General features: G+C 39.0%; 2 protein-coding genes across 5 annotated transcripts; one reads left to right on the forward strand and one right to left on the reverse strand.

Annotated features, from left to right (window-relative positions):
- Positions 1-28,419: 28,419 nt before the first annotated feature.
- RASA1 (RAS p21 protein activator 1) lies at positions 28,420-98,049 on the forward strand (the record flags this gene model as incomplete). Of its 2 annotated transcripts, XM_082336910.1 has the most annotated exons (25): positions 28,420-28,874; positions 45,263-45,412; positions 48,988-49,123; positions 50,006-50,076; positions 52,736-52,853; positions 53,895-53,926; positions 57,019-57,071; positions 57,784-57,934; positions 66,593-66,671; positions 69,621-69,741; positions 71,900-72,056; positions 74,461-74,548; positions 77,744-77,821; positions 79,111-79,268; positions 79,567-79,643; positions 84,500-84,672; positions 84,875-85,034; positions 85,221-85,363; positions 86,115-86,230; positions 87,593-87,679; positions 91,068-91,135; positions 94,008-94,096; positions 95,703-95,780; positions 97,062-97,196; positions 97,910-98,049. In XM_082336910.1, 25 exons carry the CDS (start codon positions 28,420-28,422, stop codon positions 97,991-97,993), a joined length of 3,057 nt encoding a protein of 1,018 aa, XP_082193036.1. In that variant the 3' UTR covers positions 97,994-98,049. The 2 variants fall into 2 exon arrangements, with proteins under 2 accessions (XP_082193036.1, XP_082193037.1); XM_082336911.1 differs by lacking the exon at positions 28,420-28,874 and having other exon boundaries at positions 45,281-45,363; positions 97,062-98,012.
- CCNH (cyclin H) lies at positions 91,206-110,146 on the reverse strand. 3 transcript variants are annotated; one of them, XR_014230730.1, is made up of 10 exons: positions 110,022-110,146; positions 109,727-109,849; positions 108,325-108,398; positions 107,846-108,056; positions 107,375-107,538; positions 106,142-106,212; positions 104,185-104,296; positions 103,522-103,582; positions 100,341-100,472; positions 91,206-92,974 (listed from the first exon to the last, which is right to left on the reverse strand). XR_014230730.1 is itself a non-coding variant. In XM_082336912.1 (9 exons), exons 1-9 carry the CDS (start codon positions 110,136-110,138, stop codon positions 100,434-100,436), a joined length of 972 nt encoding a protein of 323 aa, XP_082193038.1. In that variant the 5' UTR covers positions 110,139-110,146; the 3' UTR covers positions 99,226-100,433. The 3 variants fall into 3 exon arrangements, 1 of the variants encoding a protein (XP_082193038.1); XR_014230731.1 differs by lacking the exon at positions 91,206-92,974 and adding an exon at positions 98,045-98,116; XM_082336912.1 differs by lacking the exon at positions 91,206-92,974 and having other exon boundaries at positions 99,226-100,472.
- Between the last annotated feature and the right edge of the window lie 34,033 nt (positions 110,147-144,179).

The following is a 144,179-nucleotide window of genomic DNA, read 5'->3' on the forward strand; positions in this document are numbered from 1 at the left end:
CAGTTCTTCAGGCTTTAAGCTCTAACTCATTCGTTGCAACAAAAAAATCTCAGATCAATGGATAATTAAAAAAAATTAAATACAACCAGGTGCATGTTACTGTTACAAATCTTGACCTGACAGTGGCAAGATGGGGAACAACCAAACAAACCTAAAGAAAAAAATCTACACAAGAATTTTTTGTGTGTGTGTGTGGCATATTTGGTCCCATTAATAAAGTACCTTTGTAGGGGAGGCTAAATATGGATGCCTGAACTTCTATTGATACAAAATCTGAGGCTTCACATTGCACCAATCACTAATTTTGTATTTACTAAAATGTAAAAATAATGTTCCTTTGGCTCAAAAAAAAGTACTGTATTAATTTCAGGGAGTTACTGAAGAGATTAATTTTACTCAGTGTAATTAAATTCTATGTAAGCTATTTTTTTCTTCTCTCTGAATGCCATGTATAGAGATTCAAATATGCTTTCATTGTGCATCAGCTGTATCAGCTCTTTGTCTGTGCTGTCATGGCTTCTTTTGGTTTACTGTTTCTACATTTGAGGCTTGTAAGTAAAAGCATAAATGAAGAAGTAAACAGAGTTCAATGTTCATAAATGAGTCTCATCCATGAAGAAAGGAGCTGCTCTGTTTAACTCTTCTGGATTTGTCCTAGAATCTGTTCTGGGGGACCTACACCTCTGAAAATTGCTTCCACGGATTTTCAGCAGAGCGACCATGTCATTGTTAAGTGGTTTAATGATCCCTTCAATGATCCAAGCAGTCTTCAGTTGCAAGAAAATAGCAGTGAGATTAACAGTGAAATAAATAGCAGACTGAAAAGAAAAGCTTGTAGGAAATATCCAGTCCTTCCCTTTCACAATTCTGCAAATTTTGAAGCATGTAAAAACACACAGACTGCAAGCTTAACTCCTTGTGTTCAGGGATATAGTACTACCAGTGGAGAAAGTGAGATGAGAAGCAGTGAATGCACCTTCATTTATTGATGAGAGCCTCTCCTGAATGCAGATCTAATACCTTGTTTGTTTCATAATGAAATGATCATTTTGGTGTTTAATGTGTTGTGCCACAGGGTCTGTTGTCTTCAGGAGTCTTTTAAAAGGCAGTTACTTCAGAAACTGAATGCTGCCTCCACTTTTTTCCTCCCTCCTTTGAATTCCGTTGTCAAGGAGCAGATGCATGGTCAGGTAGAACAGTGATTGCCATCTGCCAGAAAAAGCTTTCTTATATGCTAAAAAAAAAGTTACAAGGTTACAGTACAACTATTCCTAAGTAAGAACTATGGACTTGAAAACCCCAGAAATCTGGATAATTATTTTCACATCTAAAAAACTGTTTAAGTCCACCTTCTAGATCCTGACTCAAGTTTCTAGGCTCAGCTGCAGAATACCTGTCCCAAATCTGTAAGCTGAGTGCATGCCTATGTGATATATACCTTAATGACAACTGAGTCTCTACTCATACTTCTTAGACCTTTAGGCTACAACATTTAAAATAATACTATAACTACCTGCCTTTTTATGCTTTCGAAAATCTCCTCTTGTAATGTTATCTTGCACAGAAACTATGGCAATATATTTGCATGAACTCTCAAATAACAAAGGGAAAGGAAGCAACACCTCGTGACTGGAAGATGGGCAAATGTTTAAGTGAAAGACAAGATAAGGGTCTGATGTTAAGCAGCCGAAGTAGGTAAGAAAGTGTGAAACACTTTCCTAGAAGAGGAAATTATTTATCTAAATGGAAGGTTGGGCGGGAAGTTATACAGAGAGAGGATTCAAAGACTGTACTACTTGTTTGTTTAATTGTATTGGGCCTTTGATACAAAAAGACAGCTAAGACACTGAAAACACTGTAAGAGAAGGGAGAGACAGGACACTGGAGGAAATGAAGAGAAGTTTGGTACTACTATCACTCCTGTCATTTTTAGTTTCTTTTACTATTATTATTATTAATCGTAGCAGTATTAGTAGTAAAGAAGTTTAACTAGTAGTGCTAGTTCAATCTATTTAAAATCTATATTATTTTATTTATTAGCCCCGTATCCTGGGCTGCATCAAAAGAAGCGTGACCAGCAGGTCAAGAGAGGCGATTCTCCCCCTCTACTCTGCTCTCATGAGGCCCCATCTGGAGTACTGCGTTCAGCTCTGGGGCCCCCAACATAAGAAGGACATGGACATGCTGGAGGGAGTTCAGAGGAAGGCCACGAAGATCATCAGTGGGCTGGAGCACCTCTCCTATGAGGACAGGCTGAGAGAGTTGGGGTTGTTCAGCCTGGAGAAGAGAAGGCCCCAGGGAGACCTTATAGCAGCCTTCCAGCACCTGAGGGGGGCCTACAAGAAAGCTGGAGAGGGACTTTTTGCAGGGGCACATAGTGATAGGACAAGGGTGGATGGCTACAAACTGAAAGAGGGTAGATTTAGATTAGATATAAGGAAGAAGTTCTTTACTATGAGGGTGGTGAGGCACTGGAGCAGGTTGCCCGGAGAAGTTGTGGATGCCCTATCCCTGGCAGTGTTCAAGGCCAGGCCGGATGGGGCTTTGAGCAACCTGGTCTAGTGAAAGGTGTCTCTGCCCATGGCAGGGGGGTTGGAACCAGATGATCTTTAATGTCCCTTCCAACTCAAACCATTCATTCTATGTTTCTATGATTCTATTTAACCTGAAATTACCTTACCTGATTTACTCAACAGGTTTCTTGTCTTATTTAAGATTACTTTTACTATTGCTATAGGCAACAGCCTCCCCTGTCAAACCATTGGACAGAAAGCACCAATTCCATCACTGACATAACTCCAGTAAGTCAAACAACACTACTGGGGGAAAAAAAGAACAAAAATCTACAATAGTTCATAAAATATCACATTTTGCTTCAAAATTTTATCTTTTTTTCCCCTAGAGACAGCAAGGGCATGAATCTGAAACAGAAAAAAAAGCTGGTGTAGATAATTCACATGGTAAGCAAACCACAAAAAAAGCAACGTGATGGAAATCACATTCTGAGACAGACCCTTAGTGACTCAGATATTCTGAATTACTTTTCAAAAGGAAGTGGTTATTTCTGTACGGGGGGAAAGGATATCAACTGTCACATGACATTTCACTATATTCGCACTCAGGGCTCTACTGAAGTCACCTATTATTGCCAAAAAAATGCACAAGGTACTTCACACATTTCTCAAAATTGCCATCGCATGAGTAGGAGAACAGACCCTCCACTTGTGTCACACGGGCAGAATCTGATTTTCAGTATTTCGTTTCGGCAATGAGACTACCAGAATATCAATGGACAAAAGACAGAGCTGCCCAAAGATGAGAATGGAAGTGAGATGCACACTGACAATAGACACGAGCCATTGCATTCAACCTAAGTCAAGACACTCTGGTAACCTGTTTGGGTGTCCAGCATTTAGTGTCTATGTTAATCCTCAGCAGTTGCATCAACCGGGAATTTGACACAACTGAGGATGTGTCTTTCTCAACCCTACCCAAATCCTCTTAATCCTAAACTTAACCCTAATCTTAGTTCTCCTGCAATAAAAAGTTTTATGTTCCCTTCTTCATCTGGCATTTGCCCTTAAAGTGAGAAAGATCTGACTTTAAAGGGGAAGTGCCAGGCTCTTATGATGAGAGATGATTCTTCCCTCTAACTATTCAACTATTTAAATGGAAACAGGATCAATGGAAATAGCAATGGGACAGAGTTAACCTTTTTTAGTGGAACCTCCAGCCTTGTGGCTTTCACATGTTAGCGCTCATAGCTTTGATATGGATGGAGGACTTGCTGAATTCTCTCTTGCACATAGATTTGGAGAAGGAAAGTCATGCATTCTTTCTCCATCATTTAGAGATGCACTGGACTCTGAAGGAAGACCATAGTAAGCTAACATTATTATAGAATTTTGTACAATACAAACATCTTGACCTTAAAGTCAAATGTCAAACCAGCCATTTATTACTCATCTTGTGAGACTGCATTTTTATACCTGACTTTTTATAAGAACAGGTAATAACTCATTAATTCAGTGCTTGTCCACTCTCAAGTCACATGAATGGAGTTAACATCATCTGGATGGTGGGGGAGAGTGGTCCCTCAGTTTGCTGCTGATACCAAACTGGGAGTGGCTGATACTGGGAGGAGTGGCTGATATGCCAGAGGGTTGTGCTGCTGTCCAGAGGGAACCTCAGCAGGCTGGAGAAACGGGCTGACAGGAAGATCATGCAGTTCAACAAGTGTAAAGTCCCGCACCTGGGAACAATGACCCCAGGCACCAGAATATGCTGGGGGCCACCCAGCTGGAAAGCAGCTCTGCAGTAAAGGACCTAGGGGTCCTGCTGGACTAGAAGTTGAGCATCATCCAGGAATGTGCCCTTGCAGGAAAGAAGGTGAATGGTATCCTGAGCTGCATCAGAAGGATTGTTGCCAGCAAGTCAAGGGAGGTGATCCTTCCCCTCTACCAGCACTGGTGAGGCCACACATGGAGACCTTTGTCCAGTTCTGGGTTCCTAAATACAGGAGAGACATGGACATACTGGAGACAGCCCAGGAAAGGGCCACTAAGATGATTAAGGGACTGGAGCATCTCTCCTGAGGAAAGGCTGAGAGCTGGGACTGTTTAGCATGGAGAAGAGAAGGCTGTAGGGGGGTGGGGAAAGGATCTTATCAATGTATATAAACACTTGTAGGGAGGGTGCAAAGAGGACAGAGCCAGGCTCTTTTCAGTGGTGCCCAGTAACAGGGCAAGAGGCCATGGGCACAAACTGAAACACAGGAGGCTCTGATATCAGGATGACTGGACATCAGGATGACTGGACATCAGGAAACACTTTTTCACTGTGAGGGTAACTGAGCACTGGCACAGGTTGCCCAGAGTGGTTGTGGAGTCTCCATCCTCAGAGATATTCAAAAGTTGTCTGGACATGGTCCTGGGCAAGTGGGTCTGAGTGGGCCTGCCTCTGCATGGGGGTTGGACAAGATGACCTCCAGAGGTCCCTTTCTACCTTAGCCATTCTGTGATTCCATGAATGCATGTGACAAAGGACTCTAACACCCTGGATATGCTAATGAAGGGTTATGCATGAGATATTTGCACACTGATGTAGATGAAAAAACACCAAAAAATAATGACTACTATTCATCTCTTCATATCACATACGAAACATACAGCAAGAGGACAGTAAGGTGGTTAAAGTAAGCACTCAAGTCATAAAATGGCAGAATTAAGATTAATTGTCCAAACTTTTTTTTTTGTGTGTGTGTGTGCATATATATTATGAGGCTGGTTATTAAATGACATCATTCTGTTTCTTCCCCGCTCCTTCCGGAAGTTTATGCATGAAAATTACATCGGAGTATTTTGCTCCAACTTGTAAAATCTGCTGCTAAAACCTGGAACAAGGAAATGTTTTCAATGAACAGTTATAAATACATAGCGCAGAATATAAGAAACTGTAGAATTGGTCTTCTAAACAGAATAAAATTAACCTCCTTAAATGCTATAGCACTAGTTCGTTTTTTATTACCTTGTCAGCTTTTTCCCTTTCAGCTTCATCTTCCAAAATAGCCAGAGAAGGGGGTTCTATCTGTTTTCCACTAGAAGCATTAGGTTTTCCCTTACGTTTGCCAAAAACTGGGTATAGTTCACTCTCTGAATGGCTAGATTTGCTCTTCTGTGAAGGACCTGATATTTCAGTCTGATATTGTAAAATAAAACTCAAGGTTAAAACACATACTTGAGAAAATAAATGTTATCCACATCATAAAGAACTGAAAGAGGAAAGAGAGGACACTTTTTTTCTTTTCGTTTTTTATTTTCCTTTAAAGAGCAACAAGATAGACCAAACCAAACCCATTAAACACAGAGTGGAAAGCAAAATCACTATCTTGTTTCATTAGCAATCAAACAATTATTTCAAGAAGGATGTGTCTGAACAAATCTCCCCCTTTTCTGTAGTACAAGATCTTATTGGACAAATGCAACAGTAAATAATGACAATAATCCAGTACTGTACTAAATGTGAAGTATAAACAAATGAAAGTGTAAAACCCACAATCTTTCACCTTGAAATGTAAAACCTTCAAAACTGTGTGAATAATACCACATCTGAGCACAAGTTGAAGGGAAAACTTTTAGCATGCCCTGAACACAAAGAACACTAATTATGTCATCAGTGAGACACAGTGGCATTCTTCTGGAAGATAAGCATAACAAAAAAATAAATTACTGGGGTTTTCAATGAAAAATAACGCTTTTGTTCAATGGCATAATAGCTGATAAATGAAGGCTATGTATAACATCATCAAGACCTTGAGTTTTTACTGAGAATTACAAAGCTGATTTAAGAGCATTCCCAAATAAGGGAATGAGCTAATACAGTAGCTTCAGTGAGAGCTCCCTCTAAAACTATAGATGCATAGCGTGGGATAAGGTTCTGCCAGAAAAATGTCAGAAGGTCAGCAGAAAAAAAAAATCTTAAACCAAATATCTTTACATGGATCTCTGCAATTTTTTAGTATCAGCCAACACACATTCTAAAAAAGAAAGTTTCACATGCCTCACCCATTTTATTCCTAATTCAGTTTCTCTCAGTAAGGTTATACATACTGGGACAGAGGTAGGATTGAGCTAAGCAGACACCAGGATTTGAGCTTGCATTCTCGGACAGTACCGAGCTGTACCACACAAGCAGAAGCAGGTTCTTCAGAACTAACTCAGGTTTCTCGATGTGGCACCTCTACTTTGCATGGGAGCCGGATTCCTCAGCAGAGTTTCACTCTAGTAAAAACACAAATACTCTACAGCCAATGGGGCAGCTATATTGAAACCTGTTCACAGTACAGCCAAGATGTAAAGAGAAAAAGATACAGAATCTTCCTCTTTTTTTCGTGTAGTGTGATTTTCCCTGAGTGAGCATGCTTAAAAATACATTTCAGGTGTCTGTTACAACATATATTAAATAATTTCAGCAACATTTATTAATGTAAAAAATTATTCCGACTTTTCACATTGATTAAACATGAAATATTGTTTCTTTTATAAGACCAGAATTAAGTTTTACCTGGCAAAACCAGAAAATTATTTTGACATTAATCAGCCAAGATATATAAAATCAAATTTTTTTGTGCTAATAGTAGCATACAGATATAGAACCATTGAATCATACAATCGTTAAGGTTGGAAAATACTCTTAAGGTCATTGAGTCCAACTGTCAACCTATCACTGCCAAGTCCACCACTAAACCATGTCCCTAAGAACCACGTCTACCCTTCTTTTAAATACCTCCAGGGATGGGGACTCAACCACTTCCCTGGGCAGCCTGTTCCAGTGCCTGACTACCCTTTCAGTGAAGAAGTTTTTCCTAATATCCAAACTAAACTTCCCCTGGCACAGCTTGAGGCTGTTTCCTCTCATCCTATCACTTGTAACCAGGGAGAAGAGACCAACCCCCACCTCGCTACAACCTCCTTTCAGGTAGTTGTAGAGAGCAATAAGGTCTCCCCTCAGCCTCCTCTTCTCCAGGCTAAACAACCCCAGCTCCCTCAGCCGCTCCTCATAAGACTTGTGCTCTAGACCCTTCACCAGCTTCGTTGCCCTCCTCTGGACACGCTCCAGCACCTCAATGTCCTTCTTGTAGTGAGGGGCCCAAAACTGAACACAGTACTCGAGGTGCAGCCTCACCAATGCTGAGTACAAGGGCACTATCACCTCGCTGCTCCTGCTGGCCACATTATTCCTGATACAAGCCAGGATGCCATTGGCCCTCTTGGCCAACTGAGCGCACTGCTGGCTCATGTTAAGGTGGCTGTCAACCAACACCCCCAGGTCCTTTTCAGCCAGGCAGCTCTCCAGCCACTCCTCCCCAAGCCTGTAGCGTTGCATGGGCTTGTTGTGATGCAAGTGCAGGACCCAGCACTGAGCCTTGTTGAATCTCATACAGTTGGCCCCAGCCCAACGATCCAGCCTGTCCAGGTCCCTCTGCAGGGCCTTCCTACCCACCAGCAGATCAACACTTCCACCCAACTTGGTGTCATCTGCAAACTTACGGAGGGTGCACTCGATCCCCTCATCCAGATCATTGATAAAGATGTTGAACAGGGCCAGCCCCAGTACTGAGCCCTGGGGAACACCACTCGTGACCGGCTGCCAACTGGATTTGACTCCATTCACCACCACTCTCTGGGCTCGGCTGTCCAGCCAGTCTTTAACCCAGCGCAGAGTGCACCCATCCAAGCCGTGAGCAGCCAGCTTCTCCAGGAGAATGCTGTGGGAGACAGTCTCAAAGGCCTTACTAAAGTCCAAGTAGACAACATCCACAGCCTTCCCCTCATCCACTAAGCGGGTCACCTTGTCATAGAAGGAGACCAGGTTAGTGAAACAGCATCTCCCTTTCATAAACCCATGCTGGCTGAGCCTGATCCCTCGGTTGTCCTGCACGTGCCACGTAATGGCACTCAAGATGATTTGTTCCATGACCTTCTGCAGCACCGAGGTCAGGCTGACAGGCCTGTACTTCCCCGGATCCTCCTTCCGACCCTTCTTGTAGAGGGGCATGACGTTTGTTAGCTTCCAGTCATCCGGGACCTCCCCGGTTGACCAGGACTGCTGATAAATGATGGAGAGTGCCTTGGCAAGCTCCTCTGCCAGCTCCCTCAGTATCCTCACGTGGATTCTGTCTGGTCCCATGGACTTTTGCGCATCCAGGTGGAGGAGCAGGTCAGTGACTGACACCTCTTCGACAACTGGGACTTCACTCTGCATCCTATCTCCATCTCCCAGCTCAGGGGCCTGAAAACCCCGAGGATGACTAGCTTGACTATTAAAGACTGAGGCAAAGAAGGGATTAAGTACCTCCACCTTCTTCTCATCCTTTGTGGCAATGTTTCCCTCCGCATCCAACAAAGGATTTAAAGCAGTTTATCCAGTCTCCTCTTTCTCCTCCTCAGTTATCTCCTTTTTATGTACTTTTTCATCCCCTGAACTTAAAAAGTACTCATTGCTTATTCTTTCCAAATTTCTCTCAGCTAATCTGGAACCACAAAATATTGAATACTTTATATTTGTACGCTACTATTAGAATTCCTGGCATCATTATAAGAAATACTTGACAAATGGATGCTTAATTCTTTTCTTATGAACTAGATAGTAAGATTCAAAGGATCTGAATATTCTTCAAAGTAGTTTGTCCAAAACCTCAGGACACTTGGGTTTCTTCCCTTTTCTGATACATCGAAAACCATCGTTATTCAAGTCTTCTCACATAATGATTTTAGGGAATCTAACCTGCCCTTAGATGCACGTTTGGATAGACTTTAGTGTCATGTTTCACTGCATAGGATTTGAGTGTTTTCACATGAGTTGTTTTGTTGGTTTTCTGCAGTTTAGATATACCTCTATCCAATAAGTGACTACAGATGTATAGGTGTTTACACTCAAAAAATTCAGTTTTTTGAAGGAGAGACCGTGATACGGTAGTTCAGATGGAGCATTTGTACACTTTTTCTTTCAGACAGTATTTTGGGTTGTTTCAGTCCCTGCTCTCACAACCTTCTCTTCTTTTGTTTCTATGTAAATGTCAGCCAATTTGACATGTGTGAAGAAATATCCATGGCATATTACCAAGTAGTTTGTATTCTTTGCACAAGAGACATTGATCTTCATTTTCAAAAAAACCAACTGCATAATTATAAATTCAGAGGGCATGAACAATTGTGTAACACACATTCTCTGTAACTACAAGCTGAATTATATGTGGTTTTCACTACAGCAGACAGAAAAGTATGTAGTGGATCAGACCCCATTTGAACACACAATTTTGAAACCAGCATATATAAGGCTGGGGCTATAATACGATTTTTATCTATATGGAGTGGAAATCTGCAAAGGTTGGAAATGTTTCCTAAAATACATAGAGGCTTTGACATTTTGCTTCACTCTAAGTCAGAAAGAAAACCTGGCTTTTTCAAATTCTCTAAGAAAATTCAAGGAGAACAAGCTTGGGCCTGATCAAACCCTTTTGTTCTCACAACATGTTGTATTTGCTATGTAATATGAAAATCAAAACAGAACCAAACTATTTCAAATGAATACATACATTTCTTTCCAAAAGCAACAGAACCTTGAGCAGTCAAATCTGGGATAAGTCGGTATTTGTACTCAGTTACCAAGCATAAAGACATGAAAGTGCTCCCAGAAGCTTTTAAAATGGTTCACTATTGACCGTTTTGCTTAACTCTGATGTTCCACTGAAATGACTCTTTTAAACCGAATGGCTCTGTACTGGAACACTGTTAGCAGACTTTGTTCCTTATCTTGTCTAAAGAGGTGTTAAGGAATGACACATCCCACCTGTATCTCTTAGACAGTGACCCTCATCTTCAATTTCTGAGTGTAGTGACACACACAGTTCTAGAAAGAGATTCTAAAATAGATTGCTTAAACTAGTCAAAAAATTTATGTCTTAAAATGCTGAGACAGTCTAGAAACTTGTTTAAATGGAAACATCTATGGTTTAATTCCACATCAAGTATATGATTAGGGTGAGCTTTTTTCTCATAGCTGATTTGGCATTATCCCATATGAGTTTCTTACACACGTTACCATGAATTTTATCTTTCATCTTTGACACTGAATGGCATATATACAAAACGTGGTGACATTTAAAACTGACAGAACTGGGTAAGGCAACACTGTATATACTCTTTACTGGCTTGCATATGTGTAAATAAAGTATTGGTTATATCAGTGAAAAAATAAAGAGTTTTTGAAACATAAGACTTGAAAAGTGCAAGCAGCTTTTAAAAGTGATTGTCATGCTCATATAATTTTGTATTAGTTCATTTAAAATTCACATATATTCCAGTTTGCTGTGTATTAACATGTGAGAAATATTATATACATTATAAGAATTATCTTTTGATCCTTAAGTAATTTATACACTAAATTCTAAATTAGAGGAAACAAATTATTCTAACTGTAAGAATTGCACTATAGTTCTTTGACAGTGATGGCTTCTCCTGTTGTGGCAGGAGTTATGTGGAATTACATGTGACCCAAGAAGATAACTGAAGATTGGTTTTTGTACACATTTTCTGTACTTCTGAGAACTTGGAGAAACAGTTTAGGCTGGTTGTCTGTGCATTATTTGAATCAGTTCCTTTGCACACTGAAAGAGCTTTATTGAATGCATTGTGCATAAACCTGAAGCATTGTACTGATTTTTAAGCAATTGTGTGAATTCTGCCTACATATTCAGCATTACATCAGATAATCCACAGTGAAGAAATCTTAATATTGTATCCAACTGCATTACAGGCTGAGTGAAATTACTCAACTGTCTATTTTTCAATCTGACAATTGGAGAGAGATTACAGATATATATCAGATATGTCATTTGTCCTGGTTTCAGCTGGGACAGAGTTAATTTTCTTCCTAGTAGCTGGTATAGTGCTGTGTTTTGGATTTAGCATGAGAATAATGTTGATAACACACTGGTGTTCTGGTTGTTGGTAAATAGCATTTATAATGGTCAAGGATGTTTCAGCTTCCCAGGTGCACAAGAAGCTGGGAGGGGGCCCAGCCAGGACAGCTGACCCAGACTGGCCAAAGGGCTATGCCATACCGTATGGCATCATGCTCAGTATATAAACTGGGGGGAGTTGGCCGGGGGGCAGCAATTGCTGCTCAGGGATGAGCTGGGCACTGGTTGGAGGGCAGTGAGCAATTGTATAGTGTATCACTTCCTTTGTATATTATTATTGTATTATTATTTAATTATTATTATTATTTAATTATTATTATATATAATAATAATAACTATTACTATTACTACTACTATTACTGATATTGCTATTGCTATTGCCATTGCTACTATTCTATTTTATTTTACTTCCATTATTAAACTGTTCTTATCTCAACTCACGAGTTTTCTCACTTTTACCCTTCCAATTCTCTCCCCCATCCCACTGAGGGTGGGGAGTGAGTGAGTGGCTGTGTGTTGCTCAGTTGCTGGCTGGGGTTAAATCACAAAATTATTATAGTCAATTACACTATTAATTGAAGCAAAACTTTTATAGCATTTCTATGCAGTAAAAACATCAATCTTTTTTTTTTCTTCTTTCTTTTTCTCTCCGTTGTCTCTTCAGCTCACGGTCTTACTATACTTGGAGGAGTATTTAAAAATGTGAGTATTAGTGTCAGAATTTAATCCTAGCTGGCCCGGTCCAAGCAAACAGCTGGTAAGGGTCAATGCTTCCACATGCAGGGTTGTTCCCCTGAAGTACACATAAATGTCATGAGTGGATATCTCATGATAATTGCTTCCACTACATGTGTGGGAATGTCTAGCACAATCTAGCCAACAATCTTTTTATTCTATAACTGCATGTCAAATTCTAAAAACATTATAAAAAGCATCTTCCTGAAGACCTGCATAAATTTTAGCCCGCATAAAACAAGAAGCCAATGTGAGTCATTTATTGATTCAAAACTATTAGCACACAGTTCCTGATCACTGCTGCTACCCAATAGGTACTAACCAATTTGACATGGACAGATCTACTTCTGTGACTGTTGCAGTAGAGTTGTGTGCAGCCACCAAAGGGGCAGTTTTCTGTTGCGAGGCTTTTAACAACCTCTACTTGTTAACAATAACTTGCAAATATACAGTCCTCCAGTCACATTCATGCAATTAACAGAACCCACACTCTATTTATAACCTATCCAAATCCTCATATATACTAAGGTGTATTTATATAGAGTTCATACATACTAGGAGTTCCTTCAGGAGTTTATATAGGAGTTCATCGAGACTAAGGTGCATTTCTTCAATGTGTCTGATCACTTTTATAAAGTCCCATTAGCATTATTGCAGGTTAGCCTAAAAAAACTGTAATCTGAAATTTCCAGGCATTCTCACCTGTTCATTGTAATGGAAAAAGACTGGCTTGTTAGAGAAAGTTATGCTTTGGAAATGAATGCTGTTGGCATCCCTTCACTATTCCAGAAGACTTTGCCTGTCCTCTAGCAGTACGGCTGATGAAACCTTTTATCAGATTAGAAAAGAATTAACTGTCACAAAAGGGGATGCAGGATGATAGAGGGGTATGCTCCTGGGAAACTGATGGGTAAACAGTAGGTGTAATCAGGAGTCTGGAGGCAGCAAGCAATACCTGCCTTGAATTACAAGCACATGCTCAGTCCCGCATGACATCTGAAGAGCAAAGAAGAAAATTTGGCAGAAATGAGAAGATGCTTTATATGGCAGTTCTCTCTTGGCCTGCCAGGGGCATGTCTGTGTACCTCCTTTGAAAAATGAGCATGTTGTTTCATATGTTTTCACAGAGTTACACTCTGATGGGCATTTATGGCATTTATTTTCTATAAAGTTTTTCCGTAGCGTTAGCATGCCTAACAGGCTGCTGTGACTGAAGCAAGATTACAGTGAGGAAAATGGTGGGAAGTGACCATATGGACCATCAGCACCAACAATTGTATTTCCCTGCTGTGACCGGTACCCCCTGCTCCAAACCCTGGTAATGCAGTTAGCACAACTAACACCATTTTATGAGGCAAGCAGCCATTCTCTGTGACTGAGCAGGTCAAGTGTTCGTTCCCTTCCCTCATTATCAGGCCCTGAAGGTCCTGTGCACCAAGCAGAGAAATCAAACAGATTTCTTCTTCCCCTCCCTCAAGGTTCTTCGCTGCCAGGCCAGTCAGTCCCCTCCTCACTGGCCTTGAGGGTCCCAGGCACCTGGCCAGCCTGTTAGTGGTGATGGCCCCGGCACAGGAGAAGGAAGCATAACAGCACAGAGCACTGCCCATAAAATTAAGCTGTTAAAAGTCCCAAGGAGGAACTTGGACCCAAACTGCTGCTGGACAGTGAGACATGGGACCCGTGTGGCCAGACACATCCCCACCATCCTCTGCTGCCTCTGGGGACTGAGGGAGTGACTCATCTGCTGTTAGGTGATTTTCAAACCTAGGTTGTAACTGTTATATGGATACAGCCATACATGTATTAAGATCCAACCCAATATGCAGAGGGTTCAGGTGAAATTCATAAGTTAAATTGTATTATATTCTGCCAAGGATCCCTAAAAGAACCCATCTGTCCCCTCAGTGTCAGGTGACACCTGCTCAGTATCTCCATCGACTGCTTCTGTGTCTGATTTTCTTGGCTATGAGGCTCCATTTTGTCACTGCAAACAACATCCCTGCCAGCACTGTGGCTACTGAGATGCTTTCCTTCACTATCTTTCTGTCCATTACTTTCTCCTTTTGCTCTATTCATTCTCTTACTTCAGAAATATATTGAATTGCTGAGCCAACTTCCCACATTCTTATAAGTTTTCAGTAGTTTTATTAGCCTTTTATCTTATGCTGTTGCCATTTTAAAACAAAGTAAGACAGCGAGCAGCAGTTAAAATCAGTGCTTTTCAGGATCTGGACACTAAGGTGTTAGTCTGCAATATTAAATTTCCATAGCAATAATGACTAGGAGAATGTTTGTACAACTTCTGTCTTCCCAGAACCTCTTCTGAGTTGTTTGGGTTTTTTTGGTTAGTTGGTTGGTTGGGTTTGGGTTGGTTTTTTTTGTTGTTTTTTTTTTTTAACATTGGAGGTACATCCCTTTCTACTTCTCTTTCTGTAAACTTTAAAAACATGCTGTGGAACCACCTGTCTCAGAGACACTGCCATTAGCCGGGTACAGCCTGTCTGCAATATAGGACATATTTGATGACAGATGTGCTGTTCTTCATTTCAAATAAGTAAAACACAAAGATGGCACAGGTCATGGGGGCTAAATTAGAGCATGGCATAGAGTTAAGGGTAGTTTTTCTTTTGAGTCTGGTTTAATTCATCATTCTACAGGATTCTTAATGTTGAAAGGTATTTTGCTAATCCATGCAATAAAACAGCACAGGAAACAAGTATCTCTCCATGAAGGCTAAAAGGGAGACATGACAAAAAATACAAGCAAAGATACAAAAAATTAAGAGGACAATGGTTCCCATCTCCCTTCTTCACTCTCTGTTGCCACTGACCAATATGCTAATGAGTTTCATGACACAGCTGAGCAACCCTCCTCCCAGGCATGGGTTTATCTTGGCTTTTCATACGAATTGCTATCACCCAACAGAATGCTGATATTCTGGGTTGCTGGAAGGCATACTCACATATTTAGGAAAGGGAGATCGAGATAGGCAGTTACTGCAGCTCTAATATGGCATTTTTTGCATCTGAAATATGATTTCTTGTACCTTGTGTCTGGCTTAAGGTTTACGTTACCATGATTGCTGCTTTTCAGTGAGTTTCAGCAATTTAGGAGCTTAAGCAGTTGGTAACTTGTAAAATACTCCTTGCAACACAACACCAATATGAAGTTTTCATAGCACTGTAATAGTTTTTTAGTAAGCTGAAGAAAGATGGGAATTTCTGTTGATTAAAATAGCCTAAATTTGATGTTAATAAAAAGTAACTTAGTAAGATTTTACTGATTGATAAAATTTTTTGATAAGTTACAGCAATTAACTGAAGTAACTCCTTCCATGATTAAAAACACACATATACCGCATAAGCAAATAATAGTATCTATAGCATTCAATAAACATCATTTCTAAGGCAATCTTTTTTACCCTTGCTTTCTAAGAACATGTGATCATGCTGTATGTGTGTGCGAAAATGTCCGACTCCTCCAATAGCTTTTGAACCTAATAGCCCAATGTTGACCCAGTCTTTACCAGGACTCGGAAGTACTTACTTTTCCACAAGTTTTAGGAAAATTAAGGTAAGGTGAAAAGACTCCCAAAGCCCAATCTCCTCCCTCCTCCCCCACCCCCTGAGAGAAAGGGCTCAAATCTGCATGTGGCTTTCAGTCAAATAGTTCACAAGTGGTTCAGAACCAGCTACATCTTATGTTTTCTCCTCCTCAGGCAGTATTTAGAGAAGAAAAGAAGAGATGGTGATGATATGGGAAGATGCGAGAGGCACAGATGTAGGGAAATGTACAGCACAGATTCATAAGAAATTGCTGCTTATGGAATTGCTTGGTTGTTTTTAACTTTCTTGCTGGCATCCTACTTTCACAACAGCACTGCATTGCAATTCATCTGAGACCTTGCTTCTCTACTGTCACAGTACTACTCTCAAACATCCCATATTTTCTGTACCTGATAGGTAGGATTTGCTTTAATTTCTTCCTAGACTCTGATATGATCCATGATCTCAGCTTAGGTAAAGAGGTATGGTAAAGGTCTAACTAAAATAGTGTATTTTCTAGCTATGCTGATAGCAAAACTGTGGGACAGAAAAAGGCAGAATATGGTCAAACCCCAGCATTCAGACAACGAGGTCATATCAGGCATTCATGTTGTCCAGGCACTGTATTCCCTGGGAAACAGAGGTGATACTGATAGGTGGATTGGCTGCTTAGGACAGTAAAATGGTTGGAAGGGTGAGAAAGCAGAGCAGGAAGGCAAATGCAGAATTGCTAGAAAGCTTGGCATGGATGCAACTAAACAAATTTATGTGAATGCAAATTACTTTTCATTCCCACAAGAATAAATTCTCCAGAGGAAATCTGAGTTACAGAAATGTGAATTATACTTAAGTTGTGGACTGGAACAGTATCATGTGCACTGCTGTAAATCTCTCACATACACAAGCCCATGACTTTTTTAATTAGCGTCTGCTTTAACTTGAGGCATGGAGTTGCCAGACATTTAAAGGCAAGACAGCTACCGGTAGGAGGTAATCGTAGGAGGTGATCTGTCAGTCCACAATTCCTCCGCTAATACACAAAAACTCTGAGGCACAAATGTTAAGAAGCACCCTTTGTCAGCGAGAAGGGACACTTTGTTTTCCTGTGCAGACATAACATGAGCTAATCTGTCACTAAAGATAGATTTCTTCCTATAGGGAAAAACAGATTTTAAATGATGGAGCAGTAGGCTCAAAATCCTACACAGATATGCACCAGTGAAGACCCACTCCCATTACCAGCTCTAATTCCATTAGAAAGGTAACTTTAGCCTTGTCTGAAATCTGCCAGTCTGACTTTATTCCTCTTAGAATTGCTGACCATTATCTTGCATGAATTTGGTCAGAAGCCAGAACCCTTTGTTCCCTAGAGAGAAAATAGCTTCTGATTTACTGCAGCTCTGCTGAAAATAGGCTGGAGCTTGTCTCACAGGCCCCAGAGGAAAACCTCCCGTCCCTAACGTTCCATATCAGAACGACGGTGAGTGTCCACTGCACACTTTACAGACCCTCCGCTAACCACCAAATGCAGAAGTACCTTTAGCTCACAGCACTCTGCCAGATGCAAGCTGCTTTTCTCGGAAAGCAAAGCCTCTCAGAAAAACAACCGGATTATATCGAGATCATCTGCTTCCTCCTCTTTTTGAAGTAGTTAAACTGCTTTCTTGATTAGTGTCATTGACAGTGGAACATTCCATCACCTCACCTCTATGCTCTCCCGGTGCAGGGACCCAGCGTGCTCATTCCTTGAGTACGTCAAGGCAGCTTCTTGTTTCACAAACTCCTTCTAATCATGTACACTGCAACTTCTCATTAGTTAGAATAGAAGGTGTGGTGGGTTGACCCTGGCTGGATGTCAGGTGCCCACCAAAGCTGCTCTATCACTCCCCTCCTCCGCTGGACAGGGGAGAGAAAATATAACAAAAGGCTCGTGGGTCGAGATAAGGGCAGGGAGAGATCACTCACCAATTACCATCAAGGGCAAAACAGACTCTACTTGGGGAAATTAGTTTAATTTATTACCAATCAAATTAGAGTAAGGTAATGAGAAAATAAAAGCAAAATCTTCAAACACCTTCCCCCCAGCCCTCCCTTCTTCCTGGCCTCAGCTTCACTCCCGATTTCTGTACCTCCTCCCCCTGAGCAGTGCAGGCGGATGGGGAATGGGGGTTGTGGTCAGTTCATCACACGTTGTCTCTGCCACTCCTTCTTCCTCAGGGGGAGGACTCCTCACACTCTTCCCCAGCTCCAGAGTGGGGTCCCTCCCACGGCAGACAGTCCTCCATGAACTTCTCCATCGTGAGTCCTTCCACAGGCTGCAGTTCTTCACAAACAGCTCCAGCATGGGTCCCTTCCACGGGTGCAGTCCTTCAGGAGCAGACTCTTCCAGCGTGGGTCCCCCGCAGGGTCACAAGCCCTGCCAGCAAGCCTGCTCCAGCCTGGGCTCCTCTCTCCATGGGTCCACAGGTCCTGCCAGGAGCCTGCTCCAGCATGGTCTTCCCATGGGGTCACAGCCTTCTTCGGGCATCCCCCTGCTCTGGCGTGGGGTCCTCCATGGGCTGCAGCTGGATATCTGCTCCACTGTGGACCTCCATGGGCTGCAGGGGGACAGCCTGCCTCACCATGATCTTCCCCATAGGCTGCAGGGGAATCTCTGCTCCAGCACCTGGAGCACCTCCTCCCCCTCCTTCTTCATTGGCCTTGGTGTCTGCAGGGTTGTTCCTCTCACATATTCTCACTCCTCTCTTCCAGCTGCTGTTGCACAGCAGTTTTTTTCCCTTCTTAAATATGTTATCCCAGAGGTGCTACCACCATCGCTGGTGGGCTTGGCCTTGGCCAGCGGCAGGTCCGTCCTGGAGCCGGCTGGCATTGGCTCTATCAGACATGGGGGAAGCTTCTGGCAGCTTCCCACAGTAGCCACCCCTGTAGTCCCCCCAGCTACCAAAATCTTTCCACTCAAACCCCACACAGAAGGATACTAGTATTTAGCCTTCTCTAATTTCCTATTTACTCTGCTAGACCCTGTTCCTGTTACAAATTTTATGCATATACTGCTCTTTACATGGTAAAATTTTCAGAATAGAGCCAAAGCTTTGTGTATTCTTATTATATACTCTGTGACTGACATACATCTCTAAACAGTTACACCTTTCACCAGTCTACATATATACGAATAGAAAAATCAATGTGTAATTGCTGATTATGAGGAAATGGATATCCTCGCAAATTGGACTGTGTCAATGAAGGTTGCAAAGATATTCACAAGAGCTGCAAAAGCAGCAAATGAACAAACTATATACCAGCACATCTCGGAAAATCTCACATTAAATATAAACTGTGTGTAGAAGTTATCATTAAAATGCCAAGGGTAACTAATATTATTTATAACTAACTGTTGGACAATAATTGTCCTCACGTAGCAGATGCCATACATGAGATGCAATGTTTGAACCCCCCCTTGTCCTAATCATCAAGAATGTCATGTTGAAGCATGTATATCAGACTTCTACGCCTTTTAAAGTATTTAAAGTACTTAAATCACTTCAGCACTGATTTCACTATTACCATTAGATCCTCAGGTATCTCTGACTTAAAATCAAACAGAATAGTGGATGACAGATAGTAATTTCTTGTTTAATACCTCTTAGCACTTGATCCACAATTAGTCAAAATCCAGTAGAGTAATCACGGTGTGAATACATTTAGCCTACTCTGGAATGTGTTATACCACACAATACATCTATGGACTACTTATGTTCCTATTCTTTATTTTCTTACTGTGGAACTGATTTAAAAGTCAACAACAGGAATACAACTAGTTTAAACAAACTGCTTTCGTACAAGCAAGTACTATCATAAGCAATAAATAGAATAGTAATGGAAAGAGTAGTAAGTAGAGTATTTGCAAACCACACATTTAGATTAACACGTTTTAAAGTCAAGAAGTTTAGGAGTTTGGACAATTACATAGCATAAACCACAGCACTTCACCTGTTAATTTTATTAATACACTGTGCCTTAATTAAAGTCCTTGTATCCTATAACAAAAATAGCTAAGAATTGGTTTTAGCATATTGGATTTTAACATTTTGTTTCTTCTTTCTAATTTAGAAACATTTATTAATCAAAAAATTCATCCTAGGATGGAGGACATATAGGAACTAATCTGTAAGTAGAAGAACAGGACACCTAAACTATCCCAGTGTAATACTTGAAGGAACTTGTTTCATGGGAGTATATACATACCCATAAGGAAGGAGGAATCTTCATACACAGAATGGATACTTCAGATGTGTAAATATGACCTCAAACACAGTTACCAATTTTGCAAATATATTTTACTTGCCTCATATGCAAATACTGGTTTTTGTACGGTCAGTAAGTGTATATACAAATTTTATTGGCACCGTGTGAGCAGCCGCTTTAAAAAATTACTGGCTTTATGCAGATCCGATGTCCATTAAATTAGATCTAGCTACATCTTGGCTAAACTCACATCTGTTACATGACACAGTATTTCCTTTCCTGATTTTTCAGTTTTCAATGACACCATTCACGAAGATGTTAATTTAAAAATATAGGTCAAAAAGAGTTGATTGTTATTTTCTGGTAACTGGAAACCTATGTGAAATTTTAAAATTAAAAAATAAATAATTTCTGTTGTTATTATTTTATAAGCTCCATTACACAAATATTCCTTGAAAAGACCAATATATAGCTATTTGTTACCTATATTACAGCTACATCTAGAAATACTCTATTTAAATGTTACACTTGAATTGTTCTGTTAAGCAAGGGTATCAATTTCTGCTATCAATGCAGAATACGAGCCTGCTGAGTAATATATGCATTACGGTCTTTTGTTGATTTTTATAGGTTATGCATATAATTTCATTTACAGGAACACCTGTTAACTATGTCTGACAGAAATATCTTTTATTTAAATACAAGATACAGGTAGGCAGCTTGTATCAAGTCATTGCAACTAATAACCACAAACTGAGAAATTATTTTATTGAAACTAATGAGAACACTATATTCCTCAATAGTGTGATTAAACTGTTCGTTTTAAAGTGTCAGGGTAAACAGCAGGAAAAATTGCCCAAGCTTGAAATGAAAGACAGTCCTCCATGCAACAGCTGGGATTATCCTGCATTGGTTACATCATGGGTGTCAGAGGAAGTTCTGTAGGTATTATGAGTGTAATCACATTTTCCTGTTTATTCATTCTTATCAGACTTTTTTCCTTTCCCTAGCTACTGTAAAAGCACCTATACAAACATCCAAAGGATACCTAAACAGCTGCAAAAATACAAAGACGTTTACACATTTGCAAACGTGTAAATTTTTGCCCATCAACAATCAGAGATACGCTGCATAAACCTAAGGTCATTCACTACTGAGAACCCTTATAGAAGTTAACTGTAATTAACTAAGCAGGGAAAATTATTACATGCAAAATATTTTCAAATTCAAAATGGACAAAAATGTTGTTTGTCCTTTGTAACTCAGGTTTTTTTTCTCTTCTTATAGAAAAAACTTAATAACTAACAAATCAGCTTCCAAAACTGAGGACACTTCTCACATTGCTTAAAAAATAACATAACTGTTCACTACGTCTATAAATGGAGTCACTTAATACTTACAGGCTCAGGAGAGAATCCATACTTGATGTGAAGTTATCAATTATAAATATGGACAAGTATAAATAGACAAGGATTTTTTGGTATTTAAATATAGGCAATAATATGGAATTGAAATTAAAGGGCCACAGTCTTTAAGTAAGAGTGACGGAGCATTGATGCAGCACTTGTTCCTATGCTACTGAAGTTAAAGGGGTGTTTTGCCATGGCCTTTCAGGGACATAAACTTCAGCTCTCAGAGAAGAGGAAAAATGCTGGTGCTGCTTAATTAACTATTATATACTAAAAAGGACAGCTTATCTGTCGGAGAGGATACTGATAAGGACAAAGACATATACAAAAGATCACATATGGGAAATCACAAGCAGTTTTTCAAAGCAAATAAAATACATGTTTTTACATGTGCTTTTTTTTCAGTTTGTTATTATGATTTGACTGTTGCAACATTTCCTTTGGAAAAATACACCACTTGCATGGCTGGTCTATTTTCTCGGCCTCGTGTCTACTTATGCTCTTGCAATTGCTGCTCTGTTTCAGGTAGAACATGCATCATGGCAGCTACAGCTGCCATGCAGTATGATATGAAAAGCACGCTCCTACTTGCCTCCTGTGTGCTAAGATAATATGCCACTACCTCTGTGACTGAAACATAACTCTATCGTCTTTTCATCTGTAACACACTTAAAGTTTATAGATGGCAATTATCTAACAATAGCCTTCCTCTGGAATGCCAGGTATATGACCTGCAGTTTGGGTTCCACTTAATGATCAGTTTCATCCAGTCTCTAGTTCTTGAATTTTCAGGTTTGTCTGTAAATTAACACACAACACTGACAATTCCAAGTTAGTACCGACCCAGGGCTGTGTAAGACCATACTGCACAGAACAGTGCTCTGAGAACAAGTCAGCACAGGTGCACCTGGATTTGAATGCGCTGTGCCCGAAGTAACAAGCCTGACCTCTGAAACATACTGCTTTGTCAATATATTTTGCCACATAGGAGCTGATAGTTATTGAGAAATAACAATTACAACTGGAAAATCTAAATGCAAGAACCAGTAAAATTTTATTATCCATGCCTATTTTTAAAACATCTAATGCAGGAGCTTCATGTGAAGTGCTAGGACATCAGCCTGAACTTAGCAGGTAAAATGATCTGAAAGTCAAACCACAGTGGCTTTTCTAAAAAGCATAACCCTACAACGTCGTAAAAAGCTGTAGCAAGGTGCACCAATGAATATGCATTTTCTCAGACACATACAGAAATGACAGAAAGGTATTTGGCCACAGGAAAATACAGTAAGGAGTGCATTTTCATAGCACTCGGTTTGGATTCATGGAAAAAACCAGCCTGCTTCATTGCTGTAGAAGGTCTGAAAGACGCTCCTTTTCGAAAGTCTTATAGAAAAGAATTGGGGCACTGATTTCCCAGGCAAAGGGCAGCAGAAAACAAAGCTTCTGACTGACTGTTAGTGCAGGCCAAGGTGTGGCCAGAAGACTGTGCAACGCCTCCAAATGAAGTGCTACTGAATGCTGTTCTCTTGCTTAAAATGGTTGTTTCTGAATAATTCACTTGCTGATATACCATATGACCTAAGATGAATATTAATTCAGATGAAGATAGTACGTTTCCATCAGCATGTCACAAAACACCATGTTAAATTTCAGCAAGACAGCACATGGTCTAAAACTAGAAATGTATCAAACTGAAAAATATGGTACAAAATACGCAGTATTTTGAAAAGTCATTGGTAATGTGGTAATAATTAAAATAAAATGTATACAGATATCAGTGTATTACACTCAAAAATGAAATATATTTTTTAAAAGTCAATGGTAAAATAATTATTCTTTGGTTAAACTAGTAAGCTCTGCCCAGCATTTAAATGGTATGGCATAGAAACTGTACACTTTCTAATTTTCAAGAAAACTGCAATGCAACAGGTTCTGAGCAAATCTGTCACAATGTACCAATAATAAAATAATAATAAAATAAAAATATCTCCATCAATGTTCACAACTGGAATGACTGGGTTGAAGTATAGCCAGGCTCAAATCACCAAGGAACAAGATTTGTCAGGAAGAAAAGATTTTGAGCCTCAATGTTCTAACTAACATAAGGCTTCAGACTCAAAAACTTGTGTCAAGGCTGAGTATTGAACTGTAATATCAATTTGTTTCTGAAAGGAAGAAGATTCGTTGCATGCACTGAGGGCTCATGAAAAGGGACTGAAATACCACACATCTATTTACACCAGCAAAACCATGAAACATGCAAAATTAGAGGGACAAAAAAAGACTTCTTTTCCAGATGCCGCCTGAAGTGAAGTGAGACAAGTGAAAACCTCTACGTTTTAAAATTGACAAGAGAAAGTGAACAATTACAGGCAACTATACAAAAGATTTTTAAGCCATTTTGGAAGGCAGACAAAAGAAACCAAAAGAAGAGTATCACATACTAATAAAAATTATTACCTCAAGGTAGTTGTTCATATATAATTTTGTACCTGCTTAAGAGATGAAAATAAAGGTAGTGATTGAGTAGTAATTCCTTTATGAATTTTAAAGGCATATATATACTGACTCTTAGGATACAATTTCTATTGGCATGTGGATTATTGTCTTTCTGTTTGGGCTTAATTCATCTCCAGCTTAAATATTTACTTGAAAGCATATCAAACTACATGAGAACAAAAGGAGCAGGGAAAAAAGGTTATGGAAGACGTTGGAGTTTGAGAGATATCGTTTCTCGTGTGACAAAAATGTTCTTGAAAATCAGTAATAATCAGGAAGTCATTAAACAAAAATAACATCTGAAAACTGTTGTATCTTTTAAAATAAAGGGAGAGATTTTAAAAATAGCTTACAATTAATGATCTATTCAGAGATTCAATACAAACAAAATATTCAATGCAAACAAAAGTTTCTAATTTGGACCATGAATATGGGAGAATTGACAGCACAGACTCAAAATTAAATATGCAGTGATGATGACTGTTCAATGATTACCTTATGATAATCATTCTGGGAACACAGTCAGCTGTATTAGATAAAAATAAAAGAAAATATAAACATGATGGAAGAATTTAAGTTACAGGAAATAAAAATATCAGTATTCAAGTTCTTGCACAGACTCTGTCCACCTTTCCACCTCCCCAGAAATACATGTGGCTTCTCATGGGGTTCTAACAGCTATGCAGGTGGGAAGAATTAGCACTCACTCTGTAACTGTTTATTAAATACCTGTGGGAGTACAAGGGGAAGAACTGGAATAGTTGGAGCATTCCAGGTTCTTCATTACAGGAAGGCTGCTTTCTTATCACTCCATCCTGAGACAGAAAGATTGAAAATTCCCCTGTTGCTATTTATTTCTGAGACGGGATAACACCTTTAGAAAAGTGGAAATAAACTGCATTCAGGTAGAGGATAGAAGCAGGTTTTGTGCTGAGATAAGGAGTGAAAGTGAAGGCTACAAGGTGTTTGTATCCATGATCCAAGCAACAACTTCTCTATAAATAACTGAAATACTGGGTCATTCACTTTACGTGGCCTTTCATCCTAACAAGTATTAATGTTTAACAGTTTCCAAATGCTGTAAAAAAACTAATTAATCCTCTGACACATCTGTGAAATAGCTTCTTACTTTAGTGATAGAGAAAGCGTAACCTTGTTCAAATGACTTGCCCAAGGCCATGCAAATCAGTGACAAACTCAGCCTGAAAACTCTTGAGTTCTTAATGACGTATTCAGCTGCCTGGAACATCTCACCACTGTCACCATTGTTACAGTACATATAATCATATTAGTCCCAACTGTGTATGAGTGGTACAGCACAAGCATCCTATATAAACCAGGGTCTCTGATTTAGCAATGTAGTTCAAAGACTTCAATCCCACTGTAATTCACCTGCCAATGCACTGGAAGACATAGCTTTGGATCCCAAAATCTTTGCGGTATGAATAAGATCTATGAAGGACCGTGAACACCTGTCACTATTGATAAAACAATGGCAATTACGGCTGCTTCTACTCCACACTAGTGAACTGAGCATCCCTGTGGACGTGCATGGGCTTTCAAGCCAGCTGGCACAGCCTGGCATGCAACTCCACGGGAGCTCTCTTGGTCTCCACAGCAGGGTGGCTGCACACAAGAGTACCAGCGGGGAAGATGCCTGCCGTACCTCCACCGCTGAGCGGCACCGAGCTGGCGGTATGCTCGGAGGCATGGCAGGGAAGGCCACTACACCCTGGGCTCTGCAGACAATCATATTCCCAGAGCGCTGAGGAACACTCGGTTTTATTTACAAGCACAGGCACAAGAGTATGTTAGTCCTCCACAGGCAGAATCCTGTGCTAAGAATTTTATCTGCTATAAATCAACAAACGAACAGGTAGTTTTCATGGCAGCATTAACAAACATGCAACAATGTACTTTTATGTGTGAGGCTCATTTTTGGCCTTTCTACAGATTGGTCTTTAAATTAGGGTAGAAAAATGGTAATCCACCTGTGCTCTGACATTTCAACACTAGACCAAGGGTAAGGAATACCACAGCCAATATCCAACAGAGAAGAAAATCATGTGTATTTCCAGATGCACCATCCCGCAAAGTGACTCTAGGAAATACGCAAATAGACTTTTCGGGGAATGTAGCCTGAGACCATCCACACAGCAGGGAGGAAGGACTAACTATCCTAGCATCATTTATACCAGGGATTTCAGAAAAAGACATATTTGCAAATGGACAAGAAGTATCATGAAAAATATCGTTACACTTGTTCCTCTATCCAAATAATTTGTGTAAATAAAGCCCCATGAAGGCTTGTACAATGGGAGTCAACTTGCAAGCCTTATGAAAGAGGAAATGCAGGGCGATGCGCATTGCCTGCAGCGCCAAGCAACCCGGGACAGATGACTTTACCTGCAAAGGCAACAGAAATGGCATGTCAGGGGCAGCGATGCAACAACTCAGCTGATCTTATTAGAAGCTCTGTTTCTGTGGAATCCTTGCCAAATTTAAAGCTGCTCTCCCCAAAATAAATCTCCTAAAGGAGTGCCGCTGCCACATTACCCCTTCCTGCAGGAAATTCTTAGCACAGCTGTCCTTCCAGTCCCCACACACCCATGCACATGCGCCTGCCCTGGAAGACACTTAGAAAAGCCTGCCTCATAAAGGGAATCTTATAAATATTTACACTGCATTTCTATATTTAGGCATATTACTTCTACAACAGCAACAAGGCTGTGTTAAAATCATTTTATTTAGAAATCAGGGAAAGCAAACAGCAATAAATAGAAACCCACAGAGACAGCAGGCTACGATATTATTGGAAATTACATTTATAATACTGTAACATGGTAATGCAAAATGAAAGTTGTACAACTGCCATTGAAACTGCAATTTCTTAAACAGAAAAACAGCAGGGTATGAATGTGTTACAATGCTGTAAACCGAGGGCTAGACCCAGCTTCTCCTTTCACTGACACTGGGCACAAACCCAGCATAATTCCACTGATCTTAAGTGGTGTAACTAGAAGCAAATTTTGCCTTTAGAAGGCAAGATATGAAACTTCGTTTCAGCAGATAAAAAGACTTTAGCTGGAGAGCTGTGAAAGTGGGAGCAGTAGTTTGTTTTAGTGGCCTCAGGAAAAATTCACTTAATACTTTTGGGTAATGCAAAGCTTTGAAAACCTGAATGTTTAGATGCCTTCTGAGAACTCCTGAGAGAAGTACAAGTGTCAACGTGCTGCTATTTGTCAGCTCTTTTAACACCGGGGAGGGGAGAGGAAAAATAAAAATCAAAAGGTATCTACATGCCATATTGCCTGGTAATATTTGTCACACGATGTCTTCTTGATCACAGAGCTACTTACATGTGAGGTGAACCTGATGTGCCAAGAAAACCCACTTAGGTTAGCAGAATTATTAATGACAAAGTTAGGCTTGGGGGTGCAAGAGTTTGCAGGCTTGAGCAACAAGAAATTAAAAAAAAAATACAATTTCTGGAAAGTGCAGAGTAACTACCTTTTCAGTAGCAATGGAGTCACAACTCTTACAAGATAAACAGTATCTTGTAGACCATAGGATGCATTTTTTTATCCTTATTGCTAGAATACCAGGTCTTTGCACTAAAAGGGTAAGGGTCCTTTTTAAGTCGATTTCTCTGAGAAAACCAACCCCCGTGAGCAGCTTGGCCACCCCGTGTGACGGCAGCCAGGCCCGAAGGCGGTGAACCAACGGTGGCTCCCTCCACTACCTGCGGGCTCCTGCCCCCGGGCTGGGGCGGCCGGGCCGCGGGACCAGCGGGGCCCGCAGCTCACCCTGACCAAGCCCCGCCGAGCCTGGGCCCTGAACGCCTCCCTCCGGGAAGGCCCCACCTGCGGCCCGGGGCACAGCCACCGGCCGCTCGACCGCCACTATCTCCCCTCAGCCCCTGCCTCCGAGGGCCGGGACCCGCCACACCGCCCCCGCGCCGCTCCTCCTCACGGCCAGGCACCCGCCCGCGCACCACCTGCCGCCCTCCCGCGCCGTTTTGCCCTTTTTATTCCTTTTCCCCCCCAGGGGAAGGTGAGGGGGGACCCCCCGCTCCGCTCCCCCCGCCCCGGGGTCCCTCACGCCCCCCGGCCGCCCACCCGCGCAGGCGTGTCTGTGTCTGTGTCTGTGCGGAGGGGGCGCGGCGCGCAGGCGCGGTGCGGCACGGCCCGTTTCGCTCCGCGCCTTCCCGGGCCGGCCGGCGGGAGGGAGGCGGGCTGAGAGCGCTCGGCGGCGGGAGCCGCTCCCCTGGCGGCCGCCGGGGCCGAGGCAGCCGCGCCGGGGCCCTGCGGAGCTGCCTTGCGCGTCCAGCCCCCGCCCAGCCGGGTATTGTTCCCAGCCCGTCTCCGCCGGGGAAGTTTTGCCCTCGTCCCGGCTCCGCTCCCCGCCGGGGCGGGGCGGGGGGGCCGGGGCCCCTTTGTCGCCACCTCCCCGGCGTGCGGCGGCCGGCGGAGGGGGGCCGGAGGGGGGGGCGAGGCTCAACATGATGGCGGCCGAGGCCGGCGGTGAGGAGGGCGGCTCGGTTACCTCAGCCGGGACGGTGGGAGCCGCCGCCGCCGCCGGCGCGGAGCCGGGGCACTACCCCGCCGTCTGCCGGGCCAAGGGGCCGGGGCCGCAGGGCTCCTTCCCGGCCGGCTCCGGAGGCGGCGGCAGTCCGGGCGCCGGCCCCTCGGGTGGCCCGGCTTTGTGCTCGGTACTGGGGCTCCTGGAGCTGGGCGCGGGGCCTGCCCCTCCGGCGGCCGGCTCGGGGCAGGCACCGGAGGCGGCCCGGGCGACCGATCCCGGCACCGCCGCCGCCTCCTTTCCCCCGCTGCCGCCGCCGCCGCCGGTCCCCTTAGGCGGGGGTCTGGGGACTGTGGACGAAGGCGACTCGCTGGACGGGCCGGAGTATGAAGAGGAGGAGGTGGCCATCCCGCTCAACGCGCCCCCCACCAACCAGTGAGTAGCCGCCGCCCCGCCGGGGCCCGCCACGCCCGGCCGCTCCCCCCCTTGCCCGGCCCGGCCTGCCGCCGAGGAGCGGGGGCCGCGGCGCCGGGCCCCCACCTCTGCCCGGTGGAAAGTGTGTGTCAAACTCCCGTGGAAGTCCCGGAGAAGTTTTGCGCCCCCGCTCCCCCCCTCCCCGCCCCGGTTCCGCTCCGGCAGGAAGGCTGCTCCGCCGGGAGGGTGCCCGGGGACGGGAGCCCCGCTGCGGGCAGACCCGCCGCCCGGCCCGGCGGAGCGGGCAGCCCGCCTCCGCCCGCCGCTGCGCAGCCCGGGTGAGCGGCGGCAGCGGGGACGTGAAGCTCCCCCTCGCTTGAAGGGGGTGCTCCGATAATAACTGGGGTCAGCTGGTGGAAAAAAAAGGCGCTCTGCTCGAGCCGAGTTAGGTTTTTTTGCAAGTTTTCATAGCGATACTGCAGGCTGCCAGGAAGAGTGAGCTATTCCGGTTGTGGTTTAACTACCTGTTGGGGAGACTTTTCCAATCTCCGGTAGCGCCGTAGTCTTTCTCAGAAGAGCCATAAGCTTTATTTTTCTAAATAAAAGCTAACAAAAATGCTATCCAGGGTGTAAAATAATTCATGTACCATGTCATCATTTTGTATTGCATTGTTTTCTACTAAAAAAAAGAAGTATTTAGCTTTTCCTTTTCTTATACAAACATAGCTAAAGTAATGCGCACGTGTTTGGTCTTTTTTTAAATTCAGGCAGTCTTGAAACGTGGATTTAAAATGAATTATCATTAATTCTGCATTTTAAAGTGTGAGCAGAGAGGCTATTTTTATAAATAAAGTCTAACTGCTTTGCTGCTCAACCAATTTAAAATTAAGTTGTTTTTAATTAGATTATGTTTGGAGAGAGGAGGCAGTTGAAAAAAAGAAACTGTAAACCTGCAGTTAGGTTTTATTATACTTATCCATCCATTAGGTTAATCGGGATTCCTGCAGTGCTGGTAGTAGGAAGAATCTTGCACTAGAGGCAGACCAGTACTGTGTTTATATTGTGTGAAATATAAGATCAGATAATGTTATATAGAGTTCGTGTAATTAGTAAGTACTCTAAACACAACCTTTGGGTTTAACTATAGAAAGTTTGCAGGTTTACATACAGCACTGGCAAAGGTTGTATTAGAACGGAAAATAGCAGGTACCATATTCTCCCCAAAATAAAGTTGCTTCAAAGGTTTAAATTGCTCTCGTCAGTGTCTAGAAATACATTGTTCCTGAATTTACAGTGAGTATAGTCAACAGTCTAGGGTTTTGAGGTACAGGGTGGCAGATGTATTCAAGATATAGGTCAGAAAGTTAATCTGAAAACCCATCTGAATTTGGGTTCTTTTTTTACGTTCTCTCATAACTCCACTGTCAGAGAGTTAACTTCTGCGCTATTTCAGGTACTTTGAAGATTTCAGGAGCCATTGTAGTTACCAGGAGGACATAAAATGTAACATTATAGGATTTCTTTTAAATTAATCTCTTTAACCTTGACAGGCTTCCTAGTAATCCTTTATTCTTTTAGATTCTGGAGTTTTTGTGGAATTTTGTAAACATTAAGGCCTTGTTTTATGAAGACAGTGTTTGAATAGTCTTAAACTTTTAAACTTCCCTAACGAGCTAGAAATAGGATTAGGCAGATTTGACAAAGGGTAAGGAGAGAAATAGGAGCACATAAAAGCAAAGCTACTTCTTCAGTATTGTGTGCCAAGCTGGTGAGATACAGAATTCTGTTCTGGTTTTCTTTCTGAAAGATCAGACTGCTTCTTCTGTTAGACCTGGCTAAGTTCCTCGGAGAACTGAGGAAAAAGCCAAAAAGCAAGCTTTTTTGAAATATTTTTAGAAAGTGGGGTAGTTGTTTATGAATAATCACCTGTTTGATACTAAATAATTGTTACCACATCTACAATTCTGAGTGGAGTTTGCAGTCAGAATATTGTCTTGTGAGTCACATGCAAGCATGATGGTTAACTTCCATGTAAGAGGGTGTTAGATTTCTGACAAGGCGTAAATGCTAGAGGAAGGCTGCAAAGGCCCTGATTTTGTTTTGGTTGACAAGGCTACTTACCTTATTCAGACAAGGGGGACATTGAAGTTTTTGCAGGACCAGGGCATAGCTCTGCATAGTTACATGCTCTTCTCTTGAAGATTCTTTAATACAGAAACATCCAAGAAATAAAATGCATTTTAAAAAATGATTCAGAAGTTCATACCTCCATATACTTAACCTTTTTTCTTTGTAATTTTCTCCTTGGTGTGTGACTTTTCCATTAAAAAAAACTTAAGTTGGCTAATTAAAATAATTAGAAGCCTTTTTCCCTTTCATTCATCTCTTACTTGTTTTGTACAGCGTCAGTTTTTACCACTCTCAGTTAAGTCATTTAAATATGCCATATGTCGATAGTAAATTGTATCCTTTCAGTCCTGCTGTTTTATTTTGGATGTGCCCTTTCTTTGTAGTCATACCATCTGCTTCTACGGAGCTGAACTCTTTGATTTATTATCAAAAACAAAGATCAATATTGTCTATCATCTTATATAAGGAAAGGTCCAATAGACGTCTTTAAGAGGAGTAATTGATCTTGTAATTTAAATTTGGATTAAATTTCTCCAGTTGAATGTGATTACAAAACTGCTGTTCCATTTGTTTAAATATGACTGCCAGCTCCACCCTTTCCCGCTTCCTCCTAATTCATTCAGTTTTTATAGGAGGCGTGCAGGGTTGGCTTGATGGATAATTCCACAATTCTATCAAATGGTTTTGTTTCTTTGTCTTAATTGCTTACAATATATTATGTGTACATCAGGAAATTCAGAGTGCTCTTCACTCCTGGCCTCACTTTATGTGATATAAAATTACTATTCTCCTATAGGAGCATGAAAAGGCATTAATTTCTTTCATAACCGTAACAACTCACTAGGCTTCTTCGCCTTCCCATGGACATGCATCGCATTTTGGGACTTGCTGCATGGTTGGTTACTGATTCCAAACAAAAATACTGGTAAAAGTTGCTGCTGGTGTTTCCAAGTTCATACTCCAATCTTACATTAGACTTCTAAGTATAAAATGAAATTAAGCTTTCTGTATAAACTTAGATGCAACTTTATCACTTTTTCATCTCCTAACTTGTTTTGCAAATCAAAAAAACAAGACAAAACAAAACACATGCAACAACCAAAATCTGAGTGAGTTCCCAGTTTGCAAGTGTTAGGCCATAAGGGTGTTACAGACCAAATGTTTTTTTTAAATAAGAGTAAGTTTTTAAATACTGTATAGCTGACAGTCCGGCTTTCACAGTAACTAACCTGAAGGGATGGGAAGTGAAGCAGATGCAAGTTCTGCACTTCCCATCAGGATGCTGTAAATATAGTTTGTTCAGAGTAGTCAGGATGTGTTCGTCTTCGCTAGCAGGCACCTAATACACTTAATTTCCTCTTCTCTTTTCCACATACCTAAGGAAAAGGGGAATGTGTCTTCTCTTAGTGTGTTTTCTTTAATTTTCTAGCAGTGGGTAGAGATTGTCAGCATGTAACAGGTTCTCTTTATTCACAAACTCAAAATCCCTAAATAGGGTTGATTTTTTTTATCTTCTTTGATCCTAAGTGAAGCTGACTTGAGGATTGTCTGTTCACTGTGTGTGTGGTTTTTCATTTTTCTGGAGCACAGTAGTAGTATGTTTATATTGTAGCTTAATACTAGGGGGGAGGCACAGGATGCTAGGGAATAAAATGGGCAATTCTGTTTTGGTCATTTTTTTTCTGCGCTTTTTACCCCCTTTGAAAAGCTCTCTGACAGAGGCTGAAATAGTGTAAGGAAACGCTTTCAGATTTAATGAATGAATGCTATTTTATTTGTTGTAAACCAATGGTGTGTGGAATAGTTCAGTTATTTGTGTATTTGATTAAAAATCTTAGTTGACAAAATTATTTTAGATCCTAGTGTTCCACTGAGGCGGCAGAAGCAGTTCCAGTATATTCCAGCCAGACTGACATTTTTATACAGTGTTTTTTGAGCAGTAGTTATCAGTTTGAAATGAAAATCAGTTGAAATTGAAAGCTATCAACCATACAAAATGAAATAGGCTGTCAAAATACCGTCTGGTTAAAACAAATCTTACCCAAAGCAGATGTGTTCTTGCAGTCATTGTTGGTGCCTGTTGAGGCAACATAATAGTGAGAAAAAGAGCTGAAGATAGAAAGACGGATAGAGCAATATTAAATAAGCATGGGTTGCATGAAAGTAGAACATTTTTCTGCCTCAACATAGTGTGAAGTTCTAGTTTCTTCAGATGAGTGTCGAAGGTGGCAAGTCCAGAGTCCTGCAGTGTTTGTTTCAGTAACCTATGAAAAGGCATTTTTTTCTGAATAATTGTTAAAGGCCCTTTTCCATATTGATGAATGAATCTGAAAACTGAGGGGAAATAATATTGGCATGTTCAATAAGTTGAGTATAAACAATAAAAAATGAAATGTGATGTAACTTGATTTTAGTGTATGAGGTTTCTTTCCTGTTTAGCAGTTAATGTGGTTAGCAGGTAAACTTTTCTTTTTTAGATAATGAATTTCTTTATTAATTTCTGTTCTCTACTGAAGGGAAACACCTTACTTTTCCAAAGTTGATGGGTAGTGTGCTAATTTGGCAACTTAAAAAATAGACCTGAATATAAATCTGGTTTTAGTTCTGGCGAAATGTGTGGTGTAAGAAGTGCTGTCTTAAAAGAATGGTTAAAAGCAGCAGAGCAAAATTGTACCTAACCATATATAGGAAGTGAAGCTGTAAGTAAACTGAGTATGTTAGGTACGTATATAAATGGAAGCTTCAGGTGAAGAAAACCAGAAGTAGAACAGTATTTGATGCCAGGAAAAGTCTGAGGAGGATTTTTCAGTAGTTTAGTTAATATTTCTAGCTAACATAAGATGATGTTATTTTGTTTAAACAGTGAATAGAGTCTCTTGACCTGCACTTTAGCTAGTTTTTATTTTGTGTCATATATTGACTCCTAGAACTTCAATGTGGGACTTAGGCACTTCATCTACTGGCCTACCCTATTGAGAAGCTTAATATTGCGTCCTATTTCTTCACCTTTTCTTGTCTTAATGTTTTGTGGCTGGGGAGTGGGAAGGAGCACAAATTTTACCAGTGGAGGCATCTGTCTCTTCAGTGTAGGACCCCATCTGTGGTTTCAGCCATAAATTCTTAGGACTGTCATAGTAGTTTTCCAGTTGCTGACATATCTTCCTTTCTCCTTGAACAAAAACAAAAAAAAAATCTTGGTATTTGTCTCACTGGTAGGCACACTAGGAGGGAGGAGGAGGCATCTTGTTTTAACATTGTCTGTGTGCTGCACAGAAGTATTGCAGTGAAATGATCCTGTGTCCCTCCAGAGTATGGTCAGCACCAATAAAATCTTACCAGTGCTTCACAAGTTTTATATACTTTTCCTGTTTTATATACTTTCATATACTATATAAAGACTGCAGGCAGTCTTTAGTATTTTTTATTTTTATATACAGTATCTACTTTATCACTCTGGAGCAGAAAAAAGTTTCTTTTCTCATGTTCTTACATGAGTCTGTGTACAAATTACATTTTGCGTTGAAGGTGATGGGGAGTAGTTAGCCTGGATTTATGAGGGGGAAATCATGCTTAACCAACCTAACAGCCTTCTACAATGAGGTCATTGGCTCACGGGGAAGTGGGGAGAGTTTACTGCGACTTCAGTAACGCTTTTGACACCATCTCCCATAGCTTCCTCATAGACAAGGTGACAGCGTACAGGTTAGATAAATGGACCACGAGGTGGCTTGAAAACCAGCTGAATGGCCAGGATCAGAGGGTGGTGATCAGCGGCACAAAGTCCAGGTGGAGGAAAGTCACTGGTGGTGTTCCCCAGGGTGTACCCAGGGGCCAATGCTGTTCAACATTTTGATTAATGACCTGGATGCTGGGACAGAGTGCACCCTTAGCAGGTTCACAGACAATGCAAAACTGAGAGGAGTGGCTTAAACACCAGGTGGGTGTGCTGCCATGCAGAGTGATCTGGGCAGGCTGGAGAATTGGGCTGTGAGGGATTTCGTGAAGTTCAACAAAGGAAATGCAGAGTTCTGGCATTGGGGAGGAATAACTCCGAGCACATGCTTGGGGCTTACCAGCTGGAAAGCAGCTCTACAGAGAAGGACATTGGCATCCTGGTGGACAGAGCCAGCAATGTACCCTCACGGCAAAGAAGGCTGAGTATCCTGAGCTGCATTGGGAGGAGCATTGCCAGCAGCTTGAGGGAGGTGATCCTTCCCCTTTGCTCAGCACTGGTGAGACACATCTGGGTGCTGTGTCCAGTGCTGGGCCCTCCAGAAGAAGGGAGACATGACCTTACTGAAGCAGGCCCAGTGCAGGGCCACCGAGGTGATGAAGGGATTGGATCATCTGTCAGGCAAGGAGAGGCTGAGGGAGCGGGGACTGTTCAGCCTGGAGAAGAGGAGGCTCAGGTGGGTCTTATCCATGCATATAAGTACCTGATGGGAGGGAACGAAGATGAGGGAGCCAGACTATCCTCAGTGGTGCCCAGTGATAGGGCAAGAGGCAATGGAAACAAATTTTAAAACATTGAAATTCCATCTGAATACAAAAAAGTGCCTTTTTTTATTGGCTGGGTGTTCAAACAGTGGGAGATGTTGCCCAGAGAAGTTGTGGAGTCTCTGTCATTGGAGATGTTCATTATCTGCTGAACGTGGCCCTGAGCAACCTGCTGTAGCTGACCCTGCTTGAAGGGAGTGGGGATGGGGGGGGAAGGTTGGACTGGATCCCCAGTGGTCACTTCCAAGTTAAGTATACGTATAAATATACGGTTCATAGTTGAGGATCAGTGTTGCAGGACCTATTTGCTGAAAATTGTTACTTGAAGTAGGCAAGAATCATGTTAGTGGCCATAGCTAGTAGGGAAGACTTTAAAGGAAAGTACAAGTAATACGCTAGATGGGTAAATAGAATATTTCATTATTTTCTATGTAGGCAGATCTCCTAATTTCTGCTGTAAAAGCTCAAGAATTTGCTTTTTAAAAAGGTCTTTCTAAGGTAGCTAACAGTGCTGCTTAAATATTTAATAAATTTGCTTGGAATGTCTACCTTTTCCTTCTAAGTTACTTTTTTATTACAATTATTAGTGTGTACAAGTTAATGTGTACAAACCAATGTTGCTAAATTAACTTGAAAGCTCCAGTCATATTTCAGGAAAGGAGTATCAAGGTTGCCAGGACACCCAGTGTATCCAGTCAGTGTTCTAGTAAGTTAGCAGTCTAATTCTTGTGATGATCAGGCCCTAAAAAAGTAATTTTAATCTTCAAATTTTGCTATTTTCGGCTGCCTCTCAGGCCAACTTCATACCAATTCTTTTTTTTTTTTTTTTTTTTTGTTGTTAAACTGAAATAGTAGTAGTTGTTCATCCTCAAGTGCTAATTGGGATTTGTAAGTATACAGTTTCATCAGGGTTGGAACATATAGAATCAGAGAACCATAAAACAGCCCAGGTTGGGAGGGACCTGAAAGATCATCTGGCCCAGCCTTTTATGGGAAAGGGAGCGTAGTTGAGATTATCTAGCACCCTGTGCAATTGCATCTTGAAAACCTCCAGTGATGGGGGCTCTACCACATCCTTGGGTAGTTTGTTCCAGGAAATAATTGTTCTCACTGAAAAAAAAAAAAAAAAAAAAAAAAAAAAAGTACTGGAATACAGTGGATGGTGAGGTCCCCCTGAGCCTTTTCTTTTCCAGGGAGAAGAGACCTAACTCCTTCAGTATTTGCTCATGGGGCAGGTTCTCCATCCCTTTGATCATCTCATGGCCCTCTTTTGGATCCTCTCCAGTCTGTCTGCGTCTTTCTTGAATTGTGGGGACCAGAACTGGATTGTACTCCAGGTGCAGCCTGACAAGCGCTGGGTAGAGTGGGATGATCACGTCTTTCTCTCTGCTAGCAATGCCCCTGTGGATGCAGCCCAGGATCTGATCTGCCTTCCTTGCTGCAGCAACATACTGCTGACTCGGATTCATCTTGTTGTCCCTCTCAGCCAGGCTGCTGCTCGGCCACACAGACCCCAGCCTGGACTGAGGTCTTTGGGTATGTCATCCCAGGTACAGGACCTTGCACTTGTCTTTGTTAAACTTCATACTGTTCTTGCTAGCCTACACTTCCAGCCTGCCCAGCTCTCCCTTCTGGCGCGTCTGCCTCACCACCTAATGTGGTGTCATCAACAAACTTGGTAAGGGTGCTTTCAGTCCCATCATCCAGCTCATTTATGAAGATGTTGAACAGCGTAGGGCCCAGTATCGATCCCTGGGGGAACGCACTTGTGACAGGCTGCCAGCCCGAGTACAAGCCACTGATCACCATGCTGTCAATATGGCCCGCGAGCCAATTTCCTACCCATCTTGCAGACCACACATCCAGTCTGTATCTTGCCAGTTTGTGCAGTTAATGTTAGTGTTGAAACGTTAGCTGTATGTAATTATATTTGAAGAAGTTGAGTATGTAACCACATGGGAATATGTAAAATGTTACAGTTTTCTGTTAAGGATTACTGTCATTGGCTCAGCAGGGGTAGGTATGTGATTTTCTTATTAATAGCTACTTACAGGTAGTTGGACAAGGGTTTCTTTGATGAACTTCCCCTTGCAGGGTACACTGCTTTCTTTTCCAGAGTAGTTTCCAGAAAACATCTAAGTTTAGCCAACCTTTGATAATCAGCTCAGGAATCGTATAGTAATTCTGTGTAAATTTGTGTGAGAAGTTTTTCTAAAATTTTGGTCTCCTTTTTTTGTTGTTGTTATTTTAAGTCCGCCCCTTGCTTTCTGTAAAATTATGCATATGTATGCAAATGTTCACCTGTGTGTTGGACACACACAAAAGGATATTCTGTCTGTGGCTTACTTACTGGGTTTTGTATGGTTATTTTATAGATAAATTGCATCATCTTTTTCTATATATAAAATTTAAGAGTAACCATAAATCAATCAATGCCTTTTTTATATTACCATCTGTTAGTAGAGTAAAACTGGAGATGTTACAAGATTCAAGCTTGGTTACTTGCTTAATCCAGAAGATTAAGGAATTGCTTGCATTATCTTGTTCATACCACACCTTTTCCCCAGATTTTTTCTTGCATAGATCTTTGTGCTTTCTGAGCATCTGTGGAGATTTTTTTGTTGTTGTTTCCACTCCTTGGCAATAAAAGGGATGCTAGAAAAATGTCTTTATTCCTCCAAAAGCAAAATGTTACCGGGCCTCTGTAGTACAATCATCTCATTCTATATTCAAGTCTAGAAACAGTTTTTTTTTCCATTTCTTAGTTGTACACACGGTTCTTTTATGTCACGCTGTTGGAGTTGTTGTAGATGGATTGTACTCTCTAGGTTATATTCCCCACCGTTCCTAGTGCATGTGGATATTGGACATCTTTTAATTCGGGGATTGTACCTATCTTTGATTTCTAGTGTATAACTGCCAGGGTTTTCTCATTATAGAAGCAGTTATCTATCCGTGGGTGCAATGCACCTCTCTAGGGAGGCATTCCAGCTTGCAGGAGGAGGTGAGAGTGGAGCACAAAACAAAAACCTGTGCTTGGTTAAAGAGGGTGAGGTGTAAGGAGGAGGGAGGTGAAGGAGCCTCTGGTACATTTAATGAAGTTAATGGCAGACAAAATGAACATCTTAGAAATTCCTTAATTATTGCCAAAGAGTATCTGCTGATTTGTATAGCAGTATTAACATGGTTTCTGTAGTAGCTACTCTTAGTTCAAACAGAAAAAGGTGTATTTTTGACCTGAGAGCACAAGTAAGAAGCATGTAAAATGGGAAGCTTCTTGCTAAAAACATTAATGGGTTCCAGAATTCACTTCCTAAGCTGATCTTTCAGTAAGAAAATGCAAGCTGTTTCAAGAGCTATTTTTCAGCCAGTTTAGCTATATTTCACCTGGTTATCGGTGGCTCTTGCGAAAATGAGATAGGCAATCAGTCTTCAGTAAATATATATCAGGTAGGATTGGAAGGAATCTTTTGGCTATGTTGGATATTATGCTGTTGTCACGTCTCTGTCTCTTTTAAAGCTGATAGCATTGTTCGTTACAGCAGTTGAAACTTTTAGAACTTTTCTTCCTTAGTGAAGTTATTTAAATGTATTCGTTTTTGACTGTATGCTTATCTTGCTCTTTCATCTCTGCATAGTCTTTTTGTTAAGATGTACTGAGGTTTTTGGTAGTTCGGTTTTGTTCTAGCCCAGAGTTGATCTAAACTCTGCTGAAAGTGCTTTAATGGCTTCTTTCGGAGGTGTGTGCAAGTCCCACGGTTAACATGTTGGCACAGCTGATGTACTGAGGAGTGCCTACGGTAGTGACTTTCTACCTTAGTTGGCTGGTTCCTAGTGTTGAAGTGCAGCATGGTTCAGTTTTCCACATGCTGTTTCTAAGGGGTTTTGGAAGAGTCAAATGAGAAAAGCAGAATTATTCTTCATTAGGCTTACAAGGGTATGCTTACATGCATTGTACCACCTCTTAGAAAAGTGTATAGGGATGCAAAAGGGATAAAGACCCCTCCCTCCCTTGCCTAGAAGAGTATGTAACACTCAGTTTCATGTATACTGGACAAAGAATAGTTACTTGGCTTCAACTGAGTTTTCAGCTCTTGTTTCATTATCTTAAAGGTGCATGCAGTGTAGTAGTTGATACATATTTGCAGAGCTTTTTCTGGCAGGAAGTTCTTTGTGACGTGGAGAACTGCAAAGACTCGGTCAAAAATTGGTAACTACTGAATAGTAACTAATGAGACAGAAGAAGGATGTGAATTAAGTCAAGTCTGAGTGAAACTTAATTTAATCTCTACAAATAATGTGCATGAAGGAAGTAATGCAGCCTTACAAATCTGACAGAGATGAGGGATACAGTGTTAAAAGGCAGAGTCTGGATAAAAATCATAAAACTAAGAATGCATTTTAGGCTGAGAGAAACTGTAAGACTGAAATGGAACTTGAACAGTGAATAGGAGCATCAAGTCTTCAGATGGAAGGCTTCAAAGGGGATGGCTGGTGTTAACAGGATAAGAAGAAACAAATCGGAATGCAGGATATTTTGATGTGGTTTTTTTCTCCTCTGTTTTCATGAAACTATACTTGAGATTTCTGTGTGCCTTTTGAAATTGAAGATTTTCCCAGTTCAAGGTAATCATCCTTTGCTTCTAATGGGAACAGAGCTTATGGAGTCTCAGGAGGTGATAACAAGAATCTGTAATGTGTGAAAGGTACTAAGGCAATGACCAAATTGATAGGAGGGGAACTCTGGCCATGACTCCTAGAAGTTCTGCATTCTTAGTATGGGTTTTGTTGAAGCAGCAAGGTATGGCTAAGAAGAGCTTTGAGTGAATTGGATATGGCATTTGATGACTGTTTTTCCTGTGCACCGTAACTTTTTTCTAGACGGAAATAGAGAGGTCTGCAGCTATTATCAGCATCTACATTTGTACTAAGTTGCTGAAAAACACTTTTACTTCCCTTCAGCACTTTCCCTTGCATTCCCTCCTCCCTAACCTACTGCGTTCCTAAATAAAAATTGCAGTGTACTGTAACAGCAGAATCCTTTAGTGGAACAACAGAGTTTCATAATATTTGCTTTTCCCACATGTAAAAAGGAAATATGTAAATGAAAGGATTTGGTTGAACAATGTGACATGCTTCCACACACAACAGCAGCTGCCTCCTTCCAGATGGTGAATTCACCATCTGCTACCTCTTTGTGAGCAGCCTGTGCCTTGCATGGACCTTGTGGTGTGTCCATGTTGGGGGCCAAAAGTCCTGCTACTGCACCATGAGCTTGCTAAAGGAATGCTGTGTAGTTGCATGCCTGCTCACAGTAGAAAGTGCTGGCTGGGCCTAATGAGGCTGGTGTAACTGGGTATCTGGTACCCGGCATCTTCCGTGGAGCGCAGGAAAATTAAGGAGTTCTTGTTTGCAGGCCAGAAGTATCAGCTCTAACTGCAGTGCAGCTCATTTCATGAGGTTCATCACCTGGCTCGTGGCTGTCAGCCGCATGATGTGTCTGTAGTGTTGGGACCATTCTCCTGTGCAGCTGTATGTTCCTTGTGTGTATATATAAGCTGTTTCTGGTGTTGTGTCTGTGTTCTGTCTGTTTGCTGTAACTGAGGTTGTGATACATAGGGTTGGAGTTTTGAATGTGCTGCTTTTGATTTAAACTGGCAGATGGGAGTATTTTCTTGCACAGCTTCTGACTGCTTTGTGAAACATGGAAGTCTATTACTGGTATTCTCTTAGAAGCAAAATAAAGGTCGCAGTTTAGGTAACAAGTTTACAAGCTTTTTACAGCAGTTAAATGGGTGGTCATGGAAACAACCACCTACATTGAGATCTATATTTGGTAAGACATTTTATAGCTGAATCACTCCACAACATTCTGTCGCAAGGCTACTTGTGTTTTCTCTTTTAATGCATCTCATAATAGCTATTGTATTGTCAGGGCGCTAGTTGTGATTCAGAATGTCATTTAATTATGTTTGCTCACAACACTGTGAAAATAGTGGATTGTCAGCATTTAAAAATTGGCAAAGTTAATGTTAGAAATACAAAAGTGTTCCTAGGTAGGACTAGGCAAGCAAGCAGAGGTGACTGACTAGAAATGATAGGGATCTTGTCTTTGGCAATGATGAAGGATATACATCTAAGTGGTAGTGAGTTACGGTTTTGAGTGCATGCATTTGGTAAGTCACAGCCACAGGGGCAACTTTCTATTTACAGCTAGCCAGGTTTTTTTATTTGATACCCTCCTATCCAAACCTTAATTCCTTTCATGAGACTTGTAGTGCCCTATAGGTAGCACTCCCTTTTACGTCTGTTCAGGAGCTGTGTTGGAGGTAAATCAAGAGATCTGGTTAAGCGTTGCTTCTGACTGTGAGCACATTAAACTTGAAGCTGTTAAAAAAACTGAAGCTGTTGATCTGGGCCTATAAAACTCGAAATGGTGCAGAGCCTCCAAAGAGGGCAAGGTAGTTTCTTATGATGTATTTTTTCAGAAACACTGAACTCAGCTTCGTTGAGATACCTGATTGAGGGTTAAAGCTAGAACATCTGGGATTTATTTTATTTCAGAAGGTCCTGTCCTTCCGAGTGTTCTGCACTCTTTGTTCTCTAATGAAATTAAAATGAGTAGGGCAGGTTCTGTAGTTTAGTCATTTCTGTTGTACCTTCTTTCATTAACATTGAGTATGGGATGGATATTCCTTTGTAACTGGTAATACAGCATAAGTGATCTTAACATTTCTCACTAGTATGAATTTATGCGCAGTGCATTAGCCAATATTCACAGAAAAATTGATCTATGGATGTATTTCAAAGCAAAAAAATCCCACAACCTTTTAATGGAATTATTAAAAACAAGATAATGCCACTCCTTAATTGAGCACTTGATAACCTTAAATCAGATCAAGTACTGCAATTTTGTAAAATAGTCTTTACTATTTACTATCAAACTACTTGAAGATAATGACACAAAGTTGCAGAGTGCATCTTCATATAATATTGAAAACAGGTGATAGCGGGATGAAATATAAGATGTGCACTTCTAAAATGAAGTCTTTCAACACCATTATACTGTATATTGCTTGAATAAAATGGTTCTGTCTAGTAATGAAACTCTGCTCTCTGGAAAAATGCAGTTATTTCCCAACAAGCGTTTTGCATACTCTAATGGTATCTTAAAAGCTTGTACTTCAGTGTGTATCCTGTTTTTTAAAGATGTGTGCTATCTGCAGAGGCTTCCTGAGGATATTACTTGAGCTGTTTTCTGCTATAATTGCTCAATATTGACTGCTCTACTGCCATTTGTATCTTGCTATCAGTTGGTAGTTAAATTCAGTGTTAATGCTTATTTCTGTAGCTAGTGGTATAGAGTAAGTTGTGCATTACACTAATGCATAGTGAGCTGTAAAATGCAGTGTATTTTGTGTCAGCTATTAATATTTCAAATGTGTTCAGTGACACTGAGTTTAATTGCCCTTAGAACTTAACTAGAAATTTTTATTTCAGAAAACAAACCTTTTCTGAAATGGGGGAGCAAATAATTTTTAACCCTGCTTCTACTTTACCTGGTAATAAAACTGTTGAATGGGAGAGAATATATATAGCCTGTTCAGCGTTAGAGGAAGTGATCTCCAATATGTGGGATATACCTCTGTGTGTGTGTGTGTGTGTGTGTATATATATTGCTGTCACTGGTAAGGAGTGAGTTCTCTTTGTTCAAAGCTTCCGGTCTTAAAATTTGAGCACTCAAGTTTGTGCTGTCATTGTAAGACATCCCGGTCCCTTACAGAAAAGTTGAATGTTTTGTTTGCAAGTAATCCTGCCTTTTGTTTTCCTAGTATATTTTTTATTACTAATTTGCATTCTTATTAACACTCCCTCCTTCCCCATTTCGAAGGTATGCCTTGTAATGCAATGTGTCTCTCAATAGAGTTAAGATTATTTTTCTTAAGTGGGTGATAAATAGGAACAAATAAAAGCTTAGTGAACCTATTGTTAATTTAAAATAGGCTTCATAGAATGTTGGTTTCAAAGAATTTCTTGATCAGAAAGGTTTCTTGGGTGGGGGGCGGGGCGGGGGGGAGGGCAGTCCTTACTTCGTGAAAGTTGGTCTATCCAGAATAGCAAAGCCCAGTTGTTCTGACAGGTACTGGGAATGAACAGACTCGTGTTTCAGCCATGTTGCGCACACAGAGAAGCAGAGTATTTCGTTGTAGGTACTTCAAAATAGATTGTCTTGGTTTTGTTTGATTTCCTAAAGGACCCTCCTGGCAGAGGTAGTATGATCCACTTTTTTGCAGACCATCTTTGAGCGACAGGTTTCTGTCCATGAGGCTGCGTTGCTCTGGAATGGGATGAAACAGGATCTCGCTAGGCTAGGGTAGCTCTGCCTGCAGCAGCCTCAAGTGCTATATGTTGTACTGACACAACAGTGCTTTTTCTGGTTTAACTTGTTTTGATCAGGATGAGGAAGAGAAGCAAAGGAGAGCTGTAGTAGCAAGCACACAGCTTTGCCAGGATAAACAGTATCTATGCTGGTGCTGCTTCTGCTGGTGTACACGATGTTTATCGGTTTAGTCTATCTGATTTTCATTCTGATAAAAGCTCTCAAAACTTTTGCTTCCATTTCGTAGAAGAAAAATGCTTCTGGTTAGATTTTATCAACAGCCCAGCTATTCTCTTTTTTTTTTTTTTTTTTTTTTGGAACTGTAATCTGTGTAGTTTTTGGTATTCTTGCATATATTAGTTCAAAAGGTCATTTACATCTCTCTTCCAAAATGCATTTTTATGACTCTTGCAAGACATATGTGAACTGTTAGAACTAAAAGGCAAATGGTCTGAAGTGGTAAATGATTTAAATTGTCTGAAACAGTGGCTGTATGGAAGCTGATGTTTTCTTGAGTATGGAAAATAAAAGTTGAATTAAGCATAGTTAGTTGATGGATGCAGTGCTAATAAATTATTACAGTATGTAGCTCTGGAACATGCTGTGGCTTTGTGAGGGTGATGAGAACAATGCTTGGCTTTATATTTGAATGGCGCTCTGCATTGCTGCCTTTTTTTTTTAAAAAAACAAAAACTAATACTTGATTATTTGGAGTAGAACAAGCATTCTGACAAAAGCTGTGTAAATGGAGGTAAGGGGAATGAATGCTTGAATGGTAACAGACTAACCCTTACTTTAGACTGAAGTGTTCCTTTGTCATATTTTGCAGTCTGTGATTTGCCACGCATATGCACTTGCTTTTAATTGATAGGGTATGCGTTGTGATTTGAAAAGACTGTTTTGGGGCTGGATGGTGGTCTGGTGACTGCTGTCACTCCAGTTCGGTGCAAGCTTTGCCACAGCAGTATCTGTGGCAGCTGAGAAACACGTTGTTAAAATTCACTTCTCAATTTATGCTTTTGGAAAATCCAGTCTGAACTGAAGCCTGTCTAGGCTTAAAATACAACAGTCTTCCAAGTCAGGTCAGTCACCTCTGGTTCTGTTTATTTAAAATAAGCAAATTAGGGAGGAGAGAAAAGGTGATGATGTGTACAGAGTGTCCGACCCTCAGGATGATTCGCTTGGAGAAGCAGGTTACCTGAAAAAGTATGCTGTCTTAAAAATACTGTTTATTCGAAATAAGTAAACTGGGAGGTTGAACAGGTAAAGATGTAATAACTTTGAAACGAAGGTTTGGGGCTGTATCAGTTTTGACTGAAAGCTTTTGTTAGTTTCATAGGTCTCTTCTGTGAGAACAAACAAAAACCTTAAGTTCTAAGGACACCCATTGTTCTTTTCTCAGGTGGTATCATGGAAAACTTGACCGAACAATTGCAGAAGAACGTCTTCGACAAGCGGGAAAACCTGGAAGTTACCTTATTCGAGAGAGTGATCGGAGACCAGGTTCATTTGTGCTTTCATTCCTTAGTAAAACAAATGTCAATCATTTTAGGTGAGAATTAAATGTTTTACTTTAAAATACTGTGATCTGTTTATTTTCGGTTTTAGGACACAATAGAGTACAAGCAGAAAACAATCGTATTATAATTGAATATTTTGGACTCTTTATTTTTGCATGGTACAGCTTCTTACTCATGTTTAATTGTTTTAAAATATTCTGCTTAAAAATTACTTCATAGGCTAAAGAACAAAAATTTGAGGAAACCAACAATATCTGGATAGAGAAGCCTGTCTAAAGTGGTTGTGAATAGACTTAAAGCAGCATACAGGTTTCATTAGTGAGTCAAGGAGATGGTTTTGAGTCTGTTTGGTAGCAGCCGTTGTGGCTCACAGGATATACTTAAAGTGCTAGCACATCTGGTTGCTTCCTTAATTTTGAGGGGAACGTCCCCCAGAAACCAAAAAAAACCCAAGAAGAAACAAAGAGATTATGTATTTAATAATCCAAAGGTTTGCTGGAAATGGCTTTCAGTATGTGTTAGAATTAATTGTTCTAAATACAAGTAGCTCTTTATCCAAAGTTGTAACTAGGTTTATTTTACCTTTGCCAAACTGTGTAGGTTAGTAAGTTCATTTGTTCTTTAGTGTAAATGGGATGTATTCTGAGAAGAGCTTGAAGGTTAGTCAGCAAGTGGAGTGCTGCAGTGTAATGTTCATCTTTACAAAATAGGAAAACAAATGTTTATTCAGCAGTAAAAGAAATCTTTGTCAGTTGTCTTGATAGCAACAAACAAATTCAAAGCAAATTCTTCAACTTCTGAAAGTAGTAATTATCCAGAATACCAACATACGAGCCACTATGTGCATGGTTTGCAAATGTAGGGAGTTTTTTGGTTGCATATGCTGTGTGATGAAATGTGGTTCAGGGGTCCTGCTCTACCATTGACATGAAGGCGTAACTCTCTTAAGCACAGACAATGTAGCACACAAATAGTATCTCAAGTTTGCATCTTGCCATCTGAGCTATCAATTTCAGCTTGTCAGCTCTAGTGATACTTGTTTGGGAACTGGTTACTGTGTAGCAGTAACAGAAAAGTAAACCCTGCTAATACTTGCTTTCTAGTGCTGTTTTAAGACTCCTGGATTATTTTTAATAACTTCTCCTTTTGAAGCCGGTATCAGGCAATTGACTAGTGGTTCATGCCCACCATAAAAGTGTTTCTGGCATCTCGGGTAGAAAATAGTCTAATGATCTCTGATTCCCTAAGGAAAGGGTCCTTACAGTACTTTCAAACCTTAAAGAATCTTCCATTCTGAGATCCATAAAACACAGCAAGGGAATCTGTTAGTTAATACTATTCTTCAGAGATTGGGCATGTGTTCAGTTTCATTCTTCGACTGCCAAGTGTATACTTTTAATTGTTATTAGAGAGGCAAGCGTTACACTCAGAAACATTTTCAACCTCGAGAATGGCAGCCTTAAAGTAATTTCAAGCAAATACAGGGATGGATCTCCTATGTCCCATGGAGTAGAAGTGCTATTTCCACCAAAGCTTGATCTTTGCCAATTGCAGCCTACCAGGAATGGGTGAAACTTCCATTGCTAAAAAATGTCCCTCATATTTTGTTTCCTAAAAGTGTTATTTTTTGCGTTAAACTTCTCTTAGATTTCTGTGCAACTGAAATCTCAACATTTTCCATGAAATTTCTTAAACTCATTTAATTCTTTTGGTGCCTCTTGAAAGTTGCATACAGACGTATATGCTCATGCGCCATATGATTGTTTTATAACATATGAAATCTGTCAAAACTAAATTTTTTTCTCACTGGAGTGTTACCTTTTTTTGGTGAGTCAGAGTGATACAAAATATTTTGAAGGAAAATACTTGTCTTCCAATCTTGTCCTCTGGAATTTTCTGTGATTACAGAAGTCTTTCTGTATTTGCTGTCTCAGTGTTCTGAAGAAAGGTTTAATTTAAGCTTGATAAAATAATAATCTGAAACACTAGATTTCATTTAGAACCTAATCTCTATTGAATAATTTACCAAGGAATCTTACAGAAAATATGCCAAAAGATCTAGCCTATGTCCTTAAAGTTATATTGTTTTCTGACTCCCGTTGCAGTTCTATATACTTAAAAACTTCAGATTTCATCTCTGAAGATTCATCTTTGTATACATGTTACATCACTCTTTGGGAGAAACAATTTAGTTCAAAGAATTGACTGAGAAAGAAGCTTTTTGGGGCAGGAATGTATCAGAATACTGACCTGCTAAAGAAAAAGAGTAAAAATGGAAGAAACCAATAAATAGTGTACTCATTTGGGATGAAGGATAAGTTTCTTGGCAATTGAATGTTTGGGGTTTTGGTTTTCTCCCCCTTTTGTTTTTGAGATGTTCACAAGCTTTGTGAAAAGGTCAAACATGAAGTACAACACTAAGAAGATTGAAATATGTTTATTCTTGGTACTGTAATTTATTTTGAAATATCCTTAAGATAATTTGTCTCTCTTCTGGAAACTGGAGAGACAATTAACATGAGCTTTTAGATTTTAATTTTTTTTTAACGGAAAAATTTGCTTAGCTTGGTAATAATTTGTTTCCCAATTTCTTACATTTTTGTAAGAATGCAAGTGAGCTCCTACTCAGGACTCCTGTCTGATTTCTGTGTTGCTGGAAAAATTGAAGTCTGCTTGGTGCCATCGATTTACATAATGTGATCATTTCTTTGGATTGTCTAGTCAAAAATATTAAAGTTGTTTCAGCTTAAGTACTTCTTCACTTTTGCAAATGACTCTTGAGTGTAACAGGAAGGTTATATTATATGTTACAAATACTGTTAGCTCTTTTACCTAAATAAGTAATTTCTGACTGCTTTTAGAATTTGGATGTGAACAGACATAGTACTTCCCATTTTTGATATGACAGTGCATTAATGAATCTCCGTACTTTCAGAAAAACACAATCCTTAAAGGATAATACGAACAGTCTTGTAAAGACTTCTTTATTGTGTTAAACTACTGAAATGGTTTTGTAAGCTTTTTTCCTATTAGTTAGCACATTTTTAAATTGAGTATAAGGAGATACTTTGATTATTCCAAAGTAATTTCTTAACTTTTAATATGGATGCTAAACTAACTGTAAGAAAGTGACTAATTTTTGAAGGTGGTTGTTTTCTGCATTGTATAATCAAGTGCAGTTACTTGTTGCTAAAATATTTTAATACTTTGTTAAATTTATATAAGCCTGTCATAAAAGGTGCATGTCCTGCATGATACAACTAATAATGCTGTTGTGTCTACTAGTGCATTATTTCAGTTTTCCAGGACACTCAAAATTACCTTTTTTTGTTTTATTTCATTTAGTTCTGACAAATGTACTGGCTTTTTTTGTGAATCAGCACTTCCTTTAGAGTCTTAAAATACTGGTGTATCTGCAAATTTTGATGAAATATTCATTAGCTAAGATTTACTTACATGTTTATAGAGAGTTTGTAATACTGCATTTTGCTGAGTGTGGACACTGCTTTAAAAATCAAACATTACGCTAATTTCCTTTTTTTTAAAAAAAAAAAAGTCGGTAGCAAAGAATTTTTTTTATGTCAAGCTTCTTTTTTTTTATTAACAGGATTATTGCCATGTGTGGAGACTATTACATTGGTGGACGTCGGTTTGCTTCACTCTCGGACCTAATCGGTTATTACAGTCATGTGTCCTGTTTGCTGAAAGGGGAAAAGCTCTTGTTTCCTGTAGCACCTCCCGAGGCAAGTAGTAAAATTTTTATAGTAAATTCTAAGTGTCATTTACTTAAATGCTCGTAACTAATCACCATTCATAGTTTTCTCTGGAAAAAGCATTGTAGGAAGTTTCCTGTAGTTCTACATAGGCTCAGCATATATTGAAATATAAGGAATATAAAAATGCATTCTTACTGATACAAAGTAATGATTAAAAAAAAAAATTGCTGTTTAATGAAAATGTGTAGTGAGAAAGCTAGATGCCAGGTGTTGCGGTTATCTCCAAATGTAGTAATATCATTGTATGTAAACAGAGTTAAACAAGAAAATTTGCAGTTCTTTGCTAGTAAAGAGCATCATTGTAATATAACCTCTACTGTTTTGTGATATTTTGTGTATCTAACGACGGGTTCAAAATATGCATCCTGGAAATAACCAAGGTTTCTGAAAATGGGGCTTCTTTCACAAGCCCATCCTTAAAACAATATAATTAATTAAAATGAAACAAAACACTGCGTAATGCCCCTGTGGCCCGAAACAAGACCCAAAACCTAAATAAAGATGTTTCTGAATGTTAAACTTCTGGAAATTTCCACTCTAAGTGGACGGAAGTTTGAAAGTTTACTTTTATGGGAATTATTTTACTGGTAATTTATTTTGAAGATGATAAACATACATTATCTGTCATGCTAGAAGATGAAACAAAATGAGAGCTCTCGTAGCTAACTGTATGAATTATGCTTTTCTAGCTCTCGGTGGTTTTGAGCTTTGAAAATTTAAAACTGGCAAGGAGGATGTAAGTGACTGTTACCAGTCCTTTGCCTTGGAATAGTGTTAACGCTGGGGAGAAGGATTCTACACTAGAAAGAGGGAAAAGTCTTATCTTTGTTCTCTTCTCTGAAATTGTAGCCTGTGGAGGACAGAAGGAGAGTTCGAGCAATTCTACCTTACACCAAAGTGCCAGAAACTGATGAAATAAGGTATGTTTTAATAATAGTAGCAGTTGTGAAATTCTCAAGAGTATTTATAAATACTAATGATTTAAGTATGTGTTCATATGCAGATACTGTCCAGTTGCATCTTAGAATTAACACAGGGTAAAGGATGATGCCTCTCTGCTTTTTGTTTGAAATAGCAATAAGACTTTATTCTTGGTATGTTTGTTTGTATTAATTGTAAGGGAAGTTACATTAGGTTTATAGCAGTAAAATTAGTAATGTTAGTTTTGAAGTATGTTTTATAAAGCCCTGCATCTTTCTCCAAGAGGTTAAATTTCTGTATGAAAGAATTCTGTGCAGAAATGCCTAATGTGAGTGTGTGAAATAAATGAGCTAGGCTTTTTTTTCCTGAACTGCCACAGAACTAACTAATCAGCAGATAAATAGTTCAAGCCAAACCAATTCTGACCATTAGAAAAAGAATGTGAGCATTGACTACTCATATATGGAAGAATAGAGTATTTAATGCCTTCTTTGAAATAAGAAAAAAGGAGCAATGTTAAAAAAGCTTTGCCTTAATGTTCTAGTATTCATTTTCTTACCTGTGCTTAGAAACTTGACGACTATTTTTTCTAAGTTCTCTTTACTTCTTTATCCATAAAATCATAGAATGATTCATCCAAGAATGATTCTCCCTTCCCTTCTCATCCTTTCCTCATTTTGGAAAGAGTCTGTATTGAACAAATGATACTTTCAAATGTGTAATCTCCCATGATTTTAAGACCTTAAAAAAAAAACTGAATTGCAGGCCCCTCTCTCATATTCTCATACTTTTCCATTAACTGTTACACACTTCCTTTCTAACATTGGTACCTCAATGATTTCTTAGGGATTGGCTGTTGTCCCCACTTTTCTTGCATTTTCATGAGATGCTATGTGGAAAGGAAACAAAACCAATGGTCTCATCCAGTAGAAGAGCATGTGCTGGTTACTTGGAATTGGTACTGCTTTCCTGAGATGTCAGAATTATTTTTTTCAGGTGGAAAATTAGGAGGATTTAAGAGAGATTCATAGTGGTTTCTAATCTCTCTAATGAGGCAGTCTTGGTTTCATAAGTTGATTTAACACACCAAGTTGGGAATTAGCTTGTTCTTGGGAGTATTAGACTAAGATATAGAGATAGGTATATAAGAGTTTTATATCCTCATCGGGATAGAAGTTTATCCCAAGGCTCACAGTCCAGTCATATCTGACCTCTTTAAAGAATGCTGTGAGGATATTTGTCTTGGAGATTATGTTTTTCTAAGCAGATGAGAAGACAGGGAATGGACTTCTAACTGCATATTGCAAGTAAGGCTTCCTACTATGTGTAAGAATAAAAAGATAAATTGAGTCCATTAAGTGGCTTATTGCACCTACCAACTTAAGAGGAAAAAGCATTTTATTACTTTGCTATCATAAGAAAAATTATGGAAAGTTATACCTTTTCTCCCTCTTTTAGGATACAGGAAAATGCAAAGTTCTGTGCTTGGGTTTTGAGATCCACATGGCTAAAATAGTTCTGTTCATGGCATAGCTGGGACCAAAATTCTCAGTTTGTTCTAGGTCAAATTAATAGGATCTTCAAGACTTTATGCATTTCAGAGAATCTTGACTTAAAATTTTAGTATCATAGTTAATATTTAGGAAGTTTGAAGTATTACAGGATTAATTTCAGCCTGTGTTCCATGCAGTAATTTAATGTATAGTTCTTTGTAATAGAGTTGATGGAGGGTGCTCTTGCTGTCTGTCACCCATTCTTAGGATTTAGGTTCATTAGCAGCTGAATTTATTCTGTGTTTTCAATAGTAGTTTGTTGGTTTTTGTTCTTTAATTCTTGCTGTTTGCTTTGTGCTCGAGTTAATGCCTTTTCTGTTAGCTTACTTCAAATGAGAGAAGTGCCATAGAAATTTCCTATGTAATTTTGGTCTGAAATAGTAGTTAATGAGCTTCAATACTTTATTGCTATTTCCTGTACCCTGATGTATCAACAAACTTGATTGAGAAGTCTTGCTGTGCTACAGTGAAAGGTTTTCATATGATCTGAGTTGGAGATAACACTGAAGGAGTAACTTGCACTAACCTTCCAGAAATGAAACTCCCTCAGGCATGTTAATGCTTCTTATTCATGTTTGTCTTGTAGCTAATTGCATGGCTTCTCTGGTAACTGTTCTGTACTCTCTTTGTAGTACTTGTCTTCATATGTGAGAACATAAAGAATAGGTTTTCCCTGAGCTTTTATTATACAAGATTAGTTTTTGATGAAAGGAGTATTATTTTCTTGTAGACTATTAAGGGTATCTCTGGTTATTTTACTTGTGTTTTGTATTTGATCCCTCTTGATAAAAGAACAATATTACTATCTTTTAATATTGTTGTGGTGTTATTTTTGTTTTATACATCCTTAGCAGACTTTGAAGTTGACAGAACTGAAGTATGTATTAGATACTAAACATAAATCAAAAGTATAAATACTCATATATAGTAGCCACTTAACTGTGAGGAAAAACACATGATGTGCTCAGCGTATCAATTAATGCGTTTTTCACAAACAGGTTTTCTCAAATATTTTGTGGAAATTATACTCAAGAATTCATTGTGTTCATTAAACTATATACTATGATTGTATCTCTGATTTAAATCTTGCTGTAACCCTCTTCAGTTTCCTTAAAGGAGACATGTTTATTGTCCATAATGAATTGGAAGATGGCTGGATGTGGGTTACAAACCTACGGACAGATGAGCAAGGTCTTATTGTAGAAGACCTGGTAGAAGAAGTGGTAAGTAATTTTTATATTCAAATTTCTTAAATGAATGAGATTTTTTTGCTGAAATAATACTAAAATAAACCAAATCTAGTGACATTTAATTGCCTGTTTTCTAGTTATCTACTTTCTAAACCTAGTAATTGGATCTACTTGTTTTAAAATAGTATAACAAACCTTTAAGCCTAATTCAGTATCAAAAATGTGCATATTTACGTGTTGTCCAAAGAGAAGTACAAATGAATGCTACTGTAAATTTACTAGGCAGTTTCCTAAACTCAACTGTCCCGGTAAAGAATCTGCTACTCATTTTATTGCATTTCTTTTTTATATTTGCCATGAAATGTTCACAAACTGTACAGAATGTAATTTTACATTGTGGTAGGTCTTTCCGTTTTTAAGGATGCAGTGTCAGTTAAAAATGCATTGGTGAGCTAATTATACCTAGAAGGCTAGTGTGGGCTCAGGAAACTAACCAGGTGACCTGCAGATAATTCAGTTACTGTAGAGGAACAGATGGTTTAATATACTTTAGAAAACCAAAAAACAAAAAAAAAATTTTTTAACAAGCTCAGCATTGCTTTGGAGTCAAATATTATCAAATATTTTTGATAATATTTTCCTGCACAGTACATGTGTTTTGCTAATAGTAGTGTTACCTGCAGATGCTTCTCACAGATCTGTGTCAGGATGTGAATGGCTAAATTGAAGCGGCGGTACTAGACTATTTAGCTGCAGACTGATATCAGTGGTTAAGTTAACCTTAGGAAAGCTGAGATTTTAAAGTTACGACCTCTAAAGAAGGACTTGAAACACGACAGAAGCAATCCTCTGAAATAACATATTTTGGCTGAATTTCCACTTAGTGAATGAAGAGGAAAACTTCTTTTCATAGAAGCACAATAAGCCCTGTAGTTCAAAAATGTCTCAGACTTCTTAATGTTTTTTTCTACAGAAGGTCTTAACCAATGAAGGTTTTTTGTTTGTTTTTTTTTTTTTTTTTTTTGACTGAGCTGTACTGTTGTCATGCACTAAATATGTTAATTTTCTCATTAGGGAAGAGAAGAAGATCCACATGAAGGCAAAATGTAAGGATTTCTGTTTTGTTATTAAAAGCAATCATAACTGTTTGTAAACTTCAGCTATGAGATTTCCCAACTTTTGGGAAGGTGAACCAGAGAGATTTATTTTTTCATCTGAAGACTTTTTTTCTATACTAGCTGCTGCAGATGCACGGATAATTAAACTGAGTCCTGTAATAGGTATGCCTATTGCTGATGGGTTTTGCGGTGTTAAAATCTTAGATGAGTCCCTGTATGATCACTTTCAGCCAAAATATGCACAATGGAGTATTTCTTGAACATAGTGTTTGCCTTAAAGGTAACCTTTTTTCAGATCTGTGCAACTCTAAATGCTGGAGAAAGAGCAAAGTACTATTAGAAAAATTATAGTGTGATAGTTACAGCTTGTCTCTGTTAGCTTCACATAATAACATTAAGCTTTAAAGAGAAAGCTGGAGGACTACAAGATTTGTTCTATTTGCTTAAATACTTAAATTTTTTTAAAGATTGAATACAATTTAGAATCAACAATATATTGATATGACAAGCTGTTGATAGATTATTTTCAGTAGTGAAGATGAGTGGCAAAAGAAAGTTCCAAAAAATGTCTAGTGGTCTGTTTATTTCATGTGTCCTCCATTTGCTTGCCATATTTGCACCTGCTGCTTTTTCTCTGTTGCCCAGTTTGTGGTCTCCAAGAGGCTGATGGCTGAAGGAGGCATTTCTTCTTAATAGGAGAAAGAAAATCACTGGTGTATTTGTTGTTCGTTTACTGTTTGCTAGTGTTCTGCTAGTCAATCTGGCAGTAGGAATGCCTTCAAATGTAGGATTTATTTATTTATTTATTTGTGAAGTAGTTCGTAGCAGATGCTTGGAGCTTTGATACTGTCTGTCCACAGCTTTTTCTGCCACTTGGAGGAATCGTAGGGAGACAGTGATTCCTTCAAACATTCCAGTAGCCAGAAATTATCCTCTAAAGGTAGTATAGAAAGAAAGTTAGAACTAGAGCTCTTTTCTGATACGTGAAAAGACCGTATTTTTAGCTTTCCTTTAAAAGACAGAATAAACTATTAAGTTGTGGCATGTCAAGCTGTTCTGTGTGGTCGTAAGTATCAGGCTGAGACTGGACAGAGGCTGCTGAACTTTGGGACACTGCTCTGACACAAGACTCTGGGAGCGTACAAGGTACTATCAGCAGTCCTGGCTAACCAGGGAGATCCCAGTTGACTGGAGGTTAGCAAATGTGACGTCCATCTACAAGAAGGGCTGGAAGGAGGAACCGGGGAACTACAGGCCTGTCAGCCTGACCTCGGTGCCGCAGAAGGTTGTGGAGCAGATCATCCTGAGTGCCATCACATGGCATGTACAGGAAAACCAGGTGATGAGGCCCAGTCAGCATGGGTTTATGAAAGGCAGGTCCTGCTTGACTAACCTGATCTTCTACGACAAGGTGACCTGTTTGGTGGATGAGCAAAAGGCTGTAGATATTGTCTACATGGACTTTAGTAAGGCCTTTGACATGGTTTCCCACAGTATTCTCTTCGAGAAACCAGCTGCTCATGGTTTGGAGGAGTGTACTCTTTGCTGGGTAAAAAACTGGCTGGATGGCCAGGCCCAAAGAGTGGTGGTAAAGAGTTAAATCCACTTGGCAGCTGGTCACAAGTGTTGTTACCCAGGCTCAATACTGGGGCTAGTTCTGTTTAATGTCTTTAATATCAAGAATCTGGATGAGGGGATTGAGTGCACCCTCAGTAAATTTTCAGATGACACTAAGTTGGGTGGAAGTGTCGACCTGCTGGAGGGTAGGAAGGCCCTGCAGAGGGATCTGGACAGGCTGGATCGTTGGGCTGGGGCCAACTGTATGAGATTCAACAAGGCCAAGTGCCGGGTCCTGCACTTGAGTCACAACAACCCCATGCAACGCTACAGGCTTGGGGAGGAGTGGCTGGAGAGCTGCCTGGCTGAAAAGGACCTGGGGGTGTTGGTTGACAGCCGCCTGACCATGAGCCAGCAGTGTGCTCAGGTGGCCAAGAGGGCCAATGGCATCCTGGCCTGTATCAAGAATAGTGTGGCCAGCAGGAGCAGGGAGGTGATAGTGCCCCTGTACTCGGCACTGGTGAGGCCACACCTCGAGTACTGTGTTCAGTGTTAGGCCTCTCACTACAAGAAGGACATTGAGGTGCTGGAGCGTGTCCAGAGGAGGGCAACGAAGTTGGTGAAGGGTCTAGAGCACAAGTCTTATGAGGAGCGGCTGAGGGAGCTGGGGTTGTTTAGTCTGGAGAAGAGGAGGCTGAGGGGAGACCTTATTGCTCTCTACAACTACCTGAAGGGAGGTTGTAGTGAGGTGGGGGTCGGTCTCTTCTCCCAAGTAACAAGGGATAGGACGAGAGGAAACAGCCTCAAGTTGCGCCGGGGCAGGTTTAGGTTGGATATTAGGAAAAACTTCTTCACCAAAAGGGTGGTCAAGCATTGGAAGAGGCTGCCCAGGGAAGTGGTTGAGTCCCCATCCCTGGAGGTATTTAAAAGACGGGTAGATGTGGTGCTTAGGGACATGGTTTAGTGGCGGACTTGGCAGTGCTAGGTTAAGGGTTGGACTCCGATGATCTAGAAGGTCTTTTCTGAGCTAAACGATTCTATAATTCTGTAAGGTGTGAGATCAAAGTAGTTTGCATTCAGTAGTCAAACAAAGCTAGGTTTTATTTCCACACCTAGCAAAATTCAGTTGTTCTATACTGTATTTAATCTCCTTGTTTGAGCTGTGGATTTCATGATTCAAGTAAATCGCTGTATGAGACTGCCTTCAAATAATGCTTATCAAATTATATACCATCTAGACAATTCATTTTCATCTCTAATACAGCTGGATTTGAACATCAGCTCCAAATGTTGGACACTTTTACTGAAATTAATTTATTAATATACCTGTTAATGTTAGGTTTTTTCATGCTGTTGGTAGAACAGAATCATTAAGTAGCGTAATCATTGATTATCTCACATATATGTATTAGGTCTTTTTAAATAAAGATCAATTCTTAGGTGCCAGAGCCTTGGATGTCACCACAGCCAAAAAAGAGAGCTGGTAGTCTTGCTTTCTAATTTTTCTCTTCATCTTTGTTAAGATGGTTCCATGGGAAGATCTCCAAACAAGAGGCTTACAATTTGCTGATGACAGGTACTTGTATTTCTGATTGAAATACACTCATAGTGAAATGGCACAAAAGTGATCCTATTCGTATTAAACTGTAGCAAAACTTCCTTTTATGTGTGAACATATGAGTGTCTCAATCTGACCAGCTGCTGTGGTTGTTACCTCAGTAGAATACTACGCTGGAAGAAAACTGTTGTGGCTATGGGTATTGAGTATGTTCTCAAGTACAGTTAATTTAATAATTTTTGATGGAAATATTTTTTAAATTAATATATGTGTAATAAATTATTTTACTTATTGATGTCTTCATCAAAATTCTGTGGAGAATATGCTTTTATATAAAAAAAAATACTACAAACTTTTTTAGCCTTTTCATAGAGCAAATATTTCTTTAAATGAAAACGTGAAATTTCTGATCCATATTGTTAAATAGCATACTTTAAATATTAGAATAGAAATTGTTAATTTTTGAAAACATGCTGTCAAACTTTTTTTTGTATGCTCTTGTAAAGAGGTGACAAAGATGTGGCTAGATTGCCAGCTACAGCTAAACCATTTTGCATTAATTTTGGCAGTTTAGTACTAGTTCATGTAGTTTGAGATCACTGTTGAAACTTACCTTATAGACTTTGTATTTCTTCAAGTGTGCAATTCTTGCTAATTTAAGTGGAAATAGATTTGATAAGGGCTCATATATAACACTGAGAAAAGTAACACAATTATGATGTCTTTCCAGTTGGTCAGGTGTGCAGTTTTCTTGTGAGGCCTTCAGATAATACACCTGGTGATTATTCACTTTACTTTCGGACCAGTGAAAATATTCAGCGTTTCAAAATATGTCCAACGTCAAACAATCAGTTTATGATGGGAGGCAGATACTATAATAGGTAAGTTTTAATGGTAAAAGGAATTGTGCATATTTTATATTTGTGTAAAGAATTTGTATAACTTGCTCCTGATAATTATTTACTGCTATGATTATAAGACTGTAGTTTCCTTAATGGTATACTAATAATTTTACCTAATTTGCCTAGTAGTTACTTGTAACTGACCAAGTTGTTAAAGCTTGCAGAAGTTTTAACAACTTGCCTAATGCTTGCCTAAGCGTAGCTTGTTTCTTTGGAAGTATTGTCCTTCTTCTGCAGACCAGTTTCTTCACACTATAAATTGTGGATTGTATGGATCATATGTGGATCTGTAATTAAGAGAATGATGTGTTGTCTTGGAAGCTAGTACTTGTATTCTTGTCTATTTGAGAAGAGAAAATAAAAATGTTAATTTTATCTGAGACATTCAATACGGTTTTCAAATAATAGAAATGGGTATTTATAGGAACGGGGAAAAATACGTTCATTGTTGGAAAAAGTAATTAAATTGCATTGTTAATGTGTGAGTGATACTTGGGTCAGAAGTACAGATCACTTCATTTAGAGTGAGCAAACTTGGGATGCATTTGTTTTGCCATTTACCAATGGCAAAAAATAGTAATTTGTACAAAAAGGAAAAGAAATAACAAGAGCTATGTTTCCCCTTTTGTGGGAGAAGCTATCAATACATCTTTGTATCCATTGTTGAAAATCTTGTTTTTAGAGTTGTAGATGCAAGACTTCACAGTAGTGAAAACTCACCTCCCTCTTTCAACAGAGGCCATTGCCTGCCTCACATCAGCACTTTTCCAGACTTGCTTACCTAGAACCAGGGCATTCTTCATCCACATAGAGAATTTCTCTCACTTCCAGCTTGGCTTCTGAGTGGTTAGAATCCAGCAGCTGGTGTGTCTGAGAAAATGTCGAGGTCTCCTAACTAAGAAGTTCAGTGGAGTTTTTCATATGACTTCAAATGGACGATGGTGTAAGGCTAAACAATTGGAACCATGTGAACCTATGCATATCCCACAGCCAGGCTGCTTGAATACCTTCTACATTAATCAGTCTGGCCTCCAGACATCCTAATTGAAAACCAAGCTAGCTGCAGTGTCAGCCTTTCATGAAGGTAAATGCTCTTTTGACCATTCTCTAGTTACATGGCTTATTAGGAGGATGATAGGCTGGGAGACCCCACTCTAGGTAATATCAAGCTAACTAGCAAATTAGTGGGATATTTATTAGTCTCAAATGATTTTGCAGCGTTAAATAGTATACCTTCAGAAAGTCACTACATTAAGTTGTTACTTTACTTTAGAATACAGTGCTGGATTCACTTGAGGCGTGTATATGAATTACATTTATCTGAAGAAGATTCTTTCCATGGTATTGAACAGAAAACAGGATTGTAAAGTTAAGCAGCACTAAGTTACGAGAAAATGCTTTTAAATTTTTTTTTTAATATTTTGGTACCTAGTTTGCAGAGATCTTCCTCAGTGTGCACAAGAATCTGCGTAGCTTTAAAAGGCTTCATTTTTGTTGCATGTTTTGGAGAATTACTACCATACTAGGCTCACATTCAGTCCAACCTAGTACGTGCTGCAAGTTGCTAAACTTCCTGGCAGTTCAAACATCTAATGAAGTACGCAATGCAAGATAATAGGACCGGAAGATGAAGATGGTAACTGCCCAAATTCTGTAATGTAAGATCTACTGCAGAGGGCAATAAATAAGGAGCAGGAAAGAGGGAATAACTTTGTGGGCTTTTTAATTCTTGTGTTAGTTCTTTTAATGGGGACACTGTAAGAAAGAAATCTTTACATTTATGAAGACTAATGTGGTTTTGTTGTATGGAATAATTGGAAGTGAAAAACAACAAACAGGGCATTGAATCCAGAACAGAGATAAACAAAGCATGAATTTATGCAAGATAGTGAAACTATTTGTAAGCATTTCTTGGTGCAGAGAGTTCTGTCTTTGCAGCTTATCTAAAAATGTAGTGCTTGTCTTCAAGGTGAGAATTGCAGATTTTGAGGAGTGCTGCTTCTTGTTTAAATGCATCTGTTCAACAGTCTCCATTAACTATAAGCTTTTTATATATAAGCTATTTCAATAAATGCTCTCAAGGAATCTCATTTGAAATCTGATACTAGTATTAGACTAGATCTTTACAAAATTGTCCTTGGTAGTAGAGTACTCTTAATATTCTCTTACAGTTTTTGTGATTGTAATTGGGGTAAAAGATAAAATGAAAGCAATCTGCTCTTTGTCTGCAGAGTATTGATTACAGTTATAGTCTTAATAAATTATTGACCAAGATTTTCCACACAAAGGTAAGAAGCTAAAAAATAGTAAGGAAACACAAAATGGAAGAAGCTTGATTTATTTCTTGGATATTTTGACTATCCAGGTGTGGGACTGGAACCATGATAACCTATATAAACAACAGTATGTCTGCTTGTATTCCAGAAGAAGTTACTCCAGGTGATCATAGGGAAAGAGGTCCTGGGTACATCTCAGGACTCTCGTAATCTGTGCTGCATAGGAAGACTTACTTTTTCCACCAACCTGTTCCTTTTGCATGTGCTCCCACCACTCTGTATGAAAATTGCTTAAAATTTCTGTCATGAGTATGACCAACGGGCTGCGTTTGCAGACTGTCATACAGAGATCTGCTTTCATGATGTCGTTCTCTTGTATCAGAGGTTGGCAGAACAACCAACCTGTAGTCTCTTAGCTGTCCACTTGAAGGTCCCAATGTATAGCACCTATGTTGCATATATAGTGTGGGAATTATGTTGACTGTGTAAAAAAGGAGTATTTTCCCATGGACTTCAGTAAAGCATTTAAATTTTGTGGATCTTTCTGTTTATTCCATGGATAACAAATTACTCCATTAGTCATCTTTCTACATTTTCATGGAAAAATTGGCAAAGCTGTTTCTTGGTTGTTGTACGGAGTCTGACTGGGGTGGAGTTAATTTTCTTTACAGCAGCCAGTATGGTGCCATGATTCAGATTTGTGGCTAAAACAGTGTTGATAACACACCAGTGTTTAGGCTCTTGTTGAGCAGTGCTTGCACAGTGTTGATGATTTCGCTGCTTTCCAGAGACCCAAATTGACTAAAGAGATATGCTCAGCAATAAAAGCCGGAGGGGATGCTTTGTCTTCCAAGGTCAGTGTTGCTCATGCTGTCTGAACATCAGTCTGCTTGTGAGAGGTGGTGAGTGATTGCTTTTGCATCACTTCCCCCCTTCCCCCTCCCTTCACTTATTAAACTGTCTTTATCTTGACCCATGAGTTTTGTCACATTTGCTTTTCCTGTTTTCTGTCCTGTCCAGAGGGCAGGGAATGAGCAAGAACTGCAGGGTGTCTAGCTGCTGGCTGGGGTCACCCCTCCCTAGGTCTTTTAATGTCCCCCTCTTCCTCCTCCTTTTCTTGAGCTTTTATTGCTAAGCATGACATTATGTGGCAGGGAATATCCCTTTGGCTGGTTTAGGCCAGCTGTCCTGCTGTGTCTGCTCCCAGCTCCTTGCCCACTTGTGCTACTTGCAGGATGGGCGCAGGGGAGCAGAGTGGGGAAAAAGGAAAGCCTCAACCCTACAAGTATGGCTCAGCAATAGTCAACACACTGGTGTGCTATCAACACAGCATTTCAGTCGCACATCTAAAACACAGCACTGCATGGGCTGCTATGAAGAAAATTAACTCCAAGACAGACCTTGTACAGTCGTGATTTTAGTAATTGTGTCATGAGATCTCAGTCTGACGATGTGCAATTACTGGTGTATGGCTTTTACTATGAGGGTGATTGAACACTGGAACAAGTTACCCAGAAAGGTACGGAGTCTCCATCCTTGGAGATGTTCAGGATGTAACTGAACAAGGGCCAGAGCAACTTGCCATCGTTGACCCTGCGTTGAGCAGAGGGCTTGGGCTAGGTGGTCTCCAGAAGCGCTTTCTGTGCTCAGCCGTTCTGTGAATAACTTCCATATGTGGTGGTCGGAGGCTGTCTTGGGCTCAGCAACCATGAAATGATAGAGTTTTCAATTCTAGGAGAGGTAAGGAAGGGAGTCAGCAAGACCGCTACCGTGAACCTTAGAAGGGTGGACTTTGGGCTGTTCAGGAGTCTGGTTAACAAAGTCCATTGGGAGGCAGTCCTGAAAGGCGCAGGAGCAGGCCGTCCCCATGTGCCACAAGTTGAGCAGGCGGGGGAGAAGACCGGCCTGGCTGAACAGAGAGCTTTGGCTGGAACTCAGGAAAAAAAGGAGAGCCCACCACCTTTGGAAGAAGGGGCAAGCAACTCAGGGGGATTACAAGGATGTTGTGAGGTTATGCAGGGAGAAGATCAGAAAGGCGAAGGCCCAGCTGGAACTTAAACTGGCCACCGCTGTTAAAGACAACAAAAAAGCTTTTATAAATACATCAGTGACAAAAGGAGGGCCAGGGAGACTCTCCCTCCTTTGTTGGATGCAGAAGGTAACCTTGCCACGAAGGATGAGGAGAAGGCAGAGGTACTTAATGCCTTCTTTGCCTCAGTCTTTAATAGCCAAGCTAGTCATCCTCGGGGTTTTCAGGCCCCTGAGCTGGGAGATGGAGATAGGATGCAGAGTGAAGTCCCAATTGTCGAAGAGGTGGCAGTCACCGACCTGCTCCTCCACCTGGATGCACACAAGTCCATGGGGCCAGATGGGATCCACCTGAGGATACTGAGGGAGCTGGCAGAGGAGCTTGCCAAGGCACTCTCCATCATTTATCAGCAGTCCTGGTCAACCGGGGAGGTCCCAGGTGAATGGAAGTTAGCAAATGTGACGCCCCTCTACAAGAAGGGTCGGAAGGAGGATCCCGGGAAGTACAGGCCTGTCAGCCTGACCTCGGTGCCGGGGAAGGTCATGGAGCAGGTCATCTTGAGTGCCATTATGCAGCACGTGCAGGACAACCGAGGGATCAGGCTCAGCCAGCATGGGTTTATGAAAGGGAGATGCTGTTTCACTAACCTGGTCTCCTTCTGTGACAAGGTGACCCGCTTAGTGGATGAGGGGAAGGCTGTGGATGTTGTCTACTTGGACTTTAGTAAGGCCTTTGAGACTGTCTCCCACAGCATTCTCCTGGAGAAGCTGGCTGCTCACAGTTTGGATAAGTGCACTCTGCGCTGGGTTAAAGACTGGCTGGACGGCCAAGCCCAGAGAGTGGTGGTGAATGGAGTCAAACGCAGTTGGCGGCCGGTCACGAGTGGTGTTCCCCAGGGCTCAGTGTTGGGGCCAGTCCTGTTCAATATCTTCATTGATGATCTGGATGAGGGGATTGAGTGCCCCCTCCGTAAGTTTGCAGACGACACCAAGTTGGGTGGAAGTATTGATCTGCTGGAGGATAGGAAGGCCCTGCAGAGGGACCTGGACAGGCTGGATCACTGGGCCCAGGCCAACTGTATGAGGTTCAAGAAGGCTAAGTGCCGGGTCCTGCATTTTGGTCACAACAACCCCATGCAATGCTACAGGCTTGGGGAGGAGTGGCTGGAGAGCTGCCTGGCTGAAAAGGACCTGGGGGTGTTGGTTGACAGCCGCCTGACCATGAGCCAGCAGTGTGCCCAGGTGGCCAAGAGGGCCAATGGCATCCTGGCCTGTATCAGGAATAGTGTGGCCAGCAGGACCAGGGAGGTGATAGTGCCCCTGTACTCGGCACTGAGGAGGCCACACCTCGAGTACTGTGTTCAGTTTTGGGCCCCTCACTACAAGAAGGAAATCGAGGTGCTGGAGTGTGTCCAGAGGAGGGCAACGAAGCTGGTGAAGGGTCTAGAGCACAAGTCTTATGAGGAGTGGCTGAGGGAGCTGGGGTTGTTTAGCCTGGAGAAGAGGAGGCTGAGGGGAGACCTTATTGCTCTCTACAACTACCTGAAAGGAGGTTGTAGCGAGGTGGGGGTCGGTCCCTTCTCCCTAGTAACGAGTGATAGGATGAGAGGAAACAGCCTCAAGCTGCGCCAGGGGAAGTTTAGGTTGGATATTAGGAAAAACTTCTTCACCGAAAGGGTGGTCAAGCATTGGAACAGGCTGCCCAGGGAAGTGGTTGAGTCCCCATCCCTGGAGGTATTGAAAGAACGGACAGACGTGGTGCTCGAGGACATGGTGTAGATGGACTTGGCAGTGCTAGGTTAATGGTGGGACTCGATCTTAAGCGTCTTTTCCAACCTTGACGATTCTATGATTCTATGATTCATATGTGTTTCACAGTCTTTTTATGTAAGATAGCATTTATTAATGTTTCAATTCTGATTTTAGAGCATGTGATAGGAAAAGCATATCAGGCCATTTCTCTTGTCCTTTTCTTCTCTCTATCTGCCTTCTTTCCAAAATTCAACATACACAACACATAGTGTTCAAAAAAATTAGGGAGGGTTCTTTGTTTTTAGTGATCCTATGTCAAAGGAGAAGATAAGAAACATTGGCCCAATAGTTTATAGAGTGAACAAGCTTTCAAGTTATCTTGAATTTGAGAGACAGCACAATTTGAAAACTTCGATTATTGGAAGATAATTTTGTTTCAACTGGTAGATTAATCTGTATTGTGATGGGCTGAACTATATGGGTTTAACGTTAGTTCTTTGTCTTTATAATTTAACAGTGTATAAAATGGTGTCGCTTAGTTCTGCTTTCTGGGTTCTTTGGTATTTGAAATGTCAGCTGTTGGAAATAACTCTCAATTCACCCTTTAAGTATTAAAAATTGATACTGCTCATGATGGGGAGATACTTTTAAAATCATCCAAGTAACCAAGACCTGGGAAACCTAACAAGCCCTATGCTGACCATTTTAAAATTACTAAAGTAACTGTAATGTAGTATTAAGATCCATCTTTATTTCTGTATATCAAACCAAGTATAACATTTTTGTTAATCCATGCTTATTTATACCTTCCTTGATGCATTTTGTGTAAGGTTTTTGTTGCTGTCAGATGCTGAAAGCTATGATTTATTTTCCTGTCCCCTAGATAAGTTTTGTGGTCAGTGTGATTTCATGCTTGACGTTTTACATGTTAGATAACTCTGATAACTTGCAGATTCACATTCTGTAGTGTACTTGTCTGGAGATACCGGGTATCTTTGTGTTTGCAGTGTTCAGTTTGTTCAGTCATTTGGGCATTGTAGTGGTAAGGCTATACAGAAGTGACCATCTGAATCGAGTTCATTTGCAGGAGGAGAGGGCTGCAGAGCCAAGCCCTTAGTTGCTCCATCAAGGCATAAAGTCCTAGTTCATATGGTAGTCTAACTACAAAAAGAGTTTTTAAATACAACTGAGTTTATTCTTCAGCCCATTGTATGAAATTGGAAGAAATTAGGCACCTGCTCCTTATATTGAGGAACTCCTGCTGGCATTTTTAATCAAGAAAGAAGAGGAGGCATTGACAGTCAAGGTATACGTGATTTGATGAGTGAGAAAAATTACATAATGCTGTTTCACTTATTACAAGATGTTGGCAGTAGCTTTTCAACATGCAACATATAATGACTGAGTCATTATTTTCTGTAGCGTGGCAAAGTTTAAATTTTTATGCAGAAAATGGCATATGCAGATTGCATCTCAGTAAGAATGGAAATAAATCATTTGATTTCAGTAATACTGAAAGAGAAATTCATGTCATTCTACATACCTGAAAAACAAAAATATTTGTGGGAAGATTATTTTTTCAAGTGTACACTAGTTCATAGCTTTAGAATGAGAGAGAGAAAAGTGAACAAAGATGTCTTGCGGTAGCTTTATTTAAATATTTTTGATATTATTTTTACAGTATCAGATATTGTTCCTCTGTTGGACACAACTCTATCTAATTGTAACAGGTCAAAGATTTCATTGCTGCACGCGTTGTCAATTATCTTTGCACACCCAGCTAAGTATGCATGAAGTGAGAGACAGTATATTTTTGTTATCTATTTAATTATTTCGTTCTTTTTTAGGTTGGTATTTTGCATACAAATGATTAATTTCTATTGATGTTCATGTTGCTGTTTGTTATTACAGTGTATGTTTCAGTAACTGCAAAAATAAGTTAGAGCAACTCAAATACCGTGAATTTCAGCTTGTATCTGTCACTACTTCTCTCCTAAGCCTTCCATACACAGTTGCAGTCTGAATCTGGTGATGACAATGGATGCTTCCCTGTAGAGGAGTGCTACCAACTGAGTATCTAATTTAACAGGATAGCTTTGTGATTTCCAAGTATAATCTGTATAAGCTCTGCTACAAACCTTTTCTGTTTTCTATTCCTGTACTCCTAAAAGGAAATTGCTCTGTGCTTGCAGTATCTCCCATTCCCCTTCCCTAGTTACTCTAGGAGTTTGAAAATTATCGCCAGCGAAATAGCAATTTTCAGCCTGATTGGAGAGCTGGTAACGCACATGTGCTACTTGAATGTGGGAAAAGCAGTGTCCTCATTTGGCATTTTAAGCAGCTAATTAAAATATTTTGCAGAGTTTAGAATTAATACATTCTGAATACAGTTTTGTGAACTTTGTTGACTTCAGTGTATTAGTAAATTCTCATTGCTACAAATAAGATTATGATGTTTAACACTTGATTTTATTAAAACTTTGTGAGAAAGTTTTCTGTGGTTGTATGGAAAAGCAAATTATCAAACAAAGGAAAAACTAACCTGTTTAACATTTGAATCCTCTTTTTCTTATTGGAACAGTATTGCTGACATCATTGAGCACTATAGAAAAGAACAGATTGTTGAAGGATATTACCTTAAAGATCCTGTTCCAATGCAGGTAAGATTTCATCTCTTGAGTGTTTGTTGTTGAAGACACAGACATAATCATCATCAAATCAGTTTATGAACTGAATTACAGCAGAGATACCAAAGGTAGTTAAACAGCATCATCTCCAATTTTAATGTTTTCAGCTTGTGTGTTTCTTTTGTTTTACCCTCAAATGCATTCACTTACCAAAGGTTGGCTTGTAGTCAACAGAAAATATGGTAAGCTCTGTCTGTCTTCTGAGGTGTTCATCCCCTGCTGTGTGCCCCTAGCTCTGGTCCCTGGCTCAACCATGCTGTGCCTTAGTCTTAGTTACAGTGAACCAGGCTGCCCTCCTGTCTTCTGTGTCTGGGCTTTTTCTTCCGCCAGAGGAAACCTGTATGCACAGAAAAGCTTCAGGGATGATTGCAGGGCTGGGATTGCAAGGCTTGTTGGAGCACTCTTGCCCCATAGCAGAAGTTCATCCTAAGACACCACTAGTAATAAGTACACCACATCATCTAGCTTTTCATAAGCTTATAGCTAATTATAAAGTATACACGTATATTTTGTTCCTTCTCTGTTCCCAAACTTTCCTGTTTCAATGGTTAAAAACTTGCCTTTAATTTCCTCCCTAAATAGAGTTACGGTCAATTCATACCCCTTTGTGAGATCTGTTGTATTAATACAAGAACATTTCTTGTATTATCCCTCAGTCAGCTCACTAAGCTAAGCATACCAAAGCTGATCCTGTTGCTTTGTAATGCTCTCATAGCCACCCTGCTGCCACCAATTTTGGTGCAAGCTCACCTTTCTTGAATGTTGTGGACCAGAACAGTTTAGAGTACCATGTCATGGGTAATTCCCTTTCTCTCTGGAAAATACTTAACAGAAATATCCTAGAATAGGTGTCATTTTTTGTGGTGAGTTGACCCTGGCGAGCAGCTAAGGGCCCCCACCTTTGTTTGCCCACTCCCCTCTTCTGCAGGATGGGGGCAAAAGCAAAAAAAAGGGTTGAGATAAATACATTTTAATAAGCAAAGAAAGGGGGTGGTGGGCATGATACAAAGGCGATCCTTCACTACCTCCCACAAGCAGACTGACGCCCAGCCAGTCTCTGAGCAACGGTCACCCAGGAAGACACACCACCCCCACCCGTTTTATTGCTGATCATGTTATATAGCTGGGAATATCCCTTTGGTCACTTGGGGTCAGCTGTCCCACCTGTGCCCACTTCCAGCATCTTGCCCACCCAAGCCACCTCGCTGAGGAGGGGTGCAGAGTGGGAAATGAAGATAGCCTTGAGGCTGTGCAAGCAATGATCAGCAAGAGCCAAAACACTGGTGCGTTTCCAACACATCACTGTTTTAGTCACCTAACCAAAACTCAGTACCATAGGGGCTGCTGTGACAAAAGTTAACTCCATCCCTACCAGACCCAGTACGTTGTCACAGCCATGTTATATCATGGCTCTGTCCTCCTGTGAATGACTCAGCTGTTCAAGTTTCTCATTTTCTGTTTTCTAGTGCTAAGTATTAACAGGTATAACTTTTATGTTTTGCTAGTAGACTTACACCTTGTTGTTCTGGTCTTTCCTATAATGCGAATTGTGTTGTGTCACCAGTGCTTCCCAGGTGTTTGCTGCTGTTAACTCGTGCTCAGTAATGTGGTTGGGACAAAAAGCAAATATGAATCCTGAGACTGCTCCTTGAAAGGCTTCACTAGTGACTTTCCTCATGCTCCATCATTCCTCTTGAATCATGGCAGTAACTGTCTTCATTTTAGCTTTTTGCATATGCACTTACAGTTCCTGTATTACTAATCTTCCCTGCATTGACTACTTTTCCATGTGAGACTACTTCAGATTCTTTTAACTTACTCAGATATATTTGTGACTTTCTTTGTTTAAAAATTTAGTGGTCAGTGGTGCAATTTATGTTCAACTTCGTGTTGTCTCCCTTCCACATACTTACCATGCTCTGTGTTTTTGAGGGAAAAAAAAAATTTCAAAAGTCTTGTGTAGTTTTAGTGTTGGTCTGATTGACTTCCTGTGTCTAATGAAATTTAGTTAAAAATATTTGTCATTAAATCTGTTGCTTTGTACACTGTTCCTTTTGTAGTTATGTTAGGGAGATTATTTTGAGCTCAAACATCTGGATGTTGCTTCCATTGTAGGTCCTGTAATTCCTGTTAGTATTACCAAAGTATTTTTCATCTTGCCTTTGCCATGTTGTTCAAAATCATAATTCTTGTAGCCAGTTCATATGTCACTTTCCATCTCAATGCTGTTCTCACTGCTTGACAGTCTTGCTTTTCATGTTTTCTTACGGCTAAAGAACTTTTGCATCAGCTTACTCGGTAAGGTCAAACTTTGCTTGGCTTTTGGCCGTTCTCATTTGTTACTTGCGTTTCCAGATCCTACAGTCTTCTGTGAGAATTTGTCCTTTTTGTTTCCTGTTTCTGCTTTCTTCTCTTGTCTTAAGTTCTACTCAATTACGACATGTGAGTTCTAATGAGATTAATGAGGGACTCTGCAGTTTTGAGTGGGTCAATTTTAATTGTGATCTGCACCATTCTTATTGCTTCAGAGTTTATCCATGATTACTCAGTCCCAAAAGTTTTGGTAGAAGACAGTTAGAAGCTAGGTAAATCTTTAAAGACTTGCATAAATTTAACAGAAATCATGGTGAAAGATGTGGCTTTTTATTTAATATGAAAAAGACACAATGTTACTTTGTAGAAGTTGGTCTGTGTGGAAAACATTTTTCTTCTGTCATAATTCTGGAAATATGGAAATAGTTATTACATTTCTAGCAAGGGTATTGTATGGAAAATTATATTGCTTTATCAAAATGCATTGGAGAACAACAGCAGTGAGTTGGTAGCATTCAGCAAGATGATCCTGGTTGCAGCTTCATAGTACGCAATTTTTTAATGGCGATTTCTGAGCTTAAAATATGTTTTTTCTTACATGTTTACCAGCACCAAGAACAAGTGCTTAATGATACAGTGGATGGAAAAGAAATCTACAATACAATTCGTCGGAAAACAAAGGATGCTTTCTATAAAAATATTGTCAAAAAAGGTTATCTTCTAAAAAAAAGTGAGTTATGTTTACTTCTATGAATTTTTTTTCTTAAAAAATGCCGATATGGATCATAGAATCATAGAATATCTCAAGTTGGAAGGGACCCCCCATAAGGATCATCAAGTCCAATTCCCTGTTCCTCTCAGAACTATCTAAAACTAAACCATATGACTAAGAGCATCGTCCAGACACTGCTTGAACTCTGACAGGCTTGGTGTCACGACCACTTCCCTGGGGAGACTGTTCCAGTGACCGACCACCCTCTTAGTGAAAAACGTTTTCCTGAAGTCCAACCTGAACTTCCCCGATGTAGCTTTATTCTATTTCCTCATGTCCTGTCGCTGGTCACCAGAGGGAGGAGATCAGCACCTCCCCTTCCGCTGTCCCCCTCAGGAAGGTATAGACTGCGATGAGGTCACCCCTCAGCCTTCTCCAAGCTGAACGTGCATTCCTAGTGAATTTAGTGTAGTAGTCATTCTAGAAAGGACAAAATTGAAGTGGGAAAAAGGTTCTAGAAACTGTGTGAAGAGTGTGAAAGATCTCTTTCCTTAAGTAGTATGTGAATAGAACAACATGATACATAAAATTACATGCAGTGTGAAAATGTTGATTGGAAGTTGTTCTGGAAAAAATCGGAGCACAGCACAAAAACCAGGCATCCTTGTCAAAAGTAGCATTCAAACTCATTAAACAGAGTATATTTTCATAAAAAGTGTTTGTATCTAATATGGAACTCTTTAAATTCTAGCTGATAGAGTAGGTTAGAGAGATCTAGAATAGTGTAAATCTCTACATTCATTAGAGAGAACAGCTGGTTTGTTATTCCAAGTTAGGTCCTATGTTTTAAATTTAAAATGTGTATTCTGCTGTACAAGATATATAGTGACTTTTTTAGGGTTCTAACACTGACAGAGTAAACATAACGTACAATAAATACATTAAAAGCTAACTGCTTGACTTACCTGAATATAACCCTGAAGAATTGCCATTGAGCGAGTCTTTGAAGTTCTGAGGAAGCTAGTCCTTTTCCAAATGTTATATTTCTACTTTTTAAAAAAGCAACATTAATGGAAACTTATCAATAATAAAATTTCTACAAAGGACAGAGACTATAACTAGAAGGATAAGTTACAGATAGTAATCTGGATAGCGACTAAAAGTGAGAAAGAAGATGACATTAAAAAGAAAAAATCACCCCAAACTGTAGACCCTCTGAACAGAACAAGGAGAGCATCTTTTCTATTGAGAAGGCTGATTCTGAGAGAAGGTGTAGAGGGATGTCGTAGAGTGAGGAATCAAATAAAAATGCATTAAAAACGTTTAGCTAAAAGAGATAATGAGATACTTTAAATGTGCAAACCAGAGTACTGAGTAGGTATAGAGGGATGCACATAGCTGCACATGGAACAAATGCAATAAAATCACTCTTCCATCTAGGAGACAGAGTAAAATAAGTGGATGTTCGATTTGTCTTTTCAAAACAGTGCTAGTACTCATTTATTGAGGCTCATGGTGGATTTATGATGATCAAAGTATAAAATCGAGGTTGAAAGTTTTTCCTCAATGGTACTGTGACTTATGCATTAATCAGTTGCAAAAAGTTCCTAATCCATTGTAGTTCAGAAAACGTTTTCTCTGAAACAAGTGGAACCAGCCAAATTCTTAGATATGTATGTGTTTGGGGCATGATTCTGATTTAAATTTGCATATAACATATTCCCATATCTGTTCTTCAGCCATACTGTTTTAAGATACTGTAATGCAATCTGTTAAACATTGGTCAGAGTTTAGGAATAACTTTCTCATGTCAAAAGTCTATTTCTTAATTAAAATTGTAATACATGGGATCCACAGCATCATTGTTTGCAAACTGTGCAGATAGAATCTTAACACTGATAGGAACTCACTGTTCAGGCAGCTCGTGTACTTGCTTAATCCTGTTGAAATTAGTGAAAATGTGTGGGGAACCTGCATCTGTGAAGAGGGTCTAGTTTTAGCCACATGTTGCATAAAATTGAGTATGTATACTGATATTGTAAGTGTGATTACCTGTACATTGTTCTTCTGTTTGCAATTTGACAAAACCTTTACTGCCCTCTTTTACTTTCTTCATTTACAAAATTTACACTCTCTTTTAAACAGTATCATAACTTTTTGCTTGACTCTTCTACAGGTAAAGGAAAGAGATGGAAAAACTTGTACTTTATATTAGAGGGAAATGATGCCCAGCTTATTTATTTTGAAAGTGAAAAACGAGCCACAAAACCCAAAGGACTAATAGACCTTAGCGTGTGTTCCGTCTATGGAGTACATGACAGTTTGTTTGGCAGGTAGGACACTGCATTTCAATTCTCGTATGTGCAACAGGAGAGTTGATTGCTAATTGAGGCATGTACAAGACATCGGCAACATGTTGCTAGTGAACAAGTAGCCCTGTCTTGCATTGTGGCTCTTGGCTCATACCAAGAGCCTGTAGTTGGTGTGGATTGCAAGAGCATATGTGCACAGATGTAGCTGATGAATAGTAACTTGTTTAGCCATGGCGACTTGATCGGTAGCAACTGTACATAAACAATTTATAGTTAGAAATTTTAGAATTTAGTAGTAAAGTTTTATTGTGAAGTGAGATGTGATGATGATTCCAGCTTTTTTGCATTGTCATTTTTTAATATTGAGTGCATTAATTGTTCCGTGTTTCATTTTACAGACATTAGAAATTATGAATTGAGGGTTTTAGTCTGTTTGAACTAAGAATTGACAAGATCAAGAATTTTGTCAATCCCAAAAGATCTACATTCTTTTGATAGGTATCTGAAAGCTAACTTGGTTAGACAGAGTCTGTAAGTGCTTTTCTATTTAAGAACGAGTACTTTGTTAATTAGACCAACTTAGCAGTAAACTAGTTCATGTAAGGCAACATCCTCAGAAATTGTTTTTGCACAATTACTATATTCAGAGATAATTTTCACATCAAATCTTGTTTACTGTAATATTTTGATATTCAAAATATGCCAACTGCAAGGGATGTGATTATCAGCAAAGACACTGAGAACCAAAAGTCTTTAAAATATCATTGGTAATTAACAAGAAAAAGCTTACATATTTGTTCATTGGTAATTACAAAAAAAATGTCCACCATCCTGTATTACAATGTTATATGGAAGAAATAGGTACACTTACTCCTACAAATGTTAGATAGAAATTCTGGTTATCCCATGGATCTTAATATTTATTAAAAGATTATATATAGTCAACTTCTAGTTATTTTTGTGAAAAAAACTTCAAGACAAATGCTTAAAATTAGTGGCATTTCTTAAGCTGCAAAGACTGGTGCTTTTGTTTGGTGTGGGTTTGTTGGGGTTTTTTTAAATATTTTTTAATAATTCTGAAAAATCCATGAAAAAAATGGAATGAGGAGCATAGATACAAATAAAGAGTACCAGAACGTAATAAAAAAATTTACTGCAATGTTCCTTATGTAATTTGGCAATTATGTAGGAAGCTTTGGTGTATGCTGTAAAGAAGGAGCATTTTGGTTAACAGCAACTGTCTCTTAAACAGCTTTTAAGAGACACTGTCCTGTGGGTTAAAGTGTAGTTGGACAGTGAGTGGTACTAAATGCAGGTAGGGGGAGATGCATGGTTGCACCAGCTTAGGAAGCTGTTAGTGAGGAGCTGTAGCTGAGACAAAGCTCCTCTTGCATTTTAAGCAGCTAGTAAAAACTGCCTTTGCCCTTTTCTCAGAAGTATGGTGAAGTCTGTAGCTTTGCATGGTTCTTTGGTGGCAATGATTTAATTAGTCCCAAACCTGGCTGCTTCCTGCCCTCCCCCACCCTTCTCCCCCACCCTTCTGCAGCATGGCCACAGAGTGCTGTGTCAGCACTTCCCAGGCAGTGAAATGGATGGGGGAAGTGAAGACTGAAACTCCTTTGTAAATGAAGTAGGATCCTTCATGTAACGCTGGTTTTGAGAGAGCTAAATGTCCTTGAGCACAGTGAAGCGTGCACTTTAAAGAGCTTGTAATTTAACAAAACAAAATATTTTTGATTGACTCTTTGGCAAATGAGTGGAGGTGCACAAAATGGCAAAGATGCTGTAATTGCATTTAAGGTTGTAGACATTCGTGTCACATATATCCAATGATTAGTATATGATCCAATACACGTTATTGGTCATGAGAGCCATGGGACACATTCACATACGGGATTCCTTATGTTAATGTTGTTTCCTGAACTCCTGAAAGAACGAATCCTTAATGTGTGATTAATTGGTTGGGAGCTAATGCTCTCCTGCTTTTAAGGTGTCTCGGAATAGTCCTTGCTGACAAGTCTTTTCTGTTCCCAGATGGCTATTTTTTGCCTTGACTGTAAGTCAGCATACAAGCCTATTCAGTACAGGCCATCCTAAAAGTTTCTCAATATTCCAAAACAAACTAGCTGTTCTGAAGTGTGGTTTTCTTAAAATGACATGATACATTCAAAACAAAAGGCAGTTTTGTTTTGAGAAACCTGAGAAATTTTCTAGTTAGAGTTCTTCCTCTTTCCATGTGTTATGATGCTACATGTATGCAAACAGAAATTGATAGAGTGTTCAATGCTCCTTACAGACAAACAGCAGAAATTTATTAGTTCAGTGTAAACTTTGTTTTAGCACAGATCAACAAGTGAAGGTGTCTGTTAATATTATGAAGATTAATAAAACTTACTTTTTTTTTTTGTTGTTGTTTATTTTTAAGGCCAAACTGTTTTCAGATAGTAGTTCAGCACTTTAGTGAAGAGCATTACATCTTTTACTTTGCAGGAGAAACTCCAGAACAAGCACAGGTGAGAGCTTTTGTTGGTAAATATAATTTGAGAAGTAATTTTTTGTCTTGTGGTGGTTAATGATATTGCCCTTCTGAAACAGGAATGCAGTGTATCGCAAATAGTTAGTGTCTACGTCTGTATTAGCTAGGTGTTATAATGGAGTAGTAGCAGATCTGTAAGGGGAACGGTTGGTGCTGAGAATGCAGCACCTACGTTACCTGCGCTTGGGGGTTTACTTTGAACAAGTTCCAGTCAGGTCCCGTGGACTGAACTTTCACTATTTTCCACTGTATGTTTCTGGAGAACTACTTTTTTTTTTTTTTTTTAACATAGTTAATTCAGAAGAATAATTTACTCTCCAGGACTTTTCCATATTATAAACCAGAGCATGGTAAGAGGGAGCCTTCCTTCAAAGGCATATTCCTGATATGAACTAAAATGCTAATGCACGTATGTGTGCCCAATGACCAAAGTATATTGAACAGCTGCCTTTTGCAGTTACTTGTCCTGTCTATAAATTGGTGGTTGTTTATAGTCTTGGGCCCTAATCATGCACAAAAAGTAAGGTTTTCTGGGTTTAGTTGGTATCCTTTAGTTACTAACTCTCTAGCAGTTATGTTTGCTGGTTAAGAATTGTAGGATCAGAGCCTAATTCTCTGAAATTCACTCACCAGCAGGAGAGCATATCTAAGATAAGACAATGTCCTTATGTATTAAGTTTACAGCTCTGAAAGACCACAGCTGTGAAATATACCTGTTGTATCAGAAGTTAAGCTTTGCATTTGATTTTATTTGAATGGAATTAAAGCTGTTTAAAGCACTCATAATAGACTGCTGTTCACTAGAGCATGAAGGCTGTATAAACTTACTATTCTTGTTGTGCTGTTTATAAAGGAAAGCACGAATTTTCCTGTTAAATTAATACAAATTTATGAAAGTCGCTGAGATGACATCAGAATGATGTAGTGGCATTTGTCACACAACTCTTAATGTACTGTCTTTGAGAAGCAGCATGCTGTATAGTAATGGAGAACATATACATTAATTTCCACACTCATTACTGTACATTCATTGTTGTCACATCTGCAATGTTTTTTGTGTTCTAGAAATGAAAAGAATTAAGAATGTGTAGAAGACAGAATATCCTGTCTTGTTCCCTGAACATTATAATATAATAAAATATATATATAATATAATATATAATATAATAAATAATATAATATATAATTATATATTTTATATATATAAATATATTTATATTTATTATATTTATTTTTATTTATATTTATTATTTATTATTTATAATTATATTTTATATATAAATATATAAATGATATAATACATAATTATAATATATAATTATATTATATTATATTATATATTATATAATATATAATATGTAATATAATAAATAATATTATATATAATATATTATATTTATAATATTATATATTATGTATAATTATAATATATTATATTATTATATTAATATATAATATATAATATATTAAATAATATTATATTATATTAATATATAATATATAATATATAATATATAATATATAATATATAATATATATAATATAATAAATAATATAATATATAATATATAATATATATTATATATAATTATAATATATTATAATTATATATAATATATAATTTATAAATATAATATATAATATATTATATTATTATACATATAATCTGCTTTTCGGTTTGATCTGCTTAACAGGCTGTTCACTGCATTTGTACAGAATACAGTTTGTTGGGTTTTTTTAATAATATGGCTTTGGCCCAGGAAAGTTTATAGATATCTTTCTTTTGAAAAAGTTGAGCTTTCTTTACTCTGTAACATTTCATAGAAGAGTAGTTTCGTTTGTGTAGTAAGGCTCTCTTACAATGTGGTAAATAAATATCAAAGCAGTGCCATCCTGTGGACTGCATGTTGTCTTTATGGTTTGTACAAAACAAAAGTGAATGTAAAATATAGCCTTACCTGCTCGTGTCACTGTGCGTACTGTGGCACGGTGTTCATTCTCACTGCTGTAAGCTTTGGCATTTAAGGGGAAAAGTTTTCCTGCTGTGAGTGAGTATAGAGGCGTACTGTGCATCCAGGAAACATTTCTGCTGGAGTATTTAGGAGGCATTTGTTTCTTCGATTGCTACTCCCTCTGAGAATAAGGAAACAAGCTACTGAAACTTCATGATGGGTAGCTGAAAGCTTTTCCTTCTGTGGAAGGTTTTGAAAGCTGAAACCTGACTCACAAAGTGGTCTAGCTTAGAATAGCTGCAGTACATGTTCCTGTATTTTTAAAATGTGGAAGATATTGTGAAGAGTAAGATTGAAACAGTGTTGTGGGTTTTCTTTAACGACAATTTTGAATGGTACTTTGAGAATAGATGGCAGATCTTTGAACAAAGGCAGTTGGTCAAAACCTAAATTTTGTGCTTTGCAAGAGCTATACAAAATTCAGTGGCTGGGGGACAAAAACTAGAGAATGAGGCTGTAATGTATCTTCTACCTTCCAAAGGCCCCTTGAAAAGCTCCTCTGTTAGCAACTTTCTCATGCTGCAGTGACTTTTTCAGAGGTGGCCTGGCAAGTTGGCAGTGCCTCTTAGCAGCTTATTTGTTTAAAAAATAATACACACAAAAGTTCTACAGTCAGTTTGGTGTTAGACAACTGTTTATTTCCTTGATCAAAACGGAATCGATTCATCCACTTTGTTGGATGCATTCGTGAGCGAAGTGGGGAATGTCAGATGCATGCTCTGTGTTTCTCTGTTAATGTTGTTTCAGTTTTTGTTTGAAGTATACGCAGTATTATGACTGCCATACAGAAGTACTGGAGACAATAATCAGAACAGTTTGACTTGTTAACTATAGTTTTCTCAGAAGCAAACAAGTTTTGCTGCATTTTATATACCATTTGTAATTTCATGTAGTATTACTATAAGGAAAAATTGGTAAAGGTCACACTGTATATCCATTAGTAGTGCTTGATATTTCTAAAAGGAAAAATGGGGTTTTCTCAGTAAAGATAAGAATTTTGCTTTAACATCCAAATTTTTGTACTTTGGAATTACAGAAAACTTAGGTTTTGCCAAGCTAAAGGGAAAACTTCAGATACTCTTTTTAGATAGGTCTGTTCCACTGCAAGAAGCTGTATCTGACTTTGTTTTATTACACTATTATGTGTCCTTCTCTCTTAGGACTGGATGAAAGCTCTGCAGATGTTTTGCAGTTTAAGAAAAACCAGTCCAGGAACATCAAATAAACGTCTACGTCAGGTGAAGCTGATATTATGGGGTTGGCAGTGCATGTGGAGGAGTATTTTGTCTCCTCGTTGCAAAACAATGCTGATAAATCTCAGAATTTTGTTTCAACAGTAGTAAATCCTGCATGTATTTCCTTTCCTTTTTGGAGTTATGCAGTACCCTTGTGAATCCAACCAGAATGACTTACACTTTGTTACAATATGTACTTACATAAAAGCAAAATGGCTTTAGGCAATCTGCACGTGCTTTGCTAGGTATTATGTTCTGACTACATTTGAGTAAAAGTGTAAAGAAGTCAACACAGGTATCGTCTTAACTTTTAAAATTTACCACAAATGGGAAACTTTAAAAATTTGACAGACTTATGTGACATGTAAAAAAAATGCTCGTTTAATTAATATTATTCATTTTCAGTAACAAATACATGCTGAACCATGCTCATGGATTAATTTCTCCCGGCCTCTTAGAAATGCTGTGTTTACCAGAATTTCCTCAGAGGTAGAGGACAGATAGTTATAAATGGCTAAGTCTTTAATGATTGGAGAAGAACAGGGAAATACTTCAAGAATCCCTGATACTTTTGAATGTTAGGAACATTAAATGTAGTTGTTTTGACAGACAGTGGAGAAAGGAATAAAACAGGATGTTTTTCAGGACACACAACTGTTCTGTAGTTAACACTAAAGATGTTTGGATGCTTCTGAATAAATGAACTAAATTAGGTGAATTTCCAGATAAAGTGGCAGGTGAAACTGGGGGCTTCAAGCTGCTAAAGCAAAGCAAAACCAGTGACAGTCTGAAATAATTCTTCAAAAGGTGAAGAAAATGCTCATCTACATAAAGGAAGAGAATGCAAGGTGTAGTACAAGGGAATTTTACATAATCTGTTAAGAAAGCACCAAATAAGCCATTGTGTTTGGAATTGTCCATGGCTCTTATTCAAGGTGCCAGTCTTTGATTTCAGTAAATTTTCTGTGCATAGAGAAGTTAGTATTTGCAAATCCTAATGCCTCAAAGGTAATTTTAAAAGAAGAAAACAAGATGCCCTAAACCCACGGGGCTGGAGATTTGTTTTCAGTAATTATTTGGGTTACTCTTCTTTTGTCACTTGTGCCTCGTAAAATGTTGTTCCATTACTTCTGTTCTTTGCTCTTTTTATTAGGAAATTTTACTTTGTGTGCAGTACTCATATATTAACATGAAGCTTCTACATGAAGGATAAAAAATAATCCATTCATGTGTTTTGTATTTCTATTTTAGCAACAAAAAGTAAATTTTGTGTAATTTTTTTTTTTTTTTAGGTCAGCAGTCTTATTTTGCATGTAGAAGAAGCTCATACGCTCCCAGTAAAGCATTTTACTAATCCGTATTGTAACATCTACCTGAACAGTGTCCAGGTAGCAAAAACACACATCAGGGAAGGGCAGAACCCTGTATGGTCAGAAGAATTTGTCTTTGAGTAAGTCTTTATCATCTTGAGCTACTGAATTTCACTTGTAAATTGCATTGCATTTATTATTCTTGGCCCTATCTACTGTTTTGCATATGCTTTTTAACAATACTGTATGTGTGGTTGTACAGCAGCAGCCTTTCAGCCAAATTCTGCATGGGCAGAATTTTCTGTAGGCACCTAAATATCTTTGTTAATATAAGTGTCTTTGGCTGATAATGAGAGCTCAGGATTGAAATGAGTTTAGAATAAGCTTAAATGTCAGCCAAGTATAGTATTAATTGAGGCTTTCTGTCTTTTCTCCTAGTGATCTCTCATCTGATATTAATAGATTTGAGATAAGTCTTAGTAACAAAACAAAGAAAAGTAAAGATCCAGATATATGTAAGTATTTTTCTGTAAAAGATGCATATATGTTGCCGCAATGGCTACTTTGTGTGTTTTTCATTAGTTTTGTCAAGCGTTATCACAAGAGAATTCAGTATATATTTATGCTCACCATACTGCTGTGCTTGTATGTTTTGGATGTCTGGTGCTGGCTTTCCATTAATGTTTTTACAATAAGAACCTGCATGTTTTTTTAGTAATAAAATGCACAGTAATCCAGTCCTGTGCATCTGATGGTTTTCCTAGCTCTGCTCTAGAGTAGCCATTGTGTTATACAATGACTGTGCTTACCAAAAAGCAAGAGGAAAGAGGAGCTGTCAGTATTTGTCTGCTACGTAAAATGCTAAGTTCCAGGGATTTTTAAGCCTGATTGCATGGAATTCCTTTTCAGGTTTTTTTGCTTCCAGTGAGAAAGGGAAGAAAGGTGTAGTAATGTCATCATTAAAAAAAAAAAAAAAAAAAAAAAAAAAAAATCTTGGTGGTGTCTGAACAAATTTGCCTTGTTTTGTTTCCGTTTTACCTCATCTGTCTACTTTCCTTGTACCATTCTTGGGCTTAAAGCTGAAGTTGCCTCAGTATCACTTTGAATGGGAAAGGATCCATGTTTTCGTCTGCCTTTTACAGAAGTTCTCCAAGAGTTTATTTTCCTCGTGTTACCCAGACAGCTGCTTCTTCAACTGTGGTTTTGTTTCTGCTCCAGCAAATTAACAGCAAGCTGGTAAGACCTATCAGCTTTCTAGAAAAGAAAGGACTTGGTTTGAAGAACATGGATTTTGAGCTCTTAGATAGGAAATATTGAATTTTTTTTAAGTTTAGTTCTCTTCCCACACAATGTGTTTTAGGTTTTTTTGTTTTGGGATTTTTTTTCTTCCTCTCCTCTTAGTCAAGGTATCTTGTTTCCCACCATACTTGTTCTGGAGCAACTTCAGCCCCCTGCCTCCTTTTTGATGCCTGCAGGGCAGGATGCCCTCCCTGCCTCGTTCAGATTTGTTCCAAGATTTTTTCTTTTCCATTGTGTCCAGATCTGTCTGTTCCAAAGCCTGTCAGAGTATTTATACTATTGCAGTTGTTTTCAGTTTGTGTATATTGTGTTACTGGCCTGTTACATATGCCTCAGTGCTAATTTCCTGATTTTCTTTGTTTTGTTTTTTTTTTTTTTTTTTGGAGATTTGTAGGGAAACCTTGACCAAAGTGGAAGAATTACTGCTTGTTTTGAATGCTTTTGCAGAACCTAGTTTAATTTCAAAACTCTTTTCTCCTTCCTCTGACTAGAAAACTTTCTGCATAGCAGGAGGAAAAAGATATATTCCCTCTGACAGACAAAAGGGCTCTAATTGCGGTTGTGACCATGTTCTTGCACTGTTCTTTTATTCATTTGAGCTGGAAAACTCATTATCTATCTACACCAAAGCTCTGGTTAGTAAAAGAACCTTTAAAAGGGTAACTCTTGAATGGGATACTTCAGTAACTTCTTTAGGAGTGTTTTTGTAGGTTCCTTCTCTCTGTCCAGATTAAGGAGGTTGTGTTGGCTTTGGATGCATCCAGCTGATAAGAGGCGATAGAAGGTTTCCTTATCTAGGTCAGGAGCAGGATTGGCCAAGTTTCTTGATTGCATTTAGGTACACTCTTACAGCATAACCCAACAGTCCTTTCATTTTGGGATAAAGATTAGACTAAGTCAACTTGAATGAACACATATCTCTGCTTACATTCCCAGCCCTATTAAATATGTGAAGTGCAGGGAGGGAAAATGAGTTAAACCAGACCTTATCTTACATATTTATGTGCTGCGTTGCCTGAATAACCCTTGAACTCTTGAAAAGCAAGAGAATTGGTTCCTTTCCTGAACATTCTCCTTTTCAGTCACAGCTGTTAAATGTGGACTGCTGTGAAGTGGGAGTCATAGGAAGCTGGTACTATTCATCTTCCCAGTTAATTGGGTTAAGCTAGCTTTCTGCTTGCTTTTCCTGCCATGTAATGCAGATTGAAGGCCAAAAACTCTGTTATTGGTCTCGCTGCTTTATTTCTTTCATTGTAACACTCTGAAGTTAAATACCAAAACGATACTAGCACGAAGGCTATTTTTTCAGTATTTTAAAATATTTCCTGAGTTTGCAAGTCTTTGACTTTGAAGTTTGCCTGTTATGAGTATTCCATAATTATTTTATTATTTTTGTTTTTAAGAAGTATTTCAAATATTCAGAAATTATACTAAACAGTTTAGTATCAATTCTATTTAAACTTTCTTTGTTTCTCTAACTGTAAATTGCATAAGGATTTATTCAAATGAATATATATAATATGACTTGAAAAAAATAAAGTCCTAGAATGTGTTAGTAGACTTCTGCTGCTGCAAACTGGGATGCTCGGGTATGATTAGACAGTAGGATTAGTAAATCTCTCAGGACAGTACCACACAGCGTTGAACTGGAGTGGAAGTTCTGGTTTGGTTTTGCACCATGATAGTTGGTTAATTTTAAATTAGTTCATGTTGAAAAAGAAACATTTTTATAATGGAAGCAGTCACCTCATGCAGGCAAATCCACAGAGCAGAGTATTAGTCAATGTCTTTCCTTTCAGGCACATTTATTATTTGCAGTGGTGCCAAAGCTTGTTTCTGAAACTGATAGCTGAGATTATAGTAGGATGGGCTGTGCTAACATAGCAGTGACTTGTGGCTGCAAAAGGCAGGGTTTAGTATGTCCATGTATTGAGCAATTTTCTCTTTCTCAAGATCTCAAATGCCTTTTATTCTGAATCAGTAATTAGATTTGGAGGGGTGGGGTGGGGTGATGGCTCTGTTTTATTCTGGCAGGGTTAGACAAAGGTTTTATAGTAAATTCAGGTTCATTACCAGTCTGAGGACTGGAACAAACCTAAGCTTGAAGACTTTTCACTTTGATTCCCAGGTTATAATTACTAACAATAAAAAAACCAATCTTGTTACTAAATATTATGCCCGAAGTTCCATTAGCAAATAAAACGTCAAGAAACCTCAGTCATATTTTTCTGTACTAGTGTTCATCATGTAAAATATTGTGATTCTTTTTGGATCAAAATTGTTGTCAAGAAAATTCTTACCTGTGTCTGGAGGGAAGAGATCAAGTCTTGTTTGTTTTGATGATTTTCTGTATATTTGTTTCTCTTTTAAAATGTGCTAGATTGCAAAATGTAAATATCCTGAATTTTTCAACTAATAGCAGTTGCTTACTGAAGGTAGCCTACTAATTCAGTGTAAGGTGCTAAATGAGAAAAAGTCCTGTTCCTTTAAAGTTATTGAATATAAATTACGATAGCAACTGTTCTGCAGTCCCTGTATAGATATTTCTGTTCTGACTTTTTTTTTTTTTTTAAATCAAAGCAAGATTATAGTATTTATATTATAGCTATGAAGTGCTACTATAATCACAGGGAAAAATTAAGTCTTCTAGATTCTGTATTTCATTCACCATTCCTCTCACTGATATATGTACCTTACATGTGCAAGCAGAATAAGAAGAAAAACACATTGCTCAGCTGTGGGTACAGGAGCTTTGATGCTGGGGAGAAATATTCTAGGAAAATCAATTGATTATCTGGTCTAAAGACATAGTCCCATCCACACTGGTGATAAGTAGCAGGCGATGATGAATTGTTTTTCACACTACTTGACTGATTTGAATGCATTAGCTTATATCAGTTTATCAGTGCCAAAGAACATGAAATAGGCAACAGGAATGTCCTGAAGTGAGCATTAGAAATGTGATGTTTTTCTGTTCCAGTATCAAATGATATCCTGCTGTGTGCAATGGGAAGTCTATTGGAACTGTTGACAATTTCTGCAAGGCAGTGTGGTGTGTGGGCTTTGCAGAAATGTGGGGAAAAAAAAAAAAAACCTCCTGGTTTTGGTGTTTTGGTTTTTTTTGGTTTTTTTTTAATCCGAGGAACTTAAAAGCAGATCTCATTGAGAGGTGTGGAAAGGGAGGGTGTTTGCTTGAAAGATCCAGACTGACGGCGAAATGTGAAACTTGAACTGTGGACCCCTCCTGGAGCGTGGTGGGTGTTTCACAGGCAGAGTGTTGCCTCTGCAAGTGCCTGGGCCCTTTCTGTGTGAAATAACTCCGTTCAGGAGCTGGTCTGCTGGCTCTGGAGGGGCCTGTGCTCCAACTGCTGCAGCTTGCTAGCCAGCTGCTGAGGCCAGACTTCAGCTGCAGTCCCGGTCATTGCTTGGTGATTTCAAGGTACCAACATGACTGAAAGGTGAATTAATGATTTGGCTGTTCTTGAGTTGACTTTCATCATTATCTAGGCAACAAGCTGCTTGGGAACACTTTTTTACATAATTTGCGTAAGCCATTACAGTCTTAACCTGGGAGTTAGTATAAGAGAAATACATATGGCAGTGTTTGGCAAAGCCATAGCAACACTATACTGATAAATAGTAAGAAGTAACAAAGTGGTCAAGGAGCAGATCTGATGGTGGTATCAGCCCAAGGCTGGAAAGAGGACAGTGAATTCTGAACACTTTATCTATTTTTAGTTTCTGACTGCTACCTGGATTTGCAGGGTAGCACTTTTTTACTCATACTTGGGTGTTACAAAGAAAACTGTGCCAATATCCGTGCGGCATTTCTGAATGTATATGTATACGTTCTTTACAGAACGCTTTCTATTTCTTCTTCAGTTTACAGAAGTCTGTTGAAGCCTTGAAGAGAGAATTTGTCAATATATTGATGGCAAAAATCTTAATTACTCTTATTAATGCTCTTGCTGAAACAAGATGACATGCTGAAAATAAACTGTTCTTTTCTTAATTCAATAGTAGCACTGTTTTGCTGGAGATAACTTACTTGAACAATGCTTTTTTTCTTAAGTGTTCATGCGTTGCCAATTAAGCCGATTACAAAAAGGACATGCAACAGATGAGTGGTTTCAACTCAGTTCCCATGTACCATTAAAGGGTATTGAGCCAGGATCTTTGCGTGTTCGAGCACGATATTCTATGGAGAAGATCATGCCAGAAGAGGAGTACAATGAGTTTAAAGAGGTATGAAGTTATTCAACTTTCCTTGGTTTATCTGTCAAAACTCATTTGGTTGGTTGAGACAGATCTCAGTAACACTGGCTGACATAATTAAACAATATTTATAGTGACAGCTATCACTACAGATGTACGATATCAGTTTTTCAAAAGCTGTTTTATGTTAGGAGAAGCTTCTGAAGATTTTAAAATTCTGTTTTTCTTTCAGCTTATACTCCAGAAAGAACTTCATGTAGTCTATGCCTTATCACATGTTTGTGGACAGGATAGAACACTGTTGGCTGGCATTTTATTGAAGATTTTTCTTCATGAAAAGCTTGAGTCCTTGTTGTTACGAACACTAAATGACAGGGAGATAAGCATGGAAGGTACTGAACTGAATTACACTAAAGTTTACTGGAACTCTGGGCAGGTGGGGAGGGAGGGGCTCCAGTGCCGCCTTTTTCCTGCTCCTTTAGTTACAACATATATCGAAGTATAAAGACAACAGATTTTTCCTCTGCTTTTTGTTATCTCCTTTTCCCAACTTTTCTCTTTGCTGTCTTTTTTTTCAGATGAAGCTACTACCTTGTTTCGTGCCACCACTTTAGCAAGTACACTTATGGAGCAGTATATGAAAGCCACAGCAACAAGTTTTGTTCACCATGCACTGAAAGACTCCATATTAAAGATAATGGAGAGCAAGCAGTCCTGTGAGGTGATACCTTGAGCTACGTTTTTAAACGTTTTGTTTAACTGTGTTTGTTAACATAGTTACCTACTGGTTGTTATGTTTTATGTTTGCATTAAATATTAGCTTCAGAGACATTAATCTTTCAGAACTAAAATTCATTTACATAAGAAATACAGGAACCAAGTTCATTGAGAGATTTTTTTTCCTAGATGTTGGCTTAAACAATATTCATAGTAGAACTTTAAGGTTTTTAATCAAAATTTCTTCAAATTATGTTTTTATTCTTTAGCAGTTGTAGGCTGTTCTGTAGTGGTTACTGACTGGCCTAAGTAACTTCTAGTACTCAAGGTATTGTAGAAGTCAATGTCTGAACTTTAGTTTTAATTTAAAACTTCCTGATATTAAATGATTGTTATTGATCCTGAAACTGTTGTTTTTAAAATTACTCCCCTGACTTCTGTGTTTCACTTTAACTTAATTGTGGAAGGGATGGGAGTCCTCAGAAGTTCGGATTGAGAGAGACAAAAAGGTCATGCAGATGGATAGTGGCGAATATCTGAGCTGTTAAAAGCCTAGTGTATTAGAACTTAAAACCAGTGCTTTTTCGTATTTCCTGACTAGCCATTGAAACAGACTTGTGAGTTCTGTAAGAGACTTGTACAGCAGCAGAATATTTAATTTACTTTGAAGTATTATTCAGTGTGTAATGTTATGAAACTATATATGTAGTTCCAGTTAGGAGAATGAACTTAATCTTTTTCTCTTTTTGTTTTAGTTAAATCCCTCAAAGTTAGAAAAAAATGAAGATGTAAACACTAATTTGGCACACCTACTCAGTATACTTTCAGAATTGGTGGAGAAAATATTCATGGCTGCAGAGATACTGCCTCCGTAAGTTTGCACTTTTCTGTTCAGATCTGTATTTAAAAATTCCTGTTTGTGTGAATTATATTGCACCTTAAAATTATGTTCTTACTTGTTCATCTTCTGCTAATCAGTCATAAGACTAATGTCTTCAGAGTTACTGTATGTACACGGAGGAATATAGATGGGGGAAAAATAACACTTTCAGGAATTAATAGTGCTTTTTGCAAAACGTGTAGATGTGGTGGTTAAGGACATGGTTTAGTGGTGGACTTGGCAGTGATAGGTTGATGGTTGGACTTGATGATCTTAAAGGTCTTTTCCAACCTAAATGGTTCTATGATTCTATGAAAAGCCTCTGGCTAGCACACATGCTTTTCTTTGAAGGAGAAGCTACTAGACCCAAGAGGTCAGGGAAAGAAGAATAATAAAAGCAATCAGTCTCATAGTTCCACAAAAAGGTAGAAGACAGTAGTGGACAGCAGACAATTATATGTATTTAAGTTGATTACAAGTTCTTTCCAGTCCTCCTCCGCTGAGAAAGAGACGAAATTATTAACAGCATATTAAAAATACAAGCGGGTAGTAGTAAAATGATACGGTGCTTCTGTCTGCTAGGGAAATGCAGAGGTTATATCTTTTTTCCTTTTTTTTTTTTCTTACTTGTTAAAGTAACTTGTGTTCATAGTTTAAATTTGAGCCATCTAATGAAAAGTGGATAGTACTAACGGTTTTCTTTCATTGTGTTGTTAGTTTTTAAAGTAAACAAAATCCTCAATTTTGAGATGGCAGAGTAGCACAGAAGTGTTTCTTTTGTGTTAGTGCTGGCAAGATCAGCATTAAAAGTCACACTCCTTTTAAGTATATGATGCAGCTCTGAGCATTTTCTGAAATACACCACAATTTCCCCTTTTTTTTTTTTATGGAAGAGGACTATTACTGTGGTTGCTTAACTTTTAAACACCTAACCTTCGTTTATGGAAAGAATAGCTGGTGTTAAGAAAATTTTTTTTAAAAAATCAAACCATCAAAATTGTCTTTTTTAAAAGGAAACACTACTTAAGAAACAGAAAACAGACAGTTCTAAAAACATTTAATGCACATCTGAATAATCACTGAATTTCATATAAAATTATGTATTAATGAGGGTTTTTCCTTGCCATTTATAAATTTACTTTTTAGTATGAAATTATAAATTTAGAAATTGACTTTTTATAAATTTATTGACTTATAAATTAACTCTTAGTTAATTTAAAGCTTATGTCTAAATTATAAACGTAGATTGATAATAGTTCTGCATCAAGTAGGATGTTGGTCTAGATCCTTTCTGACCAGCTTTTTTGATTCTGTAAGTTTAATGGAATGAGTAATTAGCTATTATTTCTGCAGAACGTTGAGGTATATTTATGGGTGCCTACAGAAGTCAGTTCAAAACAAGTGGCCAGCTAATACCACCATGAGAACCAGAGTTGTTAGGTAAGTTACTTGTCACTTTATTCTGAAAATAATCTTTTCAAGTCTTGTTAAAAACATACTTCAGCGTGCTTACCTGTGTTTCTTTCAGTGACAAAACTGTATAGCAATTATATAGGTTACAGCAGTATTTAAGATATTTGTGATGCTGAGGCATGATGTCTCAATTTAGGATTCTGAGGTTGCTAGATTCTTAATCATGGTCTTAGAGCCTTGACAGAATGAGATGATGTAGTACAGAGGTCAGTATAGCTTTACTTAATAGTTTTAACTTTGAATTTATTTGCATTTTGTCAAGTTTTACAAACTAATCTAAAATAGCAATTTCCTTTTTCATGCTGGGAAAGAAAAACTCCTCTCAAAGCAATAGTTAACCTTTGTGATACCTGTAGAGAGCAGTTACTTCTGAAGATCATGTTCCTGTCATATGCCACGTGGGATGACTGTGCCTGGGACTCTTATGTAGTGTGTGTTAATTGCTAGAGAAATCTTACATGGTTTAAGGCCCTTTAAAATGCAGCCCCAACACGGTAAGGAATCTAATACCTTCTCACAAAGACAATTGGACTGTTGTTAGATTTCGCTGTGGTAATGTCTGCATTGGGATATGCAGTTTTCGGCATCAGAGAAGGCTCCCCGCTGCTGGTGTTGGGCTGCTGGTTCTGATCACTCTGTGTTGTGGTTTAACCCCAGCCAGCAACTAAGCGCCATGCAATCTCTAGCTCACCCTCCCCTTCCCGGTGGGATGGGGGACAGAATCGGAAGGGTAAAAGTGAGAAAACTCACAGATTGAGATAAGATCAATTTAATAATTGAAATAAAATAATAATAATAATAATTATAATAGTGAAAAGGAAAACAACAACTAAGAACAAAACCCAGGAAAAACAAGTGATGCAACTGCTCACCAGCCACTGACTGATGCCCAGCCTGTCCCCAGCAGTGATCACCGCCTCCCAGCCAACCCCCACCCCCAGTTTATATACTGAGCATGACGCCATACGGTACGGCATAGCCCTTCGGCCAGTCTGGGTCAGCTGTCCTGGCTGGGCCCCCTCCCAGCTTCTTGTGCACCTGGCAGAGCAGGGGAAGCTGAAAAGTCCTTGACTCTGTGTAAGCACCACTTAGCAACAACTAAACCATCAGTGTGTTATCAACGTTATTCTCATCCTAAATCCAAACCACAGCACCATACCAGCTACTAGGAAGAAAATTACCTCTATCTCAGCTGAAACCAGGATACTCTGAATCAACACTGTGTTGGTTTCTGAAAACACGTAATTCTGTGCTGTCCTAGTTTTGTTTCATTTCTCTGCTCCAGCCCAATCATGTTGAAACGTTCCAAAGCTCCTCTAAAAATGTTGCAGGAGGTTACTGAACCTGGCTCTTCTGAACTTGCACCAGCCACAAAAACTCCAATGTACATTCATAAACCGATGCAGTACACAAGTTCTTCCTCTAACACTCTCCATTGCCAGTACAGGTCAAACAAAAAACTTCGACAAAGATGTGATCTTGACACTGTTTTTCTAAACGCTGCTGGGGGTTTTAAGCATATCAGAGCTACATCTTTCCTTTTTTGTGGTGTCGGGCAGTCGTATGATGTGCCAAGGTTAATCTCCCATGGAGGGAGTCTTTCAGAGGATTTGTCTTTGGCTTGTGTTTATCATTTTGGTACCAGAAGCCTTATGTCATCAGGGGCATTGCCTTCAAATGGAGGCTGCTTGTATTGTGAGAGCCCCTCTTACTTTGAGGGGCTAACCTAATGGAAGGCTGTAGAGCTCAGCAGCGAATACCCTATCTCTTTCTGTTCCTCCCCAGCTCCAGAGAGAACCGTGTGGCTTTCCTTAGTGGATACAGCTCACATTCAGGGTTTTCCAGAGGTCTCCACTGGATGCTATAGATATGGGATCTCTTGCTCTCGTGATGTTAGTCTTCACAAGCGGATACTAGTGATTTCTCTCTAGAGTACAGAGTTTCACAGCCTTCAGTGACGATTATTATCTTCTATTGCAGTATTTTTGTCCAAGAATGATGAACTATTCAGAGGCAGATGAACAGTTTTTAGATGTCTGGGTATCTTCCCTACTATATCAGTCAGAAGGTGCTGCAATTTCTCTCTGGTTGTAAAACCCGCATGTAGATATTGACTCATTCTTAATTTAGGCAGGTTGACCAAGGTAAGAAGCACCCAATCTTCTGTATCAGCAAGGTCCATGCTAGATTCATACCTCACTGGCCTTCAACTTTGGGCACTTTAAAAGAGGAATTGGTGTATATGCCATGACTTCAAAATTAGTTACTTCCTCATAGCTTTAAATTCACACCATAGAAAATATTTTAGCTTCACATATGGCCGAGAACTGTTGTTTTACCAGCCCATAATTCATGGTTCTTGGAGAAGTAAGAAACATACATAACAGTATATATTGGCTGTCTTGGACATATGGAAGGTGTGTTAATCTCACTACAATGCATGTCATTTTCAAGTAATATGGACATTACCATCACTGTGTACTTACCAACAGGCAAGGTACTGTAAGGTCCCCTTCTTTCTTTTATAAGTGGTCAGGCTTTGATATTGCTGTAGTGAAAACCAGTCTGCTGGTAGTGTCCAAGCACTCCGAGCAAAATTAAAGATGATTTAGATTGCTTTAGTTGGTCCGTATGTCACTTCATTGTATAGCAATTAGCTGGAATTGAGGCTAACCTGAAGTCGATGGTTTTTACTTCTGCTATTAACAGAAAGTTAAATTTTTCTCGTGCTACTGAAGGCTATTCTGCGTTTCTGTTGAATATGTTCCTAGTTCTGCAGTCAAAATAGACCGCTTTTTCCCCAGCTTTCTAGATGGCAGCAATTACTTTTGGAAGGAAAGCAGCAGATCCCATATTATTATTCTACTATGGCATACAGTCATCAGGATGTGGATCAGCTTAAGCTGACCTAAGGCTTTGTGCCAAAAGAGACATTCCCTTTACTCGCTCCCTCTAGTGTTCCTCCTTACATTGGCGTGGGGGAGCGGGTGGCTGCAGGATGGATGCCTTGTGGTAGCAGACAACGGAAAACCTTTGGGAGGTCAGAGACCCGGGGCTCCTCCTTTTTGAAGCCAGTGTAGCCTGAGATTGGCTTCAGTATGATTTTACAATTAAGTTCTGCCCACATGGTTTCAACAGTTCACCTTAATTGGGAAATCAATATGCCTATTCTTTCAGCTTTTATCATAGTTGAAGTCATAGCATGATATTCTTAATTTGTTAAAGTATTCACAGAGCACAGGCTGGTTGGTTGGTGTCTGAAAGTTTCCACGCTAACTTGAATCCTTAAAAACTACACAATTTTCATTAATTCTCTAATTTTACTGAACAAAATACAATTTTCTTCCCATTTCAGTGGCTTTGTTTTTCTTCGACTGATTTGTCCTGCTATCCTGAACCCAAGGATGTTTAATATCATCTCAGGTGATTATATGCTTCAGATTGAATTCGTACTTTATACAGTAGTAGGCATGAAATTACTGTAGTGTGTAATGTAGCAAAATGCAAAGTTTTTTTGAATGCTGTGTCCAAAGTCATGTTATCCACATCACTTGACTGACTTCTCCATAAGGCAGCCAAGGTATGCTTTTCACCCTTAAAGGTTAGGTTGTGGTTATCCCCAATGTCATTTTAAAGTCCAGAAAAACATGCATTGTGGTATTTAATAACACAATTTTGAGTTAGTCTAGCCATGTGGAATATATTCTAGCAGTGTGAAAAATATAAGCGTGTGATCTTCAGATGTCACTTTGAATACAATGCAATGCCAAAGTTAATGGCTGAAATTCAGTGGTATCTCTTAAATGAACAAGATTTATTAAGTTGAAAATGTGTCTGCAGAGCTTGGAATATATTTGTGCACCTAGAAAATTATGCTTGAATAATTTCTTTGAACATCCTGCTTAGATAGCTTCCAGCCACTGGAGAAGTCTTTGACTCATTAAGTACAGCCAATCTCAAATACGGAATCTTAATGCCACCCCCTCTCTCATCTTTTAGAAAGGGTGGGTTGTGTAGACTGGAGGTGGTAATCTTGGTTGACTAAAAGGCCATGTTTAGGAGAGTTCCCATGGGCTTGCCTAAGTGAATGTCCCCACTGCGTAAAGTCTTACCCTGTTTTTTGATGCTCTCTTGGTAGAGTACATCTATAGCAGTTAACTAGAACAGCAACAGGGAACGTTCCTGTTTGCAAGACCAGGATTGCAGAACTGCTGTGCTGGCCTGCGGCACAGCACTGGCCAGTATCAGATAGCGTTCTGCATGGCAGCCCACGTCAGGGACCACATCTGACACGCTGCTGGTGTGGGGCCTTCCTGTTGTGAAGCTTTAATGGTGCTGGCATGGATTAGCCCATGGCAGTTGCCGTAAGCACCCAGAAATATTTGTAGGCATTTTTAACTTAACTTCTGTGGGAGGAAAAAAGGAAAAGCATGAATGACTGAAAACTCTTATTACTAAAGTTGAAATATTCAGGCATCTGAGTTGCTTAGTTTTAAAAGTTTGCATATGTTATACTTCATCTTTGTTTTCTGGGGTTTTTTTTGGTTGTTTTGGTTTGGTTTTTTTTTTTTTTCCCCTGGCAAAGATCACCCCAAGCTAGACAGCACTTAGTTTGCACTAGCCGTTGCTCTTCCTCCTTCCCTCCCTAGTAGCTCCTTGATTTTTACCAGTAAAATGCTGATCTGGAAATAGGAGGAAGTCAGAAATCTTATTCAGAATATTCATAGACAGGTTTTTAAGACAATGCAGCATGTTTTCTTTTTTAGTATAGCTTAAAGAGAGACGATAGAAGGGCTGTGTCAAATGGAAAATTCCTTTCTCTCACCCAGTAACCATTTCCATACATGCTTTGGGGAAAGCATTTGAGAAACATGGCCTGATACACAGTGATCCTTTCTTTAGCATTTTATTATCTTCAGGTAATTTGCAAGTTAGGTACCGCCTAACTTGGGTTGCACTGTGTCTGCAAGTGTAAAAAGTTACCTATAAATTTGAGTAATACCTTTTAAGCTTGTCTGTCAGTGTTAAAAGTCCTGCTCGTGTACATCCAGCTAATACTCTTGACTACTGCTAAGGTAAACTTACAGATGCCGTGTAGGGCTTTTAGAGTTGTTCACAAAAAAAAAAAGGGATGAGGCAGTTCTTTTGGAGCGAAGCTTCCAACATGCCTTCTTCCCCTAATAGGGAAAAAAGTATTCTGAAGGCTGGGTGTGTCAGTACGGCTCAGTATCAGCAGCAATCCTATCACCTCGACAACTGTGACTGGAAAAAAAAAAAAAAAAAATAATCTTTGTTTCAAAAGCTAAATCCTTTGTTTCAAGCATCTTTGCGTTTTTTTAAGGTAATTAACTTCATTAGATCAGTTCTCCTAACCTGAAGTTCCAGAGGCTAGGCTAGGAATGTTTTCCAGCATTGCCGCTTCGAAGACTTGTACTGTACCAAGCCCTAGATATGAGTAACTGACATTAGTTGCATAGCTCCAGCTAAGCAAGAAAAATTAGAACTTAAATCAGTGGATTTTGGAGGGGGAGAGGAAGAAAGAACAACAAAACATGCAGGGAGACAATGAGCATATAGCATTCTTATGAAGGACTATAAAATTCAGAGCTTATATAATAACCATGTTAATTTTGGAACGCTTCAAACCTGGCTTTCAACCAGGCCATTTACTGTAACTGGAGGGAAAAATAATTTTCTAAGATACTGCTGGGTAATATCACTTGTTGGAAAAGAAAGTTTTAACTGATAAAGTGGTTAATGTGAAGTGTTAAGTGTAACATTAAGTACAGAAAGTGATTATAATTTCACAGAAATACAAGCCACGATTGTACATAATGTTTACTGTTTTCCTGATGCCAGTAACTTAGAAGTATAATTTGTGTAACTTGTCAGAGCTCACTTATGTGGGTATACACAAATAACAAAAAAGGTAAACTTGCCATTTTTTTTAATTCTAAAGGTAAATTAATTTTTTTTTATTCTAACAACAAATAAGGTAGTTTCATTTTTGTGAAAATGGTTCTTACTTCACCTAACTCTAACATTTATTTTGCATACTTGTTCTGTATGCAACCATTAAGAAAACCAGATGTTCATATTAACATATTTTTGTGGATTTTATTAAGCAACCTAAGTTTTACTTCACTAAGTGACATCTTCCACATGTTGTTCTGTTATAATATTAAAAATATTTTGTTCCATGAAAAAATATGAATTGGAGAAGAGCTTTATGTTCATGTAACTGCTGTTAGTTTTAAATGGAATGGCCAGTAACTCTACTTTCTATTCCTGCCAGATTCTCCTTCCCCCACTGCTGCAAGAACGCTGACGCTGGTCGCCAAGTCTGTGCAGAATTTAGCAAATCTGGTTGAATTTGGAGCTAAGGTGAATATGATTTTACACACACAGAACAGCCTAAAACTATGTTTCCAGTACATGTCAATGTTCAATACATGCAAGAATCAGCAAGGAGGCCTCGTTGCTGCAATTTCTTCTGTCCTGTTAATTTAGAGCTAAACAGGGTATTGATGGGAAGTAGAGCACTAGCATAAAGTCTGGTCAAATTGGGAAGAGGAGCCATAATCATTTGAGAGGAAGTGATCTAGAAACTCATATTAATGACTTGGTACATACCATGAAGATTTTGAATCTGGTAGTAGGAACACTGGCAATGGTCTGTTAAAATAACTAATGAACGAATGACCATACCAGTAGGTATTACAGAGTGTGATGCAACCATATATTGACGTCATAAGAACACAACTAAACTCAGTAGGCATTTGTTCCAAAGACAACAGTGGAAGTATGTGGAGCATTCTTTTTTCTGTTTGCAACAGAAAAGGTAGCAGTCGTACTCAAGTATTTCCCATGTTAGAGGGGAGAAGTGTGAGAGGAATGGCCAGCAGCTGTCCCACCACAACAAAAATGTCCATGATGGTAACACAGGCACATTTTCATTTGGAATATCTGTATCAAAAAGACAACTGAGAATTGCTAGAGCAGGCATCTGTGATGGGAAAGAATCAGAAGGATAAATATTCTTCCTTAAATACATGATGGGAGCTTTTTTGCATTTCCATTAGTTATTTGATGTCAAAGGAGGGGACATCTTTCAGTAATACTGGTGTGCTTCTGTACACAGCCTTGAAATGTGTTCCACACACATATTCTATCTATATATAGTAATCAACTTTCAGATTCAGACTGATCAGGACTAAATCCCCAGCTTGGTATAGATTATCCAATTCTGAAACAAAGGAAGAACTACCAACCTCTCCCTCTTTCCCTGTCTCACTTTCACCCTGCATTTACTTGCTCCTTAGATTGGTGTTCTATGCAGTAGAGCACTTCAAAGCACCCCTTCTATTTGTACTCATTTTCATATTGCTACTCATTTTCATATTGCTAGACATAATTAATGTGAATCAAGTGTACATATTGCACTAAAAAGCCCCAACTTTCAGTAAAGTTCTATTATAACACTAAGAGAATGACAGCAACAACTGTTCTGTCTCAGTTCCCAGGCTGAAATGTGGTTGAAAAATAAATCTGTTGACTTAAGCATAGTGAAAGTGACTTCAGGCTGGCATTATAAAGTTATTTCTCTGATACACATAGCTTGGAACGTAGGCGTTAATGAAAGAACAAGAAAGAGGGCACTTACTCCTGATCACACCTTTGAAAGCAGAGCATTTGTTCACTGCAGCTAGGGTATCGAGAGACATCCATCTTAATGCAAATTCATGTCAATATGCATGTGTAGGTTCTGAATCGGAGATTCTGAATCTTCTGAATGCAAGAAACTAACCTATTCTGGAGTCTTTTGACTGGCTGCACACCAGACATTAGAAATTCACATGAAAAAATAAAATCACTCCAGATGACACCCTTGGTTTGCAATGTCATTTGTCTGACTGCACTGTGTTCACTTCAGGTATGACAATTATCTTGGCATTGAATTGTTCTAATCAGTACTTTTAAAAATTACTAGGAGCCATATATGGAAGGGGTAAATCCATTCATCAAGAGCAACAAACATCGCATGATCATGTTCTTGGATGAACTTGGGGTAAGTGGTTAAAAAAAACCTTTACCGGAAGTTACACAGCAACTTTGTAAGTGAAAAATCTTCAGACTTCTTAGTAACTAGCTCAAAAATGCATTAGCTCCCACACAATTTTGAATGGTCGTAACTGAATAAATTGTTCTTATGTATGTTTAGAAACTGTAGATTGCTGGCCTGTCATATGGAATCAAAACCATCAAATGTCACCTTAGACTTCATTTAGTGCTTCTGTAGATGTGAGAAGCTCAAACAGATTTTATAGCTATGAGGATTAGAAATTTGGCCCAAAAATACAAATCTTTAAAAATATGTTTTAAAACAAAAATTCTTACATATAGTTTGTCATACAGTTTTGACCAGAGATTGAAGTTATATTTTTCTTTAAAAAATAGTAGGTTGAATTTCAGTTATGCATTACCAAACACGTCATTCCATGCATTCTAGATATTGTAGTTTGAAAGTGAACGGCAGTTCCTGTATTCTTTTAAACTGTTACTGTTCTGTGTATGATAGCTGTAACAAGTTGGGACCTCATGTTATATATGTGTATTTTTAAACCAAGAACTCGTTTTAAAAACCAAGATGAAAAAAAAATGTGCCAAGCTTCCTGAATTGATCCCTTAAAAGTGACCTAGAAGACACCTCAGAATATTTTTATAAGATATAAAAATGAGTGTGGCATTTGGGTAGGTTGCCATATGGTCACCTTCTTCTGGTTAAATTGCAACTTCTGCATATTATGATATATCAGTTTTCTTTAAATGACAGATTTTGCATGAGGTCTCTGAAAACTGTTGGTTTGCAATTAACTGTTGGATTAATCTCCTGTTTTAGTTACAACATTATTGTTTTATGACCAGTGTAATAAGTTACTTCATAGTTAAAGATTTTGCTGAATTTTTGTTGCTGCTGTTCTCGTTTAGATGGGAAAAATGCACCTGATGGATGGATTCCCCCCTCATTTAGGGGAAGGTTATGAGTCTTTATATGCAGTAGCTTTCTGGTCAGCTCAATGGTAGTGTAGCAATACCAGTTACTTTAGTAAGAACCCTTCTAGCAGGAGTAGAAATTGCAGTATACTCATAAAACGCATGCTTGCAGAGAGGAGGAAATACATAATTCATAATAGAAAAATGGACTGGAGACTTAGCTGGGAAGACTAACATTGCAGTACTTGCTTGCAGTATAAAACAATTGTGTCAGCAGAGCCGTAGAACTGTAATTTATCTTCCTGTGTGCCCGGGTACTCCGCACCCTAATCTGCTCTCATCTTTTTTGTTGAAGAATGTTCCTGAGCTTCCAGACACTACAGAGCACTCTAGAACTGACCTGTCTCGTGACCTGGCAGCCCTGCACGAGATATGTGTGGCACACTCAGATGAGCTCCGGACGCTCAGTAATGAGCGAGGCGTAATGCAGGTGAGCGACAAAGGTTACAAAACAAATCACAGGTACAGATGGTATGTCTTGAGTTACTCCTTAGTATCAGGATTCGTTTGTAGTATTTCTGGCTAGCAGTATGACTGGTAAACATTTTTAAATATGTGCATTTCACCAGGAGGTTATTATCTAGCTGTAAAGGTAAATACTTAGTCCATAGTTTTGTTTCTTCATGCAGCAAAACCAAAGAGGTTTTTTTAAAGTTGCCAGAGGAAGTTTTAGTTTCTAGAGGAAGCCTAAACCCACAAAATTACTGTCTCCTGGCAGGCTCTCCGGGTCATTAAGTTTTAGGATCTTGGTTTTTTTTCAGTTCAGAACTAAATTTCTTAGCTTTCTATTGATACCTCCCATTTCTGCTTCCTAATTTGCCAGTACATTTATGAACAAACATGGCAAACTCTTCTAGCCAACCCCAAGAGCGTGTTAGCAGTACACTTTCATAGCCTCCATGTTAAACCACAAAGGAGCAAAAAGATCCATGGCTGGACAGGCAAAAGTTCATAACGCTGTTTTAGATTCCCTTTTGAAATAAGAGTCTTACTGACTAGGGAATCAGCTATTTCCTTTTTTTTTTTTAATGTATTTTAACACACCTAGTAGCAGGTTTGATGGGCTAACGTTGCAAGTGCTTCTGAAACAAGACTGTTCTGTTTCCAATTGCTAACGTATGGTTTCACTGACTCTTTCTACAGCATGTTCTTAAGAAGCTTTTGGCTATTACCGAACTGCTTCAACAAAAACAAAACCAGTATTCAGTGTCTAATAACATCAGGTAGCAGCCCTCTACCTGAATTCTGCATGGATCCAGCATGCCCAACATGGCGACTCACACCAGTATCACTTTCTTCTTGCTCTTGCCAAAAACAGCACACCCTGTCACATTCCCAGTGATGTGTGAACTATGCAAAAAGAAAACAAAGATTCTGTTGGTGAATGATTGTACCAGCAGCTTTTTTAAGCTATCTGTGCAGGACATTTGCACTTTTTTCCACTTGGAAACAGTTTTCACAACCTCTGAGCCTTGGTGTACAGTTCACCTTCCGCAAAGAAAATGCTGTGACTGTGTCTTGAACTTCAAAATTCAGCACCTCTGATTGCCAAAGTTTTGCTGTCTTGTTGGAAAAGGATTATCAACTGACATGAAAAGAAATGTGTTGTTTTGACAGCTATATATAACTGGATAACATTTCTTACTGTAATTTCTGACTGGTTACAATAATTATGACTTTTGACTGTTTCAACCACTTTAACTTGTATTTACAGTTTCCAGAATTTGATGTTATGGTAGGAACAATCTTTACTGTACACTTTTTATACCATGCTGTTTCTCTTGCTGGAATCATGTTGAAAGAGAATATGCAGAATGGGTCTCGTCAGCTTTATTTTTTGATGTGCCACTGATTCAGTCTGAGTAGTTCTTCCATCAAGAACTGTATATCCAGATAAATCACAATGCTTTTGTAAAATGTTTACAACAGTAAATAATTTGAATTCAGTAAATTTATTGATCATTGTATCAGACATGCATGCATTCATTAAACCATTTTATAAAATATGTATTGGTTGGTCTTTTGTGTACTGTAAGTCTAGCATAAATATTATTTTTATAAGTGAAAATTAAGTTTTTAAAATAAATTAAGCTGCAGATCAACTCTTTATCGAAACTGGCTAACTGGCTACTGTGGAAATTTTTTACAGTGTCTGCACACATGATGTACTTTGAAATGTTCACACGGTCTCACTTTTTTAGCATGAATCCTCAGAACAGCCTTATCTTGTCCATATGCCTTAATTTGTACATATATCTCATGGGGCGAGAAAGTAGATGTTAAAACTGTTAAAAATTAAAAGTAAAATGTGCAGTCGATTCAGAGGGTATTTTCAGCATCACCATTTGTAACTTTTCTAGGCAGTGATCTAATAAGGAATAAAAAGATGCTGAGATTGACTGACAAGACTAATGACATAATCACATAAATAATTGTGTAATATGAATGTGGTGGTTATACCATTAGAACAACTACACAGTTATCTCCTGTCTATTAGAACTGTTTTTTCCATTCACTTTCCTACTTAGTTCTCTCTCTGCACACTGTTAGGTCACACAAGTCACAGTCCCAGTTTGTAACATTTTTTTGTGTGGTGAACTACTGCCAAATGCTCTGCTTATAGCTTCCAGCCAGTTCAGAACCGAAGTATGTGACTTAACACAGTTTCAGTTACCTCACACTTCCTTCACTTGATTACGAAGGTGGTGTGTAAATGGTGTCAGGCTTTCCAAAGTGAAATTGCCATAGCTGCTTTTCTTCCCTGACTAGTCAGCCAATGACCCTGATGTAGAAGAATTTGTCAAAAACAGAGTGGATAAAGCAGGTTATTTTGTAGATTGGCTAGGTGTAGGTAGTCTAACTAATAAAAATAAAAACACTGGAGAACAAATTTACCTATTACATACAAAATGCAGTGATGAAACTAGGAAACTCTCAAAAGTTGCATTTCAGTGTGTGTACTGTAGAACTGCTTACATTCTAAACCAGTATATGACAAGGAAATGGACTTTGCCCTAGATTTGGAAAACATCGAACTCCTTAGAAGGATTTCTAAAATACCTGGGGACAACCAAGAAGAGTCAGTCAGTCACAACAACCTAATCTGAGATCACAGCTGCAGAGTAAGTCACAAAGGTGTGATTATTACTTTCCATATTGTAAAATATGTTGCTGCAGCCTCCGAGTACATTTGAGAAAAGCTTCCCAAAAGTATCAAGTGTTACAGGCCCAGCTGTATTCTTGTAGCTGCCTCAATGACAAGCTTGGGATGAGGGGAGCACATCCTGCTGTACAGCACATATGGGTCTGTTACCAGATCTGTCTCCTCCTTGCATTTTTCCCGTTCATTAAATGCACAGTTTGACTTAAGTGTAGGATTACAGCATGGCAGTAGCTGAAGTCACATCTCAAACTGTTTCTGAACCAAAACGCCTTCCTGAGTGGCAGATTTCTTAAACATTTCTTACTAATGTTTGACCTTGAATGGATAAGGGTTTAATGGAACTACAATGAATTATTTTAGCAAAGTCAAATGCTTTATTGCAATGATGTTAAAAACTGACAGAATAAATACCTCATGACACAGAGTAAGGAACCTGTGGCAGACAGGTTCACACTTGACCGAACAGTTGTTTCTGCAGTAGTAGGATTCCATCTTCCTTGAAGGTTACACCGAGTCCACAAGATCATCATCAGTCCACTCCTCCTAACGGAAGGGGAAAAAAGCAACGGCCTTGAGCAATGTCTGAATTTGGTGTGTTTTACCAGTAAGGTGGGCCAGGCCATACGTGACTGTAGGTACACAGTACTATCACACAGGCTGTCACAGTGCCAGTTAAAGAGAATTTAAGTAACATAGATAGATAGCAGACACAGCTGAGAGATGTGAAAAGTTATCAGTAATAGACTTAAATAGCAAGTTTAAACCAGTTTAAACATACTGCTTAGTGGTTTGTCACATCCACGTTACCTGACAGGCGTTTCTGCCAGGACACTTGACCATGCTTTTCCTGCACGCTCCATTCCACTTCTGACAACCAGGTAGCAATTGTCAGTCCTGGTTAACTTAAAAGCCTAGCTCAAACTGGAAGTAAGAATTCATGCAAGGCCTACACAGAAGCTACTTGATGAGATGCACATTTGTTAAGTTCCCTTTCAGATTCCCATGACGTGCCTTGCCTTTCCTTAGAATCCCCATGATTTGGAGTTCTGCTCAGACTTGCTCCCACTGCTAAACATGAGCACAAAGGAGTTTCTTTAAGCATGCCCTGGTCTGTTGTGAGACTCCAATTAAGTTTTGATTCCTGGGTTCATTTAAAATGTTTCTTGCCTGCCTCGCGCCCTGCCCAAGCAACATTACCCAGCATGCTCTGTGTCTGGTGCAGGGAAGAAAACAGAAATAACTCAGTCAAGTAAATACAGGATTGAAGCCTCCTGGGATCCAGACCTACTTCCTGCTTCTGCAAGCATGCCATAATGCTTATCAAGAACACCAAAAAAACTCTACATACACAAAACCCACACCAAAAAAAACCCTATGGTCTTTATGACCAGATTAAGTACCTAACAGAAGTATTCCATGAACAGAAGACAAAAAAATATTTTAATTAGTGGTGACTAAGCCCTTTAATCTTAAGGCTAGTTATCCATCTAGTCTTAAAGTCATGGAGGCCCAGTCATTTTAGCAGCTCCTTTTCAGCACCTGTTTGAGGTTTAGCTCATTCTTTGTTATGGACAACTGTGTAGAGATTTCCACAACCTTTTACTAATACCTTGTGCTTTCTATGGCTTCATCACTTTGGCAGCTGAGTCATCTGTGCTCAACTAGTACCCTGCGTGTTTCTTCTGTTGTTTCAAATTGATGAGCTCTCCATACCAGTTACGGCCTTGCTGTTGGTATTAACATCAGCTACAAAATCACGACACTAAATCTTACAAGTAGATTAGAACAGATTGTGCACTTCTACATTACAGTCTAATTACTTACAGCTATAAATATTGTTAATATCAGCTAGCTACAGGATTAGTGAGGTCTCAAGGTCTGAGCAGTATGCACATACTATAAGCTTTCCAAAAAGGAAGTACGCTTTTTCCTTTATGTCCTGGCCAGCTCAGATCTGCTCTTGCATGTGATGATTACTCAGAAATGAAACTATAAAAGTACAAACCCTTAGCAGTTCATGCACATCAGTATTTAAATAAACTAAGTTTCAACAGCTGTTAGAACTGTGCAAAAGCTTATCGTGAAATGCTGTAGACTACCTGAATTTATCCAATTAGTTTATTCCCTTGGGAAAAGAATTGTGAACTTAAGTTAAGAAACCCCAAAATCAAAACTTCCTCAAATCATAGAATCTTAACTAAAATAAGACCCTCTTCAAATTAAACTGGGGCAAGGAGGAAGAAGTGAGACTCCAGAGCTTAGCTGGAGCTGTTCTCTATGTCATTTTGGCACAAAATGCCCTTACTAAAGTGCTAGTTTTACGGAGTTGCTAGTTTCAATATGCTTTTTAAGACTGGCATTTGGACTAAACATTAGTCAAAGTTTTTACAGCATTAAATAGCTATCATAAAACATGCTTGAGGTTCCACATTTTGTTAGAACATACCTTCAATGCTGATTTTTTTATAATCTTGTTCACGTCATTTTTTAGATTCTAGTTTGACATTATAGCATCAACCTACTACAATAATTTACAATAGCAAGACTCCTTGAATTATAAAAAACCACATATCCTGCATTTTATGTTAAGATTTTGACAGATGACCCTCTTCAGCTGTTAGCAAGGCTTTCTAAATGCCGCACTTAAGGTGTCCTGGACTACCAGGATGTACAGTGTCTTCACTATCAAGAGAAGTACAATTAAAAAGCACTCTTCACAAACCTATTCCTTCACCAGAATGCATTCTCCACAACCTCCAGTCAATGTTACAAATGAAAGCTCTGAAAGGTGTTCAGATTAGATTCTGTTTTCGTTTTTTGAGTCCCCCCCCTCAGTCTATCTCCACCTTATTTATACTTGGTCTTATAACCTGAGGTACTAGCAACCCATCTGTAATTTATGCAAGCCTCACTAGCAAATTGGCCAATGTAGAAATTTAGTCCAGCAGCTGACTTCTGATTTGTGCAAGCCAAAGAAAGTGAATTAAAAGTTTCAGAAACACTGGCCAGCAGAAAAACGGCCACATAAAACTTCTGTGAAAAAAGCCTGCTTGAGTATATTTCAGCATATACTCATTTACTTCATCCACATTCAGAGGACTCAGTTTCCACCTGTGGAGCTAGGACTTCTCCTCAAGTGTTCAGTTCCAGGCCTTCCAAAACCTCCTTTCATCACAATATTCCAAATCTCAGTTTCACAGCTATTTCCCCCCACTGGCATCATGCAGTTTCACATGCTGGAATTATACGTACTAAGCTTTATGCTGTTCTATGTTTAGTTCATACGTTAGATGTCTATGTTTTATCTTGTTCTACGGTTTGTCAAAAGACTTTTAAAGCACAGGAAACAGCAGGAAGGATGGCCTGCGTGTTCTTTCCCCTCCCCACAAAAGACCGGGGAGTTTAAGAACACTTCTACATGCAGGCTAATACAAACTCCGGCTCATTTTTAAAAGCAAAGTTGAAAAAGATTCTGTCTGAGCAACACGTATAAGAATATTAACAGGTGCAGAAGTCTGTCTCAGTACCTGTGTCACTTTTGTCTTGGCAGTTAGAGTGAAAAAACAAGTACTTGTACAATACGTTTACTGACCTCATCCATTTTAGATTTCTTTGCAACGTATTCATCATCTTCATAACCTTTCCTCTTCTTCCTAACCCCCATCCAGAAAAAAAGTGAAATGTTTAGGTATTTTTCTAAGAGTCAGTCTCCTTATTTGACCACAAGATTAGATTATGGACATATTTGTCACATTAAAAAAAAAAAATACTGAAGCCTCAACTAACAGCTTACTGGAAGTTCACAGTGGGTACTAAAGTGAAAAGGGCAGAAAAGAAAAATCAGGAAGTCCTTTGCCAGCCACACAAGTCTTAAGAAAACATTAACACTTTATACAATTCTTGTTTCAATCATGTGATTTTGAAGCCCTCGATTCTCATTACACGTGACATCAAGTGGCCAGACCCTTGAAGCCACCCGGGATTCCAGTTCTGTGTTACAAAACAATCAGTACTGCAGCTTGCAGTGCCAATCAGCACAAAAGAATGTATTCGCATATTACTGAAAGCACTACTTTGAGTCTTGGTTCTCAGCTTCCAGTAGACACTCTCATAGTAAGCATGTGAACAGACACCCTCATGTGTACATTTAGATGTTTTCATTCTCAATCACTCACACAGATCACAGAAACTTAATGTTTCTATAGCAATAAAAAAGGCAGAAGTTTAACACATTAAAGAACAAGTATCTACTTACGGGTTTGTATTAAGTGAAAGCTCTGAGCTGTGACACTTCTCCAATTTCTGTTTTAGAGCAGCAACCTCTTCAGGCCTTGGCAGTTCATATTTCTTTATGAGATTTTTCATGCCTACAGTAGCAACAACACAACTCTAAGCAAATTAAATAATTCTGCTCTACTCTGTGAATTACACAAGCTTATCAATTATTATCCCTCATAGTTAAGCTTGAGACAACAGTTTACCCTCCCTTCCCTTGTAATACCAGGAGCACAGTATGCATTTTCAAGCAGCTTCTACTAGGGGGAAAAAAAAAACCTACACCAAAACACTTCAGAATGGTACCCAGAGAAAAAACAGAATCTAAGAAATGTTGAAGTCCACGCATCTGTAAGGTTTTGAAAGCATCATATCTAGTTCTTAAACAGACTCAAAAGACACTACAAGCCAACATGCAATATATTGCAAACAGTTGAGACAGAAAGCTTACCAAGTAAAATCTTTGTATTTGTCAAAGCAAGCATTAGACAAAGTACTAACTCCTCCCAAACTGACTGCTTACAAAACCTCCCATCCCACACAGTACTCAAACTTTAGAGGATCAAAGATTACATATGTAAGACTCAAGTATCATCTTACATCTGAGGATTAATTCTAAATAACATCAGGGCGCAGCAGAAGCTGAGCACAAAGAACTACAATGAAAGAAGCTGTTAGCATCATTGATTCTGGATTTCTTCAAGGTAAATTATAATTAATGTTGAGTGCACATTACTCTGCTAACAAGCTTCAAAATACACAGGGTTTTTTTTGCATTCAGCATTGTACCTCAGTCTTAAAAAAAAAAAAAAAAAGAAAAAAATTGGTTTCAAGCTTGTTAAGAATGCAAATTAAGTTTACAGCTACCCTGCAAGAAAGAAGATTTCTCCCTCTACCACCAGTTCTCTGTAAAACTACTCATTTACAGATGCTTCAAAATTTCCTTTCAGCCATCATATGTTTACTGAAGAGCTGCCTCTGGGCTAAAGCTACCTTCCAGAATAATGCAAGTGAAGAAGTGATCCCAGCATTCCCTTTGCATCTCATCAATGGAAACCTGAGGACTGGATTTGTTAGCAGCAAGACAAAGGGAAGAGCATCTCAAGTTTTATAAATTCAATTTAAATTGATTTTGTAGACCGTGGTGACTTGTACGGTTCATTAACTACTAAACTGCGTTTTTAATGCTACCAACACTCTCCCATTTTAAATGTGCGCATTAGCTTAAAGCATTAAATAACTGATTACTTACTGGCAATTTCATATCCCAGCCTTTTCGTTTAATTTAAAAAAGGTAATAATCAGTGTACTACATTCCCCATTATCTTAACTAAACCATGCTAGCATTCTTGGTGTTTTTTATAAAATGTTTATCTATCTCATCGTTTATCTGTCTCACACTAGCAAACCTCAACATCTTTTGAAGCATCTTTATAGCTGCAAAACAGAAGTGAAGTATAAATCCTGGCATATCACTTAACATTCATCATTTAGCTTAGAACAGGCACCCTCTGGTGGTACAAGTAGTTATGTGCAGGCTTTTGCCTGAAGCTGTAATTTAAGACACAATGACTGAAAAGAGTCATTTCATCCTGACTTACAAAAGCATTATCTAGCTCCCAAAACAGATTTCTCACTTTTGAGTCAGTTGCTAGCACTTAATTGACTATACCACTTATGTTCTGAGAAGCATCAGGCCCTTTGCCCTTTAATTTCATTTGTTCATATCATAGGAAAGCCTCAGTGTTTTCTCCCCTTGCATCCGCACGCCAGGTACTTCATCCTACTGCCCATGTTTTACTTACTTTGTGCATGCCCTGAGGTGAAGAAAACCACTTGGAAGCACACCTTTCTGCTTAAAGCTTTTGTTGTTTGAAAAAAGCTGTTTTTCTTCTTTTAGAGATACTGTTTATCATATTTTTCCAATGTTTACTTACATTTCATGCCATCCAGTAGCTTGGCTAAGGATGTTCTGTTCTCTTTCAGCATGAGACTTTCTGATAAATAACTGCAAAGAAACATGGAAGAATGAGTTCTTAAAATAAAGTGTCATAATTATTTGTAGCAGCTACCATCAGTTAATAAAACGTGTATTATTTATTATTTACATCTGCTAGAGCTTTATGATTAAACTTAGTAAGAACACTTTGATTATGTAAGTGAAATAAAGCGATAAAAAAGCAAATCTGTCACTTGCAACAGTCGTCTTCTCTAAGAACGTGACAGAACTATTCCCTGGCCATGTAAAGAACCGAAGTTCCAACACTGCAGAAAGATTTCTAAGTAAGCATTTGCAAGTAAGCCTCACTGAGTTAAGTCAACTTAAATTTAAGATTCTATGAAGCATCACACTAACATCACACTATTCCACAGTAGACTGCTGGAAAAGCAAATACTACAGAAGAGTAGTCTTCAGACAGACCAACAGCCAGGTACTTAGAGCAACTACCTCAGTTGTTTTTCTGAAGAAAAGAGTATGTTTTGTCCTTAAAAAGGACAAAACTGAACAAACCATGCATTTCAGCAAAGATATATAAGCATTTGATAATACCTTTGCAAACACCAGTGGCTAGACCACAGAAAAGAGGGGACAGATTTAACACAGCACCTTATCATTAGTCCATTTCCACGGAGATTGAACAGTTGTAGCAGCCAAATACAGCACTTAGTTTTGCCTGCCTAGTATCTGTCTGTTCAGTGAAAAATTTCATTTGACTCTGTAACCTTACACATCTTAAAAATCTTACTTTCTTTTTTCTTTAAATGAGTCTTCAGGTGTTTCATACTTTCAGTTTCTACTCTATTTCCACTTCCTTCAAGCTAATCTTCAAGATGAGTCTGAAAATCCTATGCTCTTCTAATTAGGGCAAAGTCATCAGTTTAAATTTTTTTTTTTCCTTCTTCCAAAGGAATGTAAAAACCAGACACCAACTAATCGGTGGTTTATCATTTGTCATTTATAACCTACTTCTTGAAAATGGGAAAAAAAAACCACACACCAAAAAACCAGTACCACTTCAGTATTGAAACATACTTAAAGAACGCATTAGAGTGTTAAGAACCCGTAAATACACACTTCTACTAGTTAGGAATGTCTAGAACAAAACAATTTTATACAAGAAGCAAATAAACTGTTTAAATCATACCTATAAGGAAAAAGAAAAGACTACCTTTCCATATTAATTCCTGCTCTTGAACCACTAGATAATATGGCAGTGAGAGCTATCTGTGAGGGAGTAAACAGCAGATATGCATCTGTCAGAGCCACTCGACTGAGGAACTCATCAGCTGTTTTCCTCAAAACTTCAGGATTCTCCAGAACTGGATAGCGAGTCTAAAAAGCAAGTATTTAGAAAAGTAAGTAGCTGTTCCTCATCTTCTGGTTAATGAGCTTAGAACACACAATTTGACAATATTTTGCAAAGCTGAAGAACAGCAGGCCATCTTCTTATTCCAAAAATAATCTAAAGTGCTTAAAGATCACAACTAAACTGACTTCCTGTCAGATATTTGCCTATCACTTTAGAAACCAGATCTTTTAAGATCACAGGCACAAAAGGAAATAAAGTTTTCCAACACAACCCATGACAGATTTGTATTACGTTAGTATATGGAGTATGTAGCATATAAAACAATACTACCTTCAAATCGATTAGAAATCCCTCAAATGGCCTGTATGGATTGTGGACGATAAGGTGGAAGTTCAGTTGCTGAATAAGCAGTAGTTCATATTCCAGTATTTGTTCAAGAGCCTTTTCCTGTCCAAGAGGGCTTTCTCGAAGATTACCCACAAACTGTGCACTGGACACATTAAATTCATCTACTTTACAGGCCAAAAATGCACATGTTAGCCTTGAGGAGGGAAACAAAGCAAACAATTGATACATGCAGTATCCATCTTTTTATCAAGATTCCTGTAAAGAAAATTTATATCTTCAAAACACTATGTTCTGAACACAGTAAACTTTTCCAAATGGAAACTGAAAGTGACCATACTTTGTTTTTACTCATATTTAAGCTCTTGTATTTCCCTTCTCATTTTTCAGGTTTTGACAGATATGAAGATTATACCTCCAATGTTCCACTTGATAGAACAACGCAAGATGCATTGGTAACTCACATTATTATCCGAGGATGATACTCCATCACCGAGTTATTGAGGTAAAAGCGTTTGAAATACATGCAAGCTGTTCCCTAAATTAAAAAAGGGAGGGAAAAGTAAATATAGAAGCAAAAATGGATTAAGAAAAAAGAACAATAAATAAAAAAAAAAAGTCACAAAACAGAACAGGCAAGTTCGAATATAAACTATAGACATACAGGATACACTAAGGCACTAAGATGCAGACAATGCCATGTCATTAAATATTTCAAAGTCTAGTACATTTATGCCTGCAAGAGCCCTACAAAATGGCAGCTCGGTTATCTTTTCTTCCACTTTTAGACATACTTAGGAAGGCAATGCTCAAAAAGACTACAACATCTTCATGAGAAAAATCTGATATTAAAATGAAATTTAAAAAAACAAAGATTGAAAAAATTATTCTGAAAGTTCTGAGTAATCCTAACACGGCACCTGACTTTTTAGATCAGTAAATTTTATAACATTTAACATTTCTGCTACTCTGTGTGTCTAGAAGTACTTCAGTCTGTCAAATTTCCAACTGATCTGAACGCCATCGGCATGAAAGCAGGTGCTTTCCAAAACCACTACTTGGTGAGTCTGATCCAGCACACACACTCTACAGGGGCCACTTCTGAAATATAAGGTTTGGCTCCACAGAGCATGTAAAGACAGCCTACTCCTACGTTTCAAAGGCATCTTCAGACAAGACACTCTTCATCTTTGTTACTCACCACATCTACCAGAAAGAGGGAGAATGGATAGGGGACAGTATAAGTTATACATCTTAATGGCTAGGTGAAAAAAGAAGCACAATTTCATTCCCTGCTTCAGCTCTAAGTCCCCACTCTCTCTCTCCTGAAACACACTCTTCTGCATTCACGATAAATCCGTCCGAAGATTTTTTTTTTTCCTTTGCAGTTTAGTTTACTGCCAGTACACGTGCTTGAACCAGCTTGCTCTGTGGTCGGACAAGCACCAATGCTTGAGAAACAACTGCACCAGACGGCCCAACTTTGGGACTGCTCCTTTAGCTACAGTGAGATCATTTTACTGTATCATCAATCCATATACCATTAGGTTTGTTTCTACTCTTTGCTTAAGGGAGAGGAAAGAAAACAGTTCAAAGTCATCCATGCAAGTGTACCAGTCACAAGAAATGAAGTTAAGAAATAACTCTGTTTTTGAAAAGGCTACACTGCCCAGAAAACAGAAAGAGGTAAAACGCAGTCTGAAAGAAGGACTGCAGCACTGGAAGGCAAAAAACTTAGAAGTTATCTGTGCTCTCAACAATGAGACAAGCAACTGAAGGAACAGGAGACATGGAAGGGGCAAAGCCTGCAGCTCCATTAGCCATAAGACTGGCTCAAATCCACACCGACCCGGCACTGCTGCTTACCACCACGGATCTGGGCATGGCAGGCTTGAAGACGGCGCAGAAGTCCAGCAACCGCTTTTCGTAGTACTTGCATATCGCCAGCTCCTCGTGGGGCTCCAGAAGGACAGGGTCGGTCTGCTGGACCTTGAGGTGGGAGCAAAGCTGAGCCTGACACGCCGGCTGCGCTCCGGCACGGCCGCCTCCCGCCCTCCCCGCTTCTCCCCGCCCAGGCATGGGGAGCGCCGGCCGAGAGGAGGCCGCAACGGTCACGGTCCCCTTCCCTGCCGCCCCCCTCAGCGGTCCCCCGGCCCCGCACCTTCCCGCTCGCCACCGCTTTGCCGCGGAACTTGCGGTTGGCCTCGGCCCGGCACCGCGCCAGCTCATCCTCACCGCGGAATGTCCAGTGCCGCCATTGCGTGCTGCTGTGGTACATGATGGCGGCAGCGGTGGCGGCAACACCTGCCCTCCGCGCTTTACGGCATCCCGCTTTACGGCGGGCGCGGGGGGTGCCGGGAGTTGTAGTTTGGCGGGAAGGCGTACGCGGAGCCGGCGGAGGGCTTGGGGCAGGGGCGGCGGCTGAGAGGAGGGCGTCCGCGGTACCGGTCGGCAGCCTGGGGCTGCGGGAGCTCGAAGGGCTGGGGACGGCTCTGGTGGGCGGGCTGAAGGTAGCGAGCCCTGCGGGAGGGGACGGGAAAGGCCCTGGCCGCAACTGGGGCCAGGGAACAGCTGGAATAGGCCAGAGTGAGATATTTCTCCTTGGAGCTGGGACGCTGCTTTCAGCTGTGAAACGCCACACAAAAACGGAATTAATCTGTCATTGGATCTTTTGATGGAATAAAAAAAACTAGCTTGTACGAGCAAAGGAACTGGGATCAGGCCCAGAGGGAGCACGTGGCGGAGTACATCATGGTGTACAACGTTATTTACCCTGGAAATGAGGAGTGCCTTTTTCTTTGTGAAAATGGTATAGCAAAAGGACTTGCTGCCCGGCATGAATGCTGTACGTGGTGTGGAGAGCCAGAAGCCATTGCACTGTAGTGCCAGCAAAGGCAACACATCTGCTGCGCTTACACCAAGTGCTCGTAATGATCTGGGGAGTGCTATGGCCTCACGTGTCTGTGGATGGTGCTTTAATTAAGATGAAGTTACCTTATCCCAGCCAGACCCAGTACATACAGGTAGGATGATCTAGAGCTGAGGTTAGAAGTTAAAAATTCAAGTCTATCTGAAAAGTTTCTCAAAGAATAATAAGAACCCTGGCAAAAAGCATGTGATAAACTTTTGCAGAATAGCAGCACTCTCTCATAGAGTTTTATTCATGTAAACCTGCAGGTTCATACTGCTCCCTTTGGTTTCTTCAATAGTCTCTTGCTCCCCCAAAATAGTCATTACATATAGGATCCAATTAAGTTATGGAAGCAGCATTTCATAGCCTCTGTGCTTTAGCAACCAAGTTTTATATCTTACTGCACTTGTATTTGAAGTATGTGAGATAAGTATGTTAAGCACATGTGAATGTTTGCAGGGTTGGTAGTTAAAATGGTTTCTTGTGGTCTGAAATGTCAAAGGTCCTTTTCCTAAACTGTGTAGGAAATAGTTGTATTGTCTACGTAGTCTGAATCTATCATTTCTTTGCCTTAAATTACAGCAATTTAACATGTCTAGTTTGGAATCAGAACAAAACTGATTTTCAAGAACCATAGATACCAAAAATGCCAAAACAGGTACACCTTTTTGTTGTGCATCTAATTTTAACAGTTCCGTAGCAAATTAGAGAATCATAGGAATTGTGTATTTGAATAATTAGTCAATTTACTGAGTGAGCATACGTCATTTCACATCATCACTGTTAGTGTAAAACATATAAGAATAGGAATGATAATTTCTGAAAAGGAAAAGAGCAGCAGAGATGATAAAGCAGATTTTTGTTTTTTAATCTCCACTTATTTTATACCTTTCACTTTACAGCATCTGTGCTTCAAAGGGGTGTGGGTTTAAGTTTTAAGGATACCCACAACTATTGACTTTATTGATTTTAGTCTTACATTGACTTTAGCTTGTATCCTGGATTATTAGTGATTCTAAAATTTAGGCTGAAAGTGGAGAAAGGCGGATTTAGATAACACATTTGAAAACACAATCATAAAATACTCAGCCAAACCTTTGGCAAGTCTGTTACCAAGCCATGTGCAGAACCAAGAAAGTTTCTAGTGCTGTGTTTTGACTATAGCAAGTCAAGCTTTTCACAAGCTTTTTACGTACAACACAATCTTAATATATTATCTTGTAATTGAAGATGTTAATAAAAAGTAGAAGTAATGCAATGTGATTTTTGTGCAAGTAACAGAATCTACAAAGAATGATATAGAATACACTAATAAAGTGCAGAGTAGGGATAAAATAATTTGTTAGTAAAATCAGAAAGATAACTGCAAGAACTGAAAGGTTTTGGGGAAACTGAAGTCTAAAGCTTTAAAACACAGCAACTTAATTATGAAATGCAGAACCGTGTTGGGTAAAGCATCTATAGGCAGCCATGAAATTAGAGATATGGCCTGTATTTTCATGAGTAACTGTGTGTTATTAATCAGTTGCTCTATTCAGTCAAGTGTAAACATTTGCAGTCTTATCTTTTATTCTGTTTTTAAACATCACATGTACAGGGATATTTGTTCCGAGTTATGTAAGTAGTAAGAGAACAGAGCAAACCTTGTGATGTAATAAATGTTACCCAGTTGCCTAGGCATTTGAACATGTGCTTAGCAATTTCTCAGAAAAATTACCTGAAAGTGTAAATAATGTCCACCACCTAAATATTGTAAACAGAGCATAATTTACCTGCTCATATCAACACGTGCCACAGAGGTGTTCCTCCTGGTGTAGTGTCTGAGCAGAGCTGGAGTGCTTGTTAAGGACAAAGTTTCTCCCATATCCATTTGTTGAAAGGTAGGCGTTTCCTTGAGAGCAATTCTGATGAGAAGTGTGTGATGGGAGGTAAAGGGTCTGAAGCTTGCCTGGGGAGTGTGCTGTGGTGTGATGACAGGGTAGGCTCATCAGTGTGGATACAACTTGCTGAGCAAATATGTGTATTTGCTATATATAGTATACAGGGTAGACCTCTTCCGGTGCTTTCCTCTTTGATGGACATATTTCCCCAAGGATTCCAGAACTCCGTTGTACGGCAAGGAGAAGCACTCACTTCTGTGGGAGGAAGTCAACAAATGGTAATCCTCAAGTCAAAATGAGACACACTGGCATCCCTATGGCGGCATCTCTTCATCTCTTTTTCTCTGGCCTCTTCCACGTTTGCAGTTCTCTGCATCCTTGGACTCTTATTTTGCCTCTAGGAGCTTTCCCCCTTCCAAGCGGCTGTGGGTTGAGTTGAGTCACATTTTCACATGTGAGGTCTTCTTGTTACTCCCTACTCCACCCATTCTCCAAGGAGGTTCATGCTCACCAGCCAAGTCTGCCAGGAATTTTTGCCTGTGATGTCCTCTTTGCCTGAAGGGAGATGGGGTGGCATGGGCCTGTGGCATGGGACTCTCATATGAAAATAGCTGATAGCTTTCCAGGATCCCAAAAATGTTCTGCCCTTGCTACATACCAGGAATAAGTGAGTAGCCCACTATTTACATACAGAATAAAACTTCCATTGCCTTCAGTGTGAGCCAGCTGGGTTCTTACTGTCTCTTTATAACATGTTGTCTCACGTGGAGCATAAAGATCTTGCAAATAGCCACTGTGCATTTCTCCAGTCTTCATTGCAATTGGATTCACATGTAGTCATGCTCTTTTTGGTACTGTTGTTACCATAGATATGGCCTGAACAGGAGGCAACACAGATGTATTTCTTCTTGGGACAACAGGGAAGTTTTTCTGTACAAAGGAGGTGTCATCAAGGGGTCCAACCTTGCTCAACTTAGTCCAAGGTGTCCTTCAGACTTGTGCCTCTTCTAGCCTGAGAAAACCTAAGTGCTGCAATGTTTTTATGATGGCCATGGCTGCTGTAAATGTTCTTTTTTTCTGTGTTGGGTGATACAGAGAACCAGAATCTGTTGGAACAGCTAAAGGTGGCTGAGCAGGACCGAGAAGCACTGCACACACCAGCTAAGAAGAGAAAGATACCTAAAGCCCAGTGGCTTGCCCTGTAGAGTTTACTGTTGAAAATAAACATTCATAAAACCCTTCAACTTTGTTGTCAGTAGTGTCCTTTTAAAAAAATACAGGAGGAGGGGGATTGGGAACACAAGCGCACAGCCCTTCAGTTGAGTTGTAAGTTTTATTTATATAATATATGTACAAGAATCATTACCAGAAATACAGGTGTGAGTCTTCTGAAAAAGTTTGACTAGCTGTGGCCATGGGGAAAGCTCCATATTAATTTTTTTACAGAATGCATCACTATGTGGATGAGTTTTCAAAACCACCAAGAGTTTTTAAAACTGTGCCGTCCTCATTAGGCTGAATTTTTAAAAGCTATTCTAAAGGTAGTCCCTTGTTATGGTGATGTAGGAAAGAGACACAGTGTGTATTGGTTTGCGTGGCATGGTTTTGGTAGTGGGGGTGCTACAGGGGTGGCTTCTGTGAGAAGCTGCTAGAAGCTTCCCCCATTTCCAATAGAGCCAATGCCAGCCGTCTCCAAGACAGACCTGTAGCCTGTGGGAAGGACGCATGTTGGAGAAGTTCATATACGACTGTCTCCCATGGGAGGGACCCCACGCTGGAGCAGGGGAAGAGTGTGAGGAGTCCTCCCCCTGAGGAGGAAGGAGCGGCAAAGACAATGTGTGATGAACCGACTGCAACTCCCATTCTGTGTCCCCCTGCGCCACCTGAGGGGAGGACATAGAGAAAATTGGGAGTGAAGTCGAGCCCGGGAAGAAGGGAGGGGTGGGGGGAAGGTGTTTTAAGATTTAGTTTTTATTTCTCATTATCCTACTCTGATTTGATTGGTAATAAATTAAATTAATTTTCCCCAAGTAGAGTCTGTTTTGCCCTTGACAGTAATTGGTGAGTGATCTCTCCCTGCCCTTATCCAACCCACGAGCCTTTTATATTTTCTCTCCCCTGTCCAGCTGAGGAGGGGAGTGATAGAGTGGCTTTGGTGGGCACCTTGCGTCCAGCCAGGGTCAACCCACCACACAGTGATATCCAGAAGCCATGGAGAGGGGATGCTGCCGTCCTCTGTAAAGTAATACCTATCCTGTTCTCCCCACAAGTCCCCCCATGACCAATCCTTCAGTACAGCCATATCTGATATATTGCAGGGACCTAGAGGTAAGGTTCTGTCCGTCCATTGGACAGAATTAATTTAGCCCTGACGAGTGGGTGTGTGGAGGCTTGCCCATTAACGTCCATGACTGATTGACTGCCAAGCTGAGGCTGTCCTTTGTAAGTGTCACCAATTGATAGCTGGGCTCCTGTGATGGTGGGGAAAGTTGTGAAGTAGCAACCCATTAACTGTGACCTTCATCTCGGTGTCTTTGCCTAAAATTTGAGTTTCTCTGTTCAAAGCATACTATATATGCAACACCACTTGAAGAGGTGGAACTTAAACCGGAAAAGTTATCCAGAATTATGTTCCTGTCGGCTTCCATGAAGGAAAAATTAAAGTTTCCTGAAGTATGATCAGATAGACCTGGAATTAGGAATTAGGAATTAGGACCTGTTTTGCTGACCCACTATCTTACATGGGACACACCATTTATCTTCAGTTTTCCCGTATTGCTGTTAATATTGATGCTAATTAACTTCGGTTGTTCTTTTTTTTTTTTAACAACTATACATGAAAAGTCCTGTACAATGGCTTCTGAATGTTAAAGAATTATGCTGGTACTCTAAAGATATGCAAACAGTGCTTACTATACAGTGCTTTCACAGTAATAAATCAAAAATGGGAAAAATGTGGAAAAATCTATGTCACATGTATTCTAAAACTATGGAGGAGCTCCAAGGAGCTGCATTTCACCAAATATTATAGGAAAAAATATTCAGGATTATGTATATGAGTGGTGAAAAAAGAGCAAGCCTGTGATGTAATGATAAAGTTATTTGCCTACCTTTTTAAAAATTATCTAAATTTTAATAAGGTCAAAGAATTGGAATTTTGTGAGGCTACTGACAAGGAAAATTATCTTCAGATATGAATATTTTCAGACTCTTGTCATTGAGTGTGTTTTCCTCATGTCAGGTTCTTTACAGGTGCCCCAGTTTTTTTGAATCCAAGGGGCTAATTCTGTTTTCATTCAAATCAATGGCCCAAGTCCTAGTAATTTTAGACAGGTATAAAGAAAGGTAAAGCTTTCCTGGAGATGGCTGAACACCTGCCTGCTGATGAGAAGGAGTGAATGAATTCCTTCTTTTTCTTTACTTGCATGCACAGCTTGTGCTTTCCCTATTAAGCTGTCTTTATCTCCACCCATGAGTTTTCTCACTTTTACCCTTCCGATTCTCTCCCCCATCCCAGCAGTGGGGAGTGAGCGAGCGGCTGCGTGGTGCTTAGTTGCCGGCTGGGGTTAAACATGAATAAATTTAACATTTGAAATACTATGGTTTAGTCCTCACTTTGTTGAATATATTAATATAATATCATAGGGACTTGTACTTGAGTTTGCAGTGTTTGACTATCACTGAAACTAGTTAAAATCAGATTCTTACCTTTCTTGCTTATGCTAAGTAGTACTTTATTTTTTATTTGGTCTCAATGGTATCAGTGAGATTATTTTGTCAAAGGAGCACTATTCTGTATTAGCAAAATGTATTGGTCATTCAAACCAGTACAAAAATGTAGATGTATATAGCTATAATTCACTTACATTGAATATGCAGTACAGGGACATAAACGTTAGGATGCTCAGCAAAAACACAGACTTTAAATAAGCAAAAACGGACCAGAAACAACAGTTCGGAATTCCTGGGCTTTTCATTTTTTTAAGTATTAAGGAAAACCTTTTGCATTTAACAATGTACAACTTCAAAAGCACATTAAGTGTACGATCTCAAAGAAATCACAAATCATGGGAGCAAAACTTAAATATGCTGAGGCAGAGACATTTGTGTGTTCTTAAATTAAGGGCATCACATTCATTCAGCCGTGAGGGCTGAATTCCTTCTGTGCAATCAGAATTGTATGCTCCTTTTGATACCATGCAGGACATCTGTTGAAATCAGTGGAAGATTTGCCTAAAGACCAAGATCCAAAGCTGTTTTTTATGGAGGAGAGTGGTGGTTTTTGCCATTCTTCACTGACATATCCTGAATCATTCATGGAGAAAGTTCTGTTGCTTCCATCCCTTGTTTCTTGCTTTTCCTTCTCTATGTCTCCCTTTCCCTTCCTGACCTTGCCTTGATGTTCTTGACCTTTCTTTTTAATTTCTTCACAACTCCATTCTTCCCACCCTCTTCACTCCCAATATGTCAACTTATATGAATATAATTAAATTATTGATACTGATGCTGAAAAGTCATCACTGGATTTCTGGACTGATGGTACCCGGAAGTTAAAAAGCAACTGAGGATGTGGACTTCTGAGTCACTTACTGCAACTGTCTTCATATTCAGAAAGCACTGTTGTGGCATGTTTGTGACGCTTTCTTTGGAACCAAGTGTGCTTGAAATGTACTTTAAAAGTGAGAGTAATTAGACACTGCAGAATAAGCAAATAAATATCTTGAAGGCCACATAGATAGGACAAGTAGGCCACTTCCAGTCTAGAATATGTGTGTTGAACACCTCTGGTTTAGGTTTTTCAACATTTCAAACACTTTCTTTAAGGTTTATGATCACAAAAAGCCAAGATAACATGTGGATCAGTAATTTTGTGTTTAGTTAGCACAGGCAGATACCACTTTTGTAAATAAATCTGAGTTACAACACAAGATCTAGGTCTGGACCTGGGTTGTACCAGAACATAGTGCTCAGAGCTGGGGCTTTGGTTCACTTTAGCATAAAGCAAGAAGGTTGTTGCAAAGGTAAGGTTTGATGCGAGCTGCCCTAAATTTCGGAGTTAGTTGCTGTTGGAGTTCTTTCTGAGACCGTACTTCAAATTGCTATGTGATTGCACAGTGATGGGAAAGGATAAAGAAAGGTTGCTTCTAGATCTAAAGATCTGTCGGTTGTATTGACCCTGTAGGTACAGCCTGAAGAGATCCATCAGCTCTCTTTCCTGTCCTAAGGCATAAAAACACTGAAAATTAAAGTTACTTTATGTGATTACTTTACGTGCTTTTGGCCATGGCATTCTAAGAGGCCTTTACATGTGAGCACCTCGTATATGAAAGTGTGGTGTGCCAATCTCATCCTTTTCCCCATGCTTCTGCCATGCTGTGATGTTGTCTCATTGAGCCAGTGGTAGTGGGAAACCAGACAGATGTGCCACACAGAAGGATTTCAGAGGATGTACTTGCCCTGGCAGCAACAGCCACGTGGAAGCAGACAAAACTACTTTGGCACTCATGATGTGAGTTTTTGCCCTCTGGCCTAAATGCCACAGGTAACAGAGTTGGATGCTGTGCAACTGATTCTGAATCTTTAGTACCTGACAGAATTACAGCAAGCCACAGGAGCTAGAAGCATCTGAAAACTAACAAATGGCTCTTATATCCTAATATGTTAATAAGAAAAGTTCTGTTTTTCTTATGAAGTCGCTGCTTTCACTGTGTTGTTGAGACAAAGTGGACTAAGAGACAAGTTTGAGAATTCATTTTCTCTTCCAGAAGTCATGTCAGTGACATGACCAGTACCAATTATTACACAGGAAAGCAGTTCTTTATACCTTTAGATAAATGAAATAAAATTATGTAGAGATGAGAAACTTCTCAATGCTGGCAGTGGGCCCAGGAGAATCGAAACTCCTTTCTTAAATACATACAGTTAATATAGTTTGGCAGTTTGTATTTTATAGTTTGTGATATTTACTCTTTTTACGTCGTTCCTTATTACCTATGTCATCTGTATGTTGTGTGGAAATTGCATAATTTTGATTCATAGCTGTGTTCATGAATGAAAATAAAGTTCTAAATTAAAATATTTTCCCATATTTGTGTTTTTCTATCTCATCTTACCCAGAATCCTTTAGTGAGAGACAAAGCCTGATCTGTCCTGTGTAGTTACTTGGAAGACTGATAGTAAAGAAAGATCCCCATTTTTTCTACAGCTTTAGAAATGTGTTGTGTTACTTGCTTACTCGGCTTGCTCCCTCCTCCCTCCTCCTCTCGCATCATCTTTATTAAAGGGCAGGTGTTTCTTCAAGGAAGAAAAGAAGTGAGATTATTATTTTTACACACCACCCTTTCACAGGAAATAAGACACTTATCAGCCATTTGTCTTTTTTTTTTCCTCTGAAGACAACAAAAGGAGAATAGAAAATAAAAGAAGATTTGTAAAATTCAGGACAAGAAATAAAGACATTTGCTCACACCCAGCAGCTCATGGTCTGTGAAATACCAGGGATCAAATCATTCCTTCTGTTCTTCATCTTTGCCATAAGCATGTTTTAAGTGGGATGTTCTCCCTGTTTGCCTTGCTCACTGTGCCAGAAGAGAGAATACCGTTCTGAGCAATGGATGGTCCCACGTGCTGGTGCACCATGTCATCTGCATTGCCAAGCCAACATCTCCCATACATTGCATGGTCTATAGCATCCTGATAGTTGTTCTTTGCTGGACTTATGGAAGTAGCTCTTCACAGAGTTCAGTGCTGTATATGTGGGTTTAGCTGTTTTTTTCTTCCATTTAACTTTATTGCGTTAAATTTGGGAAGAAAACATATTTTTCTTTCTTCTCTGTAAGATATGCTAAAATGAAGGAACTGGATCCCTGTTAAACTAAAGTGCCTGAAATAAATATAACATAAAGGAATCTGATGAAGGCTGGCAAATGCTTTTATAGCTTCATTGTAAAGATATAAGGAAAATGAATGAGGATTTTGAGAAACAGATGCACCAAAATTGTCAGGCAAATTGGATTATATGAAACCTCGTATATAAAGTACTGTTCTGACCCTTTATTCAAAACACTACTAACTTAAGCCCATCAGGGAGCAAGTTTCTAAGGGCTAAATAACTACTGGCTGCACATATAAGGTTTCCTGACCTCATAACCACTGAACTGTGAACATAGAAGGTTGCAAGAAATAGTATAGGTCTTCCTTCTTGTTACTCAAAAGCATCTCAAAAATCTTCTTGTTGGAAGAGGGCTTGAGTTGCAGAGATGGGGTGCCTGCCTTGTGGAAATGCCTTTGCAAATCTTCAGATTTCACTGTGCTGCCTCATGTTCGCTGTCGCCTTTTGTACTGCCAAGCTCTTCTTTGGGGACAAAGAGGAGTAGAGATTTAGGGGGCAAGCAGAGCACAGGGCTTTAGCAGCCTGGACCGTGACATGCCTTGAGAACCTTTGGGTTACAGTGAAAATTTTGGAATAGGTTCTCCTCAAACTAGACTTTTCATAGGAAAGAAAGCCTTATCTTTCCCAACAGGCTGACTGAGAAGAAGTATTATTAGAAATAAAAATGGTTGCCACAAGGACTTACAATTTTCTTTTGGCCCTGGAGGAAGAGATAAATTGGCTGTGATTCTGCATGTCTGAATGGCCTTCAGTTGCTGGCAGGGCATTCTGATGACCATGGACATTGGTCTCAAGTATTTTCTCTTCTCCTTGACATTGAATAATTAATAGTTTCAGAATTGTTTCTACAAAAACATCTAACATATTCCATATGTTTGGAAAAGGCAGTGTCAAATTAGTTTTCCCATTTTTCCTTGAACATGTGCCCTAACATATTGGATATGAATACTTTGTGATGTGCGGAAAGCCAGCCTACTACTTGAAATTGACTGTGTTCATTCCTGTTTTATTGTTAAACCAGGAGCAATGAAATTATTTTAATTATCACAATAATGATTTGTGATCAAAAAAGGGAATAATCAGTGAGATTGAGTAGGCTTCCATAACAGTCTGTTCTGCATCTTATATGCTCCAGCAGTTCCACCTAGATGATGTAGTATGTGTACAAATATTACATTTGCACAAAACTGCAGCCTAGGACACTCTGCAAGTTCATTGGAAAAGAGGATTGGGTTTAAAGTGATTTTGAGAAAATTTTGTGAAAGTGCAAAATACAGTTATGCAGGATAAGCTGCACAAATACAAGATGCAAAGCATCTGGCTAAATAGTTACTCCTTGGTGAGTGGCTATCCCTTGGAAAAGCTGAATATGAACCAATGTCAGGCTGCTGCAAATGTGTGTGTCATTATTAATATGACTTTTCTGCTCTGCCTAGCACAGGTAAGGCTGGACCTATTCCCCATTTGGGGTACTTCCAATAAAAAAGTATGGTCTGCTTTAAGATTCTAAAAGAAAGAAACAAGAAAAGCTGAAAATTCTAATGGTCTTGTAAAGATGAGAGTTGTCTGAATAGAAAAGAAGTCTGAGGAGGAAAGTTTGTCATAGACAGAAAGATTGCATGTCTTTGAAGGACACAACATTGGGCTGAAACAGAAGAAAGGAGGACAGTTTGGATGCTAGCAAAAACATGGGATTACTGTAGAAGAGATGTTCCCTTGCAAGGTGTCTGTCAGAAATGCCACTGATAAGAGGTGATTTTGACTTGGCCAATGGGATGCATGATGAACTCTTAAAATTTTCTTCAGTTCTATGGTTCTGTGGTCATACTGGTTGCCATGTAACTGAGATCATGTGTTAGCATCTCATGTGTGCAGTAGAAAGGAAATTTTCTACTAAGATTAGAGTCTAAGAATCTTTTTCTTCTCACTTTGCATGAAAGCATGTGGTGTATGAATGCAACATTCTTGATTTTTTTGGTAGTAATTTTTGCAAGTTATGAAATGAGGTATCTCACCTGATTGGACTATATGATAATTTCATTTATAGGTATAGCCTACTTTTCACTTGATGATGACAATCACAGTCATTTAAATCTGTGTAATAAATTGTGCTTTGAGTTTTCTGGGGTGCTTAATGAAGAACCAAAATACATATTGAAACATAACTAAAACTTGGGTTATGTCAGATCATAATTCAAGGTTCATGATTTACTCTTGTGATCTCTCCCAAATTCTGAACTAGTCTTGAAGTGATCTGTCTGGGAGCATCATCAACGTACGCTTTAAGCAGGAATTTAGAAGTGAACATGTTTAGAATGACGATTGTTCTATGAGTATGCCAAAGAGGACGGTTGCATCTAAGAAAATTTCTGCTGTATTCTGGGAATGAGAGAATTTCCTTTTCTGAAGGTTATCCATGGAAAATTTAAAACACGGTATCTTTTCCTGTAGATAAACAAGCTGAACTTGAGTACAATATTCCTTTAAAATATTAAGGGAGATGTTGATAGTATTCACGGGCTGTGACTTGCATGTCCGTGGTCTTCTGGTTCAAAACACCTTATAGAACATGGGATGACAGATTCTTCCAGTGATAGGAGATAGTCATAAATTAACTCTAAGCATGTAATGTATAGCTGCTTATTTATAGAGGGAAAAGTGTCACCTACATGAAAATTTTTCCCAGTAAAATCAGGTGTCAGGCCAAGAAAGGCAGCTTCTTTCTGTTTGTTCAGAACAAATACCAGGTCTCATCAGTAAGTTCTGGACAGCAGTTACCACTTCTGGTATGACAAAAATTTGTGCCTAAAGAGCCTCATTTATTACAATACTGTGGTCAAGTTTGAAAATCTGTGGGCTGAGGACTCACCAGAAAATAACTTGAAAGTGATCATAAGAAAAATTCTTGGGGGAAAAATATTACAGGTATCATACTGAAGCCACTCCCAAAACTGTAAGGAATATGACTCATTCTTAATATGAGATAGCTTAATTGGTAGAGCAAGTTGTGCTTCATCTCAGTTATGGTTCAGAACCAGTCCTCATTTTCATTTAAAAAAAAAATTTAATGTTGCTGAATCAAGACTAGAAACAGCAGGAATTTTTTGTAGAAGTATTTACAATAGCATGCAGCCTCAGTGCTGCTAGCGTAAACCACTGTGGTGCTCGTGCAAAGAGTTAAAAGGAAAATGATGATGACAGAGAACTCGCACAGCTGAAGATCTTTCTATTCTCACAGTAATGTGTTGCTCTTTTCTCTGAAGAAAAACAAACCATATCATTTGCAAGATTCCATCATTTTTCACCCTGCTGATAGGTGTATTATTTTTGATAAATTAAATATAAAACCCTATTGAATTTATTCTTCCTCTGTATTACTTTTAAAGTAATAAATACTTCTGAGAGGGGAGCAATGTCATCAAATCCAACCAGAAAAGCTTTGGAGATCAGTTTATGCTTGGAGAAGCCCCTCTGAACCCATTATTCCTTCAGTGCTTTTGGATGTTATTTTCAAGATTCATATTTCTGAAATATTTTTCAGCTTATTATGTACTGTGTTTCAAGTAAACCAGCTGTAAGTTGTTGACTCTACTGGAAATTACAAGCACGGAGCAAATACAGGTCTCCAAGGTACTCCTCTGGAAGTTCCTTTTCTTTTAAGGCAAAAAAAAAGGCATTGCTATTCTGGGGTGTGTCCAGAGATATATTTCAAAGTTTATTTTTCCTCCCATCACACAGTGAATTCAATAATTAATGCAGAGAAATGGCAACCAACTGATTTTCCTTCTCTCACATCTTCCTGATTTAAATCTGTAAATTCAAGATGGTAACAAAAATGTCACCACGGCTGTAATATGTGAACCTCTCTGTTAGCTACACAAACGAGTCCAGTTAGAGTAGTTCAGTTACTTAGATGTTTTCTACGTGACTGTAGTGTAGAAGGATTAGATAGATAAAGGGAAGCAAACAGAGAGGCAGGAAACCTAACCAGTCCATCCTAATTCTTCTTTTTGAATGCTGCTTAGCCGTTGCACATATGTAAAACAGCATTGGAAAGCAGAACAGGATCAGTGCTTGTTATCAGGGGTGACTATGAAATTATGCCAGAAAAATACTTAGTCTCTGAGTGCTGGGAATGTCATCTTCTCTGTCCACAGCTGTCATTTAGTGTTCACAACATCCCATCAGGAACAGTTATTTGGTTAGCCAAAATACTGTGCAGTTTTTGTGCACTGCATACTGAAAGCATCCACTGACAAAATATCTAAATGTAGCCTGGCAGGCATCTTCCTGTGCTGCTATAGACATTAGAGAAATAAGACTTCTGTAATACAGATCCTATGGAATATAATTATGGAGAGTACCTAAAATCTTTGACTAACTGACTTCTACTACCCATGTGTATCCATGCAGCAATTCTGATTCTTACAGTGTTACGCTATACTCATATTCCTTCTCTTATAACAAAGCTAGAAGTTTGGGGTATTTTTTTAGTAATGAAAGAGTAGATACATTTAATTATAAAGATTTTTTTTTTTTTACACAATGTGTAACACCTTTTACCTGATGATTTCAGAATGCCTTTCAAAAAACTATTTATGGTTCCATCACAGCCCTGAGCCATATCCTGGGAGCTTTATAGTTGCCATTCATAAATCTCATTCATAAGTTTCTTCATCTTAAATTTGGTAGATTGTTTGGACCCAGTATTCCAAGTAGAAGGTTGTCCTAGAATATATTGTCGTAGAAGTTATTAACCTACTTTTCCATCTACTTTTATTCATGGCTGTGTTAAGTGCATTGGGTTTTGTACCAGCATAGTTCATTAGCTTAAGCAGATCTTCTCCTTCACCCTTAGCCCACAGTTTGTCAGGTTTAGCATTTTTAGTGTCCTGTAAGACAGACTTTCTGTTTCTCAGGTCATGCAAATATACTTTCTCTTCACTCAGTCCAGTTCAAATTTCCTTTGATCAGAACTGTATGTCCTTGTAAACATCTTATCATTGCTCTGAGTAATAGCATTAACACTTCCTCCTTGTCAGTGCTAGAAAAAGTGTTCCTGACATGTATTTGGATTATTTTCTTTTTTTTCTTTGTTTTGTTTTGTTTTGGATTTTTTTTTGCCATGGCTTCATTAGATCACAGTCATCCTATGATCAACAAAGGCCTCAAGTGTTGTTTTTTGAGCTTTGCTTTTGCCTCTTGTCATTTTCAATGTGGACTCAAAATTCCTAGCACGAAGTCTGCTTAACAGCTAAACACATGACTTTCTACTTCAAGCTATTAAATGTAATCCTTTCTCTCTTGCTCTGTCTCCCAAGGTCACCTGGTTATTCCTGTATGGTATCTGACTCTTTTCAACCTCGATGGTGCAACACCATCTAGTTTAGGTGCTAGGTTAAGAAGCTTCATTTTCTCAAATGTATCATGTTCTCCAGTATATGTTAAAGAACACATAAGGTGGAATCCCATTCTGGACCATCTTTTTAAAGATCCTCTCTGATTCCCTCCGTTGTCTGTGAAGCGATGTTAAATCATTGTGATTCTTATGCTGAATGATGTAAATATTCCCCTTCACACACTAAACCTGTGTGCTTAGCAAGTGTGCTTGACATGCTCAGATTTTTTTGTGACAAGATCACTAATGGAAATATTAGAAAATATTAGTCCTAAGGAAAGCCACTAATAACTTCCTTTCTGACACCCTTTTGTTACTAACCTATTGTTCATTAACTATCTTGTTATTAATCCTCATCTTTTCCTTTTTAAGCTCCCATTTGATATCATATCAAATGCTTTACTGAGAAAGAGATGCTTCACTGGGATCCATACTGAAATGACATCCACTGCAATTCTTTTGTCTGGGTAATTGGTTATTAAGGAGGTTAGTTCACCATAATATATATTAGATAATATCATGTTGCATTTTGTCCTATATCCCACTTACATTCCTGAGTATATAATAAATGCACATGTATTTTCATAAGTGTTTGGGCTAGCCTTTCTGTCCTGTTGTTAGGAAGTCTCAGATTCATTCAGAAAGATTCATTCAAAAAAATCCTTGCAACTGAACGTTAACTTTTACATACCAGTTCTTTTGGGAAGGTGATGGATGCATATTTTAGCATGTAAAGATATTTTAGTTTTATGTCTATCCTGTACATAGTAGCTACTTTCCTGTCTTTGTTCTCATGCTAGACCTCATCAATCTTACTGAAAACTCAAGATTCATTTAGATTTGGGGCCATACTTAAACTGTCTTCCGTTTCTTTCCCATCTCAGACTTGTATTTGCTTTCATGTAGAATGAGGAAATCTTAAGAAATTTCAGTGGACAGGAAAAATGGTAGATGTGCATCTGCATGAGATCATGCTAGTCATGAGATCTAGGTTGTTAAGATCTGGTTTACTTCCCTGCTAACAGAAGACTTCCTATAGACTAATGTCTTTCTAAATCTATGTTACAGTACAGGTTTAGCAATTAATTAGACAAGATAGTACCACAACTTGAACTATATTTGTACAAAATCTGTTTTTTAGAAATGCATGACATTACTGGCAATGATAATGTCAGAAGCTAATTGCCAGGTCATTTGCTATTTCATTTGCAATTGCATTTGGTATTTGCAGTGACTATCCCTATGGATGCCCAGATCAAACAACAGTTGAGAAACGCACAAGTATTTATGAATTTATCCTCAGAACATTGCAATAAAATTGGGATCTTTTGCATCTTTCTGTATTACAGATAGGAACTAAAGCACTAAGAAATTGTCATTGAATGGCTTGTCCAAGGTCATGTAAAAATCTGTAGATGTTTCAAGAATTGACCTTAAACTCAGTCCAGTGCTTTAACCAATAGATAATATTTGCTCCATAACGTAAGTAAACAAATAGAACAAAAGGGAATAACACAGACATGTCAGTGTTTGCTAAATTAAAAAAAAAAAAAGTTACATAAATGATAGGGAAATAAAAGTGTATATTATAGATAAGGAGCAAAAACCGATGTAAACCTCTAAAAATAAATCAATGATAGCATTCCTTTGGATAGACTAAGTGGAGAAATAGTAAAATACAATTCTGCCCTCATTGTCTGTGTAAATATTTTGGGGTAAATATTCTTTGGTGAGGCGAGGTTTGGAAAAGTAGAAATTCTTATTCGTTATTGTTCCTACAAAGTGGCACCAAATAAAAACTAGTTTGAGAAGAATGATTAAGTGTAATAATCCATAGTATTTTTCTATCTTACACAAATGGATCTAAAGTTTTTAATAGGTAGTCAATGACTGCAAAATGCGTGCCATCTCAGAACTCCTGACCAAGGCAACAGGAAGCATTACCATTTCTACAACTGAGTATGATCAGTTTCTGCCTGATATATTTTTCTTGAGGTTTTACATGAGTGACATTATACAGTATTTTCTTAGCAGCCAGAGCTAAATCAGACTTTGTACCTCTTGGCAGAGAGCTTAACAATAAACTAGTATTAATAGACATACATCTTTTAATGTATATGACAACAGTGATAATGAATAACCTTGTATTTCCTACATTTTTGGCTTAGTCTGTTTGTCAGAGCTGATTTTGAATTGTTGCTTAAAATTAGAACCAAGCAACTAAAAATGTGTATTATAATGTATGTCATGTATTACTATTCTGTAGTAATACAGATTTCAGTAGAATCATGCTGCCATATAAGGTGCACTGAACTATGGTAATTCAAGTGTAGTGAACTATAAAAGCAATGAGAGATGGTGAGCTATTCAGTGTTACTCTGAACTGTGGTTAGTAAATGTTATTAATAATTTTTAATAAAGGCCATAGTTGCACTTGACACTGGGCATACAGAATGAAGGCGGCCCCTGCCCAGAAGAGTTCTCATCCTAAAAAAGTTTGCATCACTACATCACTGGGACTCTCATTGCTAAAACCCAGGGTTGTAAATATTTCACTTTGAGATCCAGCTTTGTGTCTGACAGTTCTTCCTTTCTGAAGGCCAAGACTATATGTAAGGGGCATAAAACTAGGATGGTGCAGCTGTGCAAGGACAATACTACAGGAGAAAAAATACAGTAGGAAATTAGGGGTTTGTGTCCCAGCAGTTTTACAGACTATTTGATGAAGTGTACATTTGTTGTCGAGGGCAGGAGAGCTGGGTGAGGAAGGAAAGGATAAAACTCTCAAGTCACATCGTGTGGCTGTGGAAATGCAGTATGTAAAAGAACGGATTACTCAAAACACCATACTCTCTACTTATTCCAAACCCCATCCTTTCCATCTTTAAAAATAACATGCCTTTCCCACTTTGGTTTCACATAGCATGCAAGGAGTATATATGTTGTGGTTTAACCCCAGTCAGCAACTAAGCCCCACACAGCCACTCGCTCACTCCCCCACAGTGACTGGGGGAGAGAATTGGAAGAGTAAAAGTGAGAAAACTCACGGGTTGAGATAAAGACAGTTTAATAGGGAAAGCAAAAGCCATGCATGCAAGCAAAGCAAAACAAGGAATTTATTCACTACTTCCCATCGGCAGGCAGGTGTTCAGCCATCTCCAGGAAAGCAGGGCTCCATCTCACATAACAATTACTTTGGAAGACAAATGCCGTCACTCCAAATGTCTTCCCCTTTCTTCCTTCTTCCCCCAGCTTTATATGCTGAGCATGATGTGATATGGTATGGGATATCCCTTTGGTCAGTTGGGGTCAGCTGTCCTGGCTGTGCCCCCTCCCAGCTTCTTGTGCACCCCCAGCCTGCTCGCTGGTGGGGTGGGGTGAGAAGCAGAAAAGGCCTTGACTTTGCGTAAGCACTGCTCAGCAATAATGAAAACATCCCTGCATTATCAACAGTTTTCAGCACAAATCCAAAACACAGCCTCATACTAACTACTATAAAGAAAATTAACTCTGTCCCAGCCAAAACCAGCACAATATACAATTCAGCCGAGATAATAAATATACATAACTAAGAGAATGAAGTTATGGAAATTTTAATTTGGACTCTTCTGATTTGTTTGTGTACTTTGCATATAAAGAATAATGGTTTTTCTGTTCTCAAAAACACTTTATACAAACCTCCAATGCCCGAATTTCTGTCTTTCAAACAGGCAACTGGTTGTCATGGCTGACCTCTTAGACACTGAGAACATTTTGGGCAGAGCAGGTATCATGGCTGCTGCACAGGTATATGCACTGTGATAGGGTTAATTTTTTTTTTTGGTGATTATGATTTTCTTGGTAATAATCTTCATTGCCAAGGGTGTTGGAAGGAAAGAACAATTACTAAATGAAAAATTGCTTTTTAAGGTTACTAACAACATTTCTGTAAACAGGTAGCAAAATTCTAGTGAGAAAAAGCTGTTCATTGAGACAACGGAAAAGCTTTAAAGGTAGTGCTGTATTTTTTATTTTCCTAAGATTTTATAACAGTGCTTTTTACCATTTTCACATATTCTCCTAAAGTGACTTATGCTTCTTTAGTATTAGATAGCAATGAAGAATTAGTAGGCCTCCGCTGGCACATTTCTTGTTGACTTGAGCACAAATTCTACCCAGGGAGTCACTGTAGGATGGCAACATTAGGATCTCTCCAAAACCCAAGCCTGGCAGCTGGGCAGACAGATAGATTTGAAGCTGGAACTTTATTCTTGTGCTTTTTGCTGCTTTTTGGCCACTGAATTTTTACATTTCATCCAGGTGGGTTTATTTCCCTTCATGCAGTTGCAAGGAATCATGTAGACAATATTTAGGCTAACCAGAGCACATGCAAAATAAGCCAAAGCAGAGGTAACCCAACTCTTCCCAGCACTGACTTATTTTTTTATGCTTCTGCTGTCCAGGAAGGTGACACACTATACTCCGCAGGTCTGTCCAATGCCTAATCCCAGGCAATGCAGGAACCACTGGATGGTCAAGGAAGTAAATCACATTTTCTCATTTAATGCATGCACATTAAGACACCTATTTCAAGAATAATTGTATCAAAACCTTGTACTGTTCAATGTATCTCTCTTTGTCTATTGTTTACACATGAATATTTGAAAGACCGATTGTTATGACCTGTGTGCAGATTACACAAATAAAAGAATATTTTCCCCTTGAAAGCCTAGGAGACAGTTTTACTGTACAGAGGTTAATACCAGTATGTAATATAAAACTCTCTGCAACCTTGGAACTTCCACAGGTATTTTTTTCCTTTTCATTTTATTGAATGTCCTACAGCTGCTCTCTATTGTACAGTCTACAACTCAGCAGGCAGAAAAAATGAAAAGCAACAGCTAGTAGTTTTTTGCCTTTGAATAGAGAGAAAGGTGATGGTACTGTATGTAGATAGGTGGCACTCATCACTCATGTCTTAGGAACCTCCTTCTGCAAGTTGTGATCTCTGTCTGGAAAACTTCATTCAAGATACAGCAATACTGGCAATACAAAGAAAGTTAAGAAAAGAATAAAGTAGAATGTTTTAAAATAATTTTGTTTGACATTAAGGTTTCTTACCTAAGTCTTTATCCCACTTACCTTTCTTCCCAGGTGTTCCTTCTGGAAAGATTTCTGTGTCTGTAAGGACACGTAAGTGTAATCTGTTGAGAGCACATGGAAGCCAAATGAGATTTCATCACTGTCACACCCTGGCTTCTGAAAAGTAGTTTTAAAAAGGACTTAAAAGGCCATCTGTGACTGTTGCTGTGAGGTCTCTACTCCATGCAGGGTGCACTAGCTACAGATACGTCTGCTGCTGGTGCATGCAGATTAGTAAAGCCAAGGTTTAGTATTGTATTCTGGAGCCAGGAGAGTGATTTTGTAGCCAAGGCTGTTTAATAGTTTCCATTATAACCCTGAGTTCCTCTACCCAGCTGGTTTGGCACAGGGGAGGGGGGAAGGGAAGATCTGAAAGTAGTGGCAGGAAGGAAAACTATTTTCTAGCTGAAATTTACTTTTGATTACTTCAGCACTGAGTATTTTTTTGTTGTTGTTTGCTGTGATTTTCATCAATTGGACACAAAAACTGTGGTTGAGATACTAAATGTCAAAGAAGATGGGAAGTAGACAAAGTATAGCAACAAAAATTTACAGGATACTATTCACAGAGAGCTTTTCTTTCTTCAAAACAGGATCTTTAGAAAGAAATGGAAATCAGTAAGGGTTCTGTTGGGATCATATCTAGCTTTTAAGATGAGATTTTGAGAGAGAGAAAGATACTACTATTGTTACTGTAGATTTTTTTTTTATTGGGGTCTTTTGTACGAGGGGCGGTGGACTTGTTTTGCTTGCCTTTGCACAAGTACACCGATTCTGGCAAGGATTGTTTTTATTTCATTTTCTTTCTCTGTATTCAGCACCTATTTGACATTCTCTTTTCCAAGCCCTTTTTTGATTCTACCTGTTTGCCCTGGGAACATGGATTTCCCCTTCAAATACTAGCACGTGATAGCATATAGTACCTGTTAAGAATATGATATTTTGTAGGCATTTTTTAAAATGCTTAATAATGAACAAAATTACTTAACAAATGTATTAATCTGTCAGATTTGTCTAGTCTTCTATTGTGTACTGCTATATATACTGTATTCTGCCTAATGTGCCCTCTTTACACATTTAGTGAAAGGCCTGCAGAAATAATATATAATCTGTAGAAAGAGCAGTCCTTAAAAAGACAACTGACTCAATACTGCTTGTCCACACTGTTACCTGAAAGGATGACCTGAAGCTTTTAGGAGGCTTAGATGTAAACTAAATTTGCCTATCTTTCTCCCAGGTATGAGGAGATCCTCTTGTCTCCCCTTCCTGTAGATTCATTCTGGATTTCTGGTTTCCATCAGGATTACTTTATGACATTGCTATTGGATGTGATCTTAAAATGGGCAGAATTCATTCTCTTGGTTCTGCATGAGCATTGTTTTACAGTCTTGAAGTGTGGCTTTACTGGAGAAAGGAGAAAATAAAAAGGCCAGTCTTCTTGTAACACGAGATGTACCACTGCTACCACACCACCACTCACTCTTGCATCATGGCAGCATCATGCTTTGCTATTGTAAGTGAAAATCAGACACACTATTTTTAGGCAGCTGGAGGAATGAAAGTTATTTGGCAGCTGTCTTAATTACAAAAGCACAAAGAAAGCAGAAAAAATTTAGAGAGCCGGGACCTAAGGCATAAAACTGTAGGGTTTTGGGGTTTTTTTTCTGCTTTTAATCAAGTTATATCAACTTGCAAAACCTAGTAATTTGTTTCTTTTCTGATGGGAAGATATCTGTGATTTGGGGTGTGGGTTGTTGGTAAATGGGCATACAAGTGAGTTTGTACTTCAGTGGAATTTCCTAAATTGTTCACTCCTTTTATTGTCTTGAAAAAGCATGTTAGACTGATTGATTTAGCCTTAGTGGTGGACTTGGAAGTGTTAGGTTTATGGTTGGACTTGATGATCTTAGAGCTCTTTTCCAACCTAAATCATTCTATGATTCTGTGGCCTTAGGAGTATTCCCTCTATCTTCTGCCCTTGCTGCAAAGCTTTTAGTGCATCCACAGAACAGTGAGATAAGATTTTCTCAAAGAGGGAACTGACTTTCCAAAATGGACTTGTTGCAGAAATCTGAGCTGTTAGAGACCTGAGGAGATTCCAGCTGCTGTGTATTATTGAAAATCAGCAGAAACAGGTTAGGAGGCAGTTACATTACAAAATATGTTGGAGCCTATTCACAGATATTCAGAAAATTTTTCTTCATGTTTTCATTTGATTAAAATTCTACTGTCTTCCAGTCTTTTTATGATCTTTTCAAATGAAAAATGTGAAAGAGCTAGTCTGTTTCTTACATATAGGTATCTGTCACACGGAGGATTTTAAAAAGCTGTGTTTTGTAACAGTTTTATTACAGGACTTATATTTTACTGGTCCTGTGAGTAAAGCATAACTTAATGGAATTTAAGTTCTGTATAGCAAAACTATAAGCCTGATATGAATCTACTTCAAATCAAATAAAAGCTGTGATTTCTGCTGTCATACTATCATTCTGTATTTTCAAGTGATTGATGTAACTGCTGATATAAATGTTCTGGTAATTGAGTATGTTTCAAACACTTTCTTTTGATACAATGAACTCTGTTTAGCCATGTGTGAAAACCTTTCCAGGAGCATTTTTACAACACCAAGGACTTCAGTAATTAATAACAGACTCCCCAAACTATGCAGATTTCCTTACAGATTTGCAATACAGTACCAGATTTTATCCCTGTCCGCCCTTGAAGAGGAGATCTCAGAAGCACCTCTGTTCCATCCAGAAACAAGAAGGATGAAACAGGCTTTCCCAGCACCTGCCACCAATTCCCGTCTGCTGAGTCAGGTCCCTGCATTGTTCACCAGCCACATTTGGGGTGGCCTTGGGTGGCCAATGTGTCCACACAGGACTAGCAGACAGGACACAGCACCTATGGGAGACTTGCACTATTTTGGAGCATCAAACTGAAGCCAGCCAGGATAACCTGCAGCATCTTAAATGGCACTGGACACCAATGTGCAGCAGAGTTCAACCAAATCCCCTCTTTGTTTCAATTTTTTTGTGGTTGCATAATTTAACATGCACTGGCTTTCTTTCACCCCCACCAGTCCATGCTGGTGCCGTTATTTGGAGTGGTTGGAGTCAGGAGTATTGATATCGTTAATCAGTGTCACATCTCTATTAAGATTCTGTTTGAAAACAAACAAAACACCCTTCAAAATCCATAAAACAAGAAAAGGGAAGAGCTTATTTCCCCTTGGACAGAAGTGACATTGTCTGAATTGTGTTTATGGCACTAAAGGCTGTTTTTATTGTAGCTACTGTCCTTCATCCCCAAATTAAAACAGACTTAGGTGAAATGAAAGCACATGGCTACTTTTTACATGTTGAAAGAGAGGACTTCAGTGTTATTGGTCATCCCTCCTCAATGTAGAGTTATGTGCATGTTAATGAATCAATAATATTCAGGAGATACTGTAAGGAATAACATTCTTTGATAGAAAGCTGTGTTAGATGCTGCACATTTCCATCTCTGTGTTCAAAATTAATCCCTGAAAAGTGGAACTGGGAAGATTCATTGCCAAAGCAGGTAATATACTGGATTAGCCGGGAGGAATAAATTTTAGTCATCACAATATGTTGAGTTTATCCTGGAGGAAAAAGCACGTGTCCCTGAAGTGTTGTTGGGATCCTCAGCCTGAAAACAACTGTGTTCTCTAATTTTTGCTGGGCTCCTACCTTATACTGTTGCCTAAATCCTACCTCTTTCAGCAGCAGCAGCAGCAGCAATGGTGGTGGCAGCCAGAAGGGCTTGGTCATGCTCCTTCCTCCTCAAAGGACCAGAAGCACTCTTGTCACTCCATCCTTACTGCTTTTGTTCCTGTTGATATGTCATGAAACTGAATATTTAGCAGCTGGGGAGATCTGGCTCATTTACCTGGGAGATTAGGAAGATTTGGCACTGGCAAAATCTAGAAGTAATTTTTTAATTTGTTTTGTAATCATAGCTCTCCTGTGCTTCTTGACTACTGCTAGAAGCAGAATTAGTGATCTCTCTAGTCTCATTTACGTATGTTAACAATAACAAGAAATCATGATACCACTTGTTGGCTATTGAATATCGAACAACAAATATCATCTAGCATCCAGTGCCAAAATAACACACTACATCTCATATTTCTGTGCCCATGGAATCCAGGATTGTGCTCCCATTTCATCTGTTTAGTTTATCTCCCTGGAAATTACCGTAGAAATCATAGAGTAACTTCTGCATCTGCCATGGATTTACTCTGATATTTTAAGAAGTAAATTTTATGTCTTTTTATTGTTGATACAGCATTGGTGTTACAGCATCCAAGGATACTTGACCACTTTCCTAAAACATGATTTGAAATAGCTAGTGTTTTGTATAAAAATATCAGCAGGTTTCAAACATGACATTTCTGTACAAAGACATGGAAATAATTTCTTCACAGTGTTTCAGTGCAGGCAGAGGCTGTTATTGTGTTAATATTGTTTGAATAACAAAATAAGCTTCGTGTACCTATTGTTTGTTCAGCGTGTCAAGTCCCTGAAGACTTTTGTCCTTTCAGTGCACAATTTTTCATTCCATAAAATCCTGGCAGTCTGAAAATATAGACTTCTTCCCATAATAAACTTAAAAGTGTGTTCCTTTAGTTTATTTGAGAAACTATTGACTTGTGATCTTGAAGTTCTTAGTCCTAATCCCATTAAAGAAAACCAAGTATTTTTAGAATTTTACAGTGAACACATAACAGTTGCAACGCTACCTTTGATCTATAAGTGGCAGTATTTATTTGTTGGAACTGGTAGTATTTGTAGCAGGAATGTCTGATGTTTGTGAAGTCCTATGTGTCACATTGCTTCATTTCCAACTATGTTGTATGTAAATCAGCTGCAGCTTCATGCCAGTGAGAAGCACAATTTTCAGAATAATTACTGGCATTTTGCAATGATTCCATTTTTAAGTTACAGCTCAGTTAATGTATATTTGAGAGAAAGTTTTTCATAAACAAAAGTCCAAAAATATTCTGTAATCACCCTGATGATTTTTGCTATTTTTGTCTTTCTGCATGTTTAGAAATGCCTTTCCATCAGTTTATCATTCATTCAGTCAATGACTGTGTAGCAAGTAGAATACATCATTGCTGAAATGGTATTGCACATGTGGTTTGACCTACCTATATCCTCCAATTTTGGCTAAGCTACAGTATCTGGATCTAACCCTCCCAAGTCTTATGGAAGGGCTGGGAATATGAGCCCAGATCCTTTCTTCATCTTCTGTTTCACCAGATGTGCACAACCTGAGCTGAAGTTATAATGCAAGGTTTGTGGTTAATTTGGATTATGTCTGTATACAGAAGATCTCAGAGGTGGCAATCCTTTTCGCTTGAGATGGCTGGGTCGTCGAGAGTCTTAGGTGACAGCTGCCAAGTGCTCTCCTGTTGTCTAGCGCTTGTATTTTTTCAGCATGTTTCTTTGCGACCCTATCTGAGCACCTGAAAGAGCAGCTTTAAGAGGCTCCACAGTCATTCTGCACTGAAGGCATAGCTTTGAGTGATCCAAACTTTCTGAAAATTGAAATTATGCATATATTATCTTCCCAGATACTTTTAGATCACATCACTTCGTAGTGAGTATGCAGGTCATTTTATTGGAGAATTGTTGAACGCCATACAGCCCCACAGAGTCTGCCTTGTACTGATAACCATCCTGTTGGATGTCTGCATCTGGAGTGAATTTGCTGTAACTGTATTCACCATAAACTGAAAGAAGACCATTGCGTAGTACATGTTAAAGTATTTCTGTACTAAATGTCATTAATTTAAATGTCTTTGCTTTGTAGTCAGCTATTGCAGCCTTCCAGAGCTACATGTTGGATACCAACGAGACCCTTCTGAAAGAACAGAACTTCTCTTTCTAATTTGGCAGGTCATAGTACTTTTCAGCTGACATTCAGAGCTAGGAAGGGTGTTACGCTTGAAGACTGAGAGCTGCTCTTCTTGAACCACGATGAGTATGCTAAATTTGCTGCTCAAGAGATTATTTTCAGAAACATACAAGAAACACAACTGTTAACTAAATTGCCTGAGTAAGAAAAAAAAACATGCTGAAAGACTCTAGAATATCAGCCTGGATTTTAAACCTCTTAAGGATAATTTTTCTCAAAAAATCCATCTGCACTCTAGTCAAAACCTTTACTGTGTTTCTTTTCCCTAGTTCAACCTCAACAGGGGATTAAATATCTATGTTGCTTCCTAAAATTGCATAATGTTGTTTGATCTTCTTATTTAATAGTATCTCGCTTGGTCCTTCCACAGTCACAATATTATCAGAAAGGTATATATGTTAATCTTTCTGATAATACACATTTATACGATATAGATAATTAGATGTGTGTGTGTGTGTATGCAGGAAATATCAGGTAAAGTCTGTAGCCAACCATTCCATTCCACTCCACGGTATCAGGGATGTTGAGTACTGTATCACTGAAAGTAAGATGCCTGTGTCAGTTGGTGTCTGAGACTGCCAGACTTGTTTGGTACAACACATTCCTCGAAGACGCAAAGTCTTTTCAGAGAGGTCTGAATGCAGAAGGTTCTTTTCTGGAAGAGTCTTTTGAGGGTATCCTGCTTATCATTGGGTTAACAGCATAAACTAATTACAGTACTCTATTCTCAGACTTCATGGCATTGAAAGTTTCTCACTACAGCCCTGAGAGGTGAGAATCAACATAGTAATATAGGTCCTCAGCTCCTTGGCCTGAGGGATTTTTGACATTCACAGCAACATTGCTAAGATACAACAACCCAAACCGTTGCCTACATGTTTCATTATGGGCATTCTCAAATGATCTCTGTACTACACATGTAGGAAGATAGTGATGGAAAGGTGCTTGATCTGTGAGTACATGTAGGAAAAATAAGGTATGGACCAGTGTTCTGGAGGGAGATGTTTGGTATCAGAAGTCTGTTATTCACTGAGTGTTGCTTGCCCATGTAGGATTATGGGTCCAACTGCCTACCACAGTATTTTCTACACCCTAAAACCAGCTCAACAATGAAGTTTCTGTCATTCATTTTTAACATTATAGCCCTGGTGCTATTTGCTCAAAAATCAGCACTGTGGTAGAGTGGAAAAATGTCTTTCAAAACCCTACTTTCCTATCAGCCACCTGACCCTAAGTTTCCTCTGTTTCTGCCTCTGGTTTGTGTGGGATACCTCAGGATTTACTCAAAATACCTGTATTTTTAAAGGAACATGGATTGTTTGAGGTGCAAGTTGTAAATCTGCAGTATTCAAAAAGATGTTGGTTTTGTTATAATGCATTACGGGAAAATTGCAGTACAGAACAGGAAAACAATTTCCTGCTCACACTAAATGTGTAATTATGTGGCTGTTGTCACTCAATAAGTTATGCTCCAAGCTTAGGGCAAGCAGCAGTTTTATTTAAAGAATGAAAAGTAGAATGATTTCATGTGATGTAACATTAATGTAATATATTATGTGTTATATTCATTAATATTGTATAATATGTATAATATATAGCATATATGTATGATATATATTTTCAAGATAATATAACACAAAATTTAAACACATTGGAAGGAAGTTAATAAATTTTGTATGCAAATATATGAATCCAAGAACAATCAATGTGTTTGTGCTGTGTGTGCTACTCAACTGCAGAGGGCCGCAGAGTCGACCTCGAGGTAGAAAGCTCTTTTACATAAATGCTCCTCCTCCTCCTCCTTCTCTTTCTCCTCCTCTTGTCACTCATAATGCCTGAATGAAATTAGCATCTTAACCCTTGCCTGTGTTTGTGTAATGAATGTGATCTTCTCTACAACTCTTCCTTTCAGAAGATGGTATATGTGCCTCGATAATAGCTAGTGTAAATGGGTGGAAAGAGGAGCCTTGACCTAGAGATGCTCTGGTTTTGTTGGAAAGAGTAAGTTTAAGATTTTTTTCTATTTTTGTAAGTTTTCAGGTGACTGTTCCAGCAAATATCTCTCCTGTAGTTTTAAATGTATAACTTCCCTAAAAGTAGCACTACCAAATCTCCCCAGTGCCTTTCTGAATGACTGAAAGACTCGTGTTTTCTGTTGTATTTATATAGTTGATCCAATATAAATGTTGAAAAATATGTCTGTCCTAGAGGCCAGAAAGTATATTTGTTTTCCATACAGAATATGTCATGTGATTGCACTCATTTTTAACTAGGAGGTGTAGAATGGGCATACATATATGTATCTATATATGTAGATATATATATAGATATATAAAGATATATATATCTCCCCTGCTAAGGTACAGTTTAAGGAGGGTATTTTTATCATCACTCTTTTACCTCTTATTCTGCTTTAGTATACACTTCCGCCTTCAGTAATTTACATAAACATACATAGTCTATGAATAATGCATAAGATGTATTTTAAATGCAGGGCTTCCAGCTCCCACAGTGCAGTAGTGTACACAACAATTTGATTGGCTCTGTTTTCATTACTGGCAATTTCTGGGAACACAAAAGAGGTTGAAAAGGCTGACAGGAATGGACAATATTTATTTTGTAAGAAATATTTGTAGCCTTTTCAAGGCAATTGTATTGCAAAGTTTTGCCTGTGATTGTTGTTCCTTGTTTTGTTTTTTTTTTTTTGTTCCCCCTGGGAAGAATGCATTAAAAGGTCTGTGATTGCTCTTTTGTAGATTCAGTCAGATCTGTGATTTTTTTAAAGGATACTGCTGGATTTTTTCCCTATTTGCATAAACGTGAGCACAAGCTATAAATAAGTAAAGAACCATCAGATTTCTTAAGGTTTCTCAATTAAAGTAAGAAGGCAATGCTAAGGAACACTTGAAGAAGTTGAAATATCTTGACATACAGAAGTTAAAATATAGAGTTTTCAGTTTATAGTATTTTAGGTTTTTTTCAGGAGAATGAAATGGCATCTAAAACGTACATTCATCTTTTTCATTTGAGTCAGCTGATGCTGTTACAGCATATAGGTTATTCTTACCTTAAACAGTCACACGTATTTTTAATAGAGGACAAAGAGACAATGTTAATTAATCAAGATGCAGAAAGGTTTTACTTTTATTTTAGCAGTATCTTAGTCATGTCATTATGTTTATGCAGAAAGAAAACCATTTTTTTCTCTTCCTGTCCCCCCAAAAAACTGTCATTTATTAAAAAGACTGGGGGTCCTGATGTTGCTGATGATTATGATTTGCCCAGTAATTTTCCAAGTTCTTCAAGCATGTTCAGGAAATTAAATAGTATTTTTCCTGATATAAAATGAAGGTCAATGTGCCGGCCTGACTGTGAACCTGTAATCACCCTTCAGTTTCATCCAGATACACAAACAAAGGTTTGTTTTAGAAATTTTTATATCAGTAAATGACTTGAAAAAAACTTTCCTCATTTCTTTCAATATTATGGGGAAGTCTCCAAGGTTACTATAGCAAACAGTTTCACAAGGTCTTTAGCTGGCGCTGTAGCTGATTAGGTCATGTACAAGTTCTCACACTTAGCTTTGATTAATATTTTTAATAGCTGAGGATACTGTCATTTCACCATCTGCTGCTTATATTAATCATTCTGTAAATGAATTGGTTTTAGCTGCTGGTAGCACATCACATCTAAGCAACCAAAACACAGTGCTGAAATGTCTTTTTTTTTCTCTTTTTAACAACGACAGTTGAACTTTGTCAAGCAGTTAGTATTTCAAGTCCATGACAGCTGGTTTCTGGTAGATTACCTGAGCAAAACTTTATTTTTCTTACTTCTGACCTGACCAAGACAAATAAATGAATGAATGAATAAATAAACACAACTTCTGAGGAGCAAATAACCCATACAAAGGCATAGCAAATTGCAGAGCCTGCTTTTCCACATGTCCTCAGAGGTGCAAGGTGCACGGGGAGAAAGGTGTGACTGTGGCTGTTTTCCACCTGCACAATGCCCTATTGTGCAAAGGGCGGTGAGCTCCCCACACGAGGGCATCTGGTGGGAAGTACCTGGTCTCTGAGGACTGCCAGTCTGCAAGGCAAGTGTTGGCTTAAACAAGTATGTTTTCTGTATGTGCTCCTGTGTTTTGCTATTTTGAAAACCAATTCCAAAATGTTGCTAATAAATACTTGAAAATATTTAAGAGGAAGCGCTTCTTTCTCTTTCTCTGCAAAATCCTAGTGCAGGGTTTTGTTTTGATTCTGTGATACCATCAGTTCTGTCATAAACCCATAAACAAATGTCTGTAAAAACTATTTACCCAGCTGCTAAAATATAAAGCACCTTTCATGTTGCTTATCACCAAAGAAGAGAAGCTTTTTTCCAGAGACATGCAAATGTCTGGATGGAAAACCAAAGCCAGTGAAGCTGCCAGGTTGCATGGTTCATTACAAACCAAAAATTCAGATAATTTTCTCTTACATTCAAAAATTCAGACCCTCTTTTTAGTGAACATTGGACTAAATCAGTTTTTGATGAGATATTTTTGTGATTAAACTTGGTGGAAAGATACAAAATGAAGTTGTGGGATTTAGGGGGGCTTTGTTTTTTTTTTTTTTTTTTGTTTGGTTGGGTTTTTTTAATTTTTTTTTTCCTGTCTGAGGACCAAGGGGAGGCAATTCCTGTGCATTGAATAATTCCAAACAAAAAAAGAGAAAGAAGAAAATCTGTTTTGGTTCGCTTGGCTCTGATCTTCCCACAACTACTGTAAATTTAATACAGTGGAATTCTAATCAAGATGCCCTGGCAGATGGCCCTTTGTCTCCATTAAGAAGAATACTTGATTAACTGAAGACGTTACTTGAATAATAATTTCTTTGGGAAGATACAGTGCCCATCAAACAGCTGAGAGGCTCGCAAGGCACTTCCTCAGTGGGTGCAAGGCAGAAAGGCTCTGCTGGAACCAGCAGAAACATCTGAGCCTGTGGCCGTGCTTCCCAAAGTTGGAAACCAGCATATCTGAGTACAAACAATCCTAAAATGTATTTGGGCACCTGCATTCTATTTACACAGTGAACTGCAAGTGATTGGCCAAATCACTTGCAAAATCAAGGTTATCAAGAGTGACCAAATCAGATTAGCCACGCTGGCTGTGAGATACCTGCCATGGTAACTGATGATATGCAGCTGAGCTGAAACAACCCACTGAGATGCAGGAAAGAATGTTGGACTTACTGCGCACCAAAGAAGACTTAGGCAGTGGATAAAAATGCTAATCAAGAAATTAAAAAAAGGAATTGGTGAAGTATGGAGATACCAAAAACTCACACATGCCACGGTGTCGTTAGGTCATGCCCCTGCAAAACACTTTTTAGTCCTAATGACTTAATAAGTGCTCAGCATCCTACAAAAGAGTTCACTCCCATCAGGAGTTGCTCATAACATCATCCTCATCACATCTACCTTTTGTATACCTGATACCAATCTGTCGTGACTCAGCTCCATCCTGTAAAGATACAATCAATCATGAAACAAAAAAAGGAAAACATCTCATTTTGATCTTGAGTACCTGAAATTGTTTTTCCGCTTTTTCTATAATTAACAAGGATTCTGAATCTTGTGGTCCTTTCCTTTCTGAGAGGACTATTCAGTGGGTGTCATTTCAGCAGCTGTGCAATTATTTCCATTGTTGGAATATTGCTCTGGTGTCAAACTGTTTTCGCACCATTAACGTTAGTGCCGGGCCTGGGGGCTATTGGGTTTGGAGCAGACCTGAATGCTGAACAGCACTGTGTTGTGTCATGTTGGGGTGCAGGATGATGAACCGGGGTGGGAACAGTTTCCATGCAGAGGAATGAGTTGCATCCAATCTTCCAGAGGCTGGGCAAACTCATGTTGTTGTAAAACCTCCTGCTCAGCAAGGTCTTTTCATGAAGACACTGGTCCCAATCCCACTCAGTAAAACTCTGTTATCACTAACATGGAAAGAAAGTTAAATCACAAAAGTCAAACACTAATACTGAATCAGGTTTTACCATGGATGTACCAGAGGTATGAGAAGTTCTGTGAAGTCCTCAATAAATTTTGCTAACAGTTCAATGCTGGCATGCAGCCATTGCCGTCATGGTAATTCACCATGAGGGACTCATTGTGGTGTTCTTCATTTCTGAGTGTTCCTCCTGTTTTCCTCATAGATAGTATGACTATCAATAATTACTAAAATTTTGGAATCAGGAGAACTGATGGCATCTATCTTATAGTGCATGCACACATGCATGTGCATGCCTTCCACACACCTTAAATCAAGCCAAATGGTTATCTGGATGTAATTAATTAAAGCTAGTATCCCAGAAATTCTGATCTGATGTCATGCATCAGGCATTGTTCAACATTATCATTTTTAATTGGGAGCTGAGCTGCTCAAGTACTACTTTACAATTTCTGAGATGCCTTTTGAAGTGCAATTTGAAAGCACTGATGTCAGTATGAGCAGGGTTTTTAAACTGTGTTGTTGGTTTGTGCCTTTCCTGTTTCACAGAGGAAGACAGATAAAATCGAGGTACTGCTTGTTCAACTAGAAGCAGCTACACAGTGATCACATGAAAAACACTCTGCTTCAGAGCAACTGAAGAGGACATGTCTGTTGGTCAGTCCTGTTCACGCTAGGAGGACTCCATTACTTGCTGTGAGCACAAGAAAGGTTACTTGACACAACTTCTTTCTTCTGTGTGAAAAAATTTCTTTGCCACTTAGGTCGGCATCATGATGTAAATCTTAATGAAAGATTCTGAGACGTCTGAGCAGATCAAGCCATTTGGCCACCCTGATGCTCCTTAATCTATCTCCCTGCCTTTTTCACCTTGTACTTTTTTATTTTTGAGGTAAGTAATAGGGGAAAAACACGGTTTAGTTATAGAGCAGTAGCTACTGCAGCCACCATAGGCTTTTCCTCTCTTGCAGCTTGGGCAGAACTGGTATCTTGATTATTATCTTTTTTAGACTCCTTTCCTTACTGGAAGTGAATGAAAACTTTAATATTTTGAAAATGATTCCTATCAATTCAAGTTTTAGTCTTTGGGGGCTGAGTCCTGAAGTGCTGATGCAATCCTTAGTCAGTCAAAATTTTCACTGCGGGCATTTACCTGATTAGGAGATTTTCCTGATTTTCAGGGATGGTGTAGCAGTAATTTTCGACATTGAGTCTGCTATCTGTTCTCCTGTGCTATAAGAAAAGATGCATGTCTTTCCTATTGGGGGAAAAAAACACCCACTTTTATATATTACAGTATACTGTAATAGCCATCAAACCTCCGTAGCTGTTTTTCAAAATGCTGGGAGACAGATTTTAAGCTGCTGTGAATCCACTTGGTAAAGCTGACTTTAATGGAACTATATGTTTTTTACCTTTGCTGATTATATGCCCTTAGATTTATTGAAGAGCTACAAAGATTTTCTGCTGATTCACTGTTACATTCATCTAGAAAGATGTGACATCCTAGAACTTCCCCCCCTTTTAGGACCTCTTTGCTCTCCTTGTCTTGCTAACCAAAACCTAAATGGATGAGGAGTTGTGTCTGCATCCAATAGAGGCTATCCTTACAGGCTTATCCATTCAACATCCAATTAAAATTCAATTAATTCAATTAACCCCCAGGTGCCTCAGCTTTCTGAGGTTCCAACTTTTTCTCTTCCTCTTCTTTCACAGAAGATTTTCATTTTATAGCATCTTGGTTAGTTGTCAAGGAGAGTTTAGTGGGAAAAGCTGGCATTCTTGGGGATATTTCCTTAGATGTGTCTCTGTGAATAAACTATGCTTTGTAAATCCTTTCAGAACTGTAGTGTAAGAGCCAGTATTTCTTGGTTGGTTCATCATTACCATGTGCATGCCTAGTGATGGATGATGTATTTTCAATCAAATATCAATGATTTCCTGACACTTGCTACTGCTTCTTTAGAAAGAAGCTGTGGATGGATTCTCAAATCCCAAGAAACTTTTTTTAGGCTGAGAGATGCACACATTATTTTGAGCAGCTTATCATGAAAGTAGATAAAAACCATTGTAATCCCAGGAGATCAATTACCCTGAGAAAACACTGACAAGGATAGAGGTGAAGGTACTTTCTGATAGAGGTGAAGTACTTTTTGATCCTCAAAAGTATCAAACTCTAACAGAG

This window comes from Platalea leucorodia (assembly GCF_965183815.1).
Source record: "Platalea leucorodia genome assembly, chromosome: Z".
NCBI classification, from domain to species: Eukaryota; Metazoa; Chordata; class Aves; order Pelecaniformes; family Threskiornithidae; genus Platalea; species Platalea leucorodia.

What these genes read in the sequence shown, in the direction of transcription:
- CCNH (XM_082336912.1), bottom strand. Translation starts at nt 110,138, where the DNA reads ATGTACCACAGCAGCACGCAATGGCGGCACTGGACATTCCGCGGTGAG. An exon ending in GCTACTGGATGGCATGAAAT is followed by an intron (nt 104,297 to 106,141) that starts GTAAGTAAACAT and finishes TTGCTACTGTAG; the next exon opens with GCATGAAAAATCTCATAAAG. An exon ending in CTTTCACTTAATACAAACCC is followed by an intron (nt 103,583 to 104,184) that starts GTAAGTAGATAC and finishes GATGGGGGTTAG; the next exon opens with GAAGAAGAGGAAAGGTTATG.